General features: G+C 41.6%; 2 protein-coding genes across 2 annotated transcripts; one reads left to right on the top strand and one right to left on the bottom strand.

The window, feature by feature from the left end:
- Nucleotides 1-33,214: 33,214 nt before the first annotated feature.
- Nucleotides 33,215-84,983, bottom strand: LOC147603422 (uncharacterized). Its single transcript, XM_086796571.1, has 6 exons — nucleotides 84,650-84,983; nucleotides 35,041-35,065; nucleotides 34,787-34,944; nucleotides 34,270-34,635; nucleotides 33,613-33,975; nucleotides 33,215-33,455 (listed from the first exon to the last, which is right to left on the bottom strand). The coding sequence occupies exons 1-6, from the start codon at nucleotides 84,833-84,835 to the stop codon at nucleotides 33,300-33,302; spliced, it is 1,254 nt and encodes a 417-aa protein (XP_086652697.1). The 5' UTR covers nucleotides 84,836-84,983; the 3' UTR covers nucleotides 33,215-33,299.
- LOC147603423 (uncharacterized) lies at nucleotides 67,929-68,575 on the top strand. Its single transcript, XM_086796705.1, has one exon. The coding sequence runs from the start codon at nucleotides 67,929-67,931 to the stop codon at nucleotides 68,517-68,519; it is 591 nt and encodes a 196-aa protein (XP_086652831.1). The 3' UTR covers nucleotides 68,520-68,575.
- Nucleotides 84,984-144,179: the final 59,196 nt, after the last annotated feature.

The raw sequence follows: 144,179 nt of genomic DNA, 5'->3' as shown, positions 1-144,179 counted from the left end.
ATCGCCTGCAAAGTGTCCACCAACTACCCCTTGGTGTGCTTGTTTGATGATGTACAAATATTCATCCTCCCTAGGGGAGCGTATTAATATGTCATCCTTACCACGTTTATAAAGAGTTATGGCAATAAGTTGGTAAGGCGCACTCTCTTTAGCAACTTTCTTGCTAAATCTTTTCTTAGTTCCTTTCATTCTGGAAAACCATTAGTTAAAAAGTCAACAATTTTCTCGCTCCATTCTAGAATAGCCTCAACCTTGAATAGTGTAGCATCTGATAATTATCATCAACTCCGATTTGTGCTCCCTACACTCCTTGAGGAGAGCTATAAGTTCAGCCTTCTCAGTCTTATTTAAGTCCTTGGCTATGTAGGTAGGCCAAGGTTTTTCTCTTAGATTAGCTAAGTCTACTTCTTCACCTCTACAGGCCTATCATCATAGGCTCCTCCACTCTCACTTGTGGGGTTATGTTTGGCATTATCAAACACTAACTTGCATTACCCTATGGTGTATGACTTGTAAAATACTTAGGTGCAAGGCGCAAGTTAGGTGTTGGCTCTTGATTTTCTTTAGTTGCCTTAGCTGCAGCTTGCGCTTCCCTCTCTTTCTGGGCCAACTCTTTGTTCTTCTTCTGCCTCACGGAACAATTAAGTTTTGGTTCATCGATGACATCGATTTTGGTATCAACTTATGGGAAGGAGATTTGCAGTACATAACTTTTTGTAATTCCTCTCCCCAGTTGTCAATAAACTTGCGATGTGCATCGAATGTACCAATGTATTGGAAAACTACCATTGGGTGGTAGTTGTCCTCTCTTGCAACCTTCTATGATGATTGGTTGCATAACGTTTATGTCTCTGTCCATCTTCAGATATGCTCCTCCTTGGCATCTTGTGATGAACTTTATCCCTTTCTTCAGATTGGGACTCATTAGTGTCAGATTCGGAGCTACTATTTGCAATTTCTTTTGATATTATTAGCTTTGTTTTGCTTGTGGTAACTGAGGCGTTTGTGTTTGTTTCAGTCTCTGTTTCAGACTCCTCATCGCCACTATTAGTGCTTGTGCTTGAGCCATCCCATGTGGACTCAAGTTTACTATAACCAATCCCCTCGACATCAGAAGGTAGAGCATGAATCATTCATAGGGGCACAACCTTAGGGAGCTCTCACCATCAACTGTAACCCATGTAGATCCTTTGGTTCCCCAACTATCGATTATGGCCATCATATGTATCCAATTTAGATCATCCTCATGCTCAATAGCTTGTTTGTCAGCATCCTTGTGGGTTGGATCCTTCCTTGCATCAGTATCTTCTCTACAAGTATAACAGTATTGCAATGGGGCTAAATAAGTGGTGGTGTTTGAACAGTTTTAAAAAAGTTCTCCAATACCCATAGGATGTACGCGACCAATCACATGATTAACCCTAATGATGGAATCATCAAATTGGAGGTAGAAATGGTTCTTAGACCAGCCATGTACCATCTTTGCCTCTCTCATGAACGGGCATTATAAGACCATATGATTCGGGTTGTTTTGAAAAGTCCATAACAATGAAAGTATGTTTAACCCGATGTTTGAGAACCTTGATCTTTAAATCTCGTAGCATCCCAATAGGTTTGGTGATAGTTTCGTCAGCCATCTTGACAATGATGTTTGAGACTTCTAGACGTGACTTGGCCATCTTCTCCCAACATTTCTTGGTGATTATGCTCACTCCCACACCACCATCTAGGACTCCCTGACTACTAGTAGTAGTGTGTTAGACTCATCACCTTAAAAGTATTGTCCCAGTTTGTTAATTGGAATTTTAACCATAGATTTGGTATTTTCTTCTTCCACTCAAAATATCGATTCAGGTACAACTTGAGGTGTCTCCATTGTATATTGGGGACATGCCTTATGCATGTCAACAAATGGTGGTAGCCCAACATTGAGTTCTCCATTAAGGAGAGCTCTCATCACTTCAAACAATTCAGGATCTCCACTCAATTGGTTATAGTTGTACTGGTTTGTGAGCCCATAAAGTAACAATTTGGGGATATTTAGTGGTTTATTCATGACCTCCTTTCCATAAATAGGTGTCTCCATTGTATATTGGGGACGTGCCTTATGCATGTCAACAAATGGTGGTAGCCCAACATTGAGTTCTCCATTAAGGAGAGCTCTCATCACTTCAAACAATTCAGGATCTCCACTCAATTGGTTATAGTTGTACTGGTTTGTGAGCCCATAAAGTAACAATTTGGGGATATTTAGTGGTTTATTCATGACCTCCTTTCCATAAATAGGTGTCAGTGTGAGACTGGAAAATCCATCTTCAGGGTTTCCATATAGTAGTTGTCCCTTTACCAATCAGGGATCAAACTATGAGAGTGGATGCCTCAATCTCTTCCATGATGACACTTGGCACATCTAGAGGTTTGCAAATCTCAGTAGACATTAAGGTACTAGGTTGTACAATATCTGAGACCATCACTTGCTTGGTTTTTGGTTCAAGCTCGTCTTGTGTTTTCGTAATAAATCACTAAATTCTTGGAGTTGCTCAATCTCCTTCTGAGGGTTAGGATGAGAGCCAAGTTTTATCATATGTGATCTAGTTTCAAGAATTACAGGTTCCCATGGAGTCTCATTCCCCATGCTCTTGGTTTTGGAGGGTATTTCCCTACCTTGTTTAGAATTAGCCCTTGTGTCCAAGGAGTCCGAGTCCTCATCAAGGTCCCTAATGAAGACTCACTTACTGAGCTGTCCCAAGATTTATCTTTTTCGTTTCCTTCATTATTCCATTCTTAATCAACTTTTTTCTCCTCTTTTTCTTCTTCTTCTTAGATTTCGCTACCTAGGCCACATATCATTGCTTAAGAACATGTTGGTTTTGGGCTTGTAGCTAAGTGATAGCATTCAAAGGTGTGTGATCTAGATTTTTTTGGATCTTCCTTTGAGCTTGATTACTTATCCCAATCATGTTTAGGGGTGTGATGATGGGTTCCGACCTCCGTCCGGTAGTCTTGTCACAATCTTGTTGGGCCAATCCTTAATCCAAGGATCTATGCCCCACGACAGTTATAAGTAGCCTTGGTGGCATGTTTGTTGAAAGTACCGCTTGGTTGAGTTGAGGAAACTTTAGAGGCCATTCTAAAACTTGATGGGACATTGAAGAGGCATTCTTCTAGCTGTGGCGTTAATGTCCCGGCCCCCTTCCCATCGCAACAAGTCGGTAAACTAGCTTGACTCCCCCTCTCCCATCCACTACATAATAGTTGGGATGAAGCTCTATGGGGTCCTCAAAGAGGTGGGGGGTGGGTTTGACATCTACCTCATATTCTTGGGGTAATCAATAGGCTCCTCGAAGCTTACTTAATTAAGAGGTGTCACCCTTGGTGGAGGTGGTTGCGGTCCCAAGACTAGTGGAGGTAATAGCACATTGGGTGCACAGTGCATGCCCTTTGATAGGAGTTGTTGCATGGGTTGCTCAACCATTGGTGGTTGATTTGTTTATAGGACCGAGGGCTAGCATTTGTTACAGTGACGACAATGCCAACTGTGGTCTTGTTGTATTGGCAATAACCTATAAACGTGTTCGGCAATCTCGGGCTTTGTGACCATAGCACCCACAAAAGCTACAGTTACCATTGTAAACAAGCTCTTAAAATTGGATATTCGCAAGTGGTATGTCCCAAACGGCAAATGAATCACCAATGTACCTCTCTCCTTGGGTACATGTGCACATTGTCTGAAGCTTTAGTAGCCTTCGTTTCCTCTTGGAGGGCTTTTGAGAATTCAATCCGAGTCATTTCTGCTAAATTATTACCTTTAGCTCCTACAAGTTTTACGGTGGTGGTGCTATGACCCATGCTGGCTATTGACATAATAGACTTAGAATCTGAAGCTCAAACTCCCTTTATCATCAAGTTATCCTCAATTGGATGGCATTAGCCATGATGTCCTCCAGGTGGTGATACCTCTAATGACCAAACCATTATGGATATGTTCATGTTTAAGCCCGTGGATAAATTGATTAAGTAGTTGGCTATTGGAAAAGGGCTTATGTAGAGCACAACAAGAGTCCAAATGCTTAAGACAACTAATAAAATCTCTTACTGACTCATCTTCTTCTCTCTTAGCTTTGTGCAACTCTTTGAAGGCACACTCCACAAAGCTCTCTCAGACAAATTGCTTTAGGAATATCCTTCGAAGCCCAGTAAAGTTTAGAAATTATTTAATTCTCAGAGTCCGATACACAAGCCTTGCCATCTACTAGTGTAAGGCTAAATGTGTTAGTCTTTGCAAGCTCATTCCTCTCACCTAAGGCCTCACAAACTTGATTGAAGACCTTGAGGTATCTTCTAGGATTGCCCCCTCCATTGAACTTGTACGTAAGCTTTGTGATTTGTGCAACCTTTCTAGAGCTACTATGTGTTAACCCATGGCGGACATGGCGACGTACTATATTTTACGTCATTAATTTAAATATTCTGAGTCATGGGCCGGGCTTGTCGGCACCATATGTTAAGGATGAAGGGATTGGGTGATCGCCGATGAGAGGCGCACCTTGGATATCAGTAGGATAAGGGTTAGGGTCGGCCGGCCATGTATGGGCGCCCAAGTGTGAACGGCCAAGTCACCTATATGAGTCAAATGTAACCCTAAAATCCTCATTCTCATGTGTTGTGAATACAAGAGTGCTCTTGCCTTATCTCCTTGGTTTCCTTCTCCTGCGTGTGTGTAAGAGAGAGAGAGAGAGAGTGAGAGAGCGATCGAGCGCACTGTGTAGCGGCACGGCGAGGCGACGGAGAGGCGGTAGAGCGGCGACGGCGGCTCCTCCTTCACGGCTGCGACGCGGGAATCCTTCAAGGCAGCGGTTAAGCGGTGAGTGACACACCTTTTGCATTCTGTTTTGAGCTTGCCTTCCTGGTTGTATGCTTGCAGCCATTCGTGGCTCGCATACGGTGTCCGGCAAGTCCCCAGCTACGACCTGTGCGGCAAAAGCGCACATTTTTGGCGCCGCTGCGGCCGGGGAGTTGCCCTGCACCAAGCTCCAGTTTGCAGCTCGGTTGCTGCGTGAAGTTTAATCTACACTGTAGGAAAGCGACTGTGTGTTTGTTGTTAAGGTGTTTCTGTGTTGCATTTCTGTTTCTTTTGTTATATTTTCGCTCCGCGTGTGGGCGTGCGTTCTGTTATCTGGTTTCTGCGTGTGAGAGGGATTTCTGAATCCCCAGATCTGTGCTGTGTGTGCGAACTGCGCCGCGGCCAAGGCTGAACCCTAAGGAAACCCTAGAGAACTTATCTCACAAAAAAAAAAGAAAATAACAAATAAAAAAATTATAAAAAATAAAAAAGAAAAAATTAAATTTTATTTTCAAAGAAAGAACCAAACATGTGGAGAGGAAAGATTTTCTAATTGGAGAAAAAAATTTTGAAAAGAAAGAACCCCAATTGACCCACGACCCACGACCCCGGCCTCGGTCTCGGTCTTTTGATATATATATATAGGAGAGTGAGCCTCCATAGCTTTCTCTCAAGTGAGAGCTTATGGGAAGTCGTGCCCTATATGTAGCCCACTCCCCAAGGAGTAAAGTGAGCATGTGGGATAAAGCCCTCACCCTTTCCTCCACAAGCAAATAGGCTTTTGCCCCTTCCCCCCAAGGGAAACGGACTGTTTTGAGGACTACAGGAGCTCTAGATAGGCGAACACGGTGCTGTAAAGCACACTAGGATCCTTTGAACGATACGCTCGTTTCGAGCTATCATACGCCCTAGTCCAAGTTCGACTGTAAGTAAGGGGGTCAAAAACGGGTTAAAAACAACACAAAAACAAGTAAAAACGGGGTGCGAAACACCTAAGAAACCACTTGTGTGAGTTTCAAGGGTAGTTACAACGCACGTAGGGTACCCACGTCACATGCATCTACGTTCTGGTCGGGTGCTAGAGCCTGAACCACTAGAAAGTGTTTCAGTTTACGCAGGCTCACACCATCCCTCCACGTTGGCATCTTGGCCTTCGGCTGGAACCCAAGGGAGTGCAACCCAAGATCCACGAATAGTGGATAGTGACTCGTCCTCTGACTCAGAAGCCATGGAAGGGCACCCTACCAAGAATCCTGAGGAGACAAGCCAAAACATGCCAGTGTGGGCCCCACAACCCGGATCTAGCATGTTTAGTCGTCTAATAGAGACCTTTAGTAGAGCTACACACTCTGAACATGCGATAAGCGAAGTAAATGAGGAGGGAGGGGTAGTAGATTCGCCATTCACATCTTATGTAGACCCTACCCTCCCAAAGAGTGTCCATGTGGATATTCTACCCACTTCGTTTAATGAGGGCCCTACTGAGCTGCCACATTCCGATGCTCTTCCTAAAGTAGAGGTCCCTAGAAGCCAATCCATAAGAAGTGACATTGCGTCCACTTCAAGAGAACCATTTGGCACACCAAGTCTAGATGGGATATTTCTCAATGAAAATTGGGAATATGATCTACACACAGAGACTCTAACTGACCTATACACAGGTTACACATACCATGTAGGTTGGTTAGAAGTCCTACGATCTACATCTAGCGCCACTAATCTAGAGGAGCAACAACACATGATATGTGAGGTGATTCATAGAATTATCCAAATTGAGAGGCAAAATAGGGGAGTGAACCTAGTTTCCACTGGCCCTATGAGGTTTTTGGATACGGGCAAGGCCAAACAACCAACCCTATCACAATTGGAGACCCCCTCGGTGAGTCCCATAGACCCTTCATATGTTGTTTCGCCTGGAGTCTCAATGCAGGTTGAGCCCACGAGTAGTAACGTTAGCTTTCCAACCTTGGCTCAACTTTCCATTAGGGAATCCGCAATGCCTACCCCAATGATGAGCATAGCTGAAAGTGCACCTGTTACCGCTGTAGTTAGTACGACACCACTACCTAGTGGAACAGTACCTACAACAACAGTGCGTGCCAGTGCCTATCGACCCTATGTACCTATCGCTACTCATGCTCAGGTAGCTCCTACGCCTCTTAGTATGCCAATGGCGTATGCTCCACGACCGCCTTATCATAACCATTATCCAAGGGGAGCTAGGCCTAGTCACATATCATATCCTACGTCATTTGCCAACCTACTCAGACCAACGCCAACTCCTATCAGCCAGGCTATCCCAGAAGTGCCTTCACCAACTATGCCTGCTCACTTAGGTGATCTCGCAGCATTTGCTCAGACGATCGGACGATCCATTGCAGAAAACATGCGGGGTATTCCTGAGAGAGAACCTAGAAGCAAGGCAGTACAAGTGGCTAAGCTCACTCAAAACTTCAGTGGTAACGAGGATGTTAGGAAGCACATTGAAGTCTTTGAACACGTCTGTGATTCCTTGGAAGAGCACAATGAGCTGCGTAAGTGTAAAGCCCTAGGCTTAACCTTGAGTGGGAAGGCCGGAGATTGGTATCGAACCTTAAGGGTTGAAGAGCGCACTCACTACCCCACTCTCAAGAGATTGTTCTTGAAAGAATACATACGTGAGGGTGTGCTTTGGGGAGTAGCATCTCAACTCCAAAAAGCTGAGCGCGAGGAAGGGGAGTCAGTGAGAGACTTCATAAGTCGACTGAAGCATCTAAATTCTCGCTGCACTCCCGACGAACGCTTCAATAACAACCAACTCCTCGATAGATTCATCCGAGGATTGCGCCACGAGGACATTTACAATGGCCTAGTCATTAGAGGTCTTACAACGTGGGAAGCAGTCACGGCCAATGCAATCCAGTTAGAAGACAACTTGATGATTGCAGGTAAAAAGGTGTCTTCAGAAACAAAATCCGTTAGTTCGCAAGTATCTGGGCACGAGCCAATGACGGTAAAACCTATTGCCAAGGAGCCCAAGATATCTGAAATGTCTGTGACCGACCTTACTAAGGCTCTCCAAGAATACTTTAGGGGTAATCGAGCTCCTCAGAATAGCCATATGTATCCAAGGAGAGAGCAACAATGGTGTTCGGTGTGCTTAGGACCACATAGCACGAGTGAATGTCCCACATTCAGAGTCAAATTCAATGGGAATTGCAATGCATGTGGTAAGTATGGCCATCAATCTAAAGATTGCCTAACACTTAAGCGAATGTTGGCAAACCAGGCACCACTAGCTTGGTCAAACACACCTCAAGTACCCGTGCTAATGCCTGCACAACCTATTGAGCAACCGTCACAGCACATAGTTCCAAGGAATCCGAATGTAGTCCAGTCTGTGCCGTTACCACCGCCAGTGCTAGGACCACAACCTCCACATCCAAGGATTACCCCAATAAACCAGATGGGTTGTGAGTCGCATAGTGCATGTGGGGATTATGAAGAGGAGATAGACCCCACTGCTCCATATGGGATTGATACGTTTGAAATGATTCCCCAGTACTACATGGAGGATCATTTCGGGCAAGTCAAGCCTGTATATCAAGCGGCTGCTCTCGCCACAAGAGGGCAAAACCTTAATACCTTGGCGAGGAGACCACCTCTTCAATGCTACGATTGTGGTGGACCGCATCGTGTAGCAGAGTGCCCTAATAGGCTACAGAAGATCGCTACTCATATGCAACCAAATCAAGGGAGCACATCGGGAATGCCGGTACTTACATGTAATCGTTGTGGCATAGATCATTTGATCGCTCAATGTCCACATAATCCTAATGCACCCAAGATTACGCCATTGAATTTGGTTGAGGTCACCAACCAAGCACGAGGATCCACACCCATTGTACCCGCAAATGTAGTTACACGGTCAATGCTTCAAAATCAAAACTACATTCTTGAAGAGAGGGATACTGCCTCAATCGCTCAGGCAAAGAAAAAGAAAACACGACGGAAGAGATCGCTTAATGCCACGAGCTCCAAGCCCAGTTCAAAGACCAACATAGGGACAAGAGATGACCCCGTGTATATGAATGATCCTGAAGATGATTCTGATTCAATAGAAACCATGGGGACCAAAGCCACTACCTTAAGGGAGGAACCCACTCGGGAGATCAATGAAGGAGAATCAAGCGAGTACATAAATAAGGGGAAACAGAAGGAAACTTTCTCGGCCCCACAACCAAGTCAGTTAATGCCCTCTCGACCACCCAAACTGACTGAGATTCCCCAAGACAAGCCACGTGGGCCAAAAACCCTTAAGAAAAAGATTGGAACCTACCCAAACCCCGTTGAGGAGATTGAACAAGTGCAACACTTAAGGGGTTTGGTGGAAGAAACACAAAGAGAACTGGAACCAAACCCGAGAAAAGTCAAAATTCCAGACACAGTGTTTCCTACGCAAGTTCAGCCTCACAAGAACCATAAACCGTTAGCTATACCTAGTATCATTCAAGAAGAAAGTGAGGATAGAACATCAGGAAGTGGGCAAACACCCTTTTTGCTTGAAAGAATGTTTAGTGAGGGAATGCCTGACCCCATTCAAGAGGAAGTGATTCCATCTTCACCAGTCCCTAGTCAAGGGGCGATGTCTCGAAAAGTACCGTTGAATGTGTCTAAGCTAATGGATTTCATGTCCTCTGAAATTAGAACCACGATCATATCCAAATTATACGGAGATCCTGAGCTATTCTTAGCTCTTCGGGCATTTCTCAATGGAGAACTAAAGGCAGGGTTACCACAATTTGCAAATATGGATAGACCCAACACGCTTCAAGATGAAGGGGAACATTGGGATCTACAACCCAACCTAGATGAAGACTCGGTCGTTGAAATACCTGTGAACAAGTTGGGACAGTACTTTGAAGGTGACGAATCTAATGCCACCCTCCCCATTACTACCAAGGGATTAACTCTAAAGGGAATCCTTGATGGTGGTGCTGGAGTGAGCATTGTGACTAAAAACTGTTGGGAATCCATGGGAAGACCTCACCTCGAAGTCACAAACATAGTGGTTAAGATGGCAAACGGAACCATAGCTAAACCTATTGGAATGTTAAGGGACCTCAAGATCAAGGTCCTGGGATACAAGGTAAAACATACCTTCATTGTAATGGATTTCTCCAAGCATCCTATGTCATATCAAATGATCTTAGGACGTCCTTTCATGAGGGAAGCACAAATGGTACATGACTGGTCGAAAAACCATGTCTACCTACAATTCCAGGACTCTGTCATTCGAGTTGATCTTGAGAATGGTCGTGCACATCCTTTAGGAAGCAAGGTTATCATTGATAATCGATCGGATACCACTATTCACTCTGCCCCATTAAGGTATTGCTATACATGCAAAAAAGAGACTGATGATGGGAAAGATTCTCCTTATATGGATGTCCTACCGGGTATGACTGAGTCGGATAACGTGGATTGGGTACACCTAGCGGCAACCATAGACACATGGGGAAATAGAGGCACAAGTTGGGTAACACCTGAGGGGCAAGATATGCCACCGTTAGTGCCAATAAACATGATAGGTGTTATGCACTTGACTCCTGATGGCGAGAAAGTGGCAAACTCCACTGACACTGAAAGTAGCGAAGACTCTGACCAATGCAACTCTGAGTATGAATCTCAAGAAGAAACTGACTCTGAGCCTGATGGGGAAAATGAATCAAATATTCACCCAAATGTGGAAGCAAGGTGCTCAAGGCCTAGGACAGTGGCCCCCTGCAGTTCATCCGAAAGTGAAGATCGACCAAGTGAGTCCGAATCGGATAGAAACAAAAATCAAAAATTTGGTAAGAAGAAAACGAGACATAAGCGCCAACGCTATCGAGCTAATGTACGCACTGCAATAAACAAGGAAAGATCCACTGCAGAATGGCTTAGTTATGTAGGAGCCATTGATGCTCATCGGAAGATAGCGGATAATTGGGGACAATACCTCCAAAGTGTCATGTGGTGTATTCCGCAACCTCATGACGTCGCCCAATTAGAAATCGAAGAGAAGCCGAAACTAAGTCGTACTGCAAGAAGGCAGCAAAACCAAGAGTTGGCTCAACAACAAAAGGAAGCGAAATTGAAAGAAAAAATCCTAGCACAAGAAGAACCATTAGACTTACACCCCGCACCCGAGCATTTCAAATCATTCACCACAGGGGAACGTAAAGTAGTCTACACAAAAGCCCAACGAACGCCTACCAATGGGAGTAGTGGTGTCTACGATGGCCCTGCGGTAGTTAAGGAGATAGACTTAGCAGATCCGGGTGAGGAGTCTAAACCAGTTTATATTGCTCAAGACCTCACCAAGGCGGAAGAAGCTGCACTTACGAAGCTTCTTAAAGAATTCAAGGACATATTTGCTTGGACATATCATGATATGAAGGGTGTTCCACCCTCGGTGGTGCAACACACGATTCCAATGATTAGCACTGCTAAACCAGTCCAGCAACGTCCCTACCCAATGAATCCTAAGTACGCAAAGATTGTACAAGAGGAAATTGAAAAGTTGGTAAAATGTGGATTCATATACCCAATTGAGCACTCAGAATGGGTTTCTCCGATAGTCATCGTGCCAAAGAAGAATGGGAAACTCAGAGTGTGCGTTGATCTCAAAAAGGTTAATGCAGCCACCAGAAGGGATCATTACCCCTTGCCATATTCTGAACATGTTCTTGAAAGAGTGGCAGGCAAGGAGGCATATAGCTTTTTAGATGGGTACTCGGGTTACAATCAGATCACAATTGCAGTCGAGGACCAAGCTAAAACAGCATTTATCACGGAGTTTGGAGTGTTTGCCTTTCGCGTCATGGCTTTTGGCTTGACCAATGCACCTGCAACATTCCAACGATTGATAAACACGGCCTTTAAGGAATATCTAAGGGACTTCTGTGAAGCTTTCTTAGATGATCTTTGTGTTCATTCCTCTTGGGATGAGCACTCGATGTGTTTACGAAAAATATTTGAAAGGTGTAGATTATATCGCATCTCCTTGAATCCTTTCAAATGCCAATTCTGGGTTAAACACGGAGTTATCTTAGGACATATAGTGTCCAAAAATGGGATTTCCACGGACGAGAGTAAAATCAAGGTCATTCTGGAACTGCCACCACCCACCAACTACAAGGGAGTCCAACGCTTTATGGGCCACGTTGGTTATTATCGAAGGTTTATTCTCTTCTTCGCTGAGATAGCTCGACCATTGTATAAGCTTCTCATCGAGTTTATCTGGATCGAAGAATGTGACCGTGCCTATGAGCTATTAAAGAAGGCCTTGGCGAGTGCTCCAATCTTGAGAATGCCTAACTGGGATTTACTCTTCCATGTGCATATTGATGCATCAAACTTTGCTATTGGGTGTGTTTTAACTCAACCTGGAGAACACAAGCTAGACTACCCTATTAGCTTTGCTAGTCGCCAGTTGAATGATGCTGAGATGAACTACACCACTACGGAGCGAGAAGGGTTGGCAATGATATATGCAGTAAGGAAATTTCGTTATTACCTCCTTGCCACCAAGTTTGTTTTCTATGTGGATCATCAAGCATTGTTGTATCTGGTAAACAAACCATGCTCCACAGGAAGAATCACACGATGGCTATTGATTCTTCTTGAGTTTGATTTCACTGTTGTTGTGAGACCTGGCAAAAAACATGTTATGGCTGATCATTTGTCTCGCATACCTAATGGTGAGGCTCCTACGGGGGTTGATGATGACTTACCGGACACTTCCCTGTTCATGGTGGAGACAATGCCTGAATGGAGTGAGAAGATTGTTAACTTTTTGGTTAATGGCTTTCCACCCAAGGAGCTTCGTAAAGATCTAGCTCGAAAGCTAATCAAAGAATGCGAACCCTATTGCCTGATAGCCGGGACTCTTTATAAAAGAGGAAAGGATGACGTTCTTAGGCGTTGTGCCCGAGAGGATGAGTATCTATACATTTTGCAAGAGGCACATATGGGCGTAGCCGGTGGTCACTTCTCAGGCGACTTAACTGCGCGAAAGATCTTACAATCAGGGTATTGGTGGCCCACTATGTTCCAAGACGCATCACTCTTTGTGAAGGGTTGCCATGAATGCCAACGATATAAGAAACCCCAGAGGAAAGATCAGATGCCCCTACATCCGATCAAAGTAAACCAACCATTTGAAAAGTGGGGTTTAGACTTTGTAGGTCCAATTAGTCCAGTGGCCCGAAACACACAATCTCGCTATATTATTGTGGCCACTGACTATATGACCAAATGGGCTGAAGCGAAAGCGACACGTAAGGCAGATGTGAGGACAACAGCCAAGTTCCTCTTTGAAAATATAATCACACGATTCGGTTGTCCTTTTGAACTTGTGAGCGACAATGGTACGCATTTTATAAATGAAGTGATTAAGGAGCTCACAACAAATTTCATGATATCCCATCATAAATCTACTCCTTACTATCCGCAAGCGAATGGCCAAGCCGAGAGTACCAACAAGACTTTAATCTCTATTTTGACAAAGACAGTTGAAGCTCATCGCACGGATTGGGATCTAAAGCTTACGACAGCTTTATGGGCCTATTGTACTGCGTACAAAGTGGCTAATAATTGCACACCATTCAAAATGGTATATGGCCAAGAAGCAGTCATGCCGTGGGAATTTGTCATTCCTAGTCTTCGTGTTGCTACTCAAGAGGGTTGGGATGGTAATCCCTTAGTAGAGCGTCTATATATCCTTGAGAGGCTAAACGAAGAAAGACAATTGGCTGTATACAATGCCCTTGTGGAGAAGGATAGAAGGAAAAAATGGTTTGATCGCCATCTAAAGGACAAGGACATCAAGGTTGGGGATAAAGTCCTGATGTATGGAGTGCGAAACGAAAAGAAAAAGCTCAAATATGCTGGTAAGGGACCGTATAGAGTATGTGAAATTACCCCACAAGGTATCATTAGAGTGGAGACTCTCGACGGAGTTGAAACCATTGGATTCCTTAATGGGAGTAAGTTCAAAAGATACTATGACCCCCTGAGCCAAGAGGAGTTACATGCAATCCATCAAAAGAAGGCAGCTAAAGAACAAGCTGAGCTTAAAAAGATACAAGCAAGAGTCGAAGCCAAAGAACGTCAACAGCGTGCTAGGCGACAACGAGAAGCCAACTTGGGAATTACGCAAGTATTTTTCGAGGAAGCAGAGGAGGATGCACTGGAATCTGACCCACCTCTAAGATACCCAATTGAGTTACAGAGTCCTTACGGGGAGGTGCTGTATAATGCATTATTGGATACAGGAGCTCAACATAATTTGCTATCATATGGCGTGTGGTGTCAACTGGGAAAACCACCTTTAACCAAGAGTTCTATCCAAGTTCAAGGAATCAACAAGAAGAAAACCCCTGTCTCAGGAATTCTGCACACTCCGGTTGCTTATGACAAGGGAACCATAATTCAAAGCTTTTTGGTTATGCCTGCTGGCACCATGGAAGGGACTGTAATCTTAGGGCGCAAATGGATGATGGCTACCAAGTGCAATATCGATTGGGCAACCAGACAAGTCACAACGCAAGAACCAACATTAGGTCTGACCGCTCAAAATCCCGCACCTAAGCCATCGACTCTGGACAAAATGATGGATAACGAAAAATCACCAAGTCCAGTGGCAAAACCATCTTCGATTGTCGGCCACCCCTCTAACGCTTCAACGCCAAGAGTGGAAACAGGCAAGGTGGTCCCTAAAGCTTCGTTTACTATGCCAAAGAGTACATACAAATGGGTCCCCAAAGCTTCGTTAACAGCTACTTCCCCTGCTCAATCTCGTTCAGCCACCAAGAAGCCTCGTAAAAGGAAAGCAGCTACCCACCCGAGAAGGGGCAATGTAACATCGCGATGGATCCCTAAAAAATTATTAGTAGCCCAAGGGTACTACGAGGGAAATGACCAAATTTGGGTCCCTAAACATAAGCTGAATCCCTCTACATCACCTGTAAAACCTTGCAAACCAATTGTTACCACCCCAACGATAATTCAAGATCGTGGTAAGGGAAAGGTAACAGAGTGCTCCACACCACTTCTTCCAGAGTTAGTTTGGATTCCCAAACGATATCGATCATTACCACCTAGCTCAGGAAGGGGGGAGCCACATGAAGCTTCTAGCTCCTCATGCCAGGCACACGCTGATATAGAAGTTTCTACATGCTCTACACCTACTCTTGCCAACACCCAACAAAAAACCGATGAGTCTACGTCTCCCCTTGTAATAGTATCATCGGAAACCATTTCCTCCATTCGTCAATGGGAGCGTACACTACCATCTCTACAATTGGATGTGGCCACAAGGGTCATAAAAAGCTATCTGCCCACATCACAACCTATGACCCGCTGGACAAATTGGTTCCAAGAGGCTGCAACATCATTGCAAATAATATGATCTACCCAAGGAAAGGGGGAGCATGTACTCACGCTCGACATTCTAATGCTTCCTCCTTAACCTTCTTCCCTAACCATGTAATTGCCAAATTCAAGGGAATGTATATATATAGCTTCATACACAGAAAGAAAAGAAAAAGAAAAGCAAAAAATAGTAAAAAGAGCAAGAGCACGTTAAAAGCAGAGATATCCGTATATACAATCAAGAACTAGATTGACCTGTCATAAACCTACTGATGCTATATCTGTGTTTGCAGATATGGCAGATGCACGATCATCATACACTTCATCCACTCCCACCCTTGGTGAGAGGTATCATCTATACCTTTCTCAGATATTTCACATGTGCTATCCTGTTATTGAAACTGAATGGGATCATATAGATGTACTAGCCAGAGAGGAAAATGTTGAGGAATTAGAATGGCTAATTCGCCTATTGACCATGACTGACCCCTACTCCGTAGAGGAAATATCCCCGATAGCCCAATGCTTTCCTTTTCCACAAGATGACTATCCTCGCATGGTTACATTCTTGATGAGTTTATGTGGATGGGAAAATGAAAAGGAAATATCTGATAATGATGAATGGACGGATGAAACTCATGGCACTACTGAGGTTGACTTTATTTGTTTGGATGATGCGGATAGAGGCTTAGCCTTAGGGCTAGAGCCAGGACTCTACAACATCCTCTTACCGTATCCTCAGTAGTAGTGTGGTAACTGGTAGGTAGGTTAGTGTTTTCAAGTTTTTTCTAGTTTGGATTCTTTAAACGAGTCTTTGATTTTCCACACTGATGTGCCTCTCGAGGTATAGTGCTTGTTAGTTGATTGTACAGGTTAAAAAGTTTGAGGTGGGTTCGCTTTCAAGTCCTGAGACTGCCGCAACGTTCATCAAAATATATCTACATCAAATTGCAAGCTGTCTCGTCAAATCAAGGAGATCTCCAATTACAGGTGTAATTCTTCCATACCCACTCTCTTTCGTTTTTTCTGTTCAATTAATTTCATAAACTATAAGGCATGACCACATGGAAATTGTCAATGTACTACTTAGTTGTTGAAGTTGCTAGCATGCTAGTGTAAATCATTAATGAGCTTAACTTTATTGGAAATATTCCTAGGCAGCATGACGTCTTTAGTTAACCTTGGAATACAATTGTCTTAGGTCTAGGGTCAAACCATCTTAATGTTTGAACACCTGGCTGTGTGTGTGTTGACCTCTAGGACATAGCTTTTACCCCTTGTCGAAAGGATGTAAGAACACATTTTAGTTCAGGAGCGAAGATCAAAAGAAACTTAAAAAAAAAAAAAAAGAAAGCCTACAATAAATGGCAATACAAGTCTATGATGTGCTTTAATGTTGGCCTATCGCCTTATTGATACTTGGTAGGCGAGGAGTATTCTACTCCAGACCGATGCCTTGGTTGGTAGGGGGTAGCCTTGCCTAAAGTAAGCTAATAGATTCCTGGATAATGCCTTGTGTTAAACATGGTACCAGGATCGATGTTAGTTTTGCCTTAGGAAGGTCGCCATTGTGTGTAAAAATTGTCACGTGCATTAATTTTTTTTTAAAAAAAAAAGAAGGCAAAAAGCTCCTGTAACTCTGATGTTTCTTGTGTCCCAAGGCTTGTGGTATTAACTTGTTCTTAGAGTAGACATAGTGTGGTCATCTGTTTATTTATTAAGCTTGGTTATTTTCCTCGACTTAGGCCAGTTATAAACCTTGATTAACCTTTGACACCTTGCTAACTCTTGAATTCCTTTCAATAATTTTAAACTCCTATTAATTTGCTACACTAGCTCACTCATGTGACCCTTAAACTAAGTTCTCATAGCAACATCCATTGTGGTCTCACATGCTTGAATTTATACTCTTTATATCTTTTGAATTCCAGCATACCTTCACTCTACTTCCCTGTTTTGCAGACGGTCTACCACGAGCTTACCATACCATAGCTTCCGAGGACGGAATCTACATCAGGAAGGGGGGCATGTTAACCCATGGCGGACATGGCGACGTACTATATTTTACGTCATTAATTTAAATATTCTGAGTCATGGGCCGGGCTTGTCGGCACCATATGTTAAGGATGAAGGGATTGGGTGATCGCCGATGAGAGGCGCACCTTGGATATCAGTAGGATAAGGGTTAGGGTCGGCCGGCCATGTATGGGCGCCCAAGTGTGAACGGCCAAGTCACCTATATGAGTCAAATGTAACCCTAAAATCCTCATTCTCATGTGTTGTGAATACAAGAGTGCTCTTGCCTTATCTCCTTGGTTTCCTTCTCCTGCGTGTGTGTAAGAGAGAGAGAGAGAGAGTGAGAGAGCGATCGAGCGATCGAGCGCACTGTGTAGCGGCGACGGCGGCTCCTCCTTCACGGCTGCGACGCGGGAATCCTTCAAGGCAGCGGTTAAGCGGTGAGTGACACACCTTTTGCATTCTGTTTTGAGCTTGCCTTCCTGGTTGTATGCTTGCAGCCATTCGTGGCTCGCATACGGTGTCCGGCAAGTCCCCAGCTACGACCTGTGCGGCAAAAGCGCACACTATGTCTGTTATCTCTCATGTGATTAGTCCTATACTTTTACCCATAGCTCTCCCTAATGCTTGCGCAAAGGCTACTAGATCAGTTGTTGCTGTTGGAGGTATTGGTACAGCAGGGGTAACATATGGTATGAAGGGTGCGGCTTGCGAGCACGTAATGGCATGAATCCCGAAGGAGTAACATGAGTTCGATAGGTGCAGGGTTGTGTAGGAATTCCCATAGGTATCGATGGCGTATGAGCCAAGGGCACCATTGGTTTAGTCATTTGGGAGGATATCCCCCTTGCTCTATGGTTCATTGGTAAAGTAGAGGAAGATGCAAGGAATCGAGGATCTTGGGTGAAGCTTCCTCCTTCTATGGCCCTAGATGATGAGGTGGATGTGTTAACTAGGCCTAGAGCAATTGTTATAGGGACTGCTACCACCGTGTTTGCTATAGTTGTAATCGAGGGCATGAAACTAATGTGAAATCTTTCATGGTTGGTCATAGGTGGTGTCATTATGAGTGGTGTAGAACCCATTACCATAGAATCTAGAATTGTGCTAGTAGCATCTTGCATTGGTATGTAGGTCTCTACTCTACAGTCTCAAAATGTGAAGTCTGTGCTTGTAGATTCTTAGAGTCATGTGTAACCTAGAGGAACAATAACAGCTATCGAGGCTTGGTCTATCATGTAGCCGAGTGATACTACAAAATTAGGATCCATTGGGCTCACGAGAGGTGTTACCATTTCGCTCATCATGGCATTCTTGCTTTGTATGTCCCAACTTGCACCATAATATTTGGATCCTTTCATGTTGCTCAATGATCCTATATATGTAATCGTAGATACCCTACAATCATTCCTCCTCTATTGTGGCCCCAGATATTGATTGGACAATCCCTTCCCAACTAACACTATAAGCTTAAGCCTGTGGCGAAATCCACAAGAGTCTGTTGATGCGTTATACTTCCAATCATATGTGAGAGAAAACATTGATGGAAGATTTGCGAGCCTAGCTCTTTTCTTGAGGTAGATGCAATGTTATTATCTAGATCGAGACTATCAGGCACTACTTGCGTAATCCTGGCTTGGAACTCATTTTGGGCATACTGAGCTGTTTGGGGTGCTAATCTCATTGATGTGCCACTTACGAAGTCTCTTCTTCCTTTACTTTGTGGTAGCTTGGATTAGTGCCTCTACTGCCTGCACTTCTTCTACTATTCTACCATCAGGCATAAGCACTCATGTTCAATGGTCACAGTTGCAGTAGGTGTAACAGGAGCTATATGGATAGGGATATCAATGTGAACACTCCCTGCTTTCCAACAATGAGAGTACAAAAAGTGTCTCTCTAGATTTTACGTGTCAACTCCATCATGTGGTCTATATGTAGTAAGATTTGGTTCAGAGGTAGCGGTTGAGGCCGAACCTTTGAGGTAGCTAGCTACACGATTAAAAAGACTAGTAGGCTAGCTTGACCGGTGAGGCCTGGTTAGGATTCTCACTCCTTGGTACTGGGGATTCTTCCATTGACTCAAAATCTAACAAAGTATCATTGGCCCCTAATGTAGGTCCTTATACAATACTAAACTAGGTTTTGATTGAAGGTCTTGAGCCTAGTGTAGGCTGGTATGCATGTAGCTCAGTAAATGCACTATCATCTAAATAGGTCTCTAATACACATTCACATCATAGGTGCATGTGAATATGGCATGTTGGAAGGTCCTATAAATGCCTCGGACAAGTTTGGAAATTTTTGAAATTTTTGTGTTAAAAAAAATCAAGAATGTCCAAGGTTCTTCTAAAACACGTTTTTGGTGTTTCTCAACCCGTCTCACCCTAAAAATACTGTACTTTTTTCAGGTCAAGCAAGTCCTACGTGTGTCGGCTCCATAGTAGATGCTCAATTATGTAAAAATGTAAATTTTTGGGGTGTCACTTAATTTGTGTCAACACAATCGCATCAGCCTAAAACATATATTAGGCAAGTTTGTGCGTGCACTTTTTGAAAAACTTCTATACTCTGCCCCGGACCTTATCCTTTTTTCTTTTTCTTTTTCTATTTTTTATTTTTTTATTTTTTATCTTTTACTTTTTTGATTTTATACTTTTTACATTTTTAATTTATGGTTTACGGTTTCAATTTTTAGTTTTACCGAAAAGGGGGCTTTCCTAGAATCTTTGACTTAGGCTTGCATGTATTAAATGCATCCAACCACTCAAAACTTACTCGAAAATGGGTATTGATAAACTTTTGGACTTTTTGGCTAGTGGCCTAAAAGCATGCACACATTAAATGCAGACATCTAGTCAAGATGTCCCATATTAGAGAGAGGATTAATCTTAATTAACTCGCATTAATTACACTAATGCAAAAATGAAAATGTACGAAAAACACCAAATTTTTTGTGTGTTGCAAATCCTCTCCTAATTTCTATTTTTATCCCCATTTCTCCATGTAAGGAGTCGAAATTGGAATAATACTATGCTAGGAAACCGATTTTATGGTGTGTTTAACCCGATTCTTTCAATTTCATGTTTTTTATCTTTTCAAAATTGAAAAATGTAAAAAAATGAGAAATGCATAAAACTAAAAATTGAACTTATAAATGATAAGTTGGAGTAGAGTTAACCTAAATGCACAAATTATACAACTCATTGAAAATGCAAAACATACAGAAATTGAAAAACATGCAAAAATTGAAAAACATACAGAAATTAAAAAACATGCAGAAATTATAAAACATGTAGGAATTACAAAAATTGAACATAAATCTCTTAAGATTTCAACAATGCAACAAAATGGATAGATTTTCAGAATTTCGTTTCTACCATTCATGAAAAAACACCAAAAATAGAAATATTAATAGAAATCAATCATACGCGCACACACATTCAAAATGCATTATGGCTATGCGGTGGGGCTATTCCCCGATAGCAGCACCACTTATGGGAAGCCCTTGCACCATAGAAAGATCCATTGGGCTCATAGGAGGTGTTATCATTTTGCTCATCAAGGGCCTTGCTTTGGATATCCCAACTTGTGCCAATGGTCTTTGGGTCCTTTTATGTTCAATGATCCTATATATGCAATCGCAGATATCCTGCAATTGTTCCTCCTCTGTTGTGGCCCTAGATATTGATTGGACAATCCCTTCCTCCTAACTAACACTATAAGATTGGGGCATGTGGCAAAATCCATAAGTCTCTGTTGATACGTCATACTCCTGATCATTTGTGAGAAGACGTTGATTAAAGATTTACAAGCCTAGCTCTTTCCTTGAGGTAGACGCAATGTTATTATCTAGATTGAGACTATCAGGCACTACTTGCGTAATCCTGGCTTGGAACTCGTTTTGGGCATACTAGGCTATTTGGGCTACTAATAATCATTTTTGTGCCACTTGCAAAGTCTCTTCTTCCTTTGCTTTGGTAGCTTGGATTAGTGCCTCTACTGCCTGTACTTCTTCTCCTATTCTACCATCATGCATAAGCACTTGTGCAGGGGGTGGTTCGATGTTCACAGTTACAGTAGGTGTAATAGGAGCTATATGGATAGGGATATCAATGTGAAAGCTCCATGCTTGCAACAATGAGAGTACAACATGTATCTCTCTAGAGTTTACGCCAACTCCTTCATCATGTGGTCTATTTGTATAGTAAGATTTGGTTTAGAGGGAGCGGTTGAGGCCAACCTCTGAGGTAGTAGCTTGCTTGATGACTGGTGAGGCCTGGTTAGGGTTCTCACTCCTTGGGACTGGGGATTCTTCCATTGAATCAAACTCTAACAAAGTATCACTGGCGCCTAGTGTAGGTCCTTGTACAATGCTAAACTGGGTTCTGACCAAAGGTCCTGAGCCCAGTGTAGGTTGGTATGCACGTAGCTCAATAAACACACTAGCTTCTAAATAAGCCTCTAATACATGCTCACATCCTAGGTGCATGTGAATATGATGTGTTGGAAGGTACTACAAATGTCCCATACAAGTTTGAAATTTTTTGAATTTTTTTTGAGGATTTTCCAAAGTTCTTTCGAAACACATTTTTGGTGTTTCTCAACTTGTCTGGCTCCAAAAATAGTGTACTTTTTTTTTGGTCAGTCAAGCTCTACGGGTGTTGGCTCCCATAGTAAGATACAACTATGTAAAAATGTAAGTTTTTGGGGTGTCAAACAAGTTGCGTCAACAAGATCGCAACAACCTAAACATATATTAGGCAAGTTTATGCATACATTTTTCGAGAAATTCCTATATACTTGTAAATCCTCCCCTAATTTCTCTTTTTATCTTGATTTCTCCACGTAAGGAGTCGCAATTGGAATAATACTAGGCTAGGAAACCAATTTTATGGTCTATTTAACCCGATTCTTTCAATTGTTCAATTGATTGTTTTTTCTTTTCAAAATTGAAAAATGTAGTAAAACAAGAAATGCAAAAAATAAAAAATTGAACTTGTAAATGATAAGTTGGAGTAGAGTAAACCTAAATGCACAAATTATAGAACTCACTGAAAAATACAAAACATACAGAAATTGAAAAACATGCAAAAATTCAAAAACATACAAAAATTGAAAAACATGCAGAAATTGTAAAAATTGAACATAAATCTCTTAAGATTTCAACAACAATGTAACCAAATGGGCACATTTTCATAATTTTGTTTCTACCATTCTTGAAAAAACACAGAAAACGAAAATATTAACAAAAATCAATCATATGCACACATGCATTCAAAATGCATTGTGGCTAACCATAGAAAGAGTGTAGGAATAGACCAACATCATGGGGCTTTGCTCAACTCCACTCGGAGCATAAAATAGCTCAACCGAGAAGCCAATATACCATGACCTAGCTCACAACAATTGCATGGGCAAGGTGTGTCACTCACCTCGTGAATATTTGTGCTCAGATTCTCATAGGAGATAATGTTGTCGTGCAGTCACACTTTAAATCTCCACTCTGCCACCGCCATCACACTCCAAAGGAAGCTCAACCCTCCTCTCACTCAATCTCTTTGTCTCACATACACTCACACATACACAATGAGCATATAATAGCTCTAATTGAATTAGGTAAGAAAGACATAAGAGAGAAAGAGACTAGAGAAGAAGAGCACTCTATTAGTTGCATAAGAGAATCAGTCATAAGAGTTGCATTTTAGGTTTTGTAAGTGACCTCTAGGGTTCATACTCTTGGGTAGCCAAAGTTAAAAGTATGGTCCTCGGGCTTATTTGGCCGCTCTAGCTAGTGTAACCAACTATTCTAAAGCTAGCACTCTCCACATAAAATCCCATGGTGTGCCTTTAATATACAAATGGTGAGCACACACATAAAATATACAAAACATGGTTTTCAAGAGAATTCTGCAGATTCTAATGCTGCTGAGGTGGTGAAGTGGCTAGCATTGTTGCCATAGAGGTCTCCGGCAAGGGATAAAACCATAGTAGTAAAGAAAGCGAGAGCCAAAAGTGACAAGGCAATAGATACAACATTGGTTTCGTTGAACCTAACCATTCTAACTAGAAATTTATGTTAGCATTATCGTGGATGTAAATATCATCATAACATCATAAAGTAGAACTTAGTGTCTAATTTTTATCTACTGTAGATACAAGAGTATAGGTGCATATGGAATGCCAGCTTTGCATAAGACCTGGCCATCCCTTGGTTTACAACTTGGAGTGTGAATTTTATAAGATTACAACATAATAGGGAGATATCTTGAGGATAACAACCCAAATAGGAAGGAGGGTAGCAATGGGGCTCAGAAACCTCCTCCAGGAGCTGGGCCAAACCCTTGACATCAAAATATTATTGAACCTATTCAAAAAAAAAATTGATGCCAAAGTTCAATGGGACTAGAGATCCCATTGCACAATTAGAAGTGTTTGATCAAATGTGTGATACATGTGTTTAGCCTGATGACCTTATAAAGGTGAGTGCCTTCGACCTCACCATGGAAGGAAAGGTGGGACAATGGTTCCAATTCTAAAACTAGAAGACAAGGCCAACTTTGATACCCTGAAGACTGCTTTCATGATTTGGTACCCTCATCAGGGAACCCGATGAAACCTATTCGATCAACTTTACCATATGTCAAGTAGTAAGAGAAAGAATCAGTTAGAGACTACATCAACAGAGTGAGATACCTCCACTGTTGATGTTTTGAGATAATGATATTTATGCTCTAACAAATAGCTACCTAGGAGATTCCTAGAAGGGATCCTTGATTCAATGCCTTGTACTTAGAAATTTAGCCATGTGTAGAAGTGCCATCTATACTTTAAGGATAACTTCATGGGAACTTCTTCAAGGAGTCTCCTTAAAGGAACCCCATCGAAAACATCTTTTGGCACATTGCCCTCAAAGATCGGTGAGAAAGGGAAAGAGCCATAGGCCACACTAGCAAAGTAGAAGACATAGCGGCCACCCTCATGTAACAAATGATGAGCAATGGAAGGTTGGGGTAAGGAAAGACAATATAGGTCAACCACATCTATATCCTAGACATGAGTTTGTCTAGTGTTCATTATGTCATGCTAGCCACACAACTAGGGAATTCCCCCACCTAAGATCAAGACAAGGAGGAATTTGGTGTGCATATTACATGAGGATAGGGAACCATGATACTAGCCATTACTATAAGAGTTAACCTCAAAGCCAGCAACCACTAGTCATACCAACTCCACATGTGTGCCACACCTAGCTTTGCCTACACCGCTGGCAAGGCCCATGCTTGTAAACGCACCTCCCGAGACAGTACGTGCCTCAAAGAGGAGGGAGTCCCAAAGTTATCCCTATTGCCTCCAGTGTTGCCAAAGCCCACTAATTCCCTAAAACTGACTCCTATGAACCAATTGATTCAGATGGAAATAACTGAGGGAATAGGGGGGATGCTAACTACCTAGAACCCCTAGAGGCTCAGAGTCCCCCAAGTCAAATCCCAAGTCACTATGTTCAAGATGGTGATAGTGTCATACTTTTTATGTAGCCACAATCCAACCCAATAGGGGGAGGGACATAAATGCCTTAGGATCCCATATGCTACTATAGTGCTAGTACTACAAGGGGCCTCGCTGGGTGGCAAAGTGTCCCATCAAGAAGGCTATGACAGTTGTATCAACCAACCCACATCTACTCGAGTACCACTCTACATGGATTATAGTATTGACCATAATCAATTGCCACTGGTATGACTTAGCATGGGTTGTGGTATTGACCACATATACAAGGATTGCCCATTAAGAACATCCAATTCTGGTTTAGCACAAGAGCATAAACCAAGCATGGCCTTGACTTGCTAAAGCATCACGGATGGAATGTTACAAATGGTTCCTTTCAATGTGGTGACTAGAATGCAAAATAGGAGGAGAGCCACCTAGAACAAAGGGCACAAAAACCAGCTTGAGTCATGCCAGTCAATGTGGTTAACTAGAATGCAAAATAGGAGGAGAGTTGCCACTCATCACATGAAGCTAGACAAGCTTCAACTTCTCGTACTCAAAGGGCACAAAAACTAGCCTGAGTCTTGACAATCAACGAAGTTTTGAAACATGCTAGAGTCACCCCTAAGACTAGAAGATGAAGGTCCAAGAAGATAAGATCAGGGGGGAAGACCTCATAACAATTAAAGAGGGGTTAGGTGAGGATATAGTTTCCAATGTCTCTTCCTTGTCCTCTTCAAAGGGAGAATTAAATCCTCATCCCACTAAGGACTAGGATGACCTAGTCATATACCCTAGAAACCTGTCTAAGAAGCTAGCTAGAAGTAGCCCATGAGTTGGTAAGAACAAGTTGGTAAGAACAAGCTAAGTGCAAATGGATGTTGAACCTCCAATATTCCCCATAATTGGAGTTGATGTTGAACCTCTAGTAGTCTCCCACAACGTAGAGGCTAGATTCACCTTACTCAAGGGACGATCGAGAAAAGAACTAGTCCATTCCATAATCCAAGGAGGCTCAAAACAAGGATTAGGAGACGAGGATAAAAACTTTAAGTGATGATGAAAGAAGATGCCTCACTCCAAAGGGCCAATACACATTTTGTATACCATTACTGCCCCCGAAAGTTATGTAAGTGAAAATGGACATACCCCTAGAGACATAGCAGGACTCACCAGCTTCCTTTCCTCCCAAGTCAAAATTTATTTTGGATCCTTGCCTATTGCAAAAGGAATACCAAGCTTATAGAAGGACCTAAAGGATTGGATGAATGGAAGACTAAAAATGGACATAGAAGAACAACCACTTCAAGACTCTTCAGGTAACTTAGATAAGACAGATCATGATGAACTCACCAAGGAAGAGGTAGTTTACCAAGCTTTTTTGAAAGTATTGATATATAGGCTAGGCCACTACTTTGATAATGAGTCCCCACGATTGAAGGGGAAGCCAACATAGAGGCTAGATTCACCTAACTCAAGACTCGTAAAAGAACCAATCTATTCCATTACCCAAGGAGGCTCGAAATAGGGAAAAAAACCTGCCATGAAAGAGGTAGTTCACCAAGCTTTTTCAAAAGTACCGGTGAATAAGCTAGGCCACTACTTTGACAGTGAGTCCCATGATTGGAGTGGATACCAACGTAGAGGCTTGATTCACCTTGCTTAAGAGAAGACTAGGAAAAGAACCAATTTGTTCCAAGGAGGCTTAGAACATGGATTAAGAGATAAGGATAAAAGTTTCGAAGCCAGTGCCTTACTCAAAAGGGCCAATACACATTTTTTATGCCATTACTAGCCCCAAAAGCTATGTCAGTGAAAATGAACATATCTCTAGCACGACTCACTGCCTTCCTTTCCTCCCAAGTCCAAATTTCTATTGGATCCTTGCTCTGCAAGAAGCCCAAGCCTGTGGGGTGGAAGGACCTAAAGGATTGGATGGACGGAAGACTAAAAGTAAGAATAACCAATTCAAGACTCCTCGGATGACTCAGATGAGTCAAATCATGACGAACCCACTAGGAAAGAGGCAACTCACCAAGCTTTTTTGAAAGTCCTAGTGAATAAGCTAGGCCACTATAGTGATGACATAAATGCCGTCCTCCTTGTAAAATACAAGGATAGTTAGGTCACAGCCATTCTAGATAGAGGGGTTGGAGCTAGCATCATTACTAAGAAGTGCTGGGAGAAGTGGGGGCAACCGTCTAATAGTCAAGCTTGTTGACAATGGGGCTTTTGCAAAATCTAGGAATAAATACTTTTGGTCTAAGATTCCACCATTCTTTTGTGGTGATGAACTTTTCTTAGTAACCCTATGACTGCATCCTTGGCATACCCTTCATTATAGAAACCAGAATGGTTCATGAGATGGACATAGATTGCATCTACATTCGGAAAGGAAATGAAACCCTCAAAGTAAATCGACGAAAGCAAATCGACAAACATGGAAAACTTATCGCATGAGTGGTAGATCATTTGCCAAAGCCACCACAATCACACTACAGAGCTAAACATGTGCTCACTTACCATAAAACGTTGGACGAGCAATGTGAGAGCTCCAAGTTTGCCTCACTTCTAGAGTCGGAAGAATCCAAAATTGGATGCACATTCTTGCAACCCTGGACATTCTTCCCAACGAGATCAGGCATGAGACATGCCACAATGGATGACAAGGAAATTCCTTTGGTGTATATGTTGAGTGCTGCAGCAATGCAATGTATACTAGAATTTAAAAACATGACGAGGAGGTGGTAGCTTAGGGACCAGAACGATTTAAAAAAAAAGACTTATATCTCTTTTGGGGAGGAAATGAAGATCATTGAGGCTTCGATACATCAAGCTATAGACTCCCATGTGACTTTTACCACCATCAGTGGTGGCCATTTTCTTTAAGGTTATTGGCAATGACTTTATTTCATCCCCTATAGGGACACTCTCTTAGGGAAGACATAGTGCATATCTGTTTTTCATGATGGTAAGTCCTAGCCCTAAGTCCTAGCCCACCTTGAAGTGAGTGCAAATATCACTTGTTGGGATAAAGTAGGCTTAACAACCTGCTTGTTAGAGGTTTGAGTACCACTAAGTTTTATTTTACAAGGAAATTCTCAACTTTGGAAAGACTTATCCGATTGGATGATGATTTGGAATCTAAGGGCCCGCATATACCTAAGCTTAAAGAGGATGAGAAAGAGTCATGCCACCTCCCCTTACGTACCTAAGACCAAAGTAAATCCACCAAAGATGCCTATAAACAATGTAAAGTGATAAAATGAATGTCGTGTTACCTATCATTTATAAGGGCAAACCGATCGCCATAATCTTGAATGGTGGTGCTAGTGTTAGCATACACACCAATGGTTCCTATTGAAAAATGATCGTTGTAATTTTGAATGGTGGTGGTGCTAGTGTAAGCATAATCACCATGTATATGTATTTATTGGCATCCACGATCACATGAAAGCTCAAGCCATGACAATGATGCACAGAGAGAGAGAGAGAGAGAGAGAGAGAGAGAGAGAGAGAGAGAGAGAGAGAGAGAGAGAGAGAGAGAGAGAGAGAGAGAGAGAGAACAATGGATAGAGATTGCATAACACAATGATGAATGAATCATGATAATGCTTTCACTGTGTACATTACTTTTATAGGCATCAAGTCTCAGCTTTTGACCTAGTCCTTAATAAGGGTGGCCACACCCTAAGGGGGTATTCACACCAATGGTGGACACAATACTAGACTCCTAAATACGCAACAAACCCCCCTTTGGAGTGATAAAGAGACCAAAAAAGGCTCACAAGTAATGTAAATCTCACTCGAGTGATTCCAAACTTGACAGTAAGGATGCCTAGATCATTTAGAATACTATGGATGCTTTAAGACTAATTTTTGGTGAATAGCTTCTAATTTTAGCAAGGATTTCTAAAAAAAAGCAGTGACCCAAAACTTGGTGCAAGGGTACCTCAGGCTATCCTTAACACTTTTGGCTAGTTAAATTTAAAATTAACCGAATGGGGGGAGTTTTAGAGCTAGGCATGGAAATCTAATGGATTTCTGAGCCAAGCCAAACCTCCCATCCAGAGTTGGGACTCCACAAAGTGACTAGCTTAGGTTGGTGTATGTGTATTGAGTATGCTTGGTACAAAGTCTTACCCGATTTGGGTATTCAAGTTGAAAGTTATGGCCAGGTGGGAAAATATAAAATTTTAGCCCATGTAGGGAGGTTATCTCTTTATGCATGCATGGGGAAATGCAAAACTTTTGGCCCATGTATCCGTGCATACATATATACATACACACATTCTCTCTCTCTCTCTCTTTCTCTCTCTCTCTCACACACACACACACACACCCACACACACACCCACACATGCAAGGCCATTCAAGAGTTTCACACCTAAATTGATAGTCTCTCCTTGTTTGGATGTGGATGCCCGATTAATGTTATTGTAGATTTTCTTTTGTAAGCCTTATGGCTCTTGGTTGATTCTCACTCCTTGATTGACGTACTACGATCGTATCGTTCCCATAGACCATAGATGGCCTCCTAAGATGTCATCATCATCATCATCATCATCTCTCGATCTCTCTTCCTATGGTAGTAAAATAATATGAGGTATTGTCTCCTAGAATGCACATTCTAGTGAGAGAATGTGCATATTTGACGATACATAATGTGCATTTAATGAGATAAATTTAAAAGTCTATGAAAATAAAATTTAAATTAATTGGCCAAGTTGGTATGTGCACCTTGCACACATTAGAGTTAGAAAGAGAGAAAAATGACATTAGAGAATATTGTGAGAGAAATAAATAAATTTGTAAATAGAAAAGTACACATTAATTAGAGTAGATTTGAATGGGTAAAGGTTTGACTTTTTAAGGTGTAAAGTTGTAAAGCATAAGGCTGAATTTCAAAGGAAAAAAATAAAATTAAATAAGGGATAATCTTGAGAACTAATAAAAAACTCAAGCTGTGCTTAAAAGAGGGGGTTAACTTGATGTAAGGGTTAGATGTATGTGGAGTGGTTAGATGCATATAAAATGAGAATTTGCATGAAGATTAAGCTTAGTTTCATGGATTTGGCGGGGGCCACATGCATGAGTCATATGGGAGTGAATTATTACTAGTTCCTAGCCATCATTTTCATGTATAAAAAGGCCCCCAATCCTCGTTGCAAATACATGAATATTGGGAGTACATCTTGCATAAATTTTAACACCATAGTAGGTTTGTACAAGCTCATAGCATCAAAGGGTTCTCTCTTGGTACTTCAAATCACCTCAAAGTCTATGCATTAGAGTTTGTGGCTGCACATTCAGAGGATCAAGAATAGGCATGTATTTTTGAAGAGGAGGATGCATCAACGTCTCACAAATTAGAATCCTCATCAAATCCTAAAGGCTCAACAAATTAGGCTGACAAGGTACAACGTGTACACTTGATTCTTATCTATTTTCACATGTGAATGGTTTTAATCTTCTTTTCTGTTTGGTCAACTATTTGAATAGCTTATTCTCTATAAAATTAAGGCATTGCACCATAGACAAAGGCTAGAACCACCTTACCTAATTTTTTATAAGGTTTGTGGAGCTCAATTATATTATTTAGACCTTTTTTCCTAAAGGATAAATCAATCCTTGCAAACTTTATGGTATCTTGTTAATATTTCGGGATTGAATTAAATATCTCCACAAGACCCCAAAATAGAGAATCTAAAGGTTAAGAATATTTAAATAGACCTTTAAAAAATGAAAGTTTGTAACCTTAGGTTATTTTATAAATTTATGAGTATTCTTCTACATGTAGATTAATTTAAACATGTACATATTAAGATTAATTGACCTAGGAAATCAATCAATGACCTAGTCTTATAGAGAGAAGTGCAAGTACACATGCTCAATTTTTCCTTGAATTTTTTTAAATGCTTAAAAGGTTTATTAAATTCAAGGATAGAATCTTAGGATAACCTTAGAATGGTTGAATTTTAATTGACCAGTTAAAATAAAAATTGTGTAAATTTTTAGTGGAGAAACCCCTAGAATTATCTTTAAGTGCATAAATGTGCAAATGATTACCCATGAGAATGAAAATTTCCTTGCTCAATGTATGAAGAGAAATAAGAAAATTTTGATCCATGTGAATCTACTTTATCCCTAGTAAACCTTGTCAACTTCACATTTTCTCTCCCTAGAAAATAGAGAAGAAATGCAAAAACCTAGGAGAGAAGGTGAAAAAAGTTGGTCTATTTCATCATAAAGTTAGAGAGGGAATCTTAAAAGAGAAATAGGACTACGGTCCAGCAAGATTTTGGTATGTACGAATTAGTATGGTTGTCAAGCTACAAGAAACATGGGAGAATAAGTCTTGGGCAAGTAAAGTCTTAAATGGTACATACGACTCAATATGGTTGTCAAGTTGCAAGAAACATGGGAGAATAAGTCTTTGGCAAGTAAAGTCTTAAATGGAAATTAGGGGGCAAACAAAGAGACCATCTAAAAATTTCTGAGAAAAAAGGATACTTTTAATCTGTTGTGCATAGAGGTGTACCAAATTAAGGCCGTAAGACTCTTAGAAACCACAAACGGGTGGTAGCATGCTAATATGGACACAAAAGCAGTGTTCTGGTCTAGGACATTACTTTTTGGCTACTTGAAAAGCACCTTAAATTTGAAAAGTAACTACCTTTCTTATTCAAAATAAATAAGTACTTGGCACAATTTTGTAACTCCCCCACTCTCTCTTCCATGCTCATGGGTCCCCCATGATTTCATGAACTTCTCTCTCTCTCTCTCTCTCTCTCTCTCTCTCTCTCTCTCTCTCTCGTACATCTGCATATAGATGCCAGCATGGGTTCGAAGTTTTTGTTGGAGCATAGAACTATGGTAGGAATTAGTAGAGAACAAGAATCTTTTGTCAACCTCATACACTATTATAGTTGTGGTGAGCTAATAGCTAATAAGAACAACATAGAAGAATGAATACCATAGCAACAAACAACATCCCTCTTTTAGCTATGCATTGGTGGCTTGACTATAGGTCAAGGGAAAGCCTCTCTCACTCTCTCTCTCCTCCAGCTCTTCCTCTTGTAGGCTATAACTTGTAGATGTGGACCTAATTTGATGCTCTCTCCCCCCTCCCCCTTTGTAGATAGAAGATTTAGTTCATGGGAGCTTGGTGCTTTCTTGAAGTTTGGTGCTCTCTTTATTTTTCTTGAAGTTTGTTTCATCCCCTAGTCATCAAGCTTTGAGGCAGATGGAAGGTAGGATATAACAATTGTGGTGTAAGGTTTAAGAAGATTCATGTGTTTTGAGCTGCTATTACAAGTTAAGTTGTTGAACAACTTGGCTTAAAGTTTGGTACATTGTTTTTATTGACTCTTTTTGTTGTAATTATTAGCAAGACTAAACATGTATTCATTTTTGTTCACTTGGAGGTTTTGATTGCCACACCATACCTATTGTTCTCCTTGTAAAAAGCACATATGGTAGTTCAAGAATAGCCTTTCTTGGGATAACATTTCCTCATATTAAATACTCACATTATGTAGAAGCGACAACCTCACGATGTTATGCCGGCTCCAATTTTAATGTGCCACAAATTGCTTTCATAGCTTTCGGCTAAGCGATAAACCCAACGCAACTAACGAGTAATCCTACGTTAGTAACGAGCCAAACTTTGCGATAAAAAGGTTCAGTTTCTAAGGAGATTTATCCGTGTGATGAGAATGACTTTGATAAGAGTATAAACAGAAATGTCTCCAGCTTATGTTTCAATGACGAGTGAAACGATCGAGATACTTACACCAGTCTAGTCTAAAATACATACATACATACATGTATATATATATATGTATGTATGTATGTATATATATATATATATATATATATATATATATATATATATATATATGTATGTATGTATGTATGTATGTATGTATGTATGTATGTATGTATGTATGTGTGTGTGTGTATATATATATATATATATATATATATATATATATATATATATATATGTATGTATAAGTTTGAAGATTTTTTATTTTTTATTTATTTTTGCTTTGAGTTTTGTTTTTGAAAGCTCCCCTCTCCAGGGGAGCTGAGGGGTTTTGAATAAACCATATTTTTAAAGACTTCTAAATATAGAATGCTTTTAGATGTCAATAGAAAATATAGCCCAATGATTGAAAAACATGTGATCTTAAAAATTGAAATGGATACATTGAGTAGTATGATTAGTGATTTCTTCAATGAAACATAGGAAGCACATATACTACACTAGGATCACAATGTAAACAATTATTCATTCATAGTCACTTTCTTTACCTTTTTTTCTTTTTTTTTTGGGGGAGGGGGGGGGGGGGGAGGGGGAGGGGGGGCAAAAACATGAAATTTATCCATCAACTCCTCCAAAAATTTGCCTAAGTGTGGATGTGACTAACTACGCTCTATACAAAAACTTTCCCACGAAGGTATTCCAAAGCACATTACTTTTATTTCAATATAGTGTGAGACTGTACAACACGACATGATCGCAATCTGAGCTCGTTGTAGAGCTTTATATCTTGTTGCGATTTTCAACCAGAGCACCCCAAAGCATAGACAACACTTTGCGGCCCCATTTCAAATCCTTCCCAAGCACTGAAGTCTTTGTTTCTAAATCTTCAGCAGATGAATCCTCTGCAGACGAATTTGTAGCCTCGTTTCCTAGTACCTGTCAAATTTGGGAAACAAAAATAATAATGCAGGGCCAACCCAAAACACACACACACACACACACACACACACACACACACACACACACACACAATCAATCAATCAATGCCACGCTAATATCGAGAGCATAGAGAACAGTAACTTAAAACTCTCACCTCAGCTGGCCCATAGACCTCCTCACCACTTTCCTCTTCATTAACACCTTCGGATTCTGTAGCAGGAATCACAGCTTCCACCCCTCCAATGTCCTCCACTAAGTCAGACAAAAGCTCTTGAGAAGTAGCCTCCCCCTTGTCAATGAGACCTTCACCATTTAGAGGGCCACTCATCTCCACAGCATGCCCCAGGGGAGCATCATTTTGTAAAATATCTTCATCACCAGACCAGGATTCTGAGATTGCTGAAGTTGATGAAGCCTCTGAAGTTCCCAACACATGATTCCCGCCCCGTTGCCACTGAAGCACTCCATCCCCCGGAACTATCATATTGAATTCTACACATTTTCCAACTGAGACATCCTAGAAAAAATTTCGAGGGCTGAATGAGAATACATACAACTGTAGAAACCCTCTTCACTACTTTGTAAAACCAATAATACATCTCAATTATGCACTAATATCACGATAAATCCATGACTGAAGTCTTAGGTCTACGATTAAGCGCCAGTTACGTTTTCCAGATGTGCCCTTCAAACCCTAGCATCGGTTGGCTGGTGGATGGATGGGGGTATATGTGGCTATGAAACAGCCTTTAAACAGCCATGTGGAAAGTAACAATAATGCCACATTATTAACTATCGAAAGCTTTCTCACCTCAGCATTCACCTCAACTGGCCCATTGTAAACCGTCACCTCCTCAACACTTTCCTCCTCATTAGATTCTGTAGCAGGAGTCGTGGTTTCCACCCCTCCAATGTCCTCCACTAAGTCAGGCAAAATCTCTTGAGAAGTAGCTAGCTCATTGAGATCTTGACTATTTGGAAGGCCACTCATCTCCATAACATGCCCCAGGGAAGCATCATTTTGTAAAATGTCTTCACCAGACCAGGATCCTGCAATCACTAAAGATGATAAAGCCTCTGAAATTTCCAACACACGATTTGGGCCCGGTTGCCATTCAATCACACCATCCCCCATAAGTATCATCTTGAATTCTACTCGTTTTCCGACTGAGAGATCCTACAGAAAACTTCAAGGGCTAAATGAGATATTCAACTGTGGAAACCCTGTTGACTACTTTGTAGCTTATTAATACTGTATACATGTTGCTTATGCACAAATTTCAGGATTAGTCCATGACTGAAGTCTTAGGTCTATAATTACTACACACCAGTTCTGTTGTCCAGATGTGTCCTTCAGACCATTGCATTGGTATAGAGGCCTCTGGATTCCATGCTCCAAACAGTTCATCGTCACCAACTACATTAAACTGCTGACCAAACTCGCATTTCCTCTGTAGCACGAACTTCACCTTGACCACCTTCGTACCTTGTAAAAGAAACTAAAATTTTAATATAGCATCTCTTTGTTGAAGAACTAAGTATTCTACAGAACTTTGATTTGAGGTCTTCTTCTAAAAAGTACCTGCACTGTTTTCTACTCTGTCTTCCTGCAACCAACAGACACTCTGTTAAAGACAGAGATGCAAATGCGGTTGGCAACTTAGATAGATAGATAGATATAATGTTTGTGTTTGTGCCTGTGTGGTAGAAAAGCAAAGACAAGGAACTTGGGAAGGACAAAAAATTATCAAATCCATAGTTGAGATACTGCAACAAAGCGCAAATCAAATGCACAAAGCAAGATTTAGACTTGAAGCAAAAACCTCATTTCCTTAATCAATCTCACACAGATATGAGCTCCAAGTACGTGTTTTTATGGCTCCAAATGTGAGCAGCTAAATCCACTTATGTCTCCTTGATTCACTCCATCAAATCTCCACAAATCACTCATGTTACCCTTGATTCTCTCAATCAATCACATGATTCCATGCTAGAATATCTCAATCACCTAAATTCCCTCTACCTTTTTCATCTTTTACAAGCTACCTTTGACACACATACAATTTGGGATTGCAAATTGAACCCGAATGACATACATGTGTGTGTGTGTGTGTGTGAGAGAGAGAGAGAGAGAGAGAGAGAGAGGGAAAAAGAAAGAAATATTTTATTAACATTTACTTAAGATGTTACATATGATCCATGTGTTGACTGGATGTCCAAACACACCAAAAAAAAAAAAAAAAGAAGGCAAGGCCTACATACTACATAGGTCCCTGTGTGTACAATGTAATAATTGACATGGAGAGCTCAAATGTCCATGGCAGAGTAGAGTGCTGAGATGTCCACCCCCCGTGGCGCTACTTTCCTAACTTGTCGTAGGATGTCTCGAATCTAAAGATGATGGGTGCAAGGTCTAAATCTCTTGAGGGCGAGGGTGTCTGGCTCTCTAAAGGGAGGCTTGGTTGATGTGGAAGCATGTCCTCCCACACCTATGTCTTACACGGTGGCATCTCCTAAGATCCGTCCATGCGAGGATCGTCTTTGTGGTGGTCCTGGTGCCATTTCCTGGCTAAGTACTTGATCTCCTCTGTGATGATCTGAATCTCCAGGAAGTTCGTCAAAGTGTGCGCTGCCAGGCCTTTATCTTTGAATCGCATCCATGCCCAACTCATTCCCTCTTATCTGCTTATGCTTGCGGGGTTTTTGGTGTATCACTGTATGGCTTGTAAGGGTAGATTTGAAATTTGGTTTTATGCGACCATTCTGTGTAAGTGATTGGGCAATTTTCTCGAGGTGAATGTGGAGAAAGAAGGGATCGGCTTGGAACTTCCATGTTTCTGCATGGATAAGATCTGCCGTTCCTTCTGTTCCATGTAGAAGTCCCCAAAAAGTTCCTTCAGCATGGTGATGCGCTCTTGAATCTGCTTGTGCTCTGTTTGTGTTTTGTCTATCTCTTTGTGTGAGCGAGGTGAGTGAGGTGCGAGTGGTGTGTGTGGTGTGAGTGAGAGGCATGTAGGGGTACTGCGGTGCTAGGTGGTAGTCAGAGAGCACGGTAGACAGTGTAGAGCTTAGGTCTTGCATGTCTAGCCAGTGAGGTCGACTCATCCTTGGCGGGTATACTTCCCTGAGAGGATCCACGCTCCCTTCTCCCCCACCATAGTGTTTGTGGCGGTTGTCTTTGAGTTCCCTAGCAAGGACCGACGGAGTCATCCACAGCTTAGACAAAATTTGGCGATCACGGTGGGACTCTCCTAGAGGTCAAGGATATTCTCGAAATTATTTATTTATTTATTTATTTTTTGGTGATTTTTGATCATGGTGAGAAGAGTGTTGTGCACGCTCCTGAAGACTATTTAAAAGAAAATCCGTCAAGAGGCATAATAAAACCATGTCCCTGATAGTAAGAAAACAAGGACTCCCTCCATGGCTGGCCCCTCTCCGAGGGAAGGTGGGCGGACTCCACAAAGGAGTGCGGAGCACATGAGGGGAGGAAGAAGAAAGTGATTTCTTTGAGTCACATCTCCTCTCGGCTTTCATCCCGGGGTGGCCCCTGGACTCTAGATGTGTGATGGTTCTTTTCTATGGCCCCCTTGAGAGAGTTCAACACCTCTTTTGCTGACTGATTTGCAGCCAGCTTGGTGTGCCCTCCACCTTGCATTGATCTAGACCCCCCCCCCCCTCTACCACCATGGAGGAGCGAGAGCACCAGCCCATCGGCTGAAACCCTCCTTTTTCTTCTCCCCTCCGACCATCTGATTGGGGCTCAATCTCACTTCTCCATGGGGAAGACTTTGCCCCAGTCCTGCCCAGACTTGGAGTCACCCACTCATGGCAGATTTTCGATGGCACTGTTAGCAGTCATCTCCTGTCTGTACATTATCTCACAGAGGGCTTTTGTTGTGGGTGTGCCCGCCCATTAGGTGTTTCTCCAATTTTCCCCTGTTTTTCCATGTATTTTCCCCTATTTTTGTGTGGACATGGGGCTGCAGTGCTACCCGACTTGCCCCTATCTGCTGGCCGACTGGACATCTGCCTCCTGACCTGCTCCTCAGTGCTGGCCGACTGGTTTTTCTCTGGCCGACTGTGTTTTTCTGGTCGTGAGCAGATAGGGCTGCTGTCGGCCTGTTTGGGCTGGCCGACCAGCAGCCCAGGGCCATATATATAGAGGGGCTGACCCCCACACTCCATTATATTGGGTATTGTGTACCGGATCTTGTATATAGTGCAGAGTTCATACAGCTTCACTCTCTCTCTTCTGTGTTTTCTCTTCCACACACAGTTCAGCGTTTTCCAGGCTGGTGGATCTCTTGCGTTTGCCCATCTTCATGTTGGTGTCTTGCTACGTTGTGCTCTCAGCAGTTTGTCTCATATCCGTTGCGTATTCCGACATAGTATCAGAGCCCCGAGTGGCTTGAAGGTTGGAGACATTGGAGAGCTTGCGGGACTGTTTCTTGAAGACCTTGGAGCTTGCAGGATATTTGAAAAGCTTGCGGGACAGCTGGTTTTTTGGTGCTGATTGGAGATCTCTTGGGCTGTTCGGGACTTGGGAGATTGGGTAGAAGGCGGCCATCACTGTTGGACAGCCACCTTGCATATTAGTTGCAGCCTCTTCTTCATTTATTTTCCCACCCACCCTCCCTCCCTTCACAAGACCAAAGTAACCCCCCCAAGATGGCAGACTTGCTTGAGATGGCTGAGAAGCACGTGAAGATCCCTACTCTCCCCACGTTTCCCGTGGATCGCCAATTGGACAAGACCAACTACGGCATATGGAAGGTAATGATGGAGTCTTATGACTTGGCTGATTTCATTGTGGTTGGTGTTCCACGGCCGGAGTTGGAGGACAGGGAGTTGTTACTCTCTACTCGGAAAGAACGGAAGGCTCAGGCACAGTTGTGGGATCATGTTAATGCCTGTCTGCGTTCTTTCATCTTCCTTAATTGCACACCACATGTGATTAATCATATAGAACATATGACGCTAGCCAGAGGGATCTGGCAGCATTTGGCTTCTCTATATAACAGGGTATCACCCATGAAGCGGATCTCCTTGGAAGTGCAAATGCGGATGATGGATCCTTCAAAGTCTTAGACGATGCGGGAGCACATCAACAAGTTGCAGGCTCTTCACTTAGACTCATCATCTTTTGCATCCTTTACATAAATCAAGTACGCGGAAAGATGCTTTTTCATTACTGATGAAATTGCCGAAGCTGATACAATAGGAACAGATTCCCCTTTTAGCTTTACATCCAAAACATGTTCTTTCCCTCTATGAGTCAAAGTAATCTTCCTATTGTATGTATCCACCACCGCATGTACTATGTGGCACCATGGCATACCCAACAAAACATCACATCCATCAAGAGGCATGATGAAAAACTCTTCGCTGTCCACATAACTCTGCAAATGAAGCTTGAGCTTCCCAATAATAGGAGTGACGGGTTCTGCATACCCAGGACAAGCCATGTTAGCCTCATATAAAGGCCCCATCTCCTTTGCACGGATCCCCAATCGGCCAGCCAAATCCGGTGAAATAAAGTTGGCTCTAGCACGTGTGTCAAAGAATATGAAGGCATTTTGATCACTCACTTTGCCCCGTGCCCTGCACAACTCAGTCTCTTCACCACCCGGCTGTTCCCCAACAAGATCAGGAACTAACCCTGCAGAAGGTTTTGGTTTCTTTGACTTGGGCTCTCCTTTGGTGTCAGAGTCCTTTTGGGACTTTCGCTTGGGACAATTAAAAGACATATGTCTCTCCTTTGTACAGTAAAAACATTTCCGAGCATCCATCAAAGCCTGTCTCTCCTCAGGAGTTCTTTTGGGCATTGGTAACTTCTTATAGCGCTTCTCTGTAGACCCTTTTGCATCACGCGAAGCATGCCCTGACTTTTCAGATTTCTTGCTTGAGCTTTTACTTCCTTTAAATCCAGATGAGACTCTAGTGGGTAACGCATTTGCTGTCATAGCATTCTCTATCATCTGTGACATATTTGTTACTCGAGTCTTTATGCAAGTCAAGCACTTCCTTGGGCAGCCCACAACAATACTTCTCCACCTGCTCAGACAAAGGCACTGCATGATAAGAAGTAACTGGGAGTAAAGCTTCCCAAAACTTCTTATTATAATCTTCAAGATTTTCACACTTTGATGCATCCAACTTGTGCCATGCTGTCATTACATCCACCTCAAAAGTAGATGTGAGCCATACGACACCTGTTTAAACTATACCCAAGTGGATGGTGCTATGCCCTGTAGAAGAAGAGTGGACCACCACTGCAATGCATTGCCCGTGAGAAAAGTCGCAGCTTTTCTCACTTTATAGAGGACTCCGTGTAATTACCACCAGAAAAAGCAGCATCAAACTGCTGTAAAAAGGTAAGTGCCTTTAGCTTATCTTTGGCCTCACTGAATGTGTCAAATTTCACAGCAGCTCCCCCTTCCTTATAATCCTTCACCTTACCCATAAGCGTTAGATTATTGTAAGGAAGTGGCTTCACAAGATTACTACCATTATGCATACCGGGCTGCATGCCCCCATACATATTTCCTTGCAATCCAGGTTGCATGCCCCCAAACATGTTTCCTTGCATTCCGGACTGCATACCACCATACATATTCCCTTGCATACCAAGCTGAAAATTAGCTCCAAAAGTCCCTGGAATACCCATGCCTCCCTGAGGGTAACCCCCAGTCATGGATTGGAACACAGAGCCACCACCAAAATACCCTGCATGCATAGACTGCTGAGAAATAGAGGGCTGTCCGAAAAAGGAACTCTGTGAGTTAGCACCAAAAGTATGTTGCATGTTCGGAAACTGTCCAAAAGATGGATCCTGTGGGAAGGCACCACTATGACCCTGAGGTGGGTTCTTAGAACGCACTTTCTTCTTCTTGTCAAGCTCAGAACGGGATCTCATAAATTCAGCAAACTTCTCACTTTGTGTGAGTTGCATAAACACATCCATTACACCTGCGAAACGATTTTTAAACTGAGCATCATCTTCCTTTTTACTAGGCATATCTTTTGGCTGTGTTACATCCTCATATTGTGCATCATCTATAACCTGTTCTCCTGCAAGAATATCCTCAGAGTCATTTCTTTCAAGAGAGGTCTCATGCTCTTCCTCTTCATTATAAAAATATTCGTCTTCCGTGTCTGACATGTTGCTGAATTTTTCAGCAATGACTTTCCTCGAGTCAACCACGAGCTCACCCCCTTAAGAAAGTTGATGATGGGTCCCGGCAACAGAACCTTGAAACCGGCCTCTGGTAGGAACCAAAGTGCGGTAGACTAGCAGTCACCCTTCCAATTGTAGTCCAATAAATAACAAAATTAACTGGAGCTAGAATGCCCCAAAACTGAAAGGAAATCGACACCTGTTGGCCCCAAAGCTTGGCGCCCCTTGTAGTATTTCTTTATTCAAATTCAATGAAATGTATTTCTGAGTACAACAAAGCCAGTGTCCAGGAAAAGTAAACCTGCATGTCCAATCTGGCAGCCCTCAAGACCTCTTAGCACAGAGGATTCACACACAGATCTGTGTCCCACAAAAGCAACACACTATGCTTCCCTCTAGTCAACCAAGATAATTCAGCAGGGCAGCCTTGAGCATACATCTGGCTGTTCCATGAACATGGTCTCAACTCAGTTCAAACATACATCCACTGTCCAATCTCTATTTCCACCTTTCAAACTGCCATACCCCTCCTCTCACAAGGGGCCAGATAACACAACTCTGCAGTAGACATAAGCCAGTGGAAAGAAAGAAAGATTGACAAGTTCAGAGCTTACCAATTCAATGCGTGGATCTGCACCAGAGGGACTGAATGTACTAGTCTGTACTTGCAAAAGACTGTTTGTACTTTTCTCCTTGCAGCCGCCTAACTGATGCACCAGCTTGACTATGATAGAGCGCCGCCTACCACTGTTCAAGACGGAACAGGTTCTTAGCCGCCTGTACCTGTCCGTACAGGTCTGTAGTACCTGACTGTATCTGTCCGTACAGGACTGTACGGACTGTACCTGCAGTCGCCTGAACCTGCCCGTCTGCTGTTTGTACCCTGGTCGCCTGCGCCGCCTGAACCAAATGATGCACAGCAGTCTGTACTTGCTGTCGTACAGCAGCGCCTGCAACAACAAGTTACGTACAGCCGCCAACAGTACGGACTGTACTTGCTGTCCGTACCTGCCTGCGCCGCCTGAACCTGCAGCAGCCGACTGTACCTGCTGTCAACAGCTCTGTACGGGCAACCTCCACCAGTGCTGTACGGCCTGCAACCACGTGGACTGTACGGCCTGTTTTGTATGCACCAAAAACCAGCAGCCAGTCGACAGGGTTTCTCCCCTCCTCCACACACGTAGCTTGCACGTTTTTCCAAAAAGCAAGAGAGAGAGAGATGAGAGAGGCGTGTAACTCCCAAAAGTGGAGTTGCCCCTCTCTCCAAAAATATCCTAGTGCCCCTTCCTAAAGTTTATCAACTTCCTAGGGGTCACTTATGCCTAGAGGCCACCCAAGGATAAAACATTAAAAACATTAATGTTCTTGGTCCCCCTTCACATTTGAAGATGTCCACACATCATAACATTTGTCCGGGCACCCCAAATATAAATCATTTAATATTCATTTTGCTCAGCAACCACCATGCCCACACTTGTGCTGTTCCATTTTCAGAGGGTCATGACAGCATGAGGTTTGCAAGACTGGTGTACAGGTGGAGTTTGAGAAGCATTTTGTTACTATCCGGGACAAAGCGATAGGCCAGGTTGTACGGGAAGGTGGAGTGGAGAACGGGATCTACAAACTCTCAGCACTCTCTCTTACAGGTTCTCAGTTAGGTGATGTGTGGCAATTTCGTCATGACCACTTGAATGTGGATACGCTGCAGCAGGCTTTCCGGGACCAGATGGTGGATGGCTTGCCAGATGTTGGTAGCAGTGGGCAGGAACATTCCAGTTCTTGCGTTCGTCAGTCAGAGGAGCCTTTATAGGTGAACTAGGCTCTGATGTCTCGTATCAGTCGGGACGAAGAGCCTCTTGCAATTAAGGAAGCTCTTTCCCAGGGGACTAGTTGGAAAGCCATGCAAGTGGCTGATGGTGACTTGTAGGTGAAGGTGGATGTTGAGCCGCCTCCAGGCTTTGAGGTTTCGGGTTAAGAGGGGGTGTTTTACAGGTTTTTGAAGGCCTTGTATGGTCTTCGACAGGTTCCCAAGACTTGGCATACCAAAGTTATAGTTGTTGATCCTTGTGAGCCGGTTGATTCCTCTTTGTTTCGGAAGCGGTTTGGTTCATTGATTTGGCTGCTGAACACCTGATTGGACTTGAGCTTTTCGGTGGGGCTGTTGAGCTCATTTTTGCAAACGCCTTTGAAGACTCAATGGGACGCAGGATTGCAGATCTTGCAGTTTCTGCAGTGTACAAAGGATCTTGGACTCTGCTATGATACTAGAGGGGGAACGACAGATGGAGTCAGACTCCACAGTTGGAGTGACTTAGATTGGGGAGGAGATGCAGACACGAGGAGATTTACATCAGGCTATTGTTTTACCCTCGGCTCATGAGCTGTTTCATAGAGCAGCAAGAGGCAGCCAACTATTGCCTTGTCGTCTTCAAAGGCAGAGTATCGGGCCGCTTGTGGTGCTGCTTGCAAGGTGGTGTGGTTGCAGAGGTTACTTGGCGAGATTGGGTTTCCACATGAGGAGCCCACAGTCATCCAGAGTCACTTTGTTCGTGAGAAGTTTTTTGTTGATGACATTTTGCTAGAGTTTTGTTTGATGGAGGACAATGCAGCAAACCTCTTCACAAGGCTCTACCTCAGACGATGCTCCGGTAGCACTCCAGCTCACTGGGGTTGGTTCCACATCCAGGAGCTGAGAGGGGGTGTTAGCAGTCAACTCCTGTCTGTACATTATCTCACAAAGGGCTTTTGCTGTGGGTGTGCCCGCCCATTAGGTGTTTCTCCATTTTTCCCCTGTTTTTCCATGTATTTTTCCCTATTTTTGTGTGGACATGGAGGTGCAATGCTACCCGACTTGCCCCTATCTGCTAGCCGACTGGACATCTGCCTCCCGACCTGCTCTTCAATGATGGCTGACTGATTTTTCTCTCGCCGATTGTGTTTTTCTGGTCATGAGCAGATAGGACTGTTGTCAGCTTGTTTTGGGCTGGCCGACCAGCAGCCCAGGGCCATATATATAGAGGGGCTGCCCCCCACACTCCAGTATATTGGGTATTGTGTACCGGATCTTATATATAGTGCAGAGTTCATCCATCAGCGTTTTCCCTTCCACACATAGTTCAGCGTTTTCCAGGCTGGTGGATCTCTTGCGTTTGCTCATCTTCATGTTGGTGTCTTGCTACATTGTGCTCTCAACAGTTTGTCTCATATCTGCTGCGTATTCCGACACACTATCCCCCCTCCCCTTCAAAGGGTCCGCACTGTTGGCTGTCAGGAGAGGAAATGACAAATCGATCAAGAAGCTTGTTCTTCTGGCACCGCAACCACTTAGTCTCCTAATCTTCTCAAGAATGATTATCTTAAGGGCAGGGAGGAGCTGTCTAAGCTTGGAAATTTCCCTACAAAAGACATCCAGTCTCTTCTAGTTCATGACAAATAGTAATATTCAAAACATGCATTTCTTCGCTAGTGCCAACCCTCTCTTCGCCTCCCAATCAAGACTATCAACTTGCCTAGAAGGGCTCTTCTTTGTGCTGTAGGGTCAATGAGGTCAAGGCCTCCCTGCTCAAATGGCTACTCTCCAAGTGACCTTGGCCTTTGCGGGCCTATCGCCTCCTCCTAACCAAAGAAAGTTCCGCCGTTGCAATTGGCCAATGCAAGAATGATGGAAGGCCCAGCAAGAAGTGACGTACTACATGACAACGAGGATCTCGTTGGCCATTGCGGCCCAGCTTGGCAAAAAGCGAGAGATGGGTTGTGCTCCAATAGAGAAGTTTTGTCCAAATGCTCAGAAGGAGGGGAGATTTGCTGATCCGATGTAATGTCAAGCCCCCTTGACATCCAAGGTAGCATACAAGTGTGCCAGGGAGTATCCAATCGCCTCCAAGGCGGGTTGGGTGCCCTGATCGGGAAGAAGTGTGCATGCTTGCTATACATGTCAACAATGGCCCAAATAGCATCATTGCCTTGCTAAGTACGAGGCATATCCATGATAATGTCCATTGCAATACTTTCCCATGGTTGTGAGGAATAGGCAACCCGCTGAAGCACACCTAGAGCCTTTTGCCTGTCAAACTTGACCTTTTGGTATGTGATACATGCACATACACATGCCTCAATATCCTTGCGCATACTTGGCCATAAGAAATAGCGCTCAATCATGTGCGTAGTAGGTATGATACATGCACGTACATATGACCTTTTGGTATGTGATACATGCACGTACATATGCCTCAATATCCTTGCGCATACTGGGCCAAAAGAAATAGCGCTCGATCATGTGCGTAGTAGGTATGATACCTCTATGTCTTAAGAGCATACGAAGGAGCATGGCACTCATCAATGACCTTTTGCCTCATGTTTGACACAACACATAGGCAGTTATTCTTCATGAGATACCCCTCTTTGATCACATAAGAGGCATGTTGCATGCACGGAAGCCTTGATGTACTGATCCACAGCCCTAAGCCGCATGATTAAGAACAAGATGCTAATAAACACATGATTAAGACAGAGGAGAGAGAAGAAGAGAGAGATTGGTGTCAGGGTTTTCTTGTATTTAATATTGTACAAAAAGGTTGGTGACCTTGGTCAGCTCCATAGGGGTGATCCCTGGCCCCTTCTACATATCTTCTATTGCTGCTAGACTTATGACTGAATTATGACTTGATGATTATGAGTGAATGATGACTTTTGCTTTTATATATGCTTGGGATGCAGTCGGCCATCTACCAGGGGCTGTCAGCCTGTTGTGGACATGATCTAGGGGATTAAATCCCTTTTAATTATGCACTTAGCATTAGATGTTGTCCACCATGTTGCCATGCCTATTTTGGTTGTTGTTGCCTTCTGCCCAAGCCTCCTGCTGGTTGCCGATTGCACATGGCAAGCTGCTAACAGGGTGCTCAGTCCCCTTCTTATGGGGGTTATGATGCGAATGATGGGATGATGAGGCTAATGATGCTGATGCTACTGATGTGATGAGGAAGATGATGCTGAGGATGTGCTGATAATTCCACTAATGATGGTAATGTTGCTAATGCCTAATGTTGACTTAATCAAGGATTTAAGACTGTTCATGCACAGGATTAGCCATGGCAGAGGCGTGCACGTGACAAGGCATGTGCATGTCCAGCCACTAAATCAATCCATATTTGCCCAAAATCAACATCTGTATGGCATAATTCACGTATGGCCGACAAGTCCCCATGTGAGGCAACTAACCTTGTAGCCACATATGGCTTTTGGACAATGCATCTGACACTAAATTCTTCTTTCCTGGAGTGTGCATAATCTGAAAATGAAACATAGACATGAATTTTGTCATCCTCATAAGCTTCTCCGAAAGCTTTGTTTGCATCAAGAAGTACTTTAGGATTTGATAAATTACAGCCAACAACTCCTCATAGATGGCCAAAGAAAGCTCTGCATCGTGCAAACAATGGCTTTCATAAGCTACGACATGCCCTTCTTGATTTTTTTTTTTCTCGAAGAGAGATCCTACTATTAGTTAACGTTACAACTCGCTCATCGTCCTAGCCAAGCTAGTGACGAGAGCTACGAAGTCCATCTACGTGGCCCTCGGAAGAGAGAGACGGCTGCACTCGACCATGGAGAGTGGAGCAGCTACACGGGAGTCCTCCTGGAGGGAAGGGGTCAGAACACGAACGACATCACGACGATGAGGCTTTGGAGGGCGTGGAGGAAGATGCCGCCAAGGGGTCCAAGCAGGGTTTGAACCCAAGACCTCTCGGTCCTAGGCACACTTTACCGCTTGAACTACCACCTCATTGGCCATGCCCTTCTTGATTTAGGACAGCCCCAATGCAACTTCCAGATGCATCACACTCCACACAAAAAGGTTTTTGCAAGTCTGGATGACTAGCACAAGCCCACTCATAATGCCATCCTTGAGGCAAGAGAAAGCCTCTTTCTCATCAACTGTCCATTTGAAGATTGCCTTCTTCTTAGTGAGCTCATGCAATGCTGAAGCAATCCATGCAAAGTGCCTGATAAAACGCCTGTAATATGAGCATAAACCCAAAAACTTCGTATTTCATGCACAGAAGATAGCTTAGGTCAATTCCGAATGGCTTCAATCTTTGCAAGATCAATCCTTATGCCATCCTTTGATACAATGTACCCCAATAGTGAATCTCGAAAAGGAAAAATTCACTCTTTTTCACATTAATGAAGAGCATGTGGTTACGAAGCTCTTCAAACACAATGGCCAAATGCTAGCGGTTGAATGGGAGAGCTCATTAGGGTTAGAGTTTCATGTGGGAGACATACACAGAGAGAACAAGGGAGAGAGAGAGAGAGTTGTGGGGATAAGTCAACTCACCAAGAGATGTGTGTGTGACTCCCCTATCACACATGTATATTGCACTAGTACACATAGTGCACTTAGTACATTAAAAGTACTAAGTGTACTATGTACTATAACTTATGGGCTTGTACACACTATAAGGGTGGGCATAATTCCTTTACCCCAACAACCTCCCACTTAAAGGCAAAGTGCCCTTAAATGAAGGAAAAAAAAAATCAGCATGTACATGATAATATACAAGGCTATATCAAGGCTGAAACTGGCCTCATCCAATGCCCATCAAGTGTCTGCAATGAGCAAACCGCTCCGGAGGCAAACTCTTTGTTAACAGATCAGCCGGGTTGTCATCCATATGAATCTTAACAAGCTGAATTTGCTTGTTCTCTATCACCTCTCTGATGAAGTGATACTTCACATCCACATGCTTCGTCTTTGCATGAAAGACAGGGTTCTTTGCCAACTGGATGGCACTCTGACTATCACAATGCAACAATGGAATATCACCTGTATAACCCAAATCAACCACTAACCGAGATAGCCATAATGCCTCCTTGCAAGCCTCTGTGGCTGCAATATACTCGGCCTCTGTAGTAGATAAGGCTGTGCACTTCTGCATCCTGGATATCCATGACACAGCACCTCCTGTGAATGTAAACACATAACCGGTAGTAGACTTCCGGTTATCTGGATGACCGGCATAATCCGAATCTGTGTAACCATGCACTAATGCATCCTGTTTGCCAAAGCAAATGCACATATCCTGTGTGCCCTTCAGGTATCTCATGACACCTTTCACTGCTTCCCAATGCTTCTTGCCAGGGTTGGCCGTGTATCTAGAAACCACTCCCATTGCAAATGCAATGTCCGGCCTAGTAGCAACCATGGCACATATGAGACTGCCACAAGCTGAAGCATACGGAATCTTGGCCATATCAGCCCTGCCACTATCTGACTGTGGGCTGTCCATAGCACTGAGTTTCACATATGGAGGCAAAGGAGTACTAGTCTCCTTCCTCCCGTCCATATTGAACCTCTGCAAAACTTTGCTAATGTATTCCTTCTGAGACAAATACAACACATGCTGATTTCTGTCCCGAAGTATCCGCATATCCAAGATGTGATTTGCATCAACCAAATCCTTCATATCAAAGGTTTGATGCAACCTCTTCTTCAAGGCATCCATCTCTTTACGAGATTTCCCGGCAATCAACATATCATCAACATACAAGATGAGGATCAATAGACTGCCATCCAAAGCTTTCTTGGTGTATAAGCAGTGATCTATGTCACTTCTCCTGAAGTTCTGGGATTTCATGAATGTATCAAACTTATGATACCATTCCCTTGGTGCCTGTTTGAGCCCATAAAGACTCTTTTTCAGCTTGCATACAAGCTTCTCCTTTCCACTCACTGCATAACCCTCTGGCTGTTGCATATATATCTCCTCATGGAGATCACCGTGAAGAAAAGCAGTCTTCACATCCATCTGAATCAAATCCAGATCATCATGAGCAACCAAAGCTAACACAGCTCTAAGTGTGGTCATTTTGAACACTGGAGAGAAGATCTCATCAAAATCCACACCATATCCCTGCTTGAAGCCCTTAGCCACTAGCCTGGCTTTGTATCTGGTGCAACTTTGAGCCTATAAACCCACTTGCAAGGCAAAACCTTCTTGCCTGTAGGCAAATGCACCAACTTCCATGTTCCATTTTTGTGCAGAGAATCCATCTCTAACTTCATGGCACGCTCCCAAAGAGCCTTGTCTGCCCTCTGTAAAGCCTCCTTATAACATGAGGGCTCCCCACAGTCAGTAAGCATCAAGTAGTCAACCCCTGGAACAAACCTGTCAGGGGCTCTGGAGGGTCTTGTGGACCTCCGTACCCAATGACCATCATTTGCAGGTTGCTGTCCAGCCTGCATATCACCTATTGGTGGCTCCTGTTCCATGCCATAAGGCTGAAATATCATGCCCGGTATCTCCTCTAACTGTGGGATATTCATAGGGATATCTTCTGCCATCTCTGGCTGTCCATTTGGACCATTTTCAGCACCATTTAAGGGCTGGTTTTGCTGCTGTAATGGCTGATTTACAGCCCTTGGTTGTTGTCCATGATGTCCATCATCATCAAAGATGACTCTGCTAGGCTCCTGTTGCCTTGCAGGCTCCTTATACATGCATGTTTCATCAAAAATGACATCATTGCTGCGTATAATCTTTCTATTCACGGGATCCCAAAGTCTATACCCCATTTCACCTCTGTCACCATATCCTAGGAATATGCATTTGTGAGACTTAGGATCAAGTTTGGTGCGCATTTCCCTGCGTATGTGCACGTACGCAACGCAACCAAACACTCTCAAGTGCTTGTATGACGGAGGCTTCCCTGTCCATACTTCTTCTGGCACTTTCCCACCAAGCCTCGTGTTAGGTGACCTGTTTATAAGATGAATGGCTGTCATAACAGCTTCAGCCCAAAAACCATGAGGTAACGCAGCATGTGACAACATAGAATGGACCTTCTCCTGAATGGTCCTGTTCATCCTCTCTGCTGTCCCGTTTTGTGGAGGATCATAAGGAGTAGAGAGCTCCCTCTTGATGCCTTTAGCATCACAAAAGTCCTGAAACTGTTTGGATATATATTCTCCACCATTGTCGGAACGCAAAGCCTTCAGTGTTTTGCCAGTTTGATTCTCAATAAGAGCAACAAACCTCTCAAACACTGAGAATGTATCACTCTTCAAATGAAGAGGATAAACCCACACCTTGCGTGTGGCATCATCTATAAAAGACAAAATATTTTGCCCCTCCCAAAGAAAGCTGAGGCATCTCACATACATCTGTATGCACAAGCTCTAACTGAGCATCTTTCTGTCCAAGAGCTTTCTTGTGGGGGCACTGGAGTTGCCTGCCATATATACAATGCTCACAAAACTGAAAACTTGAAAACTTTAGAGAAGGCAAGTAACCCAAACGAGACAATTGCTCCATTCCTTTGACACTCATATGTCCCAACCGGCTATGCCACATAGAGTTTTCCGGCAGCTCGGTTGCATTTACATTAGCATGGTGACAAACACCTGCATGCATGAAGTAAAGAGTGTCCACCTTAGAGCCTCTGGCAACAACCAGTGAGCCCTTACTAATCTTCCACTTTCCACGACCAAATGTGGTAACATAATCAGCATCATCAAGCTGTCAAGTAGAAAGCAGGTTCTTCTTGATCTCAGGTACATGCCTGACATCATGAAGCATAAGCTGTGAGCCATCTGAAAATACAAGCCTCACATCACCTCTGCCAAGAATCTTGCATGCATGGTTGTCACCCAAATAAACTACTCCTTCATTGCCAGCAGTATACCTGACAAACAAGTCTCTGCAACCTGTGACATGAAAGGAGGCACCTGAATCAATGATCCATGAGTGCATACCATGACCATCTCCTGTAAGAAGTGAATGGGCATCAAGTGAAGACGTGAATAGGACCTCATCCTCACTGTCACCTGCATGTGACACATTTGACTCCACTTTTGCCCTTTGGCTTTACATCTTTGGCTTCATCTTTGTCTTTGTCTTTGCCTTTTCCCTTTTCCTTTTGATCATTTTTCCATTTGTAGCATTGCTTTTTGATGTGTCCCTTCTTTCCACAATAATGGCATTCTAAGTTCGGAGCGAGACTTGCTCCTTCCCCGTTCTTGGCTTTTACCCCTTTGCTGGGATCTCCCACGTGCATTCATTGCATTGGACTTTCCAACAGAATTGTTCTTCCTGTTCATCTCCTCTTGAAGAAGAGCACCCTCAACATCTGCATATGACAGCATAGCATTCGAATTGCTAGTGGCTGTCTTGAATGTGTCCCAACTCTCTGGCAAAGTGCATAAGAGAAAGGTGGCTTTGAACTCATCATCCATTGCCAACTTTTGATTTATAACTTGGCTGACAATACCATTAAACTCATTTAGATGGGCTGTCATAGACGCCCCTTCCTTCATCTGAAGACCTATGAGTTTCTTCAACCAATACACTTTGCTTGAGGCACTTTGCTGGGCATACAAGTCCTGCAATCTTTGCCACATTCCCCAAGCTGTCTTCTCTTCACGAATGCTGAAAAGTAAAGAGTCTGACACAGACAACATGATAGTAGATCTTGCCAGCTCATCCATATCTTCCCACTCTTCAGCAGTAAGAGAAGCGGGCATTACACCCCTTTCTTTGATGGGCTTGTGCTGCTTCTTCTGGAGCAACACATTATAGCACTGGGTTTGCCAAATGTCATAGTTATGTGAGCCTTCAAGCTTCTTGATGTGAAGCAATGAAGAGGTCTCACCTGTGGTTGCCATAGCAATATGCAACCTGTCAATGCCTGACTCCCTGCAAAATCTGCAAACACTGCACCAGAAGCACACAAAGTGCTCACAGTTGTTCTCCCAAAGTTTATCTCCCACTGCGGAAGCACAAATGCAACTCTACTCCCACTGTATGTGATGAAATCACCAAAATCTGGTTGCTGCAGATTTAGGACAGCACCTTAAATGTGCTCTGTTCCCCTTCCAAAGTACTGTACAACAGTACTAAGTGCTCACCAATGATGTACCAAACCTGTCCCGGCAAGTATAGCAGCTGAAATTGAGCCTTTTGGTCACTCAAATCAATGTGCAGCCATGCCAAAACTTGTACAAATCTGTACCAGCAGGTACAGTAGCAATAAATGCTCTCCTGGTTGTCCAAATGAGTGAAAATCAGACTTTTACAGTCCCGACCACTGCATACAACAGTCCCGAGCAGAAATTGGGCAAAAGCCCCTTGACTGCAAGCTGATTTCTGAGGATTCAAGGCATAAAAGTCTTGCCTGCTGCTTTGCCAAGTTCAACAAGCATAAAATCTTGAAAAGCCCCTTGATTTAAGATCAATTTCTGATCATACATGGTACATAAACGCACATGAAGGCATCCAGAGTCTTCACAATGCTTCCCCCTGGTCACATATACATCCAATACATAAAAACCCCTTGATTTACAGGCACATTGAGTGCTTGACACGCATCAACACATTGCCCAAAGCATCAAATGCGAGTGCCTGCATGCAAATCGACCCAATCGGCACAAAAGTCCCTTGATTTGCACTGCAATTTGCTGCAATTTTGCCCGAATGTGCGATTTCTCACATCATACAGCATGTATGAATGCTTAATTGCACAATTACATCAAAAGCCCCAAATTTTGACATCCAATTTCCTGCAAATTGATCCTGATTGTGACCAATGTCACCAATTTTGCCAATTGTGCTCAAATTTGAGCCATTCGGCACCTGACCTGCTCAATTGATGATTGTACCTGCTCAATTGCAAATTGGACATGCAAATTCCAAAAAATTGAAGCAAATACCTCAGGTTATTTTCTTTTCTTTTCTTTTTTTGTTGCAGGAAAAGGGGGGTTTGCTGATGCTGCTGTTGCAGAAAGAATTGTGCTGAAAGAGGAAAGAAGACCTGAATCCTTCTAGTTTGGCATGCTTTTCAGCAAAATGCTGCATTTGCCCATCGCCAACCCCACAGTGAGAGACAGAGCATTTCAGCCAGTCCTACCGACAACCCTTTCTCCTGCAACCTGATCCGTTACTTTACCGCCAGGCAAAGATGCTCCAGCAGGTACGAATGGCTGGGCAGCCCTCTGCGCTGCCTGGTTGGGCAGCGTGCTCTGGTGTTATTCTTCGCTCGCCTGCCTACCAGCTGCCGCCGACTCAATGTTGCCGCCTCCGCCTAGTGGCTTGCGCTACACGCGTTGCTGCCTTCGCCGCCTCCGCCTAGTGGCTTGCGCTACACGCGTTGCTGCCTTCGCCGCCTCCGCCTAGTAGCGCTTTGCTTTGCTCACGCCTTGTGTGTTCGCGCTCGCCAGCCTGCGCCACATTCGTGTATTTGCGCTTCGCCTCGTAGGACTCAACTCATCTAATGCCAGCAACAGTTTTACACACGCAGCACTGCTGCCGTGTGTCTGGATGGCGACCAGCAGAGAAATCAGGGTACGACCAGCAAAATGGCTTTTAAACTAGTAGAGAAAAATCAGCACCAAGAGGGAGAGGATCAAGACAGCTACCTAAGCTCTGATACCAGTTGAATGGGAGAGCTCATTAGGGTTAGAGTTTCATGTGGGAGACATACACAGAGAGAACAAGGGAGAGAGAGAGAGAGTTGTGGGGATAAGTCAACTCACCAAGAGAGGTGTGTGTGACTCCCCTATCACACATGTATATTGCACTAGTACACATAGTGCACTTAGTACATTAAAAGTACTAAGTGTACTATGTACTATAACTTATGGGCTTGTACACACTATAAGGGTGGGCATAATGCCTTTACCCCAACAGTGGTGTTACGAGACATCAAAGCATAAGTTACCTGTTCAGTTTCCTCTTACTGACGAACACAAGAACCACCAACATCAGTACTGGAAAGTTCCTGCCAACTGCTGCCATGAACTGGCAAGCTATCCGCCATCTGGTCCTGGAAAGCCTGCACCTGCAGTGTATCCACACTTAAGTGGCCATTACCAGACTGCCACTCTTCACAAACCTGGGGACCTAGGAGAGAGCGTGCTGAAAGCTTGTAAACTCCATTCTCCACTCCGCCTTCCCAAACCACCTGGCCTGTTGCTTTGTCCCGGAGAGCAACAAAATGCTCATCGAACTCCACCCGTACGCCAATCTTACAAACCTGATGCACTGACAACAGATGAAAACCAAGTGACGGAACATACAACACCTAGAAGGAATGCTTTCTCTCTCTGCCCATCGGGAACTATCTCCATCCTGCCCTCATTGTGAACTGGAATAGTGGATGTATCCCCAGTAAGAATGTGACTAGAATACCTACAGAGATCCTGTAAATCAGAACGGGAAGAAGTCATGTGCCTGGAAGCACCACTCTCTAGAATCCACTTCGGAGTATCCGTTGCGGAGAATCCTCCAACCTCCTCCCTGCCTGAAGAAAATGAAACATCGGTGTCCATCACCTCCAGGTGCACAAAAGCCGGAGTCTTCATGATTGCTGCCGAGGAATCTTCACCCTTCTCGGTCTTCTGCTTGGGACACTGCCTCCAATAGTGGCCTTTCTCGCCACAATCATTGTAGGTCCTCTCTGCCTTTAGTTTATCGCGGTCATGCCGGTCAGCAGTTGAGAAAGATAAACGAACGGACCCTGGCGTTGACACGATCCCACAATTGTGTTTGTGCCTCCCGGTCCTTTCGGATCGACGATAACTCCCCTTCCTCTACTTCTGGCCGTGGAACCCCAACAACGACGAAATCAACGAGGTCGTGAGACTCCAAAACAGATTCCATCATAACCTTCCATATGCCGTAGTTGTTCCCATCCAACTGACGGTCCACCGGGAACGTGGGAGTGTCGGGATCTTCACATGCCTCTCGGCCATCTCTAACAGATCTGCCATTGCGGGGATGTACTCTGAAAAAAGGATGGGTGGGTGGGATCAAAGAAGAACTTACACCTGCAAGCGGCTGTCCAGCAAATCAACCCGCCGTCCTCTTGCTTCTCCTCTTCCCAAACAATCCCGAACAGTCCACCAATCAGCAACACAACAGTCCCCCTCTTGCTCACACAAATCCCAAGAACTATCTAGAGCCTAGGCTCTGATACCATGTCAGAATACGCAACGGAGATGATCACCATATCTGGGAACACAAGAGCAAAACGCAATGCAGAAAATAACAGCACAAGAGAGAGAGAGAGATAAGAGGCGTGTAACTCTGCTCTATATACACAAAAAGAATCCCGGAATGATACAAAACTGGCAAGGAGTGTGGGGCCATTTTATATGGCCCCCATAGTGCAGTCGGCCTGTTGTAGGGCAGCCGACAGGACCACAAAACTCCACGACTTGCTAATGTCGGCCAGCAGCAAGGGTGTCGGCCAGCATCTGTGAAGTCCACAACTCATGCAAATCAATCGGCCAGCTCCAGTATGTATACTAATGCAATCGGCCAACAACAGGGTCCTCCTGCCACCACAGGGCAACCACCCAAGCCAAGAAAAATAGGAAAAAATGGGAGAAAAATACGGGGAGTGAGGAAAAATGAGAAAATACCTAGAAGGGCGGGCACACCCACAATAAAGGTCCTGGTGTCAAAATAAAAGACAGAAGATGACTTCTAACATAAGAATATCAGGTTTTTATAAAAATACTCTTCTTCCATTAATCTAATTTTGGATAAATATCAATTTAATGATTTATTCACCTAAAATATCTAAGAATATTCTTTTTACCAATTTAATTATCAACCCTAAGTTTCTAGGTGGAATTATGATTAAAATTTCTCTTTTGTCACCAAAATTTAATTTAAACCTTTCTCTACTTAAAATACCATAAAAAATCCTCTTTTAAAGTCCATACAAATATCCAATTTTTTTAATATGCTTAAAATCTCTCTTTTTGCATTTAAATGATTAAATTCCAAATGTCATGGGAATTTCTCTTTTATCATTTAAAAATTTCTTATGCATAAAATAAATTTATCTAAAATTCTTTTTTTTAATTAAATAAAAATATCCATTATTTTAAATACGCCAAAAATTTATCTTTTACTATTTAATTACTTGGATCTCAATTATTATGGAAATTTCTCTTTCCGCATAAAAGTAAATTTATCAAAAATTTCTCTTTTCTTTAAATTGAATATTTATACATAAATACTAAAAATTTATTTTGCATGAATATGATAAAAATCATTCTTTTTGCATAGGGTGTCCAATCCTAGAATATGGTAGGAAGTCTTTTTTTAGCATTATGCATAAAAATAAGACATATATTATTTTCTAAACATTTTACCATAGCTTCGCTGTTATTACTGATAATTTTTAATTTTCTTAAAAAGAATAAAACATTGTAATGTAAATATGATAGAAAATCTATTCTTAAGCTTAAATCTAAACTATGAATTTAAATCATAATTTTATCCATAATCATAAACTTAATTATGATTATTCCACTAGATTAAGCTATTTCTATTTTTTCTCTTTTCCCAAATTGATAGGATTATCCCTTTCTCATTTAGAATCAATTAAAGTAGTTTTTAACTACTTATAAATAATTCAAAAGAATTAAGTTTTGAATTAAGAATTTATCAATGAGAAGCATTCTTTTGCTAAAGAATTAGCCATAGGAATGACTATTCTTTTTGGAGAGAGAAATATACATAAGAAAGTATTCTAAATAAGCATAAAAATTAACTTTTTCTTGATTACACATTAAAATTCTTAGGAAAAGCTTGATTTGAATTTAAAACAAACAATTAGAAAACTTTTCGAGCTTGAGAGGAGTTGAGAAGAGAAGTCATTTGAGAATATTAATAAAAAACCATAAAATTCATTCTTACCTCGAGGATTAGCTTATTTCTTTTTCTAGAAGTGAAGTCCCCAACCAATGAATTGGTTTAGCAAGTCAGAAGAGAGTTCCAAGAGTTGTTGAAGAGAGAGAGAAGCTCCAAGCTCCCCAAAAGTAGAGGATTTTTAAGGAATAATAAAAAATATGATTATTTTAATGTAATACTAGCATGGTATAGCTCACAAATGAGAATACAAAAGAATGACGATTTATTTATAGATGAGGGAGGCCACTAATTGAGTCCAACTGAGTTCTAGAATTTTTCAGCTTCAGTTTGACTGAATTTGGACAAGATTTGGACCAGTTTGGCTCCCCTTTTAATCCAGTTTGATCCAAGAGAGAGGAGAGATAAAAATATCACAATTGTTTTGAATTAAAAACCCTCCCACACATGTGAAGGAGGCGCCTATCTCAAAGGTCTCCCCCTCCTTACCAAGGTGTCAAAAATTCATCATTTCTCCAAAATATCTCATTTTTTAGTAATCTCTCTTAATTTTTAACTAATAAACCTTGTACTCAGTCAACTCTTCATCTTATGTGAGCATTTACTCATTTTTGGGTATTTTCTTTTATTCATTGGATTTATCTCATCCCAACACTTGGATTAATCCTATTGGTCCATAAGAACCTTAATTGGACCATAATCCAGATTTTTGAAAATCTAGACTCTTAGACTAAGGTATCTTATATCATTTTTAATTGATTCTTAATACACATTAGAGAATTTATTTTGAACTTCTATTTCAAGAAAATATATTTTAGATATTAGAAGAATTTTTATATCTAAATATATCTCAATATTGAATTACCTCTCACTAGAATTTATCTTCTCTCTAGGCAAAAACAAGAAAAAACAATATTTTCTTGTATTCAGAAATAGGGAATGATTACAGGGGATTTAGGTAAAAGCTTATTCATTATACAAGCTGAGGAGAAATCTTACATTGTAGTACAGCTCCAATGACGATGTTCCTTGCATCGGTGGTTACCTGGAATGAAACATCCCATGAGACAAGCGCTAAACAAGGAGCCTGTGCTAAAGCCAGTCACAGGGGACGGAGGGAGCGGACCCTTAGAACGGGGGGATGTCATCTCGGGAACACTTTGGGATGAGGACGGATGTTCCCAGCTGGGCGCCCCTCACAAGGGACGGCATTTCGGAGAACGTCCCAGGTTAATGTTTGGACAACAGTCACATTTTTGACCATTTTTTTCACGCCATTTGGGGGGGGCTTTTCGTGGGCCTTTAGCCTTGGCCCATAGGCCTTGAGCCTTTGAGGCTTTGGGCCTTGGCCTCTCTCTTGCCTCCCTCCCTATAAGAAGACACACACACACACACACACTCTCTCACACTTCAAGCTTAAGCTTCACACACGCACTCTCTCTCCCTCAAGCGGCAAGCCTCAAGGACTAGGGTCTCAAGTTTCAAGCTCTCACACAAGCAATCTCTAGCCTCTCAAGACTCACACACTCTATCCCTCACACACACTCTCTCAAGCTTCACACACAACCCCCCCCCCCATCCACCCTCACGCTCAAGTTCTCCCTCAACTTTCAAGGCTCAAGCCTCACTCACTCTCTCACTCTCTCTCAAGCTATCAAGTGACAAGGAGGCATCCATCATCCATGGCATCCCCCTCACTGTAACACGCGGAAGCTCTGGGAGTCTTCTTTCAGCAAAAACGCAGACAGAAGGGAGAGTAGAGAGAGAGAGATAGCTGGAAATTCAATATATTCATATGGTACAAAAAGGTACCCCTAAATCTACAGCCATGGGCTGCCTTCATGAAAAGGTGTAATCACCCAAAACAGTCCTACATAAAGGACCCACTCCCTCGTGGAGTGAATGAATCAATCAATGAACAAATGCGCCTTTATATAGGCCCTTGGACAAAGGTAGTACTGGCCGACTGTTGGTCGGCCAGCCGACTAGGCATTTAATGCAACATCGCTTCACGACTTGAGCCCTCTTGTAGCCGACAGCTTTTCTTGCAGCCAATAGGACTTCTGGTACAGCCGACAGCATCCATCTTGCTCTTCTACGCATGATTGGTCCCCTTGGTCCTTCTCCTAGTCCAACGCTCGCCACTTTTGCACTTTATGCTCCAAGTCCTGGTTCTAATGATCTTTGTCTGGCCGCCCCTTCTGGACTAGCTCCAGAGAATGTCCATGGCAATTCTTGCACATGACATTCCCCTCTGCTAAACTTGATGACGGGATTCCAACCTGTTCTTGGATGGCTGTCATCATCTCATTCTGTTCCCTGAACCCCTCTGTCATCCATCCATCTCTCGCAACCCTTCTCACTGAAAACCCGGCCCGGTCTCCAAAACCACTCTGACTCCGAATAAGATCTTTGCACATGACACTCACCTGGCGGCGGCACTTCAAAGTTCAAGTTCCAACTTCCCGTAGAAGGACGATGGGATGGACATGGTGGGATGAGGTCAATCACACCCGATCCCCTCATGGAGGCGGTGCACGGCCATGGGCATGCAAGCTTTGCCCATATAGGCGAGTAGGTGGCGCCAACAGTAATTTTTAAGTGTTGTTCCTACCCCCGTCCCCGTTCCCTACATATGGCCGTCCCTTGTCCCATTCCCGTCCCCGTCCCCCGTTACCGTCCCCCGTCTCTTGTGACTATGGCTAAAGCAACCTTGAGGTCCTTGAAAGCCTCTAATCCATGTGGAGTCATGAGGATGCACTGCCTACGAGTCCTGACACCCTGAATAGAGATCTGTAAGAGCTATCGAGAGGTCGGAAAACTTGTCAATGTGGGTGGAATGTGCATGGCAAATTCCCACAAATGACCCTACATCATATGTGGAATCTCCTAATTCAAGATTTCTCCTACTTTGGCAAGATCTAATCGAATGCCTTAGCACTAATAATACATCCAAGGTAATGAACCTAAACAAATAAAACTCCGATTTCTTTTCATTGACATAAAGCTCGTTGATTTCCAGCAATTTCATCACTTTTTTGACGTCAATGTTGTGTTGCTCTACTGTCGCTAAAAAAACAAGTATGTCATCCAAGAAAATGAAGCCACCCTTTCCAATCAAGTCCCTAAATGTTTGGGTGGAACTTGTGAAACCAACGAATCCCTAGGATTATGTCTGCTCATAGAAGAAGGGCAACCATGAAATCCCGCACAAACTATGTTCCCTGGATGACCGATTTAGCACTACGAGCCTCAAACTTGATACTCGTGATATACCTCTGCTAAATCCCTCACCCTACTCGTCTATCGAAGTCAATGGAAACCGCCTGCCGAGCAGCCTATTCCATAATCACATCCTCCGTAATGTCACTATCAAACAAGACAATGACTCTTTGGCCACCTATGTAGTCAAAAGATATGAGCAACTCATTGTGCTCATACTCTGGGCCATGGGTGTCCTTCTGCTATCTTTGAGCTCTCGGTTGACAATGGCGCTAGGCGTAGAACTAGGAGAGCCGAAGAACTAAAGGCATCCTGGATGGTCTATGTGGGAGCTTGGCTCACCACTGAAGCTGTTGAGGCTTGATTTGCAGTCTGGGCAAGGGGTTTCTTAGGGCATGCCCTAGAAGTATGCCCTATTGTATGACAATGTGACTCTGCCTTTCTATATTGGATTTGCTCACGTTGGTTAAGCTTACCTCGAGTCTTACTTGCCTGAGCTTTCTGGTCTAGAGTAAGTTTACGCACTTTGGTCCAGTTCTTGAAGCCAGAGGCTCTCGTCCTCAAACCTAGTGATTGGTTGTGGCCCTTGCCATCTACAGTAGCTGCTTTGGGCAATGTAGGTTGGGAAGTTTGGGCTTTCCATTGTTGCACTTCATTTTGGCACTTTGCACAAGCACTAGTGCCCGTTCGAAGGTAAGACTTTTCAAGTCCAGATAGATTGGTCTAGTCATATTTTTTCTTTTCAGCATAGGGACACCAAGTATAGTATTTTAGGTGATTGTATTCATCCCTCTCAGGGACCTCTTGTAAATACAATTGATTTTGGAAATATAATGGATTCTTCTTTGTATACCGCTTTCCATTGTGTATTGATTCCACTTTCTTCCTTTCTCATCCCTTCCATGGATGTAAATGAATTAAGTGTGTTTGATCCCTGGTGCTCATCCTGTCAGTATTCCACCTTACAGGATGAGCCAAGCTGAGGAAGATGAGTTGGCTAAACAACTCGAAGATCATTTGAGGATGGGCCAGATCCGTCCAAGTAAATCACCTTGGGGTGCACCTGTGTTGCTTAGGAGAAAGAAGGACAATACTTGGAGAATGTGTATAGATTACAAGAGATTGAATAAGCTGACCATTAAGAACCGTTATCCTCTCCCTAGATCAGATGACCAGATTGACCGATTAGCAGGAGCGAAATATTTCACGAAGATCGATTTACGTACTGGCTATCACCAGATACGTATTCATGAAAGGCATGTTGAAAGAACCGCCTTTCGGACTAGGTATGGCCATTACGAGTTTCTCGTATTACCTTTTGGGTTAACCAATGCTCCAGCCACTTTCCAGCAGATGATGAACGATCTTTTTCGTGAACATTTGGGAAAATTTGTGGTGGTGTTCCTGGATGATATTTTGATATATAGTCGTACTCTTGAGGATCATGTCAGACACCTCACGATTGTCTTTTCTGTTTTAAGACAGAATCGACTATACGCTAAGTTAAGTAAATGTGAGTTCTTTATGACCGACATCATTTACTTGGGACACAAGATCACTCGAGATGGATTGAGCATTGACTATGACCGAGTTCAGAAGGTTCCGGACTGGCCTATAACGCGAATAGTGAAACAACTTCGTTCTTTTCTCGGTTTTGTTGTTTTTCTTCGAAAATCTGTACGGGAGTACTCTCAGCTCACACTACCAATGACCGACTTATTGAAAGGTCGTGGACGTAAGTCAAATCAGCCTATCACTTGGAATAACGATTTGGATATGGCCTTCAGACTTTTGAAAGATAAAGTCAAGGAAGCACCTATCTTAGCATTACCTGATCCTAGTCGGCCTTATGTTCTTGAAACTGATGCCAGTGTGACTATGCTATCGGGGCTGCTCTATTTCAAGATGGTAGACCGGTTGCTTTTGAAAGTAAAAAGCTAGACGACACTCAATCTCGTTGGCCAACCCTTGAGAAGGAGCTTTATGCTGTGATTCATGCTCTCAAGGTTTGGAGACATTATTTATATGGCTCCAAGTTTGTGGTATTGACTGATCATCAGTCAATCAAATGTGTGTGATGCGGATGATTTGAGAGAAAGGAAAGCTCGTTGGGCTGAGTTAATGCAAGATTTTGATTTTGAGATCCGTTATCAGAAAGAGTCCATGAATAGTGTTGCAGATGCACTTAGTCGAATTAGAGAGGTGAATTCTTTGTCGTTCACTGAGATTTCTATTGACTTATTTCAGTCATTGAGAGGGCTTTGCAGGACTGATAGTTATTTTGGTCCATTTTGGCAGAAGATCCAGGACGAGAGCTCATTGATTGACCAAGACTTAATGACTGAGCAGTCTACCATTCAGGCTGCAGGAGGCCAGTGGATGATTCGGAATGGTTTACTATTCCGTAATGACAAAATTTGTGTACACACATCCCGAACATTAGGTCCAAGATTCTTAAGGAGTGTCACGACGTCTCTTCTGCTGAACACCCTGGGGTACACAGGACGTTATCATTAGTGAAACACACTTTTTATTGGCCAAAGATGAAAGGATATGTAGAAGATTATGTTCTCAAGTGTCAAATTTGTCAGGCAAATAAAGCTAAACGCTTTAGACAGGCTGGGTTGTTGCATCCTTTGCAAATCCCAAGTAATAAATGGGAAAGTATTTCCATGGATTTTATTACCGGATTGCCAAGAACACATCAAGGCCACGATTCTATTTGGATTGTGGTAGATCGCTTGACAAAAATGGCTAGATTTTTACCGACCCGGAAGACTATTACAGCTACGCAATTAGCACGGCAGTTTATCGAGCAATTGTTTAGACTGTACGGGTTACCGCAGGACATAGTCAATGATAGGGACTCTAAAGTTTACGAGTGATTTTTGGAAACTTGTTTTTGAGAAGTTGGAAACAACTTTGAATTTGAGTTCCTCAGATCATCCTCAATTTGATGGCCAGACTGAAAGAGTGAATCAGATTTTTTGGAGGATATGCTTCAAGCATATGTATCCAAAAGACAGAGTTCATGGGAGGATTATCTTCCTATGTTAGAATTTGCATATAACAGTACTAAGCATACGAGTACAGGGTTTAGTCCTTTCATGCTTCTGTATGGTTTTCAACCTAGATCACCTGTTACAGTAGGATTCTCAGGACTTCAGCATGATGCAGCACGTAATTTTTTGCAAGATATGCAGGAAATGTTACAAGTTGCGAAGGAATCTATTAGAAGTGCTCAAGACCGAGACAGATTTTATTCTAATAGACATCGTTCACCCAGAGAGTTCTCTGAAGGAACGATGGTGTATTTGCGAGTTCCGAAAGATTTCAAGACTTTACGGATAGGTCGATCTCCGAAATTATCCCCTAGATACTGTGGACCATTTCGTGTTACACGACGGATTGGTTCAGTTGCATATGAATTGGATTTACCTTCTCATGTGAAAGTTCATCCTGTATTTCATGTCAGTAGACTTAAGGAAGTACTGGGTGGAGCAAATCAGTTGATTACTCCTCAAGAAATTATAGATGTCGAGGACATGACATTTGTTCCGCACGAACCTGAAAGGATTCTTGGATTTCGTGAAAGAAGATTGCATAATACGCTTATCACGGAATACAAGATCAAGTGGAAGGATCGTGTTGAGGAGGACGTTACATGGGAGACATTGACTACTCTTTAGAGAGATTACCCTGGCTTTGTAGTGAGCTCAGGAGTGAGCTCTTAGAGGAAGGGGAGTATGTCATGTGCACAGTGTGTATCTACCGTGTGCTACACGCACGCAAGACTAGTTTCAAGGCTTGGGGAAGCTTGGAGCTAGGCAGGCTGATTGACGAGCTGAGTTAGGGATATACTAACGGGCGGGCACCCAAGAATGGACGGGCGGGCGTCCAAGTGTGGATGCCCGATGACCGGCCAAGAGCCTATAAAAGGGTGGCCAAGGTTAGTTATTGAGATATAGAGAGTCTCGCGAGTTTGTGAGAGCTCTATGGTCTTGGAGCCTGGATCTAGTGCAGACGTGCACCTGCTTTACGCAGCCGAGGCCGGCAGCAATCTCGAGGCCCGCGAGGGCAGCTTCGTGGCGGTATGGGACGTCGCGAGGAGGAGATTGGTCAGTACGTCAACCTAGTTAGCTCAGCTCGTGGCTCGGTGGGGACAGCCAAGACTGTGGGCTTACCCACGGCTGTCATGGTTGGGAGGTGAGTCAAGCCTGCACCACCTTGTTGTTTGTTTGTTCGTTTGTTTGCAGGATTCGAGTCTCGTACCAAGAACGATCACGAGGAGATCCGTGGGGATTTGACAACTACAGGCCACACCGTGGGACAACAGCCCTCTGCTACATTCAGCACATCATCAGCGTTTACATCAATGCATTAACCCCTAAGTGGAGTTAGTAGAGGTAGGGATTGGGGTAGGGATTGGCGAGAGGGCGGCTTTATGAGATTCATGAAGTTTTGGAACATCGCTTGCATCTGGTCCCCAATGAGAGGCGTGCTCACTAATGCTGTTGATGCTGCAGAAGTGATAGTCTCTTCCTAGAGCAGTTGTTCTCTCTCATCGTCAGAGGTCGCCATAGTGGGAGTGGTCAAGGTTCTTCCTGACGGCAAACAAACCATCCACTGTGTGTGAGTGAGATGTTTCCGGTCGCGTTCCTGAGGCTGAAAACCAACCGTCCTTCAAGGACAGGAGTCACACCGGAATGGGGAGTGCTTCCAGGGTCTATAAACCAACCACAAGCGAATTTCTCTTGATTGAATTTCTTCACCAAAAGGCAAAGCTCCACTGCTACCATAACATGCAGAAGCTTGAAGACGAGGATTATATTTTGATAGATAATTTTTGGCCCTTTATTCTTGACGATGTAAAGCAAAATGTAATGAGAATAAGAGTGTAGAGAAAGAAGAGAGACAATACATAGTGTTGGGTGTGTGAAAACAGTATTTCTCCCAACCCTAAAAAGGGGATTTTTTTGGGTATTTTTGGTTTTATTTGGGGATTTTGTGTCTTTGCTGCTGGCCGACAACCTTTAGGCTGACTGACCAGCAGCCCCCATAGTATATATAGCTTTTCCTTATCAGTCATCATTTGTGTACCATATCATTGATCATATCCGGTACCACTTCATATGCTGTTGTTGCTGCTTCTGCCGGGCTCTACACCACATAGCGTCATCATCTTCGCCTGACAAGACAGCACCTCAACGTTTTCTCATCTAGCCACATCACGGGACAGCTGCTATAGGCCACATCGTGGGACAGCAGCCCTCTTCGCTACATTCAGCACATCAGTGTTTACATCAGCATTCATCAGCACATCATCAGTGTTTTACATCAGCATTCATCAGCACATCATCAGCGTTTTACATCAGCATTCATCAGCGCTTACATCAGCATATCATTAGCGCTTACATCACCTTATCATCAGCGTTTTATCATAGCAGTTGGGACAGCAGCCCCCTCTGTTACATAGAGCACTTCAGCGTTTTTCCTCAGCTCTCACCATAGGGACAGCAGCCCACTCTCTACTACACCATCGGGACGGCAGCCCACTCTCTACTTGTCTTCACCATCAACACCACTTCAGGTATGAAGCACCCGTGTCACCAGAGCTTGCACCACTTGGGACAGCAGCCCTCTCTGCTCCTTACCACTTCAGATACGCAGCACCCTTGTCACCAGAGCTTGCACCACTCGAGACAGCAGCCCTTCTGCTCCTCACCACCCTTTAGGTACGCAGCACCCTTGTCACCACAGTGTGAGGGCAAAAGGACAGAAGGACCAAATATACGAGAGAACAGAGTAAAACCACACAGCATGAAATATGTGAGTGAATATATATAAAAAGGTGAGTGTAGATACGTACAAGAGCCCTCATATGAGAGGTGACTCTGAGCAAAAAAAAAAGACCAGTGCTGAAGTAGAGAAGGACGTCGGAGCTGAAGCACGGTCGATGACGAAAGGCTCGCGTCGATGTGTGGCAAAGCACTTTGAGGTGATAGTGGCAGCAGAAAAAGGTAACGCCGATGACGATGATGGTGGTGTAGTCTTTGACGACACGGGTGCTGCGTACCTGGAGCAGAGAGGGCTGCCGTCCCAAGTGGTGCAAGCTCAGGTGACATGGGTGCTGCGTACCTGAAGCAGAGAGGGCTGCCGTCCCGATGTGTAGCAGAGAGGGCTGCTGTCCCAAGGGCTGTGCCAAAACGCACAAGATATGCTAGATGTGAGCCCTGATGTATGCGCTGAAGAAGGCTGAGATAAACGCTGATATAAACCCTGACGTAAGCCTGATGTAAGCGCAGATGTGGGCTGATGTGAAGCGCGGATGTGAGCTGCAGCAAAACGCAGATGTCTGTTGAAGCAAAACGCTGATGTAAGCTGATGTATAAACACTGATATATGCTCTGATGTAGGCGCTGACATATGCTGAGGTGAAACGCAGATGTGAGCAGAAGAAGGCTTGATGTAAGTGTCAGATAACAGCTTGATGTTGGCTGATGTGAGCCCTGAAGTTGGCGGCCTGGACCAGCAGAGGAAAAATGCAGATGAGAGCCTCTGCTTGTAGGCGGCCAGATGGTACCTGATATGGCGATGAAGTGGTACCTGGATGATAAGGTATGGGCAATGCTATTTATAGTAAAGGGGGGTGCTGGTCGGTCACACAGCAATCTTGGACCTTTTCTTGGCTGGAAAATCCCTGCCCTTGACCTTCAGTTCTCCACCCCTTTGCTTAGCAATTCCCTTGGCTTGTCTAGCCCTTGATTTGCTTGAGCTCTTGGTGAATAATGAGATAAATGAATGGGATTGTGGCCTCCACTATTTATACTACTTCCCAAACAGCAGTCGGCCAGTAGATAAACAGGCAGCCAGCATAGATGTCCAACAACTGGTGAAAATTCAGCAATAAATGCTGAAAATATTCACATAAAATGCTGCTTTTTTTCCTTAAAAGGCTGGACATGATGCGCTTGCTTTTGATTGGGTGGACATAGCTTTTGCAAACCTCAAGAGGGCTGGGCAGCCTGTATGGGCTGCCCCATACCTGCCCTACAGCCATGCAAAGGCTGTTTTCTCCTAAATTTTGCCTTTAGCTTGCCCCAGGGCTGTCCTACAGCCCCTCCATGGTTGGTGGGTTCAGCTTGGGCCTTCCTGGCCCTCATGGGGTTGGTTCCACACCATTCCCATGCCCACACTAAGATCCGGGGTAGCCCTATGGGCTGGCCCCTTGTCCTAACCACTATCTACTCAGTGATCTGGCATCCGGTACCATACCAGATACACAGAACCACTGACATTGTCACGATTGTGACTTAGTTCATTATACACAGTCTCCTCATGGTTACAGATACTGAAGTGACATGATTACAGAGGACCCCTACACTCGGATGGTCACGACTATTCGCTCTAGAGACATGCCTCTTCATCAAGAGCCACACTCCTTCGACGACTGGTCACACCCCTTCACTCTAAGGTTGCAACTCTTCACCCAATGGTTGCAGCTATTCGTCCAAAGGATGTGTCTCTTCACCTAGAGTCATGACTATTGGTCATGGGATGTGTCTTTTCATTCGTGTCTCTTGGACTCCTATATAAGGAGCCTGTTGTATCACAGTTTCAATCAATCAATCAAACATCTGTGTTCAAGTCTCTCAAGTTTACTTTCAGTTTCAGTCTTAAATACACAGATAAGTGGATAAAATACTAAGTAATAACAGTAATCCTCACAGTGGTATCAGAGCAAAATTTTTTTCCCGGGCCTACGGTTGTGAGCCTCTCACCCTCTCCGCTCTACTCCCCTACCCGGCGTTGTATGGAAGCAGAAGAAAGATGGAACCTACACTTACGAGTATGAGGTAACCCTAAAACTTCTTTACTAATTACACATACATAGATGTGTGTGTGGGGCATACCCGGTATGTGTGCGGAGGTGACTTGCCGGTAACCCTTTGTGTGCCTTTTCATCGGGTCGTGCCCTTTCATGCGCACTTCCTCCATCAGCGTTGGTGCCTCTTCATCGCATGGTGCCTCTTCACTGCAGCGCACCTTTTCCCAAGAGATGGCACCTCTTCGCTATGCCCCATGGCTGCGCACCTCTTGGCCGCTTGTGCGCTATTACTGCAATTCAGCCAGTGCAGGTCTCTTCTACGCGCAGCCTTTCGTGGCTTTAATAAACGGCAACCTTCCCAGCCGGCCAGCCCATTAATTCACTTGGGCGGCCCTTTTTATTAACTTACGTGCCCTTTCGATAAGTCCAAAAAAAAAGGCGAATATGGGGCCAGCGCAACGAAATAGTCCGCCGGCCAGCCCATTCGCTCCTCTCTCACGCTGTTCCAGGGACGGATCTATCACGCCAGGTACTTCTCTCCACTCTGGCACACATTCACCTTCTCAACCAGGCGTCCAATGGAACCCAACAGCAATCAGCCAGAGCCTTACATCTCGTACATAGACGACGTCCCGGAAGTCATATTGCCCGAAAATCCTCGCCCAGCTCCGGAAATAATTATTATACCCGATACACCCACACCGGAGCCCGCCCCATTACCCGAACCTGTTGCAAAACCTGTTCCGGCTCCAGTTCATGTACCAGGTCCCCTGGACTATTTATTATACGTCAGTCACCGCCACGCCACTCAGTTACAGGCGTGGGTGATCTGGCATATTTACTTGACGTGTCCAGCACACCATCTTGCTCATTACGAGTTTATTTTGGGACGGTACCCACATCTTGCATATTCCCTGGACGAGTACCGTGTGGATGCAGTAAACCAGATCATCTCGCTTCAACCCTTGGTTCGAGTATACAGCGAGCTCATTGTGCCAGATTACACTCCATTAACCCCTGCAGAGACACCTCCTCTCGACGAGGTGGAAGACTACGAGCCTTCGGAGTTAGGCTCCAATTTCTTAGCAGAATTGGGAGACGATTCACTATCACTCTCTCCTCCAGCAGTACCACATACTTCACCAGCTTCTCTGCGCTACTCACTCTAGCAGCTCCAACATGCCATCTATCTCAGAGGAGGAGGGCCAGCAACAAGACGAGCAAATGCAGGCCATTACATCATTACGCGAGCAGATGGAGACACTTCAGCAGACTTTTTCGACAAGTCTCTCTACCATCAGCAGACGACTCGACCAGTTGCAGCGGCCCCATCCAGCGCGCACACCAGCCAGTGATCCACAACCATCTTCTTCAGAGACTTCGGTAGCAGAAAATGAAGATGAACCAGATCCAACTGCCGAGGTAAACAATGCAGAACTCCAACTTCTTTATAAAATACTTACTGCTGCACAAAAAAAGAAACTCGATGTCAAACTGCCTGCCCCTTATAATGGTCGCCGCGACAAGCGCGTGCTTGACCAATGGATATTCAAAATGGAGGTATATTTGACCAATACCGATTTGGTCGAAAGCAAGAAGGTTGCTTTAGCCAGTTCACTACTCAAGGATACAGCATTTCTATGGTGGCAACGACGTGTTGCAGATGGTAAGCACACTCCTACTTGCGATAAATTCCGGCGCGCCCTCCGCAAGGCCTTTGAACCTGTCAGTGCGGACTACCATGCCCGGTCTGCTCTCCGCTGCTTGAGGCAAACAGGATCCTCAGCCGCATATATCACAGAGTTCCAACGATTAACTCTGGAAATTGAGAGCCTCAGCCCCGCTGACAAGCTACACAGCTTCATCGATGGGCTTGAACCCAACTTACAGGAAGATGTGCAGAAGTTTAACCCTCTCACCATAGATGCTACCATTGCCTACGTAGAGCGCCTTGGAGATCTACGACGACAACCCAGGACATCCTTCTTTGGCAATCGGTCCTCAAACAATGCTCGTTTCTCCCAGCACAATCGCAGAGGAAATTTATCTCAACCTGAGTCTCAACATTCCCAATCCTCTGGTCAGCAATCTACTCGGCAACAGCCCTTTCGGCCTAGATTTTCAGGTCAGGCAGCAGCCTCACAAACAGGATCCTCTTCCAACAACAACAATCGGAATCGAGGACGCAACTCGCAAGGTCGCCGACCCAACAATCGCCGCAATTTTCGCCGCGATACCTCAGCAGGTCAGCAAGCCTCTACATCGGCACCTTCAACCTCTCAAGACAACCCCCCAGGTCTTTGCACAATTTGCAATGGACCACACAGGTGGTATGTGTGCCCAAAGCATAATTCTCACCAAAATTCTAACATGGAATGTTTCCCAGAAGGTGAACATGGACATCCTCATCATCCTTCTGCGCCAGAAAAAGGCAAGCAGGTGGTTCATGCAGTGCGAGTTTCTAAAGTTGTCAGTGCTTTAATGTTAAATGCCCACAACCATACTTCAGTGCCTGTTAACCTTTCCAATCAAGTTTTGAGCTTATTGGGATTTATTGGCCAGCATCCTATCAATGTTCTTGTTGATAGTGGATGCTCAACTAATTTTGTGGGAACTACTCTCGTCAGCAAGTTGCGATTACCTACTCAGCAGAGTGCGGAAGTTTTCCAAGTGGAACTTGCAGATGGTTCTTTCCTGCATTGCAGCAAACGGATTCAGCAGTCGCATTTTCAGATTCAGGACTATCAAGATCAGCTGAATTTCTCTATTATGCCTTTGTCACACTATGACATGATTCTTGGACAGTCTTGGTTATATGAGTATGATCCTTTGATCAGCTTTCGAGATCATTCCATTCGACTTTATCATAATCATCGAGAAATGGAATTACGAGGTCTGTTTAATTCTAAGCCGATTACTGTGGTTTCTGCTATGCAAGTCAAACGCTTAGTGCGTAAACGTGACAGCACTTCTGCCTTAGTTATGTTGCGAGAAGCAGAAGACAATACAATTGACCAATCGGAATCCTCGCCATCAGATATTTCTTATTTACAGCAGCCCTTCTTTCAACCTTATAAGGATTTATTTTTTGACAAGCTGCCAACGACATTGCCTCCTCGACGTTCTGTAGATCATACGATTGATCTAATCCCTGGACAACCACCGCCAGTTCGAGCTCCTTATCGAGTTTCTTATTCAGAATCTCAAGAAATTCAGAGACAATTGGCAGAGTTGTTGGATAAAGGTCATATACGTCCAAGCAAAAGTCCTTTTGGTGCTCCAGTTTTATTGGTCAAGAAGAAGGATGGTTCTATGCCACTTTGCATTGATTATCGTGCCCTTAATAAGCAGACAATCAAGAATAAGTTTCCCTTGCCTCGCATCGATGAGCTCTTTGATCAGTTGCTTGGTGCGAAGGTATTTTCGAAAATTGATCTGAAGTCAGGCTATCATCAAATCAGGATTCGAATTGGAGATGAGTATAAGACAGCTTTCAGAACAAAGTATGGACATTATGAATTTTTGGTCATTCCTTTTGGGTTAACCAATGCCCCAGCTACTTTCATGACTTTGATGAATGACATCTTTGGTCCTTACTTGGATAAGTTTGTCATCGTTTATCTGGATGACATTTTGGTCTTCAGTAAGACTTTAGCAGATCACAAGCAGCATTTGCAGATTGTCTTCGAGGTACTCCGTACGAATGTCTTGTACATCAACAAGAAGAAGAGTCAGTTTTTCAAAGATCATGTGGAATATCTTGGACACATCATCTCTGGACATGGTATTGCAGTTGATCCTAAGAATATAAAGGTCATTGTTGATTGGCCTTTGCCACTTACCATTTCAGATGTGCGATCTTTCTTGGGATTAGCTTATTTTTACCACACCAAGGTTCACAAGTTCTCAGATATTGCTGCTCCTTTGACGGCCCTTACAAAGTTAGATAAATTGCACTGGTCACTTGAAGCTGAAAAGTCCTTTAATAATCTTAAGCATACGTTGACAACTACGCTTGTTTTGGCTATTGCGGATCCAACTCAGCCGTTTGACGTCATGACAGATGCTTCGGATAGAGCATCTGGAGGCGTTCTTATGCAGAATGATCGTGTTATTGCTTTTGATAGTCATAAATTTTCGGCTATTCAAATGCGATATCCCGTTTATGACAAGGAATTTTTGGCAATTGTTCATGCTTATAGAACGTGGAAGCATTATCTTCTTGGAGCAAATTCAGTGGTTAAGACAGATCATCAGTCTTTGACTTACATCTTTACTCAGCCAGTGATGAATCCTCGTCAAGGATGATGGGTTGAATTTTTGGCGAATTTTCACATGGCAATACTCTATGTTCCTGGATTACAGAATGTGGTAGCAGATGCTTTGAGCCGCATGCCTCGAGCTACGAACTTTGCTATCTCAAATGTGCAGATGGAGATTCCTGCATGTTTTAAGCATGAGTATTTGACAGATAGAGACTTTGGAGATGTCTTTCGAGCTCTCAAATCTCTTCATCCTACTGTTGCAGAAATGAATATGTTTGCCGCATATACAATTGCAGATGATTTACTTTATTACTTAGATCGCATTTGTGTTCCTCACAATGCATCTTTGCGGAAACTCCTTATTCAAGAGCATCATGAAGTACCCTTTGCAGCTCATCTTGGAATTAACAAGACATATCGTCTGTTATCAGCAACATACTTTTGGCCTCAGATGCAACTGTTAGAAGTCATCTGCTGTCTAGTTTTATACACCAGGGCCTTTGTTGTGCCCGCCCTTATGAGGTGTTTTCCCATTTTTCCCCACTCTCCGCATTTTTCCCCTATTTTTCCCATTTTTTCTGAGGCTTGGGAGGGCTGCCAGGTGATGCCAGGAGCACCCTATTGCTGGCCGACTGGATCTACATCAGTCGTGGGCTTCAGGGCTGCTGGCCGACTGGATTTGATCAGTCGTGGGCACCTGTTTTGCTGGCCGACTGCATTTATGCAGTCGTGGGTCTTTTCATCAGTCTCGTGGGCATTCCTTCTGTTGGCCGACTGCCCTCTATGGGAGGTATATATAGGACCCCAGTCCCCATACCTCATTTGTATCATATCTCGGGATCTTCTTGTGTATATAGAGCAGAGTTACACGCCTACATCTCTCTCTCTCTTGTGCTGTTTTTCTGCCTGCGTTTTTGCTTTTGCTCTTGTGATCCCAGATTTGGTCATCATCTCCGCTGCATATTCTGACATGGTATCAGAGCCCTAGGCTCTAGATAGGTCTTGGGATTTGTGTGAGCAAGAGGGGGACTGTTTTGTGGCTGATTGGTGGACTGTTTTGGGCTGATCGGGAAGAGGAGAAGCAAGAGGAAGGCGGGCTGATTTGCTGGACAGCCACTTGCAGGTATCAGTTCTTCTTTGTTCCCACCCACCCACCCTTTTCAGAGTACATCCCCGCGATGGCAGATCTGTTTGAGATGGCCGAGAGACATGTGAAGATCCTGACACTCCCCACGTTCCCGGTGGACCGTCAGTTGGACGGGAGCAACTACGGCATATGGAAGGTGATGATGAAATCCGTTCTGGAGTCTTATGACCTCACCGATTTCGTCGTTGTTGGTGTTCCACGGCCGGAAGTAGAGGAAGGGGAGTTACCGTCAACCCGAAAGGACCGGGAGGCCCAGACGCACATGTGGGATCGCGTCAACGCCAAGGTCCGTTCGTTTATTTTCCTCAATTGCACACCACATGTAATTAATCATGTAAAGCATATGACGCTGGCCAGAGGTATATGGCAGCATTTGGCCTCACTTTACAACAGGGTATCGCCCATGAAGAGGATTTCCTTGGAAGTACAGATGCGGGTTATGAGCCCTACAAAGTCGTCGACGATGCGGGAGCATATTAACAAGCTGCAGGCTCTTCAGCAGGAAGTTCTTTAGGCTGGGAAGGAGATATCGTCAGAGGACATGGCCATCACGTTGCTGTCACATTTGCCCTCTTCGTACTCAGCATTTTACTCGTCGTTGATTACCAATGGCAGGCTCAGCACCATCACGTGGGAGGAGCTTGTGCCCATGGTCTTGGACCAGGAGGAACGATTTACGAACCCTCCTCACGGTGGAGGTTCGGAGGCCTTAACTGGCCAACGGTCGAAAGGCCATAACACGGGCAAGGGGAAGGCTTAGTCGGAGAAGTCTTCTGAGAAGATGTCCGTTAGTGACCGCGAGAAACTGAAGGCAGAGAGGACCTGTAATGATTGTGGCGAGAAAGGCCACTACTGGAGGCAGTGTCCCAAGCGGAAGACCGAGAAGGGTGAAGACTCCTCAGCAATCATGAAGACTCCGGCTTTTGTGCACCTGGAGGTGATGGACACCGATGTTCCATTTTCTTCAGGCAGGGAGGAGATTGGAGGATTCTCCGCAACGGATACTCGGGAGTGGATTCTCGATAGTGGTGCTTCCAGGCACATGACTCCTTCCCGTTCCGGTTTACAGGATCTCTGCAGGCTTTCTGGTCATATTCTTACTGGGGATACGTCCACTATCCCAGTTCACAGTGAGGGCAGGATGGAGATAGTTCCCGATGGCAGAGGGGGGAAGCATTCCTCCCAGGTGTTGTATGTTCCGGCACTTGGTTTTCATCTGTTGTCAGTGCATCAGGTTTGCAAGACTGGCGTACGGGTGGAGTTTGATGAGCATTTTGTTGCTCTCCGGGACAAAGCAACAGGCCAAGTGGTTTGGGAAGGTGGAGTGGAGAATGGAGTCTACAGGCTTTCGGCACTCTCTCTCCCAGGTCCTCAAGATTGTGATGAGGGGGTAATAGCTACTCAGGTGTGGATACGTTGCAGGTGCGAGCTTTCCGAGACCAGATGGTGGATAGCTTGCCAGTAGATGGCAGCAGTTGGCAAGAACTTTCCAGTACTGAGGTTGGTAGTTCTTGTGTTCGTGAGTCAGAGGAAGCTGAATAGGTCACTTATGCTCTGATGTCTCGTCGTGTTCGGGACATAGAACTTCCAGTAGTTGAGGATGTTCTTTCCACGGGGACCTTTCGGAAAGCCAGGCAGGTGACAGGCGACTACTTGCAGAAGGAGGTGGTTTCTCCAAGCTTTGTGGTTCCGGATTCAGAGGGGGTGGTTGACAGGTTTCATCAGGTTTCCAGGACTTGTTTGTGCACCGTAACAGGTGTTGATCCTTGTGAGTAGTGTGATGTCTCTGTGACTCAGAAGCTGTATGGTTCATTGATCTGGTTGATGGACACCAAATTGGACGAGAGCTTCCTTGAGCTCATGGTTGCAGATGTCTCTTTGTGAGGCAGGATTGCGTTTCCTGTGGTTTCTGCGGCATGCGAAGGATCATGGACTCTTGTACACAGGAGGGGGATTGTTGGATGGAGTCCGACTCCACGGTTGGAGTGACTCGGTTTAGGGAGGAGATCCGGACACGAGGAGATCTACTTATGGCCCAGGAGCAGTTTTACGGAGCAGGAGGAGGTTACATTGTAGGTTTGGGCTTCCAATGGAGGAACCCATGGTCATCCAGAGGCACTTTGTTCATGAACAGATCGTTGCTGATGACATCTTGCTGGAGTTCTCTTCGACAGAGGACAGTACGGTGGACCTCTTCACGAAGTCGCTCTCAGGATTTGCTCAGGCGGCACCCCAGCTCCCAGTGGTTGGTTACATAGCCAGGAGCTGAGAGGGGGTGTTAGAAGTCATCTCCTGTCTAGTTTTATACACCAGGGCCTTTGTTGTGGGTGTGCCCGCCCTTATGAGGTGTTTTCCCATTTTTCCCCACTCTCCGCATTTTTCCCCTATTTTTCCCATTTTTTCTGAGGCTTGGGAGGGCTGCCAAGTGATGCCAGGAGCACCCTATTGCTGGCCGACTGGATCTACATCAGTCGTGGGCTTCAGGGCTGCTGGTCGACTGGATTTGATCAGTCCGTGGGCACCTGTTTTGCTGGCCGACTGCATTTATGCAGTCGTGGGTCTTTTCATCAGTCGTGGGCATTCCTTCTGCTGGCCGACTGCCCTCTATGGGAGGTATATATAGGACCCCAGTCCCCATACCTCATTTGTATCATATCTCGGGATCTTCTTGTGTATATAGAGCAGAGTTACACGCCTACATCTCTCTCTCTCTTGTGCTGTTTTTCTACCTGCGTTTTTGCTTTTGCTCTTGTGATCCCTGATTTGGTCATCACCTCCGCTGCATATTCTGACAGCAAAACAGGATGTTATTAAGTTTGTTAAAGCTTGTCACTCTTGTTAAATTATGAAAGCTTCACGACAACTTCCTCAAGGATTGCTTCAGCCTTTGCCAGTTCCTCAGGAAAGATGGGAAAGCATAAGCATGGATTTCATCACTACTTTGCCACGTTCGCAAAAAGGCAATGCTCAAATTTTAGTAGTGGTTGATCGGTTTTCCAAAATGGCACATTTCATTCCTTGCAAGAAGACAGTTTCTGCTCCAGATCTTGCAGCGTTGTTCGTACAGCATATTTTCAGAATTCATTGATTGCCAAGATCTATTGTTTCTGACAGAGATCCGAAGTTTGCTGGACATTTTTGGACTTCCTTATTCAAATCTCTCAGTACGAATCTCTTATTCAGTTCTGCTTATCATCCTCAGACAGACGGACAGACAGAAAGAGTAAATCAAATTTTGGAAGAAATGCTTAGACATTATATTCAGAAAAGATTAGCTTCTTGGGAAGAATATTTGCCTCTTGTGGAGTTTGCTTATAATAATTCTCCGCATTCAGTCACTGGAATGACTCCTTTTCAAGCAGCATATGGTCACACTCCGCTTGTGCCTACAAACTTTGTTCTTCAACACAAGGTGGCATTAGCAGATCAGTTGATTCAAGAAATGCAAGATATTCTTGTGCAAGTTCGAGACAGACTGGTTCATGTTCAGCAGAAGTATCAAAAGTATGCGAATAAGCACAGAAGGCATACTGAGTTTCAAGAAGGTGACTTGGTTTTGCTTTATGTTGCACCGCATCGATATAAGACAGTAAAGTCAGTCTTTCCGAAGTTGCCACCGCGTTTCTATGGTCCATTTAAAGTTATAAAGAAGATTTCAGTTGTCAGTTATAAGTTGGATCTTCCACTATCTTGGGGAAAAATTCATCCGACATTTCACATCTCTTGGCTCAAGGAATACATACAAGGAGATTCATTTATTCCGGAGTTATCTTCTTATGTTCCTGAGATTGAAGATGATCACATTATTCTTGTTTCTGAGAAGATTCTTGACGTTCGTCAGAAAGAAACAAGACGGAAAATTACTACAAAATTTCTTGTTAAGTGGATGGACTTAGATGAGTCAGATTCTACTTGGCAGACAGATGAAGAAATGCAACAATATCCTCAACTCCTCCAAGAATTCTTTGGCAGACGACAGACTCTCATTTAATCACATGGGTTTTATTTTAAATGGGAGGGAATGTCACGATTGTGACTTAGTTCATTATACACAGTCTCCTCATGGTTACAGATACTGAAGTGACATGATTACAGAGGACCCCTACACTCGGATGGTCACGATTATTCGCTCTAGAGACATGCCTCTTCATCAAGAGCCACACTCCTTCGACGACTGGTCACACCCCTTCGCTCTAAGGTTGCAACTCTTCACCCAATGGTTGCAGCTATTCGTCCAAAGGATGTGTCTCTTCACCTAGAGTCATGACTATTGGTCATGGGATGTGTCTTTTCATTCGTGTCTCTTGGACTCCTATATAAGGACTCAGGAGCCTGTTGTATCACAGTTTCAATCAATCAATCAAACATCTGTGTTCAAGTCTCTCAAGTTGACTTTCAGTTTCAGTCTTAAATACACAGATAAGTGGATGAAATACTAAGTAATAACAGTAATCCTCACAGACATCATTCTAGAGGGAGACTCACAGCACGGACTGGCACTGTTTCATGTGCAGGACAGTGCACACCTGACCTTGGACTCATGTGCAGGACAATGCACACCTGACCTCGAACGACTGAGATGGATCCCTGGTTGACTCGTCCCAGACTGGACTCACATGGGACCAGTTCACCATCCTAGGTCCTGCACCTTCTGTACAAAAATGTCTACGTGGCATCCAAGTGCGCGATGCACGTGACAATGTAGAACACATCTATGCATTATCATGGCCACTAATGAGATGGTTTGGGGTTCTTTCTTTATTATGCCTATAAACACATTTATGCAATGATGTGGTGTTCCCGATTCCGTTCCCCTTTATTCAAGCTTGTCGTTCCCGTTCCAAACAGTCGTCCGTTCCCCAAAACGTTCATGTTCCCTTGTGACTATGCATTCAGCACATCATCAGCGTTTTACATCAGCATTCATCAGCACATCATCAGCGTTTACATCAGTGCTTACATCAGCTTATCATCAGCGTTTTATCACAGCACTTGGGACAGCAGCCCCCTCTGCTTCATAGAGTACTTCAGTGTTTTTCCTCAGCTCTCACCATCGGGACAGCAGCCCACTCTCTGCTACATTACACCATCGGGACGGCAGCCCACTCTCTGCTTGTCTTCACCATCGACACCACTTCAAGTACGCAACACCCATGTCACCAGAGTTTGCACCACTCGGGACGGCAGCCCTCTCTGCTCCTTACCACTTCAGGTACGCAGCACCCTTGTCACCAGAGCTTGCACCACTCGGGACGGCAGCCCTCTGCTCTTCAACATCCTTCACGTACGCAACACCCTTGTCACCAGAGTTTGCAGCCTTCAAGTCTTGCAGCACCCTTGTCATCAGAGCTTGCACCACTACACCACTCAGGACGGCAGCCCCCTCTGCTCCTCACCACTCTTTAGGTATGCAGCACCCTTGTCACACCAGAGCCTGCACCCTTCAGGTCTTGCAGCACCCTTGTCATCAGAGCTTGCACCACTACACCACTCGAGATGGCAGCCCTCTCTGCTCTTCATCTACCACCTCAGATATAGCAGCACCCTTGTCACCAAAGCCTACATCACCTCATCTTCCACTGCCCACTACCACCTCAGAGTGCCTCTGCATCTACCGACGCGAGCCTTTGACACCGACCACCTCTCGGAGTGCCTTTGCCTCACATCGACGCGAGCCTTCATCATCGACCGTGCTTCAGCTCCGACATCATCTCTGCTTCTGCACTGGTCTTTCTACTCAGAGTCACCTCACATTAGAGGGCTCTTGTACATATGTTCACTCACCATTATATATAGACTCACATATTTCATGTTGTGTTGTTTTGCTCTGATCTCTCATACATCTGGTCCTTTCATCCTTTTGCCCTCACATTGGGTTCCAAATACCCTCTGAAGGGCCCCCACCACATGCGGTGTATTTGCTTTACTGAATGAGCAAAGAATGACAAATTGCTGGCTGTAAATAGCCAAGACTGAACTGACTTGGAGACCTTCACTTGGCTGATGACTTTCAGCCTGAAGATGACCCTTGATCTTCACCTTCCACCTTGCCCTTGGCTCGTCTTGGCTGTCTATGCCCTTGAACCGTGGCTCTTTCAGAATATATGAGATAATTGATGCAAAAGACTCAGCATCGCTTATATAGGCAATCCCATATGCTGGTCAGTTTGTGCAATAGCTGTCGGCTTGCTCACGCGACTAGGGAAAATAGCATTTAAATGCCATCATTTTCACATGTGTGCTATTGGGCAGCCCTTGCTGCTGGCCAACAGCCCTTTTTGCTGGCTGCCTGGGCTAATGCCTAACCTATTGCTAAGCTCCATGCCCTTACTCAAGTTCTTGGTTCTCTTCTACTCCTATGCCTCTACATCATTTCAGAGGGTTATACAAGACGTGCGGGACATGCACTGACTTCATGTGTGCGACATGCACACTTGACCATGACCCTCTAAAGTGGATCCCTAGCTGACTTTCCTTGGACAAGGGCTCACAAAGGGCCGGTTACCTCTAAGACTTTCACCTCATGTATAGATATATCCACGTGGCATCCAAGTGCGGGATGCACATGACATCCAAACTTACATAGCTAGATATGGGTGCACCCATGGTTGGATCTCATGTGTAAAAGAGGTTTACTTTCCAAGTTAAGCAAGCTGTAAATTCCGCAAGATCAGCCGTGGACTTGCTAGAGCAAAACCCCCCTCTTCTTCCTTTTAAGGATTATGCGGAAGAGGGTTGTGCATAAGTTTTTTCCTGAATTTCTAGATGTGTTTCCTTGGAAGCTACTGTGTGACTATCTTCTTACATAGTGTAGAAATTGTAGCTCATTATAATCTGTTTTAAGTGTAACTAATCTGATTGAGTCTAATAGGAAGATGAGATTGTGAGACGACTTTTTTGATATTTTCGGATGGGATATTTTTTGGCCAAACAAGTCCCTTGGTGCATCTAGGCGATTCTAGCCATTAATGCTATTGGTGGCTCTATGCTCCTTGAGCAAAGACCTGCAGCTGGGGCACACAGGCAACCGATGCACAACGTCGTTGAAGATGCTGCCTTTATGGAGCAACTTTTGTGGCATGTAGATGTAGATATTTTCCTTTAGGTCATTACACAGGATGGTGTGTTGATCAAAGTCGCTGTGGGACTTGTTTTTTTGAAAATACACCTACACGGTGGCCTCAAGATCTTCTAGTGTTTTCATATGAAAATGGGATTTGGAGAACACCAAGACGCCCAAAACATCAGGAAAGTACAAGTTTTGGGAATGGAGGATTATCCAGTACAAGTACTAGGAGCCCGGAATTTGGATTCAGCACCTGGAACAAGACATTGGACAAGAGCTGGGGACATTAGAAACTTGATTTTGAGCCTAGGAAGCATGCCCGACAAACCCCAAGGATTTGGGAGAGGGGTTGGGTCTTGAGATATCATGGGAATACTGATTGTGTCCTCTGTGCTGCTGGTTGTTCTCTCCAGTTGCTTTTTGATGACTCTTAGTTTTACCCACCCTTTGTATTCTACTGTATATGTATCAATACTGCTAGTTGTACATACTAGGCTTGGCCTGGCTCTTTTTGTAAAGACTTTTTGCTGCTTCAGGATAATCTTCAATGGATCTCAACTGTGTTGGGTGTTGGACTCACACACTCACACACACAAACCTGCACATTAGGGTTAGGTGCAGGGTAGAGAAGCTCACACACAGAAATGAGAGAGAGAGAGAGCCAAAAGTGTGGTATCCACAAAATGCAAGTCAACTCTTGCATGTGTGCCACATCCATATAATATAGAAGTACAAAATATTATATGTTAGAGTGTCCTTTCACACTTGATGTCCAAGGGAAAAAACCACATGGGAAAAAGTGCCCTTGGTTAAGCCCTGTTCACACATAGCACTACCATAAGTGAGCATATGCCTGCAAATCCCCCCTGTAGTGGAAGTGTGAACCTGTACAAGGTAGCAGATCACTCTATGTATGAGAGTAAGCCCAAAGCTTTGCGGAAAGCTTCAAACTTTTCTCGAGGTAAAGCCTTTGTGAATAGATCTGCAACATTATCCTGTGTAGGGCAATAAGATAAACTGATCTCCCCTACATGTAGCCTCTCTCTGACATAGTGATAATGAATCTCTATGTGCTTGATACGTGCATGAAATACTGGATTTCGTGCCACGGCCATAGCACTCTGGCTATCAGTGAGAATGGTGGTGGGTGTCTGCTGACACTCACGAAGATCAGTCAATAGTCTCCTCAACCATACACAATCTACTGTAGCTGTAAAGACTGCCCTGTACTCAGCCTCACAAGTAGATGTAGCAATAGTGGGTTGCTTTTTACTCAACCAAGATATGCATGAACTGCCAAGAAAAAAACAATTCCCACTGGTGGATTGTCTGGTATCATAATCACCAGCCCAATCTGAATCATTGTATGCATAAAGCTGCAAGCTGCCCCCCCTGGGATAGAACAAACCAAGATCCAAGGTACCCTTAAGATAACAAAAGATGCGTTTGACTGCTTGCCAATGCTTTGTGCCTGGGCTGTGCATGAATTTGCTCAACAAAGACATCCCAAAAGATATGTCTGGCCTCGTGTTACACAAGTAAATGAGACATCCCACTGCCTGGCTGTAAATGCCGGCCTCAAAAGGCTCTCCAATATCATGCATAGTAAGCCGTACACCTGGTTCTATCGGAGTAGAAATGGGCTTACATTCATCCATGTGAAACCTTTTTAGCAAACTTTTTATGTACTTAGTTTGCTGCATAACAATGCCATCATCTGTATGCATAAACTGTATGCTGAGATAGTAGTGTAAAGGCCCCAAATCTGACATATCAAATTCAGCTTTCAAATCAACTTTGAAATCTGAAATTTGTGCTTTGCTTGTACCTGTAATGAGCATGTCATCTACATACAAGATGACTATGAGAATATCGGCATCGGTTTTCTTCACATACAATGTGATTTCAACTGGACTATTCTCATAACCTTGGCTGGTTAGATGAGCATGTATCTTATCATACCAAGCTCTTGAAGCTTGCTTTAACCCATACAATATGCTTTGTGTAACCTGCATACTTTATGTTCCTCACCAGGAACTACAAAACTAATGGGCTGATTTACATATACTTCCTCCTGTAAATCCCCATTTAAGAATGCTGTTTTGATATCCAATTGATGCACTTTCCATCCTTTATGGGCAGCCAATGCAATCACAGATCTTATTGTGGTCATTCTCGAAGTAGGAGCAAAATTCTCTTCATAATCTATTCCCTTTTTCTGGGAGTAGCCTTTTGCCACAAGTCTTGCTTTGTACCTGTCAATAGTACCATCAGACTTTCTTTTGACTTTGTACACCCACTTTGTTCCAATTACATGCTTGCCTTTAGGCAATTCCACAAGATCCCATGGCATAGCTTGCAACCAACGCTCATTCTCATGTGCTTCTTCATAAGAAGAAGGCTCTTCTGAATCAAAGAGACCACCCATTGCGAATGCAGACTCCCCACGATGTACATTCAAAGCATGGCTGGAACTAGCCCTTGTTCTACCTGTGAGTGGAGCTGCAAGTTTGCTTTCTTGCAAAGTTTTCAACAACCATCTTGGCACTGACTTGGCTGTGTCTATGACTGTTTGCTCTTCCCTGACAAGATCTTCCACTTCTTCCATAGAAGGGGACTGAATGGCTGGCTGGTTCACATGTTCTACATGTGGATTTTCTTGTATAGGGGCTGGCTGATCTGAATCCCCCCTAATTGCAATGGGTAAAAATCCATCAAACATGTCCTGTAAGCCTGTATCATTGCTTTTATACAAGCTGAGCATGGGCTGTTCTGAATTTTCAGCAAATACCACATCTCTACTCACAAAAATCCTTCGTGTAGTTGGATTATAAAGACGGTATCCTTTGCTCTCATTGTTGTAGCCCACAAAAATGCATTTAATTGCTTTGTCATCTAGCTTTGTTCGGAGTTGTTCTGGCACATGTGCATATGCCAAACACCCAAATGTACGCATATAATCCACTGTTGGCTTTCGGCTATACCAAGCCTCAAATGGTGTTATGGTTTTCAAAGCTTTTGTTGGACACCTGTTCAACACATGAGCTGCACACATTATAGCTTCCATCCAAAATTTATGAGGCAACTTTTGTGCTTTCACCATGCATCTTGCCATCTCCATGAGAGATCTATTTTTCCTTTCAGCTACACCATTCTGCTGCAGTGTATAAGGCACAGTACATTGGTGTTTGATGCCCTTCTGAAGCATATAATCCTTGAATGCATTTGACATGTATTCTCCACCTCTATCGGAGCGGAGTGTTTGGACTTTACATGCCCACATATTTTCAGCCATTGCTACAAAGTGTCGAAAGCAAACTGCAACTTTCAAAAATCAGCTGCTAGTTTTGCCACTTCAAGCAACTTTTCAACATCTTCACTATGATCTACTTGTCTAATCTAGCCTCAACCCAAGATTTGTTCATAAAACCAATACGAAAGACAACACACTTTTGAGGTGGATGGCACTGCTGGATCTGTAGTAGCCTGAAGGCTACTTTTCTTCGGACATCTGATCAGGCTGCTTTGTTTGAGAAATCGGCTCCCAATGAAGTCAAGCTACCTATCACAGCTTTTTGTTTCATTTCTTTTCTTTTTTCCGACTGGCCTTAGGCCCACGATCCTCCCATAGTTATCGTTTTTCACCACCTGTAGGCACTTTTTAATCCGCCCGTAGGAGATGCCACCGAGGAAGCACCTTGCGGGGTTTTGAACCCAGGACCTCCTGGTCTTAGACAAACACCTTTACCACTTGAACTATCACCTCATTGGCTACCAACACAGCTTGGTCAGCCAAATCCCAAGTTTTGTCTTCTTCCATGCAACACATCTAGTCTTCTATAGCCTCTTCTAATCGCCGTTGCCTGTCCTCTTCAGCTTCCCACCAAAGTCTTTCCCATACTCTGTATCATCTTTGCTGCCTTCCTTCTTCAGCTTCCTACCAAATTATGTTTTCTTCTTTGCCCCAAGGCCTTCTTTGGCCCTCTTTTTCGGCCAGCGCACAAGGAGTCTTTCCCATGCCCTCTTCCCTTGCAAGATGAAACCCATCTGTCCGTCAGCCGGTTCACAACACTCCTTTCCACATTGGACTTTACAGTTCCCCTGACTGCTCATTCTCATAGGCCGGTGCCTTCTAGCACTCATCAATCGAATCATGGGCATGCACCTACACTATCATGTGTGAATACCCTAAATTATTTTTCATGTTCACTCAACAACCACCTCCTTTCTGTGAGGGCTCACAAAGGCATGGTAAACCCTAAAACCATCCTACACTACCCTGCACACCGAGTTGTTACCATGTCAGGTGCTGCTGCTCGCATGCTTAAGCTGTAGGGAGGCCCTAAGGTTCTCTTCAGTAGCATCTTGAGAAAGGAAGCAAGTGGTCCTCATGAAACCAAATGAAGAAGGTCGTCCAAGAGACAGAGGATCAAACACTCTCTGAGGCTATGGAGAGAATGCAGTCACGAACTCCTAGCAACTATTTGTTATGCTGATGGCGAGGAGAGGTTTGGGCATGACTAAGGGTCCCTTTTACAGCCCTTTGAGAGCCCCAGCTAGACACCAAGGGGCAGGGGATGTGTAAAGGGGCAAAGGGATTTTGGATTCCCTGTCCCGCATTTGAGCATTCAAGGCAGTGTGCAGCAATAGCCTCAAATTCATAGGGGAAGTTGCCAATCTGCACGGTCTTCAGTCCAGGTGAGAATGCATAGCAGCACTACCGATTACATTGCACGTTAGGCCTTCAATTACAGGATGAAATCATAATTGGACGTCCCCTTATAGAAGAATTTGCGCATATGATTGGCACAATGCACTGACCTCAAGCGTTGAAGCCACCTGTAGAAGTGATTTGCGGCGAGTGTGGTGGGCCTTGCCCAACCGAAATCCTATCGCAGCTCTGTGAGGGAAAGCGGGCCTGCGCTTACTCTTGTTGGCGTGGCAGTAGAAACAGGCCACCAGAATGCAGGGACGCCACGCAGAAACGCCCAAATGGTGAGCTTGCATCTTTCACGACCCTCCTCCAGACCCTCGCCACCACAGAGACCACTACAGGCAATGGTGATGCACCAGTGCACCATCCATTCAAAATTCGTCGACTCCCGTCGCCTTGAGATCTCTGCTTCCTTTTGGGCTCGTCATCATCATGTGATAATAAAATGTGCGCAAAAAGTAAAACTTTATGTTCTTCAGTGATTTCCAATCCGTAAGGTCCCTCCAAAAATCCAAGTTCTCTGATAAGAGAGAACCTAACCTATGGGGGCTCGTGGTCCACTGATATCCCTCTAGGACTATACTTGCATTTGCTTTTGGTGGCAAGCTTGGACTGTTGGACATGCAATAGTATACAAAAGTTGTATTACCTCTTCTTGTCAGGAAACCTCTTAGGTTGTTGCCAATTATTTTTTATCTCAAAAATTGTATTGCATCCTCTTGTCAAGGGAAGCTCTTAGGTTGTTGCCAATTACCTCCAAAAAGTAAAGTATTTTGACCCATGCATAATCCACTAGGCCTTCTTTTCAATCTTTGCCTATTGCCTCAAGCATTGCTTGTTGTGGTTTTGAAGTTTCACTTGAATACTTTCTTCCGATTGACTCACTTTTGGTGGGGTGCCAGTTCTAGTTACACTTCGGATTCTGCTTGAGGTGTCTTAACTAGTTTAGAGATTAGCTTAGGTAACGGTAGGCCTACACTTGTTCAACTTGAGATTTTTCTAACATATGGTTAGGGTACTCTCTCAAGCCTTCATGGATTTGGAATTAATCGATTGGAGCCTTTCTTTTGTTAAGTACAAGTTTAAGTACTTCTTCACATGACTCTCCTTGGGAAAATGTATTGGGATCCCTCCCCAGAAAGCCACTTTTAAAAAATGACTATGTTGTCTTTTTTAACAACATGTTAGGCATTACATTTTTGCACATTTTTACAAGTCTTCTATTTGTGAAACTATCCCAAATTCCTTTTCTTTGTCTAGGGTCTATTTTGTTGAAAATCAATGCTCCACTTGCATGCTTTCATGTTTATGTTAGTCATTAGATATGAAGTCTTGTTAAGTTGCTTGCTTACATGTGTGAGTTCTTGAGTGTGTGTGTGTGTGTGTGTGTGTGCTCTCAATTTTTGCTTATGATTAGCTAGATGTGGGTTGTGAGTGAGAAGAGAGAGAGAGAGAGATGTGGGTTGTGTGTTTTATAGTGGGCACCCCACTACACAATCAGGGGTCATGATTGCAATGAAAATCTCAGTTTAAGCCATCATTGGTTATGCAGGATCTCCAAGGACGGTTCATTGTTGTGAAAGTGGAGTTTATGGATGAAACGTTATGGCTTGTGGGGTTGTATGCGCCTCATGGTGTTGCACAGCGTCGTCAGTTATGAGACAATTTATTGTGTTTGTGCCACGTTAAGCTTGGCTTTGTGTTGGGCGATTTTAATGTATGTGAATTGCCAGAGCATGCTTCTACACCTCACTCTATCATGGATGGGTCGGAGAGGCTCAGATGGAATGTGTTTGCCAATCAAGTTTTGAAACAAGATATGTGGTCATGGCTACATCCGCATGAGAGAGGATTTACATATGCCTCTCAATAGTACGTGGGTACAAGAGCTCGTTTGGACCGAATGTATATTTACCAGCATGATTTGTTTTTGTCAAAGGTATTATCCATACACGTTAGGACATTTTGGTTGTCATTCGTAGGGCCTTTTAGTAGAGAGAGAAAAAGGAGCGCATCCAATCATGAGAAGAAGGCAATGTTACGTTGAAAAATAGGTTATTTCTTTTTTCTAAATCCAAAAACTCTTCTTTTTCACCTCAAAATGTACTCTACTTATACTTGATACTCACTTTTCACACCCGAATGCATTAAACACACCTACACTTTTGTAGGGAGGGAAACTTCTATTCAAATCCATGTATTAAATACACATCTTTGCAAAGGAGGAAAAATTCCCTCCCTCTCAAACTTCCTCTTAGGCTTAAACAATATCTCACGCTCTTTTCATTTCCTCTACCTTCAGCTGCACTCCATTTTTTGAAGCTTCAGGCTTTTGTACTCCATTTCTTCTTGAAAAGATGGGTAGCAAATCTTGTTTTATATCATCCTAATTTTGCCCCACTAATGCCATCATAGATGATTCAATTCCTAGGGCAAGGAGACCAGATCATCAGTGTTTGCTATACTTGTATCCAACTCTCTCAATGCGCAAAATCAATGGACTGAAATGCTAATCACCACTTCAAGATAGAGGCTGGAAGGACAACCATCAAGGAAGTCCTAGTGCAGCATATATATATGCATAATGAGCTTGTGCTTGAGAATCCAGATGACATAAAATTGCCCTCGCATAGACTAAACTGTAAGTTAATCTATCGCTTGTCAATCTTTCATTTTCTCATAATGGTCTAATGGACTGTGTAAATTGTCCACATCTATGGTTATGTGTACCCCTCATCATATGAGGAGTGGGAGCCAGTTCAGTGCATCATTGGAATTATGAATGTGGCTCACGCACAGATTGGTCGGCTACAGTATGAGGGAAGGAGCAACAAAAGCCTTGTAGATGCAGGAATCTTTTTCTATGATCATTTCGACCATTTGCTAAACAAGAAACACAATCGTGGCTGCTTGGAAGAGCTACCTTTGCAAGTTGAGTGGAACTACATGGATTGGCCTGGCCTATCCCAGACCCCTCAGTAATGGAGTCAGCACAAAGAGCAAGCTCTTCAAGGATGTGCAACGCTCTCTACGAGAGAGCATTCCAACTCATGTAGTAAAAATTATTGTTTACCTACCAATTACTGTGTTCATGGAACTTTTTAGCTTATTTCAGGTGAAGATAACAAGAACCATGCTTGTCTGCAAAGATTTGGACACATTCCTCTTAGCCACAGACTTCTTGATGATGGATGGCCGAGTAAAGTTTTTAACGATATCCATTGTAACATTGCACTGGAGACAGTAGTTGTTGAAGTACATGATTGCAACTCAAACTTTTATCTTGTCCTTCTGGTATAGCAGGTCCCGTTACATCAATAGAGAGTCGGTACCAATGGATCAGGAAGTCGCAAGTGCAATGGACGACAAAGTCATAGACATTGAAGTGATTGATGAAGCTTCAACACTTGTGACAATTGTTTCTATACGAGAGAAATGCAATTCACAACAGCTAAGGAAGGATATTGTCGAAGAATCCTTGCAAGACACACCGGCACACTTTAATTTCATTCACAATGGAAGAAATGTCCTCCTTAGAAGGAAGCGACTAATACAATGTAAAGAATTTGGTAACACAGTCAAGATCATTCCTACTTGACAATACCCACTCCAATGTACCCTTCTGATATAATTAATCAAGTCTATCTTGTTAATGACACTCCTAGTTGACATTACAAATTTGAATGTACTCTTTTAACATAATTAATCAAGAGCCTTTTGTTCGATGGAGTACTTTCAACAAATAAGACAATGTATACTATTTTCCAAGACACATTACTTGAGTGAGAATAGAACAGTTGAAGACATTACATTACAAAAAAGGATTTCTCATTACATAATCTTGTACAGAGTCTTTTGATTTGTACAATCCATCTAAATATGGAATCAATTGTTCTTCCAAATAAACATCATCTGCATTACCTTCTTCGAAAGGAAGGGGTGTGATATCCATGTTCCAATGGGATTGTACATAGACTTCTCAGGGGTATCATCAATTAATAATGTATTTGTGGGATTATACGGGTGTTGGTTATCCACATAGTGCTTCATAAGTAAGGGCACCCCAGGTTTGTTGGGATGAAAAACACATGGGTCAATGTATCAGTGCCTTTGGTCATATACAAAATACAATTTTGTTTCCTCTAATCAAAACTAGCGTTACAAGAGGCCTCAAATTATGCGTTCATCATCAGATGGCCAATCTAAAGTGCTTAGTTACAAAGTTGATAAATTGATACAGTTTGGGCCTTAGCATGACGTGCATTTCCCCGACTTTGTAATTCCCTGTAGCACTTGGTCCAAAGCTCTTGGGCTATCTTTTAAGCAGCAATCCATTAACATCCAAGATGGTAAGCCTCCTCAGCATCTGGAACCATTATTGACATGATTCTAATCAGTCTGAATATTATTGAAACTTATAATCATTGTTAAGGGACAAAAACAACTAAGAGAACAATTCTTAAAATTCGTTAACATCCAAGATGGTAAGCCTCCTCAGCATCTGGAACCATTATTGACATGATTCTAATCAGTCTGAATATTATTGAAACTTATAATCATTGTTAAGGGACAAAAACAACTAAGAGAACAATTCTTAAAATTGAGTTGGTTACATTACACCAAGTAAATTAGGCTTGGGATCTTCATTAAGCTTGGGATCCTCACTAGCCTGGCATCCTCATCAGACTTAGGTTCTTCATTGTTCGCCTCCCTACTAGGTCCCAGCTCTCGACCTCTGCAGTCTGCTTCGCGTCTATCTTCTCTTCAGGCTTCGGCTCTGCCTCTTCAGCTTGCTCTACCTCATCAGCCTTGGGATGTTCAATGCTAACCTCCACATTGGACCTTGGCTCTACCTCTATGTGCTCAGAGGGCTTTGGCTTGTTGCCTCCTACAACCTGAAGAAGGAGCACCTTGACGTCTGCAAGATTGGGAAATTTCGGCTGGTTCTCGTCTGACATCTATGTGCTATTCTTTAGTATTAATCGTATCATGGTCATTTTGTCTCGCTCCACATAGTTCCTATCATGATTTTGTAATGCGGTTTTAAAAAACAAAATTCACAATGTCAAACCGCAAATCTAGCTAAATCAATGTCCACCCGATGATTCTTACACTTACCTTGGACATGAAGGGATTAATAGAGAAGAGACTCTAGAGAATATATTTTGCATGTATCATCGATCTCCATTCCACAGGAGTGTGAGTCTCCTTGCTTGGGCACTTGAACATGCTTGACCTCTGATTTGTACAGTTCATTGTCTCCATATAGGGAACCAAGAACATGAAGAAGCCTTTTTATACACCTGCATAATAAATAAGCTTTCACAATCAGATACATTGCCAACTTCAAGGAGCCATAGATACTAGAGAAAGGTGCTTTGAATGTTTACTTACAGGCCTAACTCAGGTACTGAATTAAGAGTCCACACGATTCTCTTATCCAATTCTATAACGGCAAGGCTCCAATGGTTCCTGCAAAAGCAGAAATATCTAAAACTAAGGCATCCCCTATCTATAGATGCATATAACTAACAAGATAAAGGAGTAACATACCTAATTCGTATGGAAAAATTAATACGATAACCTTCAGCATGTTCAAAAAGGTGAACCACTTTTGAATCTCTTGCTGGGAAGTACTCCTTCTTCTCAGCAGCTGAGAGTTGAGAATAAACACCTCAGAGTGGCTCACGTGGAAGCTGGAACTTTATTAAACTGCAAAAACAAGGGTAACTCATTGAGGAAAAAGGGAAGAACTAAAGATGGAAGGACCATATCATTGGAAAATGCAATTCGCATACCTACTTTAAACAGACGTATAGGATAGTATCTGTGATCTATGATGTCCTATCCATCAAAGTTCTGACATCCACGATGTCAAGAGAGAGCTGTCGCTCACCATCTTCCATATTCACGAAGACAAAAATGCCCCTCTGCAAGCTCCTTAGTATCTCCAGGTTGAATGACTCCAACTCTTATGTTTCTTTGATGTACTGTTCTTGGAGATTCTTTGGGTTCGATTTTACTTGTTGATCCTTGTCTTTTCTTGCCTTTTGCTCTTCCTCCCGCATCTGGCCTCCTGTTCTGCCACCCTGGCTCTTCTGTTAATATCATGTGTAATATCTATAATTTTTATTTTATCCTGAGGAGCTCTTACTAGTGGAATCATGAGGATGTTTTTCATCTTTGGGTCTATAACCTCTATAGGGTGTAGAAGCTTCTCATACCTCCACCTAAGCCTCTTCAGTGTCTCACTATCCTTGGGCATTATAGTCATCCTATGTGCGTGGGCACACACAACACACAGGTCATTGAAGTACTCTATGAGAAAGTCTTCAGCAACCTCCTGTAGACAGAGCAAGGCTGTCCTCTTCCACCTTACGGATAGGCTCTAGTTCTCACATATAAACCTGCACACCCTCTGGAAAGGGAGCTTGGGAACACATACCTCTACACAATTATGCGCCTTCCTGATCTCCCTCAGAATGTAGAAGTTCTGTGAAAATCTCCTTGTTCTGGCCTGCTTTAGAATATGGATAGGTTTTCCTTTCCTTGGCTTCTTCTGAGAGGCAGCTTTTGCGGCCAATTCAGGCCCCTTACTCTGTCTCCTTACAGTGGCCTTTGTTCTCGCCAGTGATATACCAATTAGCCTGGTAGAAAGAGATATAACACAATCTCTCTCTCTCTCTCTCTCTCTCTCTCTCTCTCTCTCTCTGTGTGTGTGTGTGTGTGTGTGTGTGTGTGTGTGTGTGTGTGTGTGTATGTCATATGTTAGACCGCACAAGGCCTCTAAAATAATAAGTGCGATTTGACACGATATCAAACTTGCGTTAGATATGCAAGTGCCATATCGTTCGCCAAACCGTAAAAATCTCTCTCTCTCTCTCTCTCTCTCTCTCTCTCTCTCTCTCTCTCTCTCTCTCTCTAGTTAAATTTGCAGCAATGTGATGAGCTATGGTGGATCAAATGCTAGAATAATCAACATCATTAACAAAGAGATTAGATGATGATTAAGACGTGATTAGTGAGCAATTAACTGATAGCTTAATGTAAGCATGGATAATTAAAAACCAGCAATTAACTGATAGCTTAATGTAAGCATGGATAATTAAAAACCAGCAAATTCTCATTAGGCCAATGCCTCAATTTATAGAGTTTACATCCAAGTATCTAATCCCACTGATCTCTCCTTGATTCACTCCACCTCTTTTGCTTGATTCTCTCCACCTCTTCCTAGAATATCTCCACACATCGTAAATCTTCTCATGCTACCCTTTATTCTCTCCTAGTAGATACTTCTCATCTTTTCACAGCTTCTCACTCATTTACAGATTCTCTTTTACAGCCTCTTGCTAAGGGCTTGTTCCCGCACACACCCTATTCACTTGTATATTTCAACACCTCCCCTCAAGTGAATCTAGCACACCTGGACCCTATACTAAGTTTCCCTCTTACTTGGTAGTCCGCGACCAGTGCCTCAAGTCCCTAAACTCATAGTCCTTGACACACTCTCTCTCTCTCTCTATGTGTCCAAGGCTACTACAAGTGCCCGTGACCTTTACTAAAGTGCTCACACATACATCTACCACATGGCCTACATCATCGGTGGCTCATAGGTGGTTTTACTCTATTGGGGCAGGTTACATTGGGTTGTGGGGTTTCTCTCTCTCTCTCTCAAAGAAAAGATGATCTAACTCCACTTCCTTAGGAGCCTCCATGAAGTTTGTCGATGTCGTTCCTTCTCCACTGGGTTTGCTGTAGTAGTCTCTTGCCATGTGTCTTGGCTTTCCATAGTTGTGGCAAGTGAAGGTCCTTCCTCCTGCTCTGCCTCTTCCTCGTCCTCGTCCTCGAGAGAATCCTCCTTGGGTGAAGAATGCTTTTTCTTCTCCAGCTATTGAGTCCAGCCATTTCTTCTCTTTGACCCTGGTCTCTTGCTCTAGTAGAGCTCCTTCTATCTCGTGCAGCTTCAATTCAGGTACATTCTTTAAGGTTGCTACAATGTTTTCATATTCACCTTTGTCCACACTCTTCAGAAGCACTGCTAGTGCCTCATCATCTTCTACCTTCTTACCAGTGGTTGCCAGTTGTTGCTGAATGCTTTTATATTTGTTCAAGTGTGTGATTAAAGGTTCACTTTCCTTCATATCCAGTTTGTAGAATTGCATTAACAGATTTATCTTTGAATTTTTTGCTTGAGTGCCAAAAAATTTATTTTCATCCCATGCATCTTTTGCCCATTGTATCCCTGTGATGTGATGAATGATTTCATCATTTAAACTGAGTGCGATAAGTCCTAATGCTTTCTCATTCCTGCTCTTCCACTCATTTTTCCCACTCACCTCTGGGCATTCATCTCTTCCCTCAACTAGCCCCCACAGATTTTTCCTCATGAGCAAATACATGGTTTTTGTTTGCCATGTATCAAACTTCTCCCCATTAAATTTGGCTATCTCTTGTGCCGTGCTCATGATGATGTGAAGGGGATCTTACTTGTTGATCCAATTTCAAGATTCAAGGGCAATGTCTACTCTTTTACAACTCAATATGGTGTTTAGGTGATGATTACAACAGATTTATCAATATGGTGTTTAGGTGATGATCACAATCAATATGGTGTTTAGGTGATGATTACAACAGATTTATCAATATGGTGTTTAGGTGATGATTACAACAGATTTATAAACAGAAATTCACCATAAAACCAAGGGCAACAATCTGTACTGAATAGTTAGAGTATCAAACCATCTCTGAATTGTAATCTGAAGTTATAAGGATCTATATCAGATACCCAATGGTTAATTTGAACCCTTGATTACATTAAAATACAATGATTAGTGTTGATTAATCACTAATTAATAAAATAATCCTTTGTTTTGTGTGCAAAAAACAGAGTATGCGGGGAGTCCAAATCTGGGGCCTTAGAGTTCAAATGAGCTCAACTCCTGCAGATTTGATGGAGAGCTTGGATCTCATTGTAGACTTGATGAAATCAAAAACTATTTGCACCAGCTTGTAGAGCACCCTTGAAAACCCTTAGGGCCAAGAGGAATTAGACCCATTGTATTTGGTGCAAACAAGATCTCAATTTTACTTCAGAAAAAAGGCACCTGAGAAATCACGAAAATCTGCAGCTCCAGAAGGCGGTTTGGCAATTCGCATTAATGGGCTAGAGCATAGGGATTGTGGCTATGTGGGGCTAGAGTCTTGAAGCCTATTGTTAGGCTTAGAGAGAGATTAAGCCTCTCCACCAGCTGTGGGTACAGAAGGCTTGTTGAAAAATGACTAAAAAGTTGATTATTTATTAATCCTAATTAACTAGATGATTAGCAAGATAATGGGCTCATAAATTTGATGGATTCTAAGCTAGGCTCTGATACCAAGTTAAATTTGCAGCAATGTGATGAGCTATGGTGGATCAAATGCTAGAATCAACATCATTAACAAAGAGATTAGATGATGATTAAGATATGATTAGTGAGTAATTAACTGATAGCTTAATGTAAGCATGGATAATAAAAAACCAGCAAATTCTCATTAGGCCAATGCCTCAATTTATAGAGTTAGTCAACACAGGTATTAACATGAAAAAAGTACTATTCGTGGACATCCCAATCATCGACGACTCCCGATCCTACAATTAGCTACATAGAGGAATCATAAGCACAAGCAATCGTAAGTAAGAAATCGTGTACAACCAATTGTTGATGGAGTCCAATCGCTAGACAATTCAATCGCATCAGTCTCATCTAGGATCCAATCATTAATAGTTGAAGTTCAATCCTGTACGAGTCCGATTGTGAGAAAGTGTAATCATCAAGAGTTTAATTGCCTGATCAAACTAGTCCAATCATCCGATTTGGAGATTCTAGGAGAAATTTTTAAAATTCTAGAGAGTGACCTAACCTAATTTCTTGAGCCATGTGGAACCCAAGGACCCCCGAAAGACTAGTCATTTCTTAAGCACATAAAACATTGAAAAAAGTCATTAAATATATTAAACCTTTTAAAAATTCAAAAATATCAAAAAATCAAAGAAAGTCGTAAAAAAAACTTCTACAAGTGATTCTGGCGGAGCAAGTGCTTATACACTTACACTTGGGTCGAATCATTGTGACTTCATACTCGAACCCAACATTTAAGCACGAAATGTTATCATATGCACCAATGCTACCCATAGTTGATCTAACCACCCTAGTAGCTCTTGATTCTAGTTCAGAAGCGGACCAAGAATCTTTCACAACAAAGGATACCAGACCAAGATTGTGGGGCATTAGCCCAATTCAACGTCTAAACTCGGATATAGCCAAACAAGACCGAGTATTGTTCAAAGCGAAGTCATCGAAATGAGCCGAAACCAATAATGGGTGAGAGAAGGGCCACAAGAAAACAACTTAGGGACCATGCCAGCAGTAACACGAGAACTAGTGAAGCATACATCTTACAACATTATAACTTCCACCAAACTAACCAAGCCCCAATCTTCATTGACACAAATGGGATACTTTTAGAGAGATGGCTAATGCCATTAGTGCACGGAATTGAGCCATACCTCTTGGATAACCAACGAGTTTATATATATCCCAATAAGGGACCATCACAAAATGGCATTCGGGGAACATTTACATCTAAGGTAATGTCGTTTGGTCAGAAAGTGTAATTGTTAAGAGTTGAATCGCATGATGAAACTAGTCTAATGTGCCAACTACGTTTCAAAGACTTATGTGTAGCGTACAAAAATAAGGAAGTTCTTAGAGATCTTAATGGATGATCTCTACGTGAACTCAAAGTTGAGACAAGATCACATACCCCATCTAATGTTAGTGTTGGAAAGGCGTTGACAATATAGACTATGCCTGAACCTTGAAAAGTGCAAGTTCATGGGTGAAATAGTGTAATCTTGGGCACTTGGTGTCAAAAAATGGAATCTCCATAGATGAAGAAAAGACTTAAGAAATCATAGAACTCAAAAGACAGGAAACACCTAAGCAATCTAAAGATTCATGGGTCACACAAGATATTTATACACGCTTCATATTCACGTATGCAAAAATTGCTAGACCGCCCGGTAAAGTGGATGTCCACTTACTTTGGCCATTCCTGGCTTGTCTTTGATAATGCCTATCCTGGGAGAAGTCGGGACCGCCATACACCCTGTTGGTGTGTTTTGTCTCTTAGCAAATAAATTTATATCTTTTGTAGACCATCAGGCTTTGCTCTACCGTGTTTGAACAAACCATGCACCACATGGCAAATTACTCGGTGGTCATTACTTCTTCTTGAGTTTAATTTTATGGTGTTAGTTCCGCAACAAATGTCTCATGTGAGAGTTTATCATCACCTGTCTAAAATTTCTAATAGGGAGGGACCAACAGACATCATGAGACAATCTTCTAGATGCATCCCTATTTCAAATAAGCTTAGGGTTAAGGTGGAGTTATAAGATTGCGGAATATTTGAGGAATGAAATTTCCTTAAACAAGACCATGTCCCTAAGACGGAAATGCCAATTGGTGAGGTGACAGCCCCATATACCCTCATTTTTGGACAACTCTACAAAAGAGGGAAAGGTGATGTCTTAAGACTCTACGTATACGAGGATGAGTATTCTAGAACAAGCTTATTCTAGGACACTTTAAAAGAGACATCACAACAAGAAAAGGCCTGTATGTAGAACTATAGTGGCTAAAAGTCTTTGGTGATACAATGAATTATGTTAAACATTGCGACGATGAGTGCCAACGCTTCACTATTCCCTAACAAAAGGATAGAATGCCTTTATAGCCAATCATGTCCGTAAGAACTTTTGCCAAATGGGGCATTGACTTCATGGGATCCAATTATGTGACCAAGTGAGCTGATGCTAAGGACAGTACAACTGGATGTGAGAATGACTGCCAAGTTCATTTAGGAGCACATCATCACTATATTTGGATTATATCCTTTGAGCTAATTAGTGACCCAAGGGACCAATTTTTTAAGTGATGTGGTGGAGTTTCTCTTAGAATAATTGATGGTAATGCACAGCAAGTCTTTCCCGTACTATCCACAAATAAATAGACAAGCTCAGAGCACTAACAAGGTCCTATGAACTATGCTCACAAAGATAGTCGAAGTATCAAGGACAGAAGAACTAATGGTAATACACTACAAGTCTTCCCCATACTATCCACAAACAAACACGAACAAGCTGAGAGCACTAATAAGGCCCTATGCATTCTGCTTGTGGGAGGACAGATTGGGAGTAGAAGCTCTTGTCCACATCATGGGCTTATAGAACCCCCTATAAAACTTGACTAAGACTACTCCATATAACCTAGTCTTCGGACTTGATTCTATACTCCCAGTATAATTCATGATCCCAACTTTGAGGGTAGAAAAGCAAATGGAAAATGGATAGGCAATGAGTTGTTGAACAACTTGCAGTGCTCAAGAAACTTGATGAAGAAAGTCTACACTCTGTGGGGTGGGCATGTACATCAAGAAAAAAAGAAGAAAAAGGTGGTTCGATGCTAACATCAAAACCAAGAGATTCAAGGAATGGACCTCATCCTACTTTATAACCTCAAGAAAAACAAAAATAAATTGAAGTTGAGAGGGATGGGTCCTTTTAAAATCTCCAAACTCATAGCAAGAGGGGCAGCATGCCTAGAGACCATTGATGAAGTCTAGATGGAAGGATTCCACAATGGGAGTAAACTTAGGAAATACTATGGGCCAGTGTCCTATGAACAACTTTAAGCCATTCACAAGGCTAAAGAAAGGAGAGAACAAGAGGTTGAGATAAAGAGACAAGCCCAATGGGAAGCTAAAGCCCATGCAAAAAAACAAAAGCAAAGGAGGGGTATCATACTTGTCCACATGGCTGAAATGATAACGATCATGAGGAGGAAGAGATAAAATGTGCAAGACTTTTCCTAGACTTCCCTGTAAACACAAAAAAAAAATCCAAACTTGCATTAATGTATATAGGAGTAGGAAGAAACTCAACATCGTATATGAGACTTTGGGTTCTTTAGAAAAGCTTGCCCTTGATCCTACTTAAGCTCTTGTACAAACTATCTTAAGCCTATAAAATGAATGTAAAGGGATGTTAAAGCTTTGGTTCTACATTAACTTGCATTATTGGATATAGGAGTAGGAAGAAACTCAACATCGTATATGAGACTTTGGGTTCTTTAGAAAAGCCTACCCTTGATCCTACTTAAGCTCTTGTACAAACTATCTTAAGCCTATAAAATGAATGTAAAGGGATGTTAAAGCTTTGGTTCTACATTAACTCTTACCCTATGGAAGGTAGTTTCTAAGTTATGATTGCAGGTACAATGCCATAAGAGATCATCTTTGGAAGGGGATGGATAGCTAAATACGGTTGTAGCATAGATTGGACAATGAGGGCATGTACGATTAAGCTCACACAACGAATTGTAAGCATTCTTCTCATGGAAGGAGAGTCAGGATAAATCTCTATTGAGATCCAAAATCTACTAACATTGTTAATAGATTGAAGCAACTCCCATCAAGCCGGTAAGTGCAATTATCCATAAGCTCAAGGCCTCATCCACTCAAGCTTCTCCACATTTCGTAAAACCAAAATCCAAGTAAGCAAAAGCCCAACCAAAAAAGGAAAATCTTCGTTAATAACCAAGGAGATACACTACGAGAAATCAAAGGCTAGTAATTAACTTCTTCCCATATTGCTACCTCAGTCTCTCATAAGGTCCCAAAAAGCTAGATGAAGCAAGTGTGGGTACCAAAGACACTAAAGAAACTAACTTATGTGCCCAAGCCCAAGAACAAAAGCCTTAATAGGTGTGGCTTCTAAAGGAAAGTATCGCCAAAATGCTAATCAAAGATGATAATAAGCTTACATGGATCCCTAAGCCAAGAAGAAGTTAAAAGCCAAACAGTGATCTAGCCACACAGGGATGGGTGACCACACAAAGGTCACCATTAGCCCAAGGATACTATCAAGGAAGAAGCCAAATCTAGATGTCAAATATGCAATTTGCATAAAGATGCAACCCTCCTAGAGTGACAAAAGAAAAGTTAACAAAATCATCATCATGCTCAAGGATCATGCATCAACATGTCACGCCAAGTAGGTATGGGTGCCCAAAAGGCAAGATAAGAGGAAAGAAAAGATAGAACACACATGGACTATGGAAGAGTAGGAACAGAGCTGCAAAAGAGAATCTAACAACTACCCTCTTCTTCAGCCTTACACAAAATCACAGTATCCCTACCTGTTGAAATCTCTAAAGAACATAGTGCAAGGACTGTCCATATACAAGATGGCCCAAAGACCATCAAAGCCTCATTCGTAACCTTGAAAGAAGCCAAGCTCATCAAGATGACATCGATACCCTTAACTCAAATAACAAAGCTAAAGATGCCATTGTTGCTAAAATCCTAGCAACAGGTAAGCATTCGACTCTAAGTCAAGTCGTTGGAGGCCAAAATGCGCTAATGGCATAAGAGTTTAAAAGCCAAGTTGCTAATGGCAAAAGCGAGCCTAAGGCATAATAGTCAAGAGTCAGGTTGTAAATGGCCAAAAATTAGCCCAAGCATAATCCCTTAGGGAGTCTCATCATTGGTATATTAGCGCATAATTCCTTTTTTTCACGAGTCGAGTCGCTTGTGTTGGAGAGAAAAGGATAAGGGTTTAGTGGAGTCACCTACTATGTGGGATGCGGTAGAGGCATAAGAGTTAGGTCCAAGTGAGTCAAGAGGAACAAGGGATATATTCCTTTAAAATACACAAAGGGAGCACACATGAACCTTGCCATAAAAGCCCATGGACCCCAACTATTTATACTTGCATTTACCTAGGGGTGTCTGCATAGTAAACAACATATGCATCTAAGCACTAATCAACTATTGTTAGGTCCCATGCATTGAGAAGAAGCATCTCTATAGAATAAATAAATTGCCATGCCATGTATTTTCCAATTTTGTATACATTGAACCGACTGAAACCAATGGTAGGATTTCTGTCAGACTGTGGACTAGTGTCAAATACAAAGGCTCATAAAGATGGTTTATAGGTACTGACTTAGCAAGTCCACTTGCAAGATGTGGATACACAAAGAGGCGGCTTACCCTTTTTAGTGTTTGGATGATGGGATCCAATTTATGCCGTGTATCAGTTTTTCATTATCCTTTATTGGCCGTACAGTTGCTAATGCATCACATGCAGGGCACATATTGCAATAGGGAGTTACAGACAAGACCAATGCAGTTGCCTCAGAGAGGGGAGATTGTTACATTACATTGCCATAAATGAATACCTAGTAGTGGTATTGTGCTTACAAAAAATTGCTTATCGGTAGAAGCAGTATTTCAAGTTGTCGTTTTTTATTGCATTACTGTCAACATTGCATTGTGCATACAATGTTGGATGCCTGGAAGAGAAGACTGAATATATGTAGGATTGGAAAGAGTGGGTTTGCCTTGAAATAGCAAGGAGTTATAGGGTGCATGCCTGGGTAGGTGGTGATGCACTAATTTCTTACAAGACTGAATATATGTAGGATTGGAAAGAGTGGGTTTGCCTTGAAATAGCAAGGAGTTATAGGGTGCATGCCTGGGTAGGTGGTGATGCACTAATTTCTTACAAGAGAACACTTTGCATTGATTGAGGGCTGCAAAGGAACATAAGTCATGCATAGGCACTGGCCTTATGAAAGATCCCTGCCCCCTCCGCGCAACAAATTCTGGGGTGCTAGCAACAGAAGTAATTAACTAGATGTGGGATATGAGAGAGAGAGAGAGAGAGAGAGAGAGAGAGAGAGAGAGAGAGAGAGAGAGAGAGAGAGAGAGAGAGAGGAAGCTTGCTAGCTTCTCCCTCATAAGAGTGATTAGGTTATGAAGGTCCAAGCATTGGATTAGTAGAGCTTATGGGCTTGCCCACCCTTGAGGTTTTCCATTTCCATGTTCAATGTGCTTTCATGCTCTAGAACGAGTTGTACTCCTTGTCAAGACATTGCTTGTTATGAAGCTATAACTTCCTTGAACAACATTATCAAAAGTTGTGGGTATGCACCTCTACCCATATATACAAGGTTTATGGTTGTGGAAGGCTTCAATACAATAGTGGCCCATGACCTAATTATAAGGTGATGGATTGGTTCTTTCCCTGGTTTTCTTCTGAGGAGCAAGGTGAAACTAGTTTTATTAGCACCCTGTCTAATGGTGGGGGACCACAACCTACATTTGATCTTGGCATGCTCTTATCAATTCATGGGCTTCTTCAAGTTTGCTTTTTTCCTCTATAGGATTGGCATATTCTTCCAACTTCTTTGGCAGGTTGCTAGGGCCTATGACTAGTTCCTCTGGGTGTTTGGTGGGTTGGGGATTTAATTCTTCCTCTAAAGAGGATAAAGACATGTGGGAATCTATGTCTTCACCTGATCTCTCTTGAACTATCATGAGGTCTTCCCCATGTCCTATCTTCTTGGTTCATCTTCTGGTCTTATAGGGACAACTCTAGCATGTTCCAAAACTTCATTAGCTAGTAGGACTTAGTCCAGCCTATAGGTGCCCTTTGAGCACGAGAATCTGAAGCCTAGGCAGCAGCTTTGTGAATGGCGACTCTCCTCCTATTCTGCATTCTAGTCGCAACATTGAGAGGAACTGTTTGTACTAGCCCACCCCTAACGCTTAGCAAATTAAGGCTCATGTTGGGTTTGTACTCATGTGTTGTACCTGGATTTGATGCTCTTAATCAAAAATCCTTGTGCATGTGGTCGATGCCACATTATATGCAGAGTGGTACCAAAGGATGTTGGTTGGTTAAAGATGGCTGCCATAGCTACCTTGATGGAACACTCTACCACATGATGGGGTCCCTTATAGTGGTAGCACTATAATGGCATGTGAGAACCTAGGGCATTGATGTCCCTCCCCCTATTTGATTGCACTACAGCTATATAAACCAGGTAGTAGACACTATTTGATTGCACTATGGCTAGGGTAGTAGACACTATCCCCCTCTTGAACATAGAAGCTTAATATTTGACTTGGGGGGGGACTTTGACCTCTAATGGTTCTAGGTAGTTAGCATCTCTAACTATTCCCTCATCCTCAGGGATTTCTATTAGGGTCAATTGGTTCATGGAGGTCACTTAGTGAGATTAGGTTGTTGTGATAATACCAAAGGTGATAGGGGTAGTTTTGGGGCTCTTAAGACTCCTCGTTGGGCACATATTCCCTCTCGGGTGAGGTGCATTGGCAAGCATGGTTCTTACCAGTGGAGCTGGCAAGGCCAAGTGTTGTGGCTGGGTGAAGCTGGTGCAACCAATAGTTTGTTGCCTCTGAGGGTAACTTTTGTATCGATGGACATTGTCATGGTTTCCCATCCTCATGTAGTAAGTGCACCAGATACCTCCTTTCCTTGGTCTTAGGTGGGGGCATTCCGTGCTTGCATGGTTGGCACAACATATTGAACACTGGGCCGGCTCACATATGGGGTATAGATGTGGTTAGCCTACATTATCTTTCCTTACCCTGACCTTCCATTAGAGCACCTTAGAGATTCATCTCAAGAACCTTGGTTTATACTACCCTTCCATGCAAGTCATTGACCTAAGTGAAAGACTTGAATGGTTTAGAAACATGGTTATATAAAAGGAAATGAGTTCCTTCCCAATCCATGAATTCCAAGTGAAACAATTAATCACAAAATCTACTACCTAAAATATACTTTGATCAAGACCCTCTTTCATATGGAATTGACAACTAAAAGACCTACCTATGTAGTATTGCTTCATTGTGTAAGCATTCCTTTAAATAGACAAATCCAACTCAATGTTAAGAATGAAAACCAACTACATTAAGCAAGCTTATTTGAATCATTGTTTACTAGATAATTATTGAAAACACTCTGCATTGCTTCATTGTAAGCATTCCTTTAAATAGACAAATCCAACTTAATGTTAAGAATGAAAACCAACTACGTTAAGCAAGCTTATTTGAATAGCATGTTAGGTGTTATACCCTCATCACATTGAGGGTATATCACCTAACATGAGTAGAGCAAGGGGGAGAGCATGCACATTAGAAAGGAAGAAAATACTAGGCATATATATATGGGTTATGAGATAAAATCAACCCCTAAGTAAGTGGTTAAGATGCTCAAAACAACTAATGCAATCTGCTCAAGGCATACAAACACTTAACATGTGATGTAGCATTTAATGTAAAGCATGTAGGCTTTTATGCTAGATAAGAAAACAAGCTCTTTGTTAAGCTTCACTCTCACTCTAATCTTCTCATTATGCTTACCCCAAGAAATTAAACACAAGCCCATAGCATTCATAAGGCTTATAAATGAGTAGTGAAACAAACTTATACTTAAGCTAGATATGCAACAAAATCATCAAGAAGCCCATGAGAAGTAGGCATGAATTGTTGCCCATAGGAGAGTGAATTTTGTCAAAATCAAGCAAATGGACCACCTTGATCAAATTATAATTTTTCTCATGCCATTGGATGATCAACAAAATTCCCAAGTGATCAAAACAAGCTCAAATCATAGCAATAAAGGTTTTGAATTCTCACCTATGTTTCGTAAAGTTTAAAAATTAAATGCTAAATATAGGATCCTTGAACTCATGCTTAAACACTTCAAGATGCTTAGAAAATGAAGGGATAAAGGTTTGATAGATACTTAAGTGGAGAACATTAGTAGAAATTAGTTTTATCCTCCAAGATGGCAAGCTTTTTTCTCACACAGTGAAGAATAAAAGAACAAAATGTATTGTTCAAATAAAAAAAGTGCTCCAAAGGTTTACTTTAGGTTTAATCTATAAGAAAATATAAAATTCAAGGCCCCTTTCTTACTTAATAAGTCTCATGTGGTGTATTATTTTCCTCATTTGGGCTCCCACACTTGGGTGCATGACACCTCCCTTGAATTTAACCACTTGTAAGGGTCATGTGCTGAAATTGGACCATATTTACCATATGCCTATAAGCAAATATTAAACACAAGGTCCCTTCTCTCTTAATAAGGCTCATGTGGTGTATTATTTTCCTCATTTGGTCCCACACTTGGGTGCATGTTTTAATCCAATTTATTCCAAAAACCATAGTCCATTATTAATACTTCTTCATTTTGATGGTGGCTCTCCTATAGCTAATTTTTTAAAGCTCTTGAGGTGGTTTTCATAGTGCTACTATCCCGTTCGTGGGTCTGGCCCCGTGTTCCCATGCATGTGCATTTATGGCGCGAGCATGTCCATGCATCATTGGGAATTTTCTAACTAACGGAAGGGTCTAATGATTTTTTTAAAAATTAGGAGATGAATTTTTATGTCTTGCATAGACCCATTTCTGGTTCCGGATGAGTGGTTTATGAAGTTTTGATCCCTGGGACTACTTTGTGTTCCTATCACCAACTTCTGCTTTGAAAATCTCTTCTGCATGAAATTTGATTTGCATTTTATTTTTGTATACGTGATATACATTCTAATTAGATTTTTTATGTAAATACTTTTTCTAACTTTTCACTTTCTCTCTCTAGACTAATTTGCTTTCTCTAGAGTCTGGCGGGGTAAAACGAAGTCATTTCTCAAACGGTCACTTCCAAAATTAGGGGAATACTTAAACAACATATTTCATTATCATACATGTTCAAGAAAAGTATGTCATAGCCTAAAATTTCATAAAACTTGAATCTACTAAGCGATTTTTGCCATAAAACCGGCACTCTAGTTTTTCATATGACTGGTTACTGATCCATACGATGGTTCCCCTTGCAAGTTCCTGAATTCATAATAGATATGTTATTTAAATATGTACTATGGGAATCAATGCTCTCTCTTAAAAAAAAAACATTAAACAGTGACTAATGTAAGGTTACCTATCTTACCTCAGGGAGGAATCTACATCCTTCCCCACTTAAAGAATTGCTCTGAAACTGGGGATAATCCCTTTGTAGATCTTATTCTTTCTCCCAAGTGGCATATTAAACTAGGAAACTTTTTCACTTGATTAGGCATTTCTATTAATCCTATTTTGGATTAACAAAGATGCTCCTCCAATTAAGAACATTAATAAGTGCTATGTAAAGGCACTATAAAAGTTATACATTTTGCGATACTAGCCACCCAAGGCCTTAGTTAGTAAGTTTTGGGCGCCCAAGTGTGAATAAGGCCAGATGTATAAAAGGAAATTTCTCATAATGAAAGAACACAATCCCCCTTGTGCTATGAGAGCTCTTGCTTTGTCTTGTGCATGTGAGAGAGAGTGTGTGTGTACTCTAGTGCATGTTCCTCTTCTATGCATGTGCATTGGAGAGTGAGAGGAATATTGCCTTGCATTGTGGTGTGAATGACTCCATGGTGACAGCGTGGAGGTGGATATTGGAGGAGTGGAGCTTCCCAAAGTGAGGTTGGAGAGCCTCAAGGGACGTGAGCTTGAAGCATTGGTAAGTACCCAACGATAGTTATTGTCTATTGCTTCTTCCGATTGTGAATGGGTAGAGTTCTCTCTTGGGAAGTGTGGTAGCCCATAACATTTTTAGCACCGTTACCAAGGAAACACCGTTGTTTCTTCTATCCTCTTAGAGCTCCAACTCCCATTATGCAAGATTTACTAATACCTTTGCATTTTGAAGGTGCATTGTGATAAAACTTATAGATAAGGTTTGTGTGGAAGAGAAGGAATTAGAGTAGTTGTGGAAAATCATGTGTTTGGAAGTGTGGGTAAGTACTTGGTAGTACCTAGAGAAAAGCTACACTCATTTTTACTTTCAATTTTTTTGTTTTTTGTCACCAATTTCTAAAGCGTGAGCTAGTAGTTGGTGACACACCTTGTACTGTTTTTTCTAAAAATCACAGAACTATAAAAACAAAGAACCATTGATTGTGTTGGGACTTGCATTGCACTCCAAATGCTTGGCATAACCTTTCTGGAACTTTTGAATAGGGAAATTACACTAAAACCATTATTCTGTTGACACGGGCCGGTTAACACGTGAATGAGCAGGAAACAGTTCACGACATGAACCATGGTCTGCTACTTCACGACATGAAACACTCTCTGCCAATTAGCGCCAAATTATTTTTAAGATTGTGTTACTAAAGTTAAGGTGCCTTATCCTGACACATCTGACACAAAGAAAAGCCAAAAATCTTATCTCTCATGAAAGTGTTGCGAAATACTTCATGACGTGAAATATGTTCATTTCATGATATGAAGCACCATCTAGTTCACGACATGAACTACATTATGCTAGTTCATGGAAACCTACTAGTTCACGAAAACCTGCTAGTTCACGAGTTAACATTTTACGGACTGCTAGTTCACAGACTAAGGCTTGTCAGAGAAGCGAGATAAGTTCATGAGTACACCATAGGAGTCGCCCCAACTCGAATTACTATAATTCTCAACTAAAATTCTGAAGCATGAAACACAAGTGGTCCGCTCCTACGTGAAACACAATTCACGACGTAAACTACACTCTGCTAGTTCACGAAAGTCTGTTGTTTCACAACAAAAAGAGTCAACTCGAGAAAAAACCAATCGTAGTGGTTAAAGTGGTGATTTAGCCTATTGAAACACACTCTCATGCACTCGAGGTTAGGGAAACTCATTGGAGATGACCCCGATGAAAGTGCATCGAATCACCCAGGTTCTTCCTACCAAAGAAGTGTTGGTTCAGGTGATAGGTAGAGTCCTATGGCACAACTCCACAACATCAAGAAAAAAGACAATGAGCCCATGTGAGATTATGTTTCTTAGCTCAAACACTTGAACTCAACATGTAAAGTGAAGGAAAGGTTAACTGATGATCAGTTAATACCTTGCTTCTGGAGAGGAGTCCAAGATCATAAGATGCATGATTATCTAGTGTTAGCCCAAATGACCACTTTAGATACGTGTAAGAAGCTGACGATTGAATATAAGGATAATATGCTTTAGTTTTTGCAACCAGAAGATGCCAAGATAGCTTCGGTAGTGGTAGCACTACGAGTATCTAGTCATCAGGACGATGTAGGATCCAAGAATAAGCAAGTTGGCAACATGACAGTCGAGGAACTTAGTAATGCCATCTTGGAGAAGTTAAAGGTCAAGGATGGGAGAAAAGCATCAGGGAATGCCCATCTCTACCCTCGGAGAGAGTTGATTTGGTGCTCTATTTGTAGACAAAATCACACGATCATTGAATGCCCTCACCTAAGACCAAGGCAATTACTTTATTGTGCTCACTGTCACAGACTAGGAAACCATGACACCGCCATGTGCAGATATCCAAGGATCCAACCTCTAGCACAACTACTAGCACCCTTACCAGCAAACCAATGTGGCTATAGGGTAGTCGAATACCTCCTACTTACCAAGGGGGATGTTCAGAATGCATAATCGATGCCAACTACAGGCCATATCCATGGCTATGGGCTACAACTATGGCCATTGTATGCCTACGCGACCCATGCTGGCGTGGGCTACATGCCATGGCCATGGCCATGGCCATGGCTATGGCTATGGCTATAGACATTAATGCTCATTGATCTTGGGTGTAGGTCACCTTATATGTAGGGTGAACTTACACATTATTACACCCTTCACACATATTTTGAACACATGTGGCACTTACACTTGGAAAAATATCCCCAAGTCTTAAGAGTGTAAGATGTTTGTTAGAGAGTGATAGATTATAGGGTGTTTGAATAAGGGAGTATGGGTCATAGGAGAGTATACTGGGGAACTATTCCAACCAGCAAGAAAGAATACTTGGTTAATGTGGCCTTTGCCCCCAACAACTACACAAATGATAAAGAGAGGGGCTTGGGATCTATCCTCTATGGTATGGATTTTGATTTGGTACCCCTTTTTCTTTCTCCTTAACAAATGTTGTGCTTTCTCCTTATCAAAGATAAAGTTTTTTAGCATAATATGTAGCAGATTCCACTAAATCAACTCATGGGGGAGTTCACAAAATGGATTTCGTATGATATCACGTAAGTGTAAGGGAGGGGGGTTTTGGGAAGGAGGCACTTAAGCGTATACATTAGGGGTAGCCACCTATTAATTTTCTCCACTGAACTTAAATTTAAGGGGGGAGGAGGGGCACCTAAGGTGTGGCTAGATAGTTATGGTGGTAGAAACCAAGGAGAAGCCTCTCTAAAACTACCTTGTTTGACTTTTACTTTAACAATTTTTATAATTTTTCACAATATAGTCATTGATGGGTGTGTGTATGTGTGCGCGTGTGTAAATCTCCTTAAGTAGACCACATTGGCATGGGCTACAATAGAGACCTTGTTTTTGCATTTTGATAGAATTAAACCATTCCATTCTGGCATTTTTGATGTAATTTTGGTGAAATGAAAGAGAATTAACATTGCCAATATGGACTATGCCGACACGGGCTATCAAAGGCACTTTGTTTTTTTATAATAGAATAAAACTCTCTTTTTTAATCTTTTTGATGGAATTATGCTGTGTTTTAGTGAAATTTAATTTAGCCAATATGGACTGTGCTAGCACGGGCTATCAAAGGGACCTTATTTTGCATTTTTTGGAATGAAAAGCCTCTTTGTCTGGTATTTTGATTGAATTTTTTGGAATGAAAATCCTCTTTGTCTGGCATTTTGATTGAATTTTGTTGTGTGTGATTGGTGAAGATGAATAAAATTAGCATACCATGGGAACCCTCACCTTTGCATTTTGATGACATTAAACCCTCTATGTTTTGCTAATTGAGTAGATAACCATGATGTTTTTTTTACAGCAAATGTGTTGCCGAGTCTTCAAAGAGAGGGGGAGGTAGAAGGGGTAGAAGAGGGCCAAGACCAAGCAAGACATATTTGATTTCAAAGTCTCTGGAGGATAACACGGAAGGCTCTGAAAATAATGAAAGAGTTGATGTGGGCATGGGAGAAGATGATGCTACAGAGAACAACAAAAAAGAGGAGAATTTGAATGAGCAAGAGGAAAGATTGCAAATCGTGCCCTATGTCGTGTGTCCGAGCATTAAAAGAAGATACAATTAGGAGAGTGAGAGTAGCATTTCCATGTTCCAAGGTGAAGACATCCTCAAGAAAGTCAAAATAGTGAGTTGCTTCAGATGTCCTCCAATTTCGCTTTTTCGGATGATTCCATATGCTAAGGTTAGAGGTTTGAGAGATGATATTTTTGGTTTGAAGATTGCTTTTGGGAGAGAGGGTTATGTGCTATAGAAAGGTGTTCTTATTGTTTCAGTGTTGACATGTGACAGAGGTGAAGCTTTAGTTACCTAATCTTCAGATGCTTGGGCGTATGCTTTATGTATGGGAGGGAAACCATAAAATAGTGGCATTGATAGAATCAATACTAGAAAGATTTGCTAACAAAAGAGACAAGCATGTCAGAGTGTTGTCATTATTGATCCTCACGAGTTAACAAGATTACGCTTCTCTCATGCTTACAAATAATGAACTTGTAAGTCCTTACCTTTTTCTTTGTTGATTAAACCTAAGAATCCTTACTTTTTTTAATGTTGATTAAAGTATTGATGAAGAACTTTTTATGTTTCGATTGAGGTGTTGATGAAAAACTTTTAAAGTGTTGGTGTTTCTGGATTGATGTAGCCTTAACATGCATGCATTGGTTGCCACCTCTTTGAGGGATGAATTAGTGACACAGCCAATATTTTTTTGGAAAATCTAGAAGACTATTTGAAAGAGTTGTCCGATGAAGATGTCAAGCTCACTGCAAAATTCGGAAGAAGTACACCAAGGGAGCTATGAGCCTTGGTTTCCACTGACACAGAGTTACTTGGGAGATTGGTATATAATGTAATTTATTTAATGTTTATAATACATTTTCACATGTGTATCTTTACCATTTAAGATGTTTTTATATACAATAAGATAAGGGCATAAGCAACAAGCATCAAGTGTCCATGAATTGGATATTTTGTGTTGGTGATAGCATAATGTGGTTTCCATAGGTTCAGATCTTCAAAGATTTACATAAGAAGCTAGAACCAATGAGGTCTTCTTTATCTAAGGAAGAGTTGAGAAAGGTGGATATTAAGGAAATGGATGAATTAACTAGAAAGTGCAGTGATAGGATTGGAAAGGTAACTTTCTATATGAACAACTTGGAAATCATGTCTTTCAACAATATGCCCTGCTCTTTTTACTACTCTAGCATCTTTTTAAAAAAAATATTTTTATTGTGGATAAATATTTTTGAAACCTCCCTTTAAGAAGAGTGGGGCGAAAGAGAATCTTGGCACTGAAGTGGCAGGGCGCCACATTGGAGAAGCTAAACTTGCTTGTAATTTTCATATTTCCAATGAGACAAAGTTATATTGGTTGTCTCTATTTGAGGCAAACAGAGCTACTAAATCCATGTTTTCCATTCCAAGAGGGGACCATGACTACAAGTAAGCCTCTTTCTTTCTCTCTATTCTGAGTACTTTTGTCATTATGAAGAACACGGAATGAGTATATAAATAAACGAATCTCATGATGTAATATTGGAAATGAGTATATAAATAAATGAATCTTATTTCATGTTGCAAAGAACACGGAATGAGTATATAAATAGATGAATCTCATGTAATATTGAAAATGTTGTCATTTTGTAGTTGGCTTCAAAGAGAGATTAAGTTGGAGAATATATTCTTGAGAGCTTAAGATGTGCTTAAATTCATCGATGTGCCTGGTGGAATTGTAGTTCCTAAAACGAGTGCCCTTTTCTTGATTCCTATGTAAGGAGGTGAGAATTAGGAAAAGAAAGTTCTTGTTTCATATGGTCAAGCGTGTGGAGAGAAAAGAGAAGGGAGCTGATCTCAAAACTCTAAGAACATTTGACTTGATTCAGATGGTTGCTCAGAGATTGGCATATAGGTATACTATTTTAGAGTGGTCACCCTACATAAGAAACTCTATGTTTGTTGGTGTGTTTTCTAAGTTTCTCTTGGTAGCGTGTGTTTGAAATACGTACGTTTCTACTATTTTTGAAAGAGAATGGACACATTATTGCTCTACCTCAAAGGGCTAGGCAGTGATTGTTGATCACTATAATAAGGCTACTACCAACGATGTATCCTCCTTACATGCATTCCCTTTCAAAGTGGGAGTTAAATAATTGTCCATGTTGGATCGATATGGATGGTGGTGAAGTACTTGAGTGAGAAAAGGAGAAGCATGCACAATTCAAGGAGGTGGAACAAGGTGGTAGGAGGGACATATTTGTAGACTTACATGGTAAGATCATTATGTTTTGTTTTGGATACAAATTGACAATGATATGTATTTACTACTATAGGCCTATGTATTGGTTTTGGTGGGTCATGAGAAACGTTGATATCGAGCTAAGGATCCTATCCTTTCAAAGGATGATAGTTCTTTTCCTAGTAAGAAGCCATTCCATCTCTATGCTCCTTACTTATATAGGTTTGGTGTAGCTAGTTCAAATGAGGTGACTCTTTAGTTGTTTGTGTTTGGAAGGGAGTGCGGACAACATTCATCGAGTTCTCTCTAAGAAAAGAAGCATCTTTGTTTATGTTCCTAATCATAGCATGGATTCATTGCCTACTATTGGGACGGAGCATAAGTGTATAGCCATTGTTGGTGATTACATTGCCATAGGGGTAGATTTCTCAGGCACAACAAGAAGAATCCCATGTACACAGAGATTCAAGAGCTCATCATGAGATATTAGCCTCAAGGTAGAGAGTGTGTGAGGAAGGGGAAACCTGTCACAAGGGTGAGCAGCAGATTTATTTTTTCTTGATCTCCCCTTCGGTATATTTCTTTATGGTTCTTTGCCTTGACTTGCATAGGATATGATCACAAAGGAGCATGTGCAATATGGGATATCGGTGTGGTAGCCTATTTGATTTTTTATCATGGATGGCTACTCACTATGGCATCCAATGGAGGTATGACTGATCTTTTTTGCTTGTTGCATGGGAAACCTTAGTGTGTTCAAAGAATTAAATTATAATTTATGTGCTTTGCTTTTAGGGCATGTCGTAGGGTGGATTGAGCGGTATTGTTGTGTTTCTAATTTTGAGATTTTGCAGCAAGTTATTATCATGCATCACTCTACCTATGACTATGTGGAGCTTATGGGATCTACAAGAGGTATGTCCACACTTCTTTTGGTGTTTAATGATGCTTTACTATGTTGTGCATGTACTTTTGCATACATTAGCTATTGAATATGTTCTTTGTCTTATTTTGGGTCCTTGCAGTATAGTAAATCTACATTGTTTATGATCCGCTGAGACAGGGAATGGGTCCACCTGTCTACTTGTTGGATAGTACGCCTCTATTTGAGTCCCTTCACATGCGGCCATTGGAGTCTATTTCATACCATCATTTTCCACCACCGGCGGTGGTGGCAAGGGCCAGGGGACCTAATGGTGCTGAGTGGTGTGGGAGCATGGAGATCAACCATAAATTCATGGCCTTCTATTTGGAGCTGTTGTGCCATTGCAGTGACATAGCAGTGGAGCTGCCCCAAATCTGAGGGCATGCCTTCACACTGGTCACATGTGCATTTTGATGGATGTGGACAACAAGGGTATCACGTCTTATGTGCAGCCTCTTCTTCATAGCAACAAGAGATCTGGAGGTGAGGAGGCCAATACTTCACATACTGGCAATGATATAGTGGATGTACTAGTGGGGATAAATGCGTACGACTCGTGAGCACCTTCACCTCGTATTCACTGGCACTATTAATTACTATTTTGTTTACTATTAGGACATTTTTCGGTGGATTTTCGTGACTCTATTGGTATGGATTTGTGAATGTCATGTGAATATTGGCTATGTCTTAGGTGAACTATGGTGCTATTTCATTGTGTTTAGCACCTTTCCATGCTTTTGTTTTTCCACCGCCGTCGATTCATACATGAACATTTTTTACATAGATGATGACTTGGCCTAAAATTTATTCATTTTATTTTTTTGTCTATGTGAAGTATGCTGCCAGAGCAAGCTGAGGTAATTGCAAGACACATGGTAGGTGATCCCCAATATGATTAGGTATGTCAAGAGCGCCAACACAAATGCAACTTATTTATGATGATGAGTGTGACTTAGTTTAGTCCAATGGAGCACAAGCGATTAGCCCTACTAGTATAGCTATCTTCTCACTGTCACAGCAGTTGGTTTGTGGCTCCTTGTGCCATCTATGAAGGGAATGTTACTCTAATTAAGTAAATGAAATCTCAACCTTTTTTGTGCCAAGGTGACATGATCTCATGCAATAGTGTGTCCATTACTTGTGCTGCACGTGCATCAAAACAATGTATGTTCAACAATATTAAAAATTTCTGTCAATTCTTTTCCATCTAGATTCTCTCCGAATCTAGCTTCACCAATAAAAGATATTTCCCATGCTGCCAATATACCAAGGCCTCTCTATGCTACTTCCATAAGTTGCTCGTTCCAACATACATTGTAGATGACATTATCTTTTCTTTTTGGAGTTGTATTGATGGGATTTGCTTATTCTTTATTTCACTCATTCCCACTCGCTTGTTGTTTGGTATAGCTCCATAGATGGCAAGGACAATGACGATGATGATCATGATAAATATCCTTTTCCAAGTGGCAACACCCACCCCCATGGACCTGGCCCTTGACACCCTCCTCAAGCTCCTCACTTGTACGACCATGGAGGCTCCACCACCCCACCACCGTCAAACCCACCACCATCTGGCACCCAACAACATCCCCTCAATGCCCCCACCCTCCATGCCAAACTCGCTTCTGGCATCAAATTTCCACAAGCCTCGTCCCCGACCACCCTTCCTTTCTTTCCTCCATCACACGCCACCCCTCCTCACTTATCCTTGCCACCTCCTTCTCTGACGCCACCTTCACCCCCTCTTTACATCGGATTGGTCTCATTGAAGCTCTACAATGAAAAACCCTCATCATCAACATGCCCACACACCTTGCTTGATGCCTCGCTCTATACCCAACCCTCTACCTTGACAACCCCTCCGCTCCAAGAGGAAGGCAAAATCCCCCCCAGCCACCACATAGGATCACGAAGAGGTAGATCCCCCACTCAATCCCCTCAATTGGTGCGACCCCTTAGATTACAATGTGTTCAAATAGGCCATCCGGATCTTTCTTGGTCACCAACTCCAACAGGAGCACCTTACCAAAGTCATAGATCTTATGGACATCATGCCTGGAAGAAGGAGCACCTACACAGGCAACGAGGGGGATACACACATGACCAAACACAAGGCTAATCACTTTTGATCTCATGGGTGAACAACCTGTCTGGCGATGCCTCTCTTCCTTCTGAAGCCCCACATTTGACTCGAGTACTGAAAAGCCCCATGGCATATCCGCACCAAGCCAGTATACATCCCCATCCACCGACGATGGGCATGGGACTTGTTCCACTAAGAACAATAGTAAAACCCAAAGATCTAATTCAACTTCCCATGGTTCAATATCCCCCCTTCTGGTAGCCCTTAAATAGAAGAAATCATGATAGCTCGAATGATAGCCTTTAATGCCAAATATGAGCAAATGTTGATCTAGCCACCATCCGATTCTTTAACCTCATCATCATCACCCTATTGGCCAAGTTTCCAACATGGCATCACTATGATGAAGGCAACAAAGGCCTCACATTCACGACATCAACAAGGGCCCACCCCCTCAAGCAACTCTTCAGGTATTACAAGCGCATTTAATGGATGCCAGCCTGGCAACTCCAAACCTTCAAAGACATGATGGAGACAATATTCTGGACAAGCTACAAAGCTTTTCACCGCTCTCCCCAATACCCCAAATCATGGTACAATTTTGTCTACATACACTCCCTCTACTACCAACACTAAGCTTCATTGCCGGTTCTGAGGATGGAGGACCCGAATTAGGGAGGGGGTATGTTAACCACAATGGTTAACATTACTCCTAGTATTTTTTGATCAAAATTGTGGCACTTCATGTAACATGTTTTTATGTAAAACCACACTGAGCACTTCATGTAAAAGATATGGGATGACAGAGCTTATGATATGTGTAATGCCGGCCACCATGAGCTAGAAAGCCTAAGTGTACGTAGAGCTAGATAACTAGTTTTAGGCCCCCAATTGTAAAATGGGTGTGGCCATTGAAAAAAGTGAGCTCTTGTATATCAGCGACTTGAAAGAAATATGAAAGGATACAATCCCATTATCACATTTGAGTCTTCTTCTTCTCTCTTGCTCTCTTGTGAGTTTCTTTGCTTATGCATGCTTGATTGCTTGATTGTGTGTGTGTGCTTGTAGGTTATGCTCTCCACCTCCTCTCCATTCCCTTCTCTCTCTCTTGCATTCTCCTAGTAGTAGAGCTCCATCCCCTGCACACCCAGATTCAGCTTTTTTATTCAGTACTTTTTCATTTTGTTTGGATGACAGAGGATACCCCATACAGGTACTCCGATTTGTCTCATAGGCCGAGTTCGGTCTTTTGGAAGATGTTAATAAAATCTTTCTTTCTTTCTTTCTTTCTTTCTCTCTCTCTCTCTCTCTCTCTCTCTCTCTCTCTCTCTCTCTCTCTTGCTCCTTGAACACATGAAGGTATTGAGGAGAGGTTGAGCTTTCCATAGCTCCTTCCTTCTTTCCTCTCTACCTAGCACATGGAAGCTCCACTTGAGTGGCACAAGTGGTGGTGGAGTGAGCCCCTAGAGCATCTTCACATTGAGGAGTTAAGCCCCATAGGGTTGGCTAAGTGCATGCCCCGAATTGACACTTTCATCTTCTCTTCTCTCCTTCTCTCCTCATACAAGGTGAATGTTCATTTTGGTGAGAACGATTGTTCTTGTGTAAGCATCTAACATGTGTGCACATTAAACTTAGTTTCTCTATAGGGATCATTTGGATGAATTAGATGATCATGAGGGTCTATTAGAGGATATGCCTATTGTGCATTAGACAATCATGGCATTGAGCATCATGAGTTATGATATGCATATTATGTCTACCTACCTATCTTCCTAGGGATTATTTGGATGCATTAAACACTCATCATGAGGGTCTCTTAGAGGATCGTGAGTATGAGTATGTGATTAGTGATGTTCAAGACACCATGGTCAATGAATTGGTGGATGATACCACTTGTTTCTCATGTGTGGGCTGACTTGGTGGATGATACCACTTATTTTTCATGTGTGTGGATACATTGTCAACATCATTGATCCTTATTCTTGTAATGATCATGTTGATCATGCTTTTGATTTTTTAGATGAGATCATACACATGTAAATGGTCTTACACATGAGGATATGTTACATGGTATAGATCATGCTCATACATATGATGATGAAGTGGACCATGTCGAGGATGGTTTAAGTGATGCTACATGGGATGATGGCATTGGTTTGCATTTATTTTTACATTATGCTGACTATGAGTTATGTTCATTTTGGTTCCCATGGATGTCGACATGATCCTATATTCTTTGGAGTAAAGACATTTGTATTTGGATGCATTATTTGGCCACTTGGGATTGCCACTTGGGATGTATGGCTTATGATTATATGGCATGTTATTTGGATGCACATCATGGTTCTACAAGGTGATTCATTTGTGCCAGGACCATTTGACATTCTTGCATGAGTTGTGAGATTATTTGCTCGATACCTTGGATGTTAGATTCACAATATAGTTGTGAGAATGGGCTTATGATCTTTCCCTTTGATCCAGGAGCTATTGTTTTATGAGGGCTCTTATTTACTTCCACCACCATTCATGAGGGCCATTACACAAACATTGGTTTCAGGGATCCATGACATATACTATGGTTATCCATTTGATCCTAGAGGATATATAGTTAGCCTCATCATCGACATTGGTTCCCTCTACATCTTCCATTTGAATTGGTTATGGCTTGGATTTCCCTTTGATCTAGGTGGTTTTATGGTTAGCCTCATCTTTGGTATTACACTCCTATCCTTTGCATTTGATCCTCAAGGCTATCTGATTTATACGGGTTGATATGGTTTTTGATTGCATGGGAAGTTCTATGTGGTCACATATGGCCCATATATATAGGTTATATTTTAGCTTTTGTGCATACTCCTTGGGTAGTTCTATGTGGTCACATATGGCCCATATATAAAGGTTGTATTTTAGCTTTTAAACAAAGCCTCTTTTGTATATGTTGTTTGTGCATGACCACCTTTTTATTTCAAGGATAAAATCATTGTTAGTAGGATGGTTTATAATGAAGTAGTTTTAGGATCCACATGCATTTAGCTCCAATATGGGAGATGACTTGATGTGCTATTTACAAAAGCAACCACATGGTGCATGAGTGCTAGTGTTGAGAGCAAGGTGGAACTACTGGTGCAATTATTACATAAGATATGGAAATCATGAATCATCCAAGTGCCACCGTGCACAATAAACAGCTAGAATGACAAGAGTGCCTGCATTACTGGTAGCTCCTCTCAATAGCCACTAGCTTTACCAGCCCCACCTATAGCTAGACTGTAAGATTCCTCCATCCAGCTTTTGAGGTGTAAAGGTGTAAGAACCTCCCCTTCTGTTCTTGAAATTATTCCCCTCTCTGAAATAGAAGAAAGATCTTGTTTTACCCTATTTTGGCCTAGAGAGAGATAATCTAAAATTGAGATATCTTTGGATATAAAAATCCTCCTAGTGTCTAAAATGGATTCCCCTAAAAAATAGAAGTTCAAAATGAACTTTCCAATGTGCATTTGGAATTAATTGAAAATGTGTTAAGGGACCTTATCCTAAGGGTCTACATTTTTAGAAATTTTTGGATAATGGTCCAATTAAGGTTCCAATGGGCCAATTGGAACCTTAATGGTCCAATTAAGGCTCCAATGGGCCAATTGGATTAATCCAAGTGTTGGGATGAGATAAATCCAAGAGAATTAAAAAAAAAACCCAAAAATGAGTAAATACTTGCATAAGATGAAGAGTTGACTGAGTACAAGGTTTATTAGTTAAAAATTATGAGATATTACTAAAAAAAATGAAACCTCAAGAAAAATAAAAGGACATTAAAGTTAAGGGGGATAGGTCTTTTTAGGATCTACATGACTGAAAGGGAAACATGCCTATCTTTGATCGAGTCCAGAGATGGAAGGATTCCTCAATGGGAGTAAACTTAGAAATACCTATGGGTCATTGTCCTATGAACAACTTCAAGCCATTCACAAGGTTGAGGAAAGGAGAAAATAGGACGCTGCGATGAAGATACAAGCCCAATGGGAACATAAACCCCGAGTATAAAAATAAAAGAAAAGGAGAGGTATTATACATATCCATATGACTAAAACACATAACGATCACGAGGAGGAAGAAATCAAACCGGTAAAGGCTTTTCCAAGGCTTCCTCTCATAAACACGCAACCAATACCCAAACTTGCTTTATTGGATATAGGAGCAAGAATAAATATAATGTCATATGAGACTTGGGTCTCATAAAAAAACCCTACCCTTGATCCTACTCAAGCTTTGGTACAAACAATGTCAAGCCTATATAATGGATGCAAAGGGTTATTGAAGCTCAAGTTCCACATTAATTCTTACCTCATGGTGGGAAGGTAGCTTCAATGTTATGATTGTAGGTACAATGCCAGAAGGGATTATCCTTGGAAGGGAATGGATAGCCAAACATGACTACAACATAGATTAGACAATGAGAACAACCCACAATCTAGCTTGCAATGGATGGTAAATGTTCTTCTCGTCTCGTTGATGGAAAGCTGGGACAATCTCTACTAAGATCCATAAGTTATTAATGATGTTCAAAGTAGGTCCCATCAAGATGGTAAGTGCAATTATCCATAAACTCAAAACCTCATTCACTCAACCCCACTACATCCCATAAAACCAAAAGCCAAGGAGGCAAAAGTATAACCAAAGAAGAAAAGCTTTGTCAAAAATTGAGGAGACACTGCAACCAAATGCTAGTAACAACTAATACTTCCACTCCTGCCATCCCAGTCTCATAAAGCCCTAAGGAACCAAATGAAACAGGTGTGGGTAAAAAGGCACCCAAGAAAGCTAACTTATGTAGCCAAAGCCCAAGAATAAAAAGCTAAAACATGTATGGATTCCAAGGGAAAGTATCCCCAAAATACTAACAAAAGTTGATAACAAGCTGGTGTGGCTTTTGAAGCCAAGAAAAACCAAAAGTCATATAATGATCTAGCCACACACGGATGAGGGACCACAAAGGTCACTAATAGCTCAAGGATACTACTAGGGAAGAAGCAAAATGTGGGTGCCAAAGATGCAATCTACACAAAAATGCAACCCTCCTAGAGTGACAAAAGTAAAGTTAATAAAATCCTCATCATGGTCAACAACCATGCATAGACATGTCACACTAAAGTAGGTATGGATGGATACCCAAGAAGCAAGATAAGGGGAAAGCTAGATAGAGCACACATGAACTATGGAAGAGTAGGAACAACTTCATAAGAAAATCCAAGAACTACCCTCTTCTTTAGCTCTACACAAAATCCTAGCATCCACACCCGCACTAAACCCTCTAAAGAGCACAGTGTCATTAATGTCCCCAGCACAAGAGAGCCTAAAGACCATCAAGGCCTTATTCTTAACCTAGACAGGATCCAACCTCATCAAGATGATGCAAACCCCATTAACTTGGAGAACTAAGCTAAGGAAGCCATTGCTTAAAGCACAACAATAGGGGAATGCCACTACGTAAGCATCAGACTCTAAGTCAAGTCACCGGAGGCCAAAATGCACCAATGGCATAAAGAGTTCAAAAGTCAAGTCGCCAAGGGCCAAAATGAGCCTAAGGTATAAGAGTCAAGAGTTGGGTTATAAAAGCCCAAGAATAATTCCTTAAAAGAGTTCACCTTACATACACACATGAATACCAATTTCTACTTCACAAGTCAAGTCGCTTGTGCTAGAGAGACAAGCATAAACATTCAGTTGAGTCACCTATACAAGATGCGGTAGACTTAAGAGGTCAAGTCCGAATCAGTTTAGGAGGAGTGACAAAGCTAACTCCTTAAGATACACAAAGGACAAATAGAAATAATTTTAATAAACCTCGTCATTAGGAGCCCCAAACCCTTTGCTTAGCTTCGTGCTAGTTCTCAACAAAAGATACCTCCCAACAAGGATAAGAAGGACAAAAAAGACAAGAGACCAAAATCACAATGATAGCCCAAGAAGCCTAAATTTCCTATTATGATAAGCAAGGAAATATAAATGTTAAATCTAGGTTAGAAATGGAGACTAACACCGACGCAAAAAAGGGTGCCTAGCAAGAAATGGAGAAGAGTAAAGACCAAGTCGAAAAAGGTAGGGAGATAAGGGCTAAGGTAGAAGAACATAAGCTACAATAGCACCGCAACCTGCTCCACCCATAACCTCTAACACAACTACCACTGACACAACCACCACTAAGACAAAGTCGAGCCACTCCCTCTACACTTCTACAGACAAAAAAAAATTAGTTTTACAAACTCTTAGAGAATGCCAAATAGAGAGCCTAGTTGTTAGCTAGATGCAAAGGAAGATGTAGATTCTATAGCATTGCCAAGCCTGAACATACATTGTTGTTGAAGTGTTTACAATCACACATAGAAAAGGTGCATATGTATGAGAATGCCTTCAAGGATGCACAAGATGCAAGGCATAAACATGCACAAGATGCCAAGAACCTGTGTGTAGAAAGAATATTCCTAGATGATCAGATGCAACAATTGAAATTAGAGGTGGCAATTAAAGAAAAGATATCCACAGCTTACATATAAAACTATGTTGGATGACCATTTCTTGAGGTCTAACAAAACTATTCAACATAAGAATCAAATCATTAGTAAATGTAGGATGATCTTGCTGAAGCATGCAGCACTGCAAGATTCCTCCCTCCAGCTTTTGAGGTGTAAAGGTATAAGAACCTCCCCTTCTGTTCTTGAAATTATTCCCCTCGTCGTCGCTGAAATAGAAAAAAGATATTGTTTTACTCTGTTTTGGCCTAGAGAGAGAAAATATCTAGAGAGAGATAATCCAAAATTGAGATATCTTTGGATATAAAAATCATCCTACTGTGTTTGAAATGGTTTCCCCTGAAATAGAAGTTCAAAATAAATTCTCCAAAGTGCATTAGGAATCAATTAAAAATGATTTAAAAGACCTTAGCCGCCTAAGGGTCAAGATTTTCTGAAAATTTTGAATTATGGTCCAATTAAGGTTCCTATGGGCCAGGTTTATTAGTTAAAAACTATGAGATATTACTAAAAAAATGAGATATTTTGGAATAATGATACATTTTTGACACTTTGGTAAGGAAGGGGGAGACTTTAAGGCAGGTGCCTATTTCACACATGTGGATGAGTTTTTAAATCAAAAAAATTGTGATATTTTTATCTCTCCTCTCTCCTGGATCAAAATGGGAGCTAAACTGGTCCAAATCTTATCCAAATTTAGCCAAACTAAAGCTAGAAAATTCTAGAACTTAGTTGGACTCATTAAGTGGCCTCCCTCACTTATAAATAGACCCTCATTCTTTTGTATTCTCATATGTAAACTAGACCATGCCAGTATTCTCATATGTGAACTAGACCATGCCAGTATTACATTAAAATAAGCATATTTTTTATTATCCCTTAAAAATCCTCTACTTTTGGAGAGAGTGGAGCTTCTCTCTCTCTTCAACCATCCTTGGAGCTTTCCTCTCAACACACTAACCAATTGATTGGTTGGGGGCTTCTTCTAAGATAGAGAAGCAAGTAAAATCAAGAGGTAAGATGTAATTTCATGGTTTTTCTCTACTATTCTTAATGTTTTCACTTCTCAACCCCTCTCAAGCTTGAGAAGTTTCTAATTAAGTGTTTATAATGCAAATCAAGCTTTTCTTAAGAGTTGTAATGAATAATTAAGAAAAGTTTACATTTATGCTTAATTAGGATGCTTTTTATGTTTATCTCTCTCTCTCCCCAAAAGAATAGTCATTCCTATGACTAATTCTTATTCAAATGATGTTTCTCATTGATAAACTCTCAATTCACAAATCAAACTCTAGGCTTGTGAAGCTAGAGGTTAAGAAAATGGTTTTTTATACTTTTATACTAATGAAATTATGGTAATCTTATGATTTAAATCCATAAATTGGATTACAGTCTAAAAGATAGTTATACTATCATAATTGTATTACTAAGTCTTATTCTTTTAGAAAATATTAAAAATTATTAGTAATAGCAGAGCGGAGGAGCTATGGTAAATTTTTTAAGAAATTAATACATAACTCATTTTTGTGCATAATATGAAAAGAGGACTTCCTACCATATTCTAGGATTGAATATCCTAGGCTAAAAGAATGATTTTCATCAAATTCATGGTAAAGTTATTTTTAAGGTTTATGCATAATTAAATAATTAAGAAAAGAGATAATTTTGGTAATTTTATTTAAATGATAAAAGAGGAACTCCCATGACATTTTGAATTCAATCATTTAAATGGTAAAAGTGGAATTCTTGGCATAATTGAATTAATGGATATTTTTATTAAAATTCAAAGAGAAATTTTAGATAAATTTATTTTATGCATGAGAAAATTTAAATGATAAAAGAGGAATTCCCATGATAATTTGAATTCAATCATTTAAATGGAAAAAGTGGAATTCTTGGCATAATTGAATAATGGATATTTTTATTAAAGAAAAGAGAAATTTTAGATAAATTTATTTTATGATAAAAGAGGAATTCTCATGACATTTGAATGTAATCATTTAAATACAAAAAGAGAAATTTCCATGATAATTGAGATCCAAGAAATTAAATGGAAAAAGAGAAATTTTTAGCATAATTCAAATTATGAGTATTTATCAAAAGTGAAATTTTGAGCATTACTGAGAAATATGGGTAGAATTGATTTTTGTAAATCCCATGAATTCTTTTACTCAAAAGTAGAATATTGAATATATTCACTTGAGAAATTTGAGAAAGAATATGAAAATATCCATCGAGAAAAAGTACCTTTATCTAGGCCAAGCAATTGTTGTTGGCAGAAATTTAGAAAAAAATCTCATCATCGGTATCAAAATAGAAAAAGCTACTAAATGTGAATGAGATGTGATAAGATGTGAATGGGATGTGATAAGATGTGAGTGGATGTGATAAGATGTGGTGTAATATAAATGAATGTGGATGTGGATGTGATAAGATGTGATGTAATGTAAATGAATGTGGATGTGAATGTGATAGGATGTGATGTGATGTAAATGGATGTGGATGTGGATGTGGATGTGAAAGGATGTGATGTGATGTAAAGGGATGTGGATGGAAATGTGATGAGATGTGGATGAAATGAGATGTGATGTAAAGGGATGTGGATGTGAATGTGATGAGATGTGGATGAAATGTGATGTGATGTGAATATATGTGGATGTGAATGTGAATGTGAATGTATGGATGGATATGGATGTGATGTAATGTGGATAGAATGTATGTGATGGGATGGGAATGCAATGAATGTGATGGATGTGAATAGATGCGATGAGATGTGAATGGATGCGAATGTGACGTGATGTAAATAGATGTGAATGGATGTGATGTGATGTAATGTGAATCGGGATAGATGAGAATGGATGTGATGTGATGGATGAGAATGGATGTGATGTGATAGATGTGAATGAATGAGATGTGATGTGAAATGGATGTGATGTGAATCGGGATAGATGTGAATGGACGAGATGTGATGTGAATGGATGCGATGCGATGTGATGTGATGAGGCAATCTTGTCCCTACAGAGATTTAAAAGGGCTCATCCTGATGCTTTGGTGATAAGAGGCATTATAAGCAAACTTGACTAAGTGTAAATAGCTTAACCACTTTCTTAGTTCTCTACCACAGTATGATCGAAGAATATCTTCAATCACTTGGTTTACTCTTTCAATCTAACCATCAGTCTCTAGGTGATAAGCTGTACTGAGATCCAAAAAAGTTCCTACTGCTTCAAAGAAGGCAGTCCAAAATCTTGATGTGAACTTAGCATCTCCATCACTCACAATTCTCATAGGCAATCCATGCAATCTGAAAATCTCTTTCAAGAAGACTCTAGCGACATCTACTGTGGTGTAAGTCTTATTTATTGGAATCAGATGGGCAACTTTGGTTAGTCTATCAACTACCACAAAGATGGAGTTGTAACCTGATTGCACTGATGGTAATCCAATAACAAAATCCATACTAATACATTCTCACTTCATTTGTGGAATGTCTAAAGGCAACTTTCCTGGCATTTTAATTCTCAGCCTTGACTCTTTGGCATACTAAGCATTGATGCACATGATTGAGTACATCCTTTTTGAGTCTTGGCCAAAAGAAAATTTTCTTAACAAACATGTAGGTCTTTATGAAACCTGGATGTCCAGCTATCAAGCTATCATGGGCTTCTCTCAAAATTTTTCCCTTTATTTCTTCAACATTGGAAATGCATAGCGATTATTGTAATACATGGATCTATCTTCTAATTTGTACTGATGAACTCGGCTCATTTCCTGAGGAGTCTTGCTCTCTTGCATAAGCAAGGTAGCAATAGGGCCAAAGGTTTTGTCTTGCATGATTCTTTATTTTGCTTCACTAATCAAGGGATTTGATACTAGGGTTACTGCTGTAAGTGAGGAAGCTTTCCTACTGAGTGCATCTACAACCACATTCTCTTCCCTGGTCGATACTTAATCATCTCAAAATCATACTCCTACAGAGTCTACATCCATATTCTTTGATGCATGTTGAGGTCCTTTTGAGTGAAAATCCACTTCAGACTTTGATGATTAGGTCATTAAAGTGAACCTCTACCCCAAGAGATAATGTCTCCATAACTTTAGAGAGTATACTATAGAGAGTAATTCCAAGTCATGTGGACAGCATAATTCCTTTCATACGGCCTGATATTTCTGGATTCATAGGCCACTGCATGATCATCCTGCATGAGAACCTCCTAGGGCAAAACCATTGGCATCTATTACTACTTCAAAGGATATGGAAAAATCTGGCAATTTAAGAACAAATTAGTTACTAAGGCAACCTTCAGCTTATCAAAAGCACTTTGACATGAAGCCGTCCATTGAAATGGGACATTCTTCTTGAGAAGGTTGGTCAAAGGAGATGCTATATGAGCATACCTGGGTATAAAGATTCGATACCACCCAATTAATCCTAAAAATCCTCTGACTTCTTTCACTGTCCTGGGCTCTGACCAATCTATGATTCCTTGGATTTTAGCGGGGTCAAGAGAAATTCTATCTTTAGATACTATGAATCCCAAATAATCAACACGATCCACTGAGAAGGTACATTTATCTTCTTTGCAAAGAGTTTGTGCTCTCTTAAGATCTGTAAGACTTTACGCACATGACCTTCATGATCTGCTGCATTCTTAGAGTATATCAAAATGTCATCAAAGAAGACAAGAACAAAATCATCCAAGTATTCCCTGAGAATATCTTGCATAAGGCAGTTGAATGTTGTTGGGGCATTAGTCAATCCAAAGGGCATGACTGTGAATTGACCATAACGATTATTAAAAGTAGTTTTTGGAATATCTCGCTCTTTGATTCTGATTTGGTAATACCTAAATCTAAGATCTATCTTTTTGAAGATTTAGGCCCCACTTATTCGATCTAAGAGCTCATCAATCCTCAGAATAGGATACTTATTCTTGATAGTCAACTGATTCATACCTCTATAATCAATGCATAGCCTTAATGTCATGTCTTTCTTTTTTTAAAAGAGAATAGGAAATCTTCTAATCCTCTTAGGATTCTCACGTGGCATGGGATATAAATTTTATGTACAGGAAGCAGCATTCTCAGTTCAGCGATTGCTTCACAGAATTCAATGTTAGGTGATAAATCATCTACATCCTCAATGCAGTAATGGTCTACAAGACCAACAATCTCTAGTTTGTGGCATATTATTATATTCTGATTGAACATTTCTATGTCTCCTACTGGAATTTCAACTACACAAGATCTTTGATCTTCATCCCACATTTGAGTCGGTTTTAACAAACTTACATGAAATACATTGTGGACTTTGATATGGGCTGGGAGCTGGAGTTTATAAGCACTTTTACCTTGACACTTGATAACTGTATAGGGACCACAATACCTAGGGTTGAGCTTCTTATATTTCCCAAGTGATAGAGAACTTTGTTTGGGTCGCACTCGTAGAAGAACTTTGTCTCCTTTCCTTGAAGACCCTTTCAGACCTCTTGGTGTCAGCATAATGCTTTTGCCGATCTTGAGCAGCTTTAATATCCTTTTGGATTGCCTTGGTTTGTTCCTCCATCTCTTCGAGCATTTTCCTGGATGCCTTAACCCTTTATCTGCCAGGCAAGAGTTATCACACTCATAGGCACTTATGGTCGGATCAGAGAAATTTAGAGGAGATAAGCATTCTTGCCCATAGAGTGAAAGATACCTACCCCCTCCGCGCAACGGAGGGGGGGTGCTAGCAGCGGAAGTAGCACTTCTTGCGCGGGGCAGGACCCTCACTCGGGGCCTCGCCCACGAATATCCGGACAAGAGACTAATCCCTTGGGTCTTCAAAAACCAAACCCGGAAAAACTTCCCCCTACCGGAAAGAACGGGCAATTCCTCCAGGATATTTGTACTCTAATGTAGTCAGGATCATTACTGACCAAACCTGTGAGTCACTTGGTCAGATCAAGGAAGAAACTTGCATTTGGATCATAGAAACCAAAGCTTTTTTCCCCATCGAGAGGCACAGCCCGTTGATTCTTTTTCCATAGAATAATTACTATCCGAGATTTACTTCATCTATCATACTATAACAGAATTGAGTCTCATTTTATAGATCCATCAGTCCAGCCATCCAGTCCCATGGGTTAGCCAACCGCCCAACCACTGTAGTGATGGGATCCAATTACGAATTTGGTTAGGTTTTATCCCGGGTACTAGGGAAAAGAGTTCCCAGGTCCCCTAGCCAGATATTCATGCAAATTTAATGCCAGTCACACCACTTACACACCCAATATGAAATTGTCTTTGTCACAGATTCAGCTATCTTTAAAACAATCATTTAATGAAACCATAGTGTCACTGATCATAATCCTCCAAAATATCCGGTTGAATCCTAATTTTTAATCATTCCTTCATTGGTGTACCTATGGCATCATTGGCAACCATAACGCTCACCACCTGTCCCTCAGGGGCCTTTTTGATAGTTCCTAGCTCATAGTACCCGACAATATATTCACTTATAAAAATCAAGATGGAATCTCCGTTGAAGATCAGCAACAAGATCAACCAATAGATCCATATAAAAGAGCCATGGACTCATCCGTTTGAGAACCAGCAAGGTCAATCAGCCAGATCCATGCTCGATTTCAGAAAACAACTCTTACTCCTTGTTCCAATATCTTTCCCGACGCACGTGTGGGTATCTTTGGCGACCCAAAGCCCGAGCACCGTGTATGGTCAACACCCTCTAGGATCCTTCGCAGGTCACCTAGCGCTTCACTCATAGGCCGCTTCCTTGGTCCCTCATCCATCGTACTGGAAGCTCACCATTTAAATCAAACCAAGGCTGGTCAAGACCTCGGCCGACCTTGCTATGCGAGACGTCCTCCGTTGACTCTCCGTCATAGCTATTGCAACTTTATTAGTTAGATCTCCACGACCTCATTCACAAGACGGTCAAAATGCTTCCCCGGCATTATTGACATAAAATAGTCATTTAAAAATAGGTCATAAATATAATTTCTATAATGAACTCTCGTCTTTCACATTGTTCCACATCTATCCACATTACTTACTCCATATCCAATTCATATGTATTCCTATTCTCATCCAATCACATCATTTTTTATCTCATCACATCTTTCCTCATTTATTCTCATCACATCTCATCCACCCGCATCTACCCATATTCACATCCCATCACACCTCATTCATTTACATCACATATCATTCATTCACATCTATCTCAATTTACATCACATCTCATCACATTCATTTCACATCTCATCTCATTCATTCTTATCCCGATTTCCATCACATCACATCTCATCCATTCACATCCCATATCATTCATTTACATCCGATTCACATGACATCACATCTCATTCATTCACATCTTGATTCATATGACATCACATCTCATTCATTCACATCACGTTACATCTCATCCATTCACTCACATCGACATCACATCCTTTCATATACACATCCACATCCATTCTTCCACATACACATCCACATCCATTCTTTCACATACACATCCACATCCATTTCCATTACATCACATCTTATTTTCATCTTATCATATCCATTTACATCTTATCACATCTCACACACATCTTATCACATCCCATTTACATCTTATCACATCTCACACACATCTTATCGCATCCCATTTACATCTTATCACATTCTATTTTCATCTTATTACATCCATTCACATCTTATCGCATTCTATTTACATCTTATCATATCCATTTCACATGCTATTCCCATTTAGTAGTTTTTTCTAGTTTGATACCGATAATGGGACTTTTTCTAAATTTCTACCAATTTCTTGGTCTAATTAAAGGTCCCTTTTCTCGAACGACTATTTCTATATTCTCTCTCAATTCATTAATTGAATTATATTCAATATTCCTCTTTTGAATATAAAAGAATTCATGGGATTTATAGAAATTAATTCTACCCATATTTCCACTTTTGGATAAATAATCATAAATTGAATTATACTAAAAATTTCTCTTCTTTCCATTTAATTTCTTGGATCTCAAATACCATGGAAATTCCTCTTTTTTGCATTTAATTATTTGCATTCCAATGTCATGGGAATTTCTCTTTTATCATCAATATTTCTCATAATAAAATACCCATTAATTCAATATGCTAGGAATTTCTCTTTTCCCATCTAAATGATGGAATTCCAAATGTCATAGGAATTCCTTTTTTACCATTTGAATATTTCTCATAGATAAAAATAAATTTATCTAAAATTCATCTTTGAATTTAAATAAAATATCCATTAATTTCAATATGCTAAAAATTACACTTTCCTCATTTAAATATTTGAATTCCAATATGGTGGGAATTCATCTTTCATCATTTAAATTTATCTATGCAAAAAGATAAATTTAACTAAAATCCTTCTTTAATTTTTAAATAAAATATACATTATTTTAGCATCCCAATTTTTCTCTAACTTCATTAGAATACATGGATTTCCATTGTCATGGGGATTACTCTTTTAACATAAAAATGAATTACTAGAAATTCCTCTTTTTCCTAACTAACTATTTATGCATAAACATAAAAATCAATTTTTCCATGATTATAATGAGAATCATTCAATTAATCTAGGATGACTAATCCTAGAATATGGTAGGAAGTCCTCTTTTCATATTATGAATGAAAATGATTTATGTGTTAATTTTTTAAAAATTTTGCCATAGCTTCTGCTATTTCTGATAATTCTCAATAATTTTGAAAACATAAAGTTTAGTAATATCATATGATAGAATATCCATTAATTGGATCAATATCCAATTATGGACTTGATTCCTAATTTTTTCATGAATTAAATAGCATAAAAGCATTAAAAAGCCACTTATTTGGCCTCAATTCGACAAGCATAGAAATTACTTTTAGATTAGAGAATTGCTTCATGAGAAGCTTCATTTGAATATAGAATAGGTCATAGGAATAACCATTCTTTGAGGGGGAGAGAGACATGCTTTAAAAAAAACATTTAATTTAAGCATAAATGGAAATTTATGTGTTTTATCATACTACAATTCATTAAAGAACTTCAATTGTATTAAAAAGCCATTCAATTGAATGCTTCTCAAGCTTGAGAGGGGTTGAGAAGAGAGAACATTTGGAGATTTAAAAAAAAAAGACCATAAACCACACTTTACCTCCTGGATTGCTTGATTCTTTAATCAATGTAGAGGCCCCTAACCAATCAATTGGTTTGGTATGTTGATGAAGACTCCAAGGAAGAATGAATAGAGAGAGAAACTCCAATCTCTCCAATTTGTAGAGGATAATAGAAAATATCATTATTTTAATATAATACTAGCATGGTATAGTTCTCATATTTTTTTACAAAGGGCTAAGGATCTATTTATAGGTGAGGGAGGCCTTTAACCAAGTCCAACTAGTTTCTAGAATTTTCTAGGTTCAGTTTGGCTGAATTTGGACAAGATTTGGACCTAGTTTGGCTCCCTTTTGATTTGGTTAGATCCAGGAGAGAGGAGAGATAAAAATATCACAATATTTTAGAGTTGAAAAATCCACCACATGTGTGAAATAGGTGCCTTCTTGAAGTGCCCCCTTCTCCTTACCAAGGTATCAAAAATGTATCATTATACCCAAAATATCTCATTTTTTTAGTAATATTCACAGTTTTTTACTAATAAACCTTGTACTCAATCAACTCTTCATCTTGTGTGGGCATTTACTCATTTTTGGGTATTTTTCTTTTATAAATTGGATTTATATCCTCCCCACACTTGGATTGATCCTATTGGCCCACAGGAACCTTAATTGGACCATAATCCAAAATTTTTGAAAATCTAGACCCTTAGGCTAAGGTCTTTTATACATATTTTCAATTAATTCCAATTGCACATTGGAAAGTTCTTTTTGAATTTCTGTTTCAGGGGAAACCATTTTAGACACTAGGAGGATTATTATATCCAAAAATATCTCAATTTTGAATTACCTCGCTCTAGACATTTTCTCTCTCTAGGTCAAAACAGGGTAAAACAGAATCTTTCTTTTATTTCAAAGAGGGGAATAATTACAAGATCAGAAGGGGAGGTTCTTACACCTGCACACCTTAAAAGCAGGAGGGAGGAATCTTACATCCTACCCCACTTAAAAAACGCGAAATGTCCTCATCTCGTAGTAAGTGGAGTATGATCTCTTTCATCTTCTTCTTCTTCCTTAATCACTTCCAGCGTTGCTGCCTTGGAAGTGGACGGCCGATTCGGGAACATCTCTCTTTGACTTCCCTATTCTGAGGCGGAGGTCTTGCATTACTTTGGATTAAAATTGCGGGTTGGTTAGAGGGTCTACCTCTGGGATTTCTCTGATTTTGGTGGAAAGAAACCTGATTACTCTGGAAGGAAGGAGCTGGAGTCTGGAATCTTGATCCCTGATTTTCCTACCTTGAAAACCTTGTTCCAAAAGGAGTTGGGCAATCCATACTACGATGTCCAAATCCTTGACAGTTATAGCATTTCACTCCCTTATTCAAGGGTGGAACTTCTGAAGTTGAATTCCAAGGGATTGAGTTCCGGGAAAAGGACATTTTTTCCATTCTGGAACTTTCTGTATCCTGGGCTTGACCCATATATCTCTTAGATGATGGAAGGTTGGAATCACATTCTGGAGCTAAAAACCTTTTGAAAGGTGATGGTGCTGGCTTCTGCGGGACCTTGACATCAAAGGCCTTGGTGAAATCCTTCGCCATCCACTGCCTCAGCCATGGAAACTGGCTTGGCATTCTTCACTAGGATATTCAAAGGTTCGTTTAATCCTCGAATAAACCTGGCCATCAGCTGTTCTTCATCCAGCAGTGGTGGCGAGTATTTGAGGAGGAGAGCAGTGATATACTTCAATAGTTCTGCTCCCCTGGGTTAACTCTAAGAATTCGTTCATCTTTGTTTCCAACAAGTCGAGAGGACATAATCTCTTCCTTAGGTAAATTTTGAGATCATTCCATGTTTGAGTGTTTTGATCCATACGGTTTGTCTCCTCGCAGTGGTTTCTCCATACTACTCTGGCTGTTTCTACTATCTTCAGCCTTGCAAGAGCCATTTTGCTCTTCTCATTGTACATGGTGACATCAAAGTACTCTTACAGTGCTTCGATCCACTTCTCCATAGTCTCGCCCAAGTCTTCCCCTTCACCCTTGAAAGGTCCAGGCTGCGATCTATGAAGAGTTTTACGAACATCCAAGTCGAGCTCTTCCTCATCGTGACGACAAGTTGGGGGTTATCATTCCTACCACGACGACCTCGATCCATGATCCTATCAATATGAAAATTCTTGTTAAGTCCTTTTATTTACAATTCAAATCTGACTTTAGATCCAACTGATTCTAGGGTTCTTTAGATTGGTCAGCTCTCCATAGAATCATGGGATAAAGATCCCTTATATAGAACTCATTATTAGATAACAATTCATTTAGAACATATCATTCATATTCTTAACACAATAATGGTCCATCAGACTGAAAATTCCATCTGAACATTCCTCCATGGAAGTTTCAGTTATGCAGGTTTTTAATTTGTCATCCCTTAACTAGATCCACTACGTCAAGTGTTAACAGTAGCAATCTGTCAGCACAATCCACTAATCTCGTAGTGATTTGCTGAAGTCATTATCATCATTCCAGTTATTACAAACATCATCATAGGGACTCGTCCCATTCATCCTCATTGTGGCTTTGTTCAACTAATCGCTTTTCAACCAAAATTCAGGAATCATCTTTTTTTTTCCAATTAGAATCCAAATCAACTCATCAATTCTCAACCAGAATTTTAAAATCATATCAATCACATTCGAATTCATCATCTGGATAGCATTTTTACTTATAATTTCAAGGTCTTTCTTTTTCTTGCTCTTATGCCAATGCTTGTTGCTTTTACACGTGCACCCTGTAATTTCTTGTCAAGGTCTTGTATTGTTTTAGATGGTGAATCTATTTTGCACAAGAGCTGTGAACTTCTTTCTTAAAGAGAGGTGCACATTTGTTGTAAATGACTATACTCCAACTATGTTGTACAATTCAAGTCTTTTAGAACTCTATTCGACTGGCTTAGTGCATTGCAATAGCCAAGCAGTCCTTGGTGACCATCTCCAACATATCTGATCAATGAGGTTGGATTTGAGAATGAGGGTGTGCTTGAGGTTAGAGGATTATTTGGATACATAGATCGATCGATCACACCATAGGTCTATTTGGTGTGATCGATCGAGGATCGATCAGACCATAGGTCTATATGCTTTGAGCCTGAAGCTCTCATCTCTTCCTTGTTTCTTCCATTGATTGAAAGCCGGGGCTGATTTCTTTTCTTCAAAGGTGAATATTCTTCTTCAAGGTCAAAATGTATATTATATGGCTTCCTCTTCTCTCCCATATCAACGTGATGCAACTAAGTCACAATGTAGCACAATGATGAGCTCGCAATAGCCCGAGTTCACGAGAAATGAACTTGAATGTCTAAAATGGGAGGAAAAAGTCACTAGAAGGGAAATCCTTTGCTAAATAGGAAATAAACACCCTCAGAAAGTGCGTTAATGAGAGCTCATTTACCTATAGATACATATTGCGCCTTTATTCCTTTGATATTTATCATGCATCGATAGGACAACGGTATATTCTCTTTATTCTTGAGCATTTAGGAAGCTCTGGACCACCATGTTGATTATCTCTCTCTATAAAAATATACAAAAAGGGTCAAAAATCGTTCCTTTTTCTAATTTTTGGGCCACAAAAAATAAGCTAACGTGGATTATCTTACAGGGCCCCAAAATGAGTCCTTAATGACGAGTGAAGATGTAGAGGTCTAAGCCTTGAAATGCTAAAGGCATGTGTGAATGCAGCAAAAGATATGTAATACATGACACTAGAAAGGCAAATCATAATAACAAGCATAGAGCCATAATGATAGTGCATGAGTAGCTCCCCTACAATCACAATCAGAAATGCTATCAAAATGATATCAATGATGATATGAATTCACACCATGGAGATCAAATGAAAGATAAAAGTAATAAGAACAACCCATGGTTGTTGCATGTGAACACTACACAAAGTGTACACACTAAAACACAATGCACAACAAGTGTGAACACACCCCTCAAACATAAGGCGTACAAATGATGTGTGACCCACGAAGTGTGAACAAACTCACTGAATCCCCAAATGTGTGAATCACCACCACTAAGAACACTTAAAACGTGTGAACACTCCTCATCAAACACACCACATGTGTGAAAAATGTATAAAGATACGTGAAACACGACGTATAAACAAGCCCAACAATCACTCACATCCTCTCCCAACGTACATATGCACAAACTACATGAAAAGAACCTTTTTCAAGGTTAGTGTAGGGACGGTGTGGAAGCAAGAAGAATGGGATGGGTCAATGATAAAGATATAGGCCTTGAGAAAATGGTGGAGTGTGGAAGGCTTAGGTAGGCAAGTGGGATGGCCAAAGTGTGGGAAAAGAAGAAGTGTGAAAGGCCTTAAAAAAACCCCTAAATTTTAATCTTTTTGGATTTTTAAAAGCTTAAGACTTTGTTTTCTTCTCTTCACCTTCATGCTGGCGGCTAGTTGCTACCTGCTTGCTTGCACCCTAGCACACCCAATGATGCTGTAGCTAGGGTGAGCTGAGCCTTTAACAGGGCAACCATGCTTTTTTTTCTTCTTCACTCTTTAAAAAAAATGATGCTAATTGGCAAGCTCAAAAAGAATTTTTAAACATAATGCATTGCATTCCTACTCCTGCATTCCTACTGCTAGGCTATACCTAAAGCGATGGCTATGGTGAGCTCACAAAGAAAATGCACAGAAAGATTTTCTCAAAAAATATAATGCACTGTATTCCTACTTCTCGGCTACGCCCAAAACTTCCACCACAACGTGATGTTAGGTCATCCTACTAGCAAGTATACCCCATATCACATGTTGTTGTAGTAGTTTTGGGTGTGAAGGTATGTTTCATTTGAATCAAGATGTTTGAATGCAAAATCTTATGTTTCGATAAATGACCACAACAATGCGATACAGACCAATCTTGGTCCGAGGATGACCACCATCGCGTTGTTGTGGTCGTGTCTTGTTTTCGCGCTTCTCTGAGATACGACCTTAGCATAGGTGCTCAGAGGTCCCTTCTATGTATGAAAACTACCACAATAACGGCAAGGGGAGGGCATTCTACCGACAAGTATGTGTCGTATTGCATTGTTGTGGTTGTTTTCGTAGTAAAGAGAAATGCAAGATGGGAAGTCCTTTCCATCCTCCAGAACTACCACCACAATGCGATGCTAGGTCATCCTCCTTACCCCATATCGCATAAGTTGTGATCGTTTTGGGTGTGAAGGTATACTTTGTTTGAATGTAAAATTTTATGTTTCTTCCAATGACCATAATAATGCGATACAGACCAATCGTGGTCAAAGGATGACCACCATTGCATTGCTGTGGTCGTTTCTTGTTTTCATGTATTCGGTTCTTCTATTTCATTTTCTTAACTTGCTTGTCATCATATCGTTATTGTTGCCATTTAAAATAGGTTGTCATTAAGTTTTGTGGTTTTAGTTGTCATGGCTAGGACAAAGTCCACGGCCTGTCGTACCTCACCAAATGATCCTGGCATAGCAAGACGAATGGGAAAGGACAAGAACATAGATATTATGAATGAAGATCGGAGGACCCAAAAGAGGAACTGTGCCAGCATGCCAAGAGAGATTCGCAAGGTGCAGAAGCACATGTTCATTGCCATACCAAAACTTCCCTTCCAGAGGTTGGTTAGGGGTATATATGCAGATTATGGCATGGATATGCGCTGGCAAGCTTCTACCTTGGGATGCCTCCAAGAGTCCGTGGATAACTTCCTAGTGGAGTTCTTTCAGGATAGCTATGTACTTGTAGTACACACTTATTGTGTTACCATCATGCCCAGGGACATGGCTTCTCTTCGGCATCTCCATTTCAAGTATGACAAGACTCTTGAGCCTGTTGTTATTCTTGATTGGAGAATGAGGGAGATCTTGGAGGTCCCTCCTATTCTTCTGAGGCAAAGGGTTAGGGTTGAGGAGGTGCCAATCACCCATAATCGAGACACTCGCTCAAAGAGGAGCACTAAAAACCTTGGATGAATAGATGTCAAGAATGTACAAGAAGGAGGAGATGAAGAGAATGCGGGTGAGTGGCATAGGAGTAGGTATAGGAGACCCTGCTGCACGACAGCTGGAGGAGGAGGAGAGGAGGGATGAAGCCAAAAGGAGAAGAGTACAGGAAAGAAGAGATCAAGAACAAAGGAAGAAACAGGAGTTGGCTTCCAAGCTTCTTGCAACAAAACCTCGAATATCTGAGGTCATACTTCAAAATCCGGGTCTCGATTCACAATGCCAATTACTTTTTCATTGTCGGTGCCGACGAAGTGAATGTTATGTCTAACTCTTCTAGGGAGAGGTCAATGATGATCATTCTCAGGTTGGTGGCATTCTAATGTATATTTTTGCTTGTGGGATCCATTATAATTTTTTCCAATTTCATGTTCAGCTTGTGTTTACAGCCTCATCATTTCAAGACTACCAAAAAATCACTAGTCGGTCGGTGTATATGGTGAATTCCTTGGTCTCAATGGTCCTTGCATCCGAGGTCACCAGATGATCGATATCCGACTAGTTCTACACCTGCATCATCGATATGATGTAAATCGTGTTTTTTTCATATCACGAAGAGTAAGTTGCTTATTAATTTCTTTCATTGCTACTGTTCATGGTTTGGCCCTTAGGTTTGTTTTTCTTATACATAATTCTTAGTCCATCTTTTTTCTGCTTGTAGTGCCCATTGGAGTTTGGTGATGTACCACCTCATGACCAAGAAATGTTACTTGGTAAACTCCACTAGTAGTACTCATGCTATGAGTACATGCAATAAAGACAATTCAATTTTTTGGCCATTATATGGACATTGTATTTATATTATTATTTTGCTTGGGATGAAGATCCTTGAGGAAATTCATTACAACCCTAGAGGGTGTCACCCAGAATGATTTTGTAAGCTGTACAAGATATATTAGATGTAGGGTTCCACATCAACTGGATGGCAGCTCTTGTGGTTGGCTTGTCGCGTTCCATGTCTTTTTGCTGATGCACACTCTTCTCGAAATACCATCAGAGGTACAATTTTATACATCACATTCTAAATACCTTTCTAACAATCTTTTGTTTAATCTATGTTATTCTCATCCTTCACCTTTCTTTTTGTTTTTTGCAGAACCCCCCACTGAATGCTTATGAGGAGGAGTACTACAACATTTTTTGGAGTGAGCTTATCGAATAAATAATCAACCAAGTTAGTATTAGGCCTTGGGATGCCCCCTATTGTTTTGTGCCACCGACCCCCACGATGGTGCACCGTTGCCCCCCCTCGATGCAATACTGAGGGCACTATCCACCTCGATAGTCTCGATCATCCTCCTCCCGGTCGTGTGGAGTCCCCCCCTGACAGTTCTGATTTTCCACCACCCCAAACATCATAGGGGCTTTGTAATTTTTACCTATGTATATGAAATTTATCAATGAAATATGCATTCTCTGTACGGGTCATCTTAGACAAGACTATCCCAAGTTGTGTTGTTATGGTCTTTTTGTAATAAACATCTCTTGTTAATAGCACCTTGTTATAAACAAGGAAAAAATGATGATCAACTTCTTGCTTTGTAAAAGTGAATGCTAACTACCGACGAGTGGTTAAAAGATGAACTATCGAGTGGTTAAAAGATGAACTTACACATTACACGGACACACACGCTTGAGCCTTGGTTAAGATTACACACACTCTTTTGTAAACACAGCCACTTTATTTATGGAGCTTTTCGAGCCCCTCCAACACTTGGTGCCTCCTCAATCATTGGGGAAAGAGACTGAACAAAATAAAAGTTTTGAAAATTCTGCAAGGTTTGGAGTTGGCCCTTTTGGAGGTAAGCCTTTCTCCTTCCCTTTTGTCCTTGCTGCATAACTCAGGTGTTAACTCAATGCTTTACTTAGTGGTTCCATAGGAAAGCCTAACTAAGTGCTTAACTCAGTGGTTCCATGGGTAAGCCTAACTGAGTGCTTTCTCTTTGTAGAGCAAGAGAAAAGAGAGGTTGTAGAAGCCAACAAAGCAGGCCCTACAAAAAATTGTTGAGGCAAAATCTGAGTGTGACCAGAGGATAGCCCAAGCTGAAGAGTGGCTAAAGTACAAGGTCAGGGATGTAAAACTAGTGTATGAAAGAATATGTAGAAAGGAGGGACTTGAGTATAGTGACTGCTTCGAAAAAGATACTGAAATCTCTGCTCAACTTAGGAAAGTTGTAGCCCTGAAAGACTCTTAAAAAGACTCTTAGGAAAGATACTGAAATCTTTGCTCAACTTAGGAAAGTTGTAGCCCTGAAAGACTCTTTTTAAGGAATAGTCATTTTGTAATGTCTTTTTAAGCTAGGCTTCTCTTAAAAAAAATCATTTTGTAATATCTCTCTCTTTTTATGCTGATAATATAAATCTATGCCCTTATGTCCTTCTCACTCTAATGTATACAAAAAAAATGATCTTATTGAAACTCCCTCAGCTCTTTGCCTGCGTCTCTCTCTCTCTCTCTCTCTCTCTCACCCTCTGAGATAAAATTAAAATTGGTGGAAAAATGCTCCATATATAGATGCCCTTATTTCTCAGCTCTTTGCTTGAGTATCACTCTCTATGTTAGGCAAAAGAAGTAGCACAACAAAATTTCAGTTGGTGGGAAAATACTTTAATCAAATGTCCAATTCTCTCAGATCTTTGCCTCAAACTCTCTCTCTTGGTGGGAAAATACTTTAATCAAATGTCCATTTCTCTTTGCTATGAAAACTACCACAATAACGTGAGGGGAGGGCATTCTACCAGCAAGTATGTGTCGTATCGAGTTATTGTGGGATCGTTTTTGTAGCAAAGAGAAATGCAAGATGGGAAGTCCTTTCCATCCCCCAAAACTACCACCACAACGCGATGCTAGGTCATCTATCGACAAGTATACCCCATATCGCATTGTTGTGGTCGTTTTGGGTGTGAAGATATGTTTCATTTAAATGAAGATGTTTTTATGCAAAATATTATGTTTCGGTAAATGAAGATGTTTGAATGCAAGATCTTATGTTTCAAGACAAGATTACCCTTTGTCGCGTTGTTGTGGTCTTTTGTAGTAAAGATGTCTTTTTAATAGCACCGTCTTATAGACAAGGACAAAATGATGATCAACTTCCTTAGTTGTAAAAGTGAATGCAAACATGAGGTACTAAACATAATTTTTTAATATCATTATTTGCTAAACACGATTTTTGTGAGCGACCACAACAACGTGATACAAGTTCTCTTTCAACAAAAGACTACCCCCTCTCGTGTTGTTATGGTCTTTTGTAATAAACATGTCTTGATAATAGAATCATGTTATAGACAAGGAAAAAGATGATGATGAACTTCCTTTGTAAGATTCCTCCCCAGCCTCTCAAGATGTCTAGTATCTTTCCCTAATCAAATCCCTCTTCAGAAATATAAAATATCTTGTTTCTACCTGTTTTTTGGCCTAAAGAGAGAAAATGTTCTAGAGAGAGGTTATTCAGATTTTGAATATTTTTGGATGGAAAAATATCTCTTCTTATTAAAATAAGTTCCCCCAAAACATAAGTTCAAAAAGATTTTCAGAAGGTACATTAAAAATCAAGTATAATCTATTCAAGAGGCCTTACCCTAGGGGTCCAGATTTTTGAAAAATTTTAAATTAAGGTTTTGAGGGGCCAATCAGATTCATCCAAATGTGTGGAGAAGATAAACAGAAGAAATAAAGAAAATCCCTCCAAAAATGAGTAAATACTCACATAAGATGAAGAGTGGACTAAGGACCAAAGGAATTACCAAAAAAAATGGATTTTTGACACCTCACAATAGGGATTCCCCCCTCATGAATGAGGCGCCTACTTCACGTGTGTGGTGGAGTTTTAAATCATCAAAAAATTGAGATATTTCATCTCTCCTCTCTCCTAATTCAAGTCTAGTTCCAAAAAGTAAGCTAAAGCAACCTAAAAATGGTTAAAAATTGACCAAACTGATCTGGAAAATTCTAGAATCAATTTGCTTTGTTAGGAGCTCACTTTTTCCTACAAATACAAGCCTCCCCCTTTGTTGAAGCTTAATAGTGTTTTATGCACTATTACTCTACTTCTCCCAAGAGCCAAGAACTGTGAATTTCTTAATAATTCACTAGTTTTTGACCATTCCCTCTTCTAAAGAATTGGTGGTGGCCACTCTTGTTGCAAACAAGAGTAGAACCCTCAAACCATCAAGCCAAAGGAAAGCTCCCAGAATTCATGTAAGTTAGAAATCTTATATTTTTCTTTATTCTTTTAATGGTTTTCTAAATTGTTTGTTATCTTAAAATGATAAACAGATGCTATGCCTTCTTGGAAAGGCTTTCCCCCTATCTCATTCTTAAAATCAGCCCTTCTTTATCCTAGTTAAATGATCTAATCATTGGAATTAAACTTTTCATATTGTTTCTCTCTTAAAAGTGAAAATTGATTAGTTTAGAATGCTTTAAACCAATTGGGGATAATTCCTAAGTAGATTAATGTTAGAAAAATTAAAAAATGGTCAGCCATACAAAGGAGGTTATGGTGAAATTTTCTAAAAATTTGTGAAATAAATTTTATCTTTTATTAATCAAAAAGAGTAATCCCCATCGTTTGTGTATTCTAAAAGTGTCATTTTCATTCATGCATAGAAAGATGCATATTGATTATTATTTTTTAATATTAAAGAGTGATTTTTAATAGAATCAAATTCTATGCATATAGAAAGATGCATACTGATTATTTTATTATTATAAAAGAGTGATTTTCAATAGAATTAAATTCTATGCATAGAAAGATGCATATTGATTATTTTTTAATTATAAAAGAGTGATTTTCAATAGAATTAAATTCTATGCATAGAAAGATGCATATTGATTATTATTTTTATTATAAAAGAATGATTTTCAATAGAATTAAATTATATGTATAAAAAGATACATATTGATTATTTTTTTAATTATAAAAGTGTTATTTTCATCAAAATGGATTTTATGCATAAATAGATGTATAAAAGAATTTTTTTTATTATAAAAGTGTTATTTTTATAAAAATAAATTTTATGTAAAAATAGATACATAAAAGATGGAATGGGTTGGCTCCACAAAAATCAAGCTGACATTCACTGTCATAATGGAACCATCTCCTTCCGTGACCTTCACGGAAACAAAGTTCAAGGAACCGGAATTTCAGGATCCCCTAGTTTGTAGTTAGTAAAAGCTTCTAAGTTACTAAAACGACTTAGAAAGAAGCAGCGTATTCATCTTGTCAAAATGAATCCGGTAGACTCAAAGTTAAAAGCTAAAGAACCTGAATGGTTAAGTGAATATGATGATTTATTCCCAGCAGAATTAACAGAGATGCCCCCAATTCGGGAAGTAGATCATGTCATAGAATTGACCCCCTGAATGGTTAAGTGAATATGATGATTTATTCCCACCAGAATTAACAGAGATGCCCCCAATTTGGGAAGTAGATCATGTCATAGAATTGACCCCCGCCAGTAGCCTTGTGCACGTACAAAATGCCAATTCCTGAAGCCATCAAACTCAAGGAACCGGTTAGACAACTGTTGGAACAAGGGTTTGTAAGACCCAGTGTTTCACCTTGGGGTGCACCAGTTCTCTTTCAAAAAAAGAAAGATGGAACGCTAAGACTCTGTGTGGACTACAGAGGTCTCAATCTGACAGTTAAGAATAAGTATCCTATCCCGAGAATTGATGAGCTTCTAGACAGGCTAAGTGGAGCCCAGATCTTCACAAAGATAGATCTCAAATCAGGGTATTATCAGATCAGGATTAATGAGCAAGATATCTCGAAGACAACCATCAATACTCGGTATGGGCATTATGAATTCACTGTCATGCTGTTTGGATTGACAAATGCCCTAGCTACATTCAATCGCTCACTGCAGGACATTCTTAAAGAATACTTGGATGATTTCGTTCTTGTTTTCTTTGATGATATTCTTATCTACTCAAAGAATGCAGCTGACCATGAAGCTCATGTCAGAACAGTTCTTGAGATTCTAAGGAAACACCAACTCTTTGCAAAAAAGAGCAAATGCACTTTCTCTACCGACCATGTTGAATACTTGGGCTTTCTGGTATCCAAAGATGGAATTTCTCCAGACTCCGTGAAAGTCCAAGCAGTCATAGATTGGCCTGAACCAAAGCCAGTGAAAGAAGTCAGAGAATTCTTGGGATTGACTGGTTGGTATAGAATTTTTATACCAAAGTATGCTCTCATAGCTTCCCCCTGACTAATCTTCTCAAGAAGAATATCCCGTTTCAATGGTCTGCCAGGTGCCAGAGTGCTTTTGATAAGTTGAAGACCGCCTTGGTAACCAATCCCGTTCTGAAGCTGCCAGATTTCTCTCTACCCTTTGAGGTAGTAACTGATGCCAGTGGTTTTGCCCTGGGAGGTGCACTCATGCAGGAAGGTCATGCAGTGGCCTGCAAATCCCGAAAACTCAGAACACATGAGAGGAATTATGCTGTCCACGACCTGGAACTACTTTCAGTAGTATATGCCCTAAAGTGTGGAGACGTTACCTATTGGGTCGTCAAAGATTCACTTTGATGATAGATCATCAGAGCTTAAAGTGGATCTTCACTCAGAAGGATCTTAACATGCGCCAGAGAAGGTGGATGCAGACCCTGGAGGAATTTGATTTTGAAATCAAGTACCACCTAGGCAAAGAAAATGTGGTAGCAGATGCCCTCAGTAGAAAAGCCTCCTTACTGTGCAATTACTGTAGTGTCAAATCCTTTGATTATTAAAGCAAGAGAGAAGATCATGCAGGATAGATACTTTGGCCTTATTACTACCCTACTTATGTAGGAAAGAAAAACTCCACAGGAGTTGAACCGAGTTCAAGGGTACAGCCTGGATGATGGAATTATGTATTATAATCGCACAGGCTATGCATTCCCAATGATGAGGGAACTAAGGATCAAATTCTGAATGAAGCCCATGACAGCCTTATTTGTAGGACATCTAGGTTTCATCAAAACCTACATGTCTGTGAAGAAAAGCTTCTTTTGGCCTGGTCTAAAAAAGGATGTGCTTAATCATGTACGTCAATGTCTGACCTGTCAAAAAGTCAAGGCCGAGAGAGTAAAAATGCCTGGGAAATTACATCCATTAGACATCCCCCAGATGAAGTGGGAATGCATCAGTATGGATTTTATTATTGGATTACCTTCAGTGCAATCAGGTTACAACTCCATCTTCGTGGTAGTTGATAGACTAACCAAAGTTGCCTATCTGATTCCAGTAAAAGAAACCTACACTGCAGGAGTGGATGTGGCCAGAGTGTTCCTCAAGGAAATATTTCGATTGCATGGCCTACCCAAACGAATAGTAAGTGATTGAGATCCCAAATTCACGTCAAGATTCTGGACTGCATTTTTTGAAGCAGTAGGAACTTTCTTGGATCTAAGCACAACTTACCACCCTGAGACCAATGGTCAAACAGAAAGGGTGAACCAAGTAATCAAAGATATACTTCGGTCATGCTATGGCAGGGAACCCAAGAAGTGGCTAAGCTATTTGCACCTAGTCGAGTTCGCCTACAATGCTTCTTATCACCAAAGTATTGGGATGAGCCCTTTCAAAGCTTTGTATGGACAAGATTGCTTAACTCCATTAACTTGGTCGGACCCATTGATTAGGGTCGAGATGTCCAGACATATGCTTGATGACATGGAGCAGCAGATCCAGTCAATTTGCAAAGATATAAAAGCTGTCCCAGGATAGACAGAAGCAGTACATGCAGATAAGAAGAGGTCAGATAGAGAATTCGAAGAAGCACATATGGTCTTCATTCGAATACGCCCCAAAAGAAGTTCTCTATCTCTTGGGAAGTACAAGAAGTTATTTCTATCTCTTGGGAAGTACAAGAAGTTATCCCCCAGATATTGTGGGCTATATCTGATTACAAAGAAAGTAGGTGACTTAGTCTACAACCTTCTTCTGCCTCCTCATCTCAAAGTACATAATGTATTCATGTCAGCCTTCTTAAAAAGTATGTACCAAGCCCAAATCATGTACTTGATGAGATGAAATATTAACTTCTTCAACCCAAGGGCATATGAAACTCCAACCTGAAGAAGTCCTTGATGTTCGAGAAAAGGTTCTCATGAACAGAATTCTGAGAGAATTATTGGTCAAATGGAAGTTCTATCCTTTTGAAGATGCCACCTGGGAGAAAGAAGCCGAACTGTTACAGGATTACCCCCAGTTTGCGAGATGAGAACATCTCACGTTTTTCAAGCGGGAGAGAATGTAAGATTCCTCCCCAGCCTCTCAAGATGTCCAACATCTTCTCCTAATCAAATCCCTCTTTAGAAATATAAAAGATCTTGTTTCTACCTATTTTGGCCTAGAGAGAGAAAATATTCTAGAGAGAGGTTATTTAGATTTTGAATACTTTTGGATGTAAAAATATCTCTTCTTATTAAAATAAGTTCCCCCAAAACATAAGTTCAAAAAGATTTTCAGAAGGTATATTAGAAATCAAGTATAATCTGTTCAAGAGGCCTTACCCTAGGGGTCCAGAAAAATTTTAAATTAAGGTTTTCAGAGGCCAATCAGATTCATCCAAATGTGTGGAGAAGATAAATGGAAGAAATAAAGAAAATCTCCCCAAAAAATGAGTAAATACTCACATAAGATGACGAGTGGACTAAGGACCAAAGGAATTACTCATATAAGATGAAGAGTGGACTAAGGACCAAAGGAATTACTAAAAAAATGGATTTTTGACACCTCACAATAGGGA

This window comes from Cibotium barometz, chromosome 64 (assembly GCF_041138505.1).
Source record: "Cibotium barometz isolate CiBa-2024 chromosome 64, ASM4113850v1, whole genome shotgun sequence".
NCBI classification, from domain to species: Eukaryota; Viridiplantae; Streptophyta; class Polypodiopsida; order Cyatheales; family Cibotiaceae; genus Cibotium; species Cibotium barometz.
This window is presented reverse-complemented; position numbering and strand designations above follow the sequence as displayed.

Bases quoted from the DNA above. Each gene is read 5' to 3' on its own strand.
- LOC147603423 (XM_086796705.1), top strand. From the start codon at position 67,929: ATGGAACCCAACAGCAATCAGCCAGAGCCTTACATCTCGTACATAGAC.
- LOC147603422 (XM_086796571.1), bottom strand. From the start codon at position 84,835: ATGCAAGCTCACCATTTGGGCGTTTCTGCGTGGCGTCCCTGCATTCTG. The intron at 35,066-84,649 runs GTCAGTGCATTG...TGTTGGTTGCAG, and splicing joins AGGTGGCTTCAACGCTTGAG to GAAGACAGAGTAGAAAACAG. The intron at 33,976-34,269 runs GTGAGAAAGCTT...AATTTTTTCTAG, and splicing joins CAGTTGAGGTGAATGCTGAG to GATGTCTCAGTTGGAAAATG.